Raw genomic sequence first — 116,100 nt, 5'->3', positions numbered from 1 at the left:
TTGTAACGCTATAAAAATAAAATTTAGGGAGATTATTAGTATTAAATTGGTTATTTGTTGTGCTAAATTACAAAATTTTATAGCAAAACGGACAAATTTTGGAAAATTTTATTTTTAGAACAAACCAACAATTTTTTAAAAATTCATAATGCCTGTAATTTGGACGTGTTAGAAATGAAATTTTATAAAAACATTGGCAATAATTCGCTTGTTACTTACAAATAATTTAAGCAAAAAAGTCAAATTATAGAATTTCTTATCTAAGAAAACCCAAAAATTTTCAAAATTTTTATAAAAATCTGTAACGCTGCTAATAATAACATAAAAATAAATATTTGGGCGGTTATTAATATTTAATAGTTATAAAATTTTGTTCATAAATTGTGCTAAATTATTAAATTTTAGATTCAAACGGACCAATTTTAAAAATTTTCATTTTGATTTGAGAACAAACCAAGAATTTTCTAAAAATTTGTACTGCTGGTAATTTTGACGCAATGGAAATAAAATTTGGGAAAGAAATAGAGATTCATTCGTTTGTTTAGTATGCCAAATTACAAAATTTCAGAACAAAAAATACAAATTTTAGAAAAAAAAAATTTGGACCATACAAAATTTTTTAACTTTTTTGTAAAATTTGTCACGCTACTAATATTGACACTAAAAATAAAATTTGAAGTAGATATTGGCTTTGACTTACTGATTATTTGACCCAAATTACACAATTTTAGAACAAAAAAAGTCAAATTTTAGAATTATTATTTTTAGAAACGCAAGAATTTTCAAACTTTTTACAAAAATTGAAACGCTGCTAATAATTACGCTATAAAAATAAAATTTGGGGATATTATTAGTATTAAATTGGTTATTTGTTGTGTCAAGTTACAAAATTTTATAGCAAATTTTGGAAAATTTTATTTTTAGAACAAAACAACGATTTTTAAAAAATTTATGATGCGCGTAATTTGTGTTAGAACTGAAATTTTATAAAAACATTGGCAATAATTCGCTTGTTACTTACAAAAAAATTGAGCAAAAAAGTCAAATTATAGAATTTTTTATCTAAGAAAACGCAAAAATTTCCAAAATGTTTGTAAAATTTGTCACACTACTAATTTTGGCACTATGAAAATGAAATTTGAGGTGGATATTGGTTTTGACTTACTGATTATTTGACCCAAATTACAAAATTTTAGAAATTTTTATTTTTGGAACGAACCAAGAATTTCCTAAAAATTCATTTATAACGCCGGGAACTTTGAGGTATTGAAAATAAAATTTTAGAAGGGCATTGGCGTCAATTCTGGCTTCTTAATTGAGCAAAAATTCAAAATTTTAAAACAAAAAACTGAAATTTCAAATTTTTTTGGGAAAACAATAATTTTTTACAAAAATTTGTAACGCTGGTAATAATAACGCTATAAAAATAAAATTTGGGGAAATTATTAGTATTGAATTAAATTGTGCCAAATTACAAAATTTTAGAGCAAAACCGAAAAATTTGGAAATTTTTATTGTAGAACAAACCAAAAATTTAAAAAATTCGTACCGATTTTAATTGTGACGCAATGCAAATAAATTTTGGAAAAAAAATTGGCACTGATTCGTTTGTCAGCTGTGCTAAATTACAAAATTGTAGAACAAAAATACAAATTTTAGAGAAAACTTTTTTGAACCAAGCAAGAATTTTCATTTTTTTTTTAAATTCGTCACATTACTTATTTTGAGGCTATAGAAATTAAATTTGGAGACGTTGTTAGTACTTATTTGGGTAATAATTTTGCCAAATTGCAAAATTCTAAAACATAAAAAACAAATTTTAAAAATTTTTCTTTCAAAGACAACCTAAAAATTTTCAAATTTTTTATAAAAAATCGTAATGTTGCTAGATTTAAGGCCTTTGAGGAAAATATTAGGTTTGATTCTCTTACTAGTTTTACCAAATTACTAAATATTAAAACAAAAATAATAAATTTTAGAATTTTTTATTTTAAGAACATAAAAAAAATTAAAAATTTCGAAAAAAAATGCAATTTTAACGTATTTTTTTGTGCCTCAAATTACGAAGATGAACTAAACAAACAGTCGGTTAAAAATATAAAAAAAAAATTAATACAGAGTGTTCCAAAAAAAAACTTTATTCAAATATCCAACAAATGGTAATGTCGCCATAAATACTGCACTTCAAATTAATTTCAATAGACAATAAGGAAGATAACCGATAAAATTTATACGCATAGATCGTTAGAAAGTTGAATTTTAATTAAATTTTGCGGCATTTCTCATTTCAATTCTGATAGTTTTTCCAGATTTTGATGAGATTGATCTCCATATTCATAACTTATTCCTAGAAAATTTGACATTTTTGACGGATTTTGACACGTCATAATCTCAAATAACTAATCTTTCCTTCAGTTAAGATAAAGAGGACCACGACACGCTCGCTTAACACACAGAGCCGTTAGCCCTGTAACAGTTTGATATACGCCACAACTGCACATATAAATGCAAATGACATATTATATCTGTTAGCAAGACATTAGAAAACGGAGTTGCTTGTGAACATGTTGCACGAGTTTTCCCAATCAAATTTATATCATCAAGTTGGCAGACTGCTTGTTTGACAGTTTGAGGTTAAATCTACCCAATGTCAAATAGACAGATGGTACCAACGTGAAAAAAATAATAAATTTAGACGTTTGTTTTGAGGTTAAATCTGCCCAATGTCAAACAGACAGATGGTACCAACGTGAAAAAAATAATAAATTTAGATGTCTGTTTTTGTAAGAAAAAGTGAGATATTTTATACTTTCAGGGTTAGGTAGATAAGGTAAACTGAAATGTTTTGGTTTCAATGAGATCCTCTAAAATATGCGAGCGATTTTCCGTGACCTAGCCAATATAAACATAACTTTAACCAAAAGTTAATTGAAATTTCATCTTTCAAAATATGAAATAAATTAGCAATGAACCGTTTAAAATTCTCGTAAACTGTTGAAAATACGACGCTGGATTATGTTATTGTAACTTTCACTTTTTACGTTCTTGGCTCGAATTTAACATCGTGATATAAATCGAAGATTAGCGGATTATTTTAGACTTAAGTAACTTTACAAGTTGTAATTTAAGTCACATGTTTGTGTGGCCTTGGAGTTGATATTCATTCTTTAAACGTGGACGAGAAAATTTTACTTGGACGAGAAAACCGCAATCTTATCGAATAGTTCCGGTGCGGTTTCCACACCTCGTTTTAACGCCTTGGGTGCGGAATTGCGTTTAATCTAATAGATTAATAGAAAATGGGGAATTTTGTGGTCCCAAGAGCCGGATCAGCGCTGGGATAACATTTGGAGGAAGACGAAGAAGAAGAAATAAGCAGAAGAAAAACTTAACAGGAAAAGAGGTTTAGGTGCTATTTGAAGAAAGATAAGCCGAAAAACAATGCTAAAGGAAAAATTAGAAAATAATCTGAGAAGAATTGGACCAATGGCTGTGATAATTTCAAATGAAATTAGCAGAATCTGGAAGAAATCTGACAAAATTGAGAAAATCGGGGCAGAAACTAAGAATAAATTGAGGAAAATCTCAAATTAATTTTTGTAGTTTTAAAAGATTTTAGAACAAAACGAACGTATTTTGAAAATGTGTGTTTTTAGATCAAACCATTTTTTTTAAATTCGTATGGTCTATAATATTGACCCAAAAAAAAGTTTAATTTGAGAAGGGCATTGGGATTGATTTGCTCATTAAATGTGCTAAATTACAAAATTGTAGACCAAAAAATACAAATTTTAGAAAATTTTGATTCTAAAACAAACCAATAATTTTCAATTTTTTTAGAAAAATTTGTAATACTGCTAATTTTAACACCATAGAAATAAAATTTGAGGACGGTATTTTCACTGATTCGCTTATTAATTGTGCTACATTTCAAAATTCTAGAACAAAGCGCACAAATTTTAGACTTTTTTAGAATATATTAAAAAAAATTTTTAAAATTTGTAACATCGGTAATTTTAACTCTGCTATTATGAAATTTGTGGAGATTGTAGACACTAATTAGCTCATTAATCGCGACAAATTTAAAAATTTTAGAACGTAGCAGTTAAATTTTAGAAATTTTTGTTTTTAGAACCAATCAACGATTCGCAATTTTTTTTATAAAAATTCGAAAGACTGCTAATTTTAACTCCATAGAGATGAGTTTTAAGGAGGATATTTTTACTAATTTGTTTATTAATTAAAGCAAACTACAAAATTCTTGAACAAAACGGACAAATTTTTTTTTTTTTATTTTTAGAACAAACCAAAAATGTTTTAAAAATTTATAACATTTGTAATTTGAACCCCATAAAAATAAATTTGTGCAGATTGTGGGCAATAATGAGTTCATTTCTTGTGACTAATTTCAAAATTTTAGAACAAAGCAGACAAATTTTACAAATTTTTGATTTTAGAACGAACCAACAATTTGCAATTTTTATAAAAATTTTGCTAGTTGTAAGGCTATAAAAGTAAAATTTGAGCAAGTTTTTTGTAATAATACGTTTATTAATTGTGCCAAATTTCAAAATTCTAGAACAAAAAATACAAATTTTAGAAATTTTAATCTTTTGGACAATACAAAAGTTTTAAAATATTTCCAAAAAATCGCAACGATGGTAATTTTAAGGAATAAAAATGAAATTTGTGGAGATCGTTGGCACTGACTGGCTTATTGATTATGCTAAATTACAAAATTCTAAAACAAAAAGTTAAATTTTAGAAATTTTTATTTTTAGAACAAACCAAAATCAAAGCAGAATCTAAGAAACGAAAAAATTGGAATGAATCTGACTCCTAAAATCTAGAAAGAAAAAAATAAAAACACAATCTGAGAAAAATTTGCGCCAAATTTGAGCAAAATTATTAGAAAAAATATAGAGAAGCATGTAGAAAAAGAAAAAAATGTAGAAAGAAAAGTTTGAGAGCAATATAATTAGAAAAACAAGAAAAAAGAAAATAAAATTAATTTTTTTTTAGTGTTTATTATGCATATCAACCATACAGTTGTGTAAAGTTGGTTGCCTAACCAACAACATTCAATTTACTTTTAAATAAATAGTAAAGAAAGAAAAACAAAACGTTTTCTAACATAATCAACCAACAAAAACGTCAAAAAATATTGATTTCAATTTTCTTATCAACATATACGAATAAAATCCCATGTTGGCTTCACTTCTACCAGCCTGTGCTCCCTCTATCCCTTCCGCAACCTCTTTGACATCCGCCAGCAACGAAAACGTGGTTGACATAACCTCCCTTTAATCGACCATCTTGGAAGTCGCTCGTACAAACGCAAGTTTTGTAATTTAATTTCCCAACTTTCCAGCAATGGCCAAGTCAAAGAACCACACAAACCACAACCAGAGTAAGTTTGTCCTCCATTTCCCCAAACAATTTGAGATAAAAACCGTTTATTTAGACCGCAAGGCTCATCGCAACGGCATCAAAAAACCCAAGCGATTCCGTCACGAATCGACGCTCGGGGTGAGTGAATCTGGGGGTTGTTGGACGGGGTGAAACCGTCTCGATTTGTTTCAGATGGACGCGAAGTTTTTGAAGAACCAGCGCTTCTCCAAAAGACACAATTTGAGCGCGGCTAAGCAGCGCCTGCGGGCCGAGGAAAGGAAAGCCAAGGCGAAGAAATAAATTTAAGTTTTGTAAGGTTGGCGTGTTTAACGGAATAAACAGTTTGTAATGGAGGAGAGTTTGAAGAAAAACCCCAAAAACGCTCTAAATTAGTGTTATATTGTAAGAAATAGTTGGTTATTGGCTGATTTGTCCTTGTCCCTTCACCACGTCACTCAAACACTGCCAATTCCCCTGCAAGTTCTGTTTCCACAGCGTGATTTTATTGTCGCCCCCCGAGACCGCGAGGATGTTGCCGTTCAGCGACCAGCTGACGTTCCAGACGACGTCGTCGAAGGTCTGGAGCACCGTGGAGTTCCAGTTGGTGCCGTCGTCGCTCGTCCAGATGATGACTCTCCTGTCTTGGGAACAACTGGCGATGGTGTGGTGGTGGAGCCCTACAGACGGCGCCCACGCCACGTCTCGCACCCAGTCAGAGTGCACCTCCAGCTTGCTCTCCTCCACCCATCTGTCCTCCTCCTCCCGCCAGATCTTGACGAGGTTATCGCACCCCCCGGAGACCAGTCGTTTGAGGAGTTTGGAGGCGTCGCCCGCGTAGTCGGTGGTCGCCGGGGTGATCGGGGGGGCCCAGCTGATGGCGTTGCAGCCAATCGCGTGCGCGTTTTGGATCTTCTTCGCCTCCCAGTTGTGCGTGTCCGCGATGTAGCTTAAGATGGAGATGGAGCCGTCGCTGCTGCCGCAGGCTAAAACCAGGCCGTATTCCTGGGGGGCGAACTGCACGGAGTTCACGCTGGAGTCGTGGTTGGCGTACTCGTAGTACTTGGTGAACTTCCCGTTCTGTTCTTTCCATATGATGACTTTGCGGTCGTACGAGCAGGAGGCGAGGAGGTTCCCGAATTTGGGGTGGCTCCAGGTGATCTGCCAGACGGGGCCGAAGTGGCCTTTGAGGTCGTCGAGGAGCGCGGTGCCCCCGTTTTTGATGTCGTACACTTTGACGCTGTTGTCCGAGGAGCACGTGGCGAGGCGGAGGCCGTAGTAGTCCACCTCGGCGTCGTGGACCATGTCTTCGTGCCCCGTGTCGATGGAATTCAGGATTGAGACCATCTTTGAGTTTGAACGGAACGAAAATACGTGGAATGGAAATGACAGGTGACAAGTGACAGGCAGGGCTGCCAACCACCGGTGTGCGCAATTTCGGGTGAAAAAAGCGACTGGCGGCTAACGGAAGCTTGAAGCTAATTAACAAAACAACATTTTTAATACTGATTTTTTTTTACATTTGTTGTTGAAAAATTACAGAAATCTGCAGTTTGCGGATTGTGCGCGCCATCTACTGGACTAAATGACAGCTGTTTCGAGTATTTTTTGTGTTTGCACGAATGGTATTTATATTCTTTAAAAAGCCAAATTGCAACTATATTAACAAAAAAATCAGATAAATATGGTTTTTGTAAAATTTTGTTGCGCAGATTTTTTTTTTTAATTTTGTTTCAAAAAATGAGGCAACGACACGCGGTGTTCCCAAGCGGTCACCCATCCAAGTACTGACCGCGCCCGACGTTGCTTAACTTCGCTGATCAGACGAGAAGCATTCAAATTTCAAATTCAACAGGATTTTTATTCAGTTGAAGTTACGCATGCAATCACTAAGATAATACATATCACACTTAAGATTAACTTATGCTAGTGCGAGGCACTGATGCCTTAACCTAGCCTACATTTATTATACAAATCTAAGATATTACATTTATTTTATGGCTCACCGGCAACCTTGGTTGCATACATTTGTGGTGTTTAGCCTATTTATTGGATACCTTAATTTAGGGAAAATGAATTATAAGTAAAAACCCTAACCTTATTATCTACTATGTACAAAAATTATTAGAACTATTTACAGTTGACCTCAAAGAGGTCTTGGGCCTTCCGGCCTGGTTTCGGTGGGGAGGTTTCAGGGGGCTCCGAGGACTCCTGATCCTCGGATTGATGTTCCAGGGGGCTCCTGGACTCCTGTTCCGATATGGTCAGTGGCTGGTTAATTGCCGTTTACGGTTCTTCTTCCGCTGCCTTTTGCCTGTAACAAAATTCAGCGGATTATCCGGTCTAGATTGGGGACACCCGAGTGCGGGAACTTGTGAGTTCCTGCTGGGTGTTTGAGGGATTGTTTGAGAAGAGGTACGTGCCGCACCTGCTTCTCGTAGAATTTATCGGAAAGGGAATGGATGTAATGGTGTAGGAGTGGAAGATTCGCGTCCTGATGAAGTTGACGGAGCGGAGTGTATCTGTCTGCGTTAAGAGCAAGTCTTAAGCATTTATTTTGAAATCTTTGCAAAGGAATTAGTGGAGTGTGTGGTTTGTGCCGATATATGGGCGCTGCGTATGTTATGATCGGGCGTAAGATGCATTTGTACAGAAGCAACTTATTTCTCGTGTTCAGATAATTGTTTTTGATCAACAATGGGTACAATTGCTTGAGGACGGCTTCACCTTTTTGTCTCGTTTTCTTTATGTGTTCATGTAGGTTTAGCCTTTTGTCTAGGGTGACTCCTAGATATTTCACAGAGTTCTTGATTTCAATGTCACTGTCCCCTACCTTTAGTTTTTTAATGATCTTTATCCCGGTGGACCTTTTTGCAAAAATGACCGTTTCCGTTTTGTCCGCATTGAGTTTAATCTTCCATTTTGCGTAGAATTTCTCGAGTAGATTAATGTGGATCTGAACTTGTTTGAGTGCGACCTGACCTGAATGGGACTTAGCGTAGATTGCGGTGTCGTCCGCGTACAATGCTAAATTGGTTTGTGCGAATTTATTAGTGATGTCATGAATGTAAATATTAAATAGTATTGGCCCCAGCACTGAGCCTTGTGGAACTCCCGCATTTATTGATTTCAGTTCTGACTTTTCGCCTTCTACCTTTACTCTGAACTTTCTTTCTGTCAAGTACGAGTTTATTAATTTAGTTATGTGCGTTGGGAACTTTAATTGTATCATTTTGTAAATGAGTCCTTTTGTCCAGACTTTATTAAATGCTTTTTCAATATCAAGACATGTCATTGCTGTTATGCTTTTCGTGTTGTAATTATTGGTTATGTCATTTATTAGTCTGAGGACTTGTTGTGTTGTGTTATGTCGTTCCCGAAAACCAAATTGCTCTGGCGGTAAAATTTTGTTTTGTTTAATGTGTTTATTAATTCGTTTTTGGATTACCTTTTCCGCAACTTTTGATATTGTTGGTAGAAGGCTAATTGGTCTGTATGCGCTTGGTGCGTTTGGGTTTTTCCCCGGTTTCAAAATGGGGATGACATCTGCTATTTTAAGTTTTTCTGGGAAGATACAAAGATTAAGTATGGCATTTATTATGTTTGTTAATTGTTTTACAGCTTTCGCTGTAAGGTTTTTCAGGATTCTGTTTTCTATGCCGTCATTTCCCGGGGCTTTGTTATTTGGTAATGTGCTTATGATTCTTGCGATTTCTGTGGGTTTGACGGCCGTAGGCGCGTCTAGCTGGGAATTGTCACTATTGAAAGAGTTTACTGTTTCAATTATTTCTGTTTGTTCGGGTGTGTTGTGATTGTCACTTGTGTGGATTGTTTCATAGTATGATGCCAGTGTGTTTGCTTTTTCCACATTATTGAATGCTGTGTTGTTATTGGATTTAAGGATAGAGATGGGAGTAAATCGTCTTTTGAGAGCTTTTGTCATTTTCCATAGAGAATTATCGTGTGGATTTAATTTGCCTAGTTTTGTTTCCCATTTATTCTGTCTGAATTCTTTTATTTCTTGTTTAATTTCTCTGGTTAATTCAAATGCTTGGTTTTTGAAAAATGGGTCTCGTGTTCTTTGGTGCAATTTTCTGATTTGGTTTTTGAGTTTTATTTTCTCTATGGTTGCTTTTGGTATTTCGTCTCGAAAAGGATTTATTGTTTTCGTCGTCGTGACTTGGTCTTTGGCCTTCTGGATGGCCTTAATGAACAGTTCAATCTGTTTATCAAGATCATCTTTCGTGCCAATGATTTCCGTCAGTTCAACATGTCTGTCTAGGGTTTTGCGGAAGAGGGGCCAGTTGGTTTGTTTATAGGAATTGATTTGGATTGTTTTGTCTTTGATTGTCATGTCAGGAATCTCAAGAATCACAGGATTGTGATCCGAGTTGAGTGCGGTCACTGATCTGGGTTCTGAGATTACCATGTGTTTCGTGATTGTCAAGTCAATGTAGGTAGGTGTCATGCCGTTAATTGGGAAATGAGTTGGATCAGCAGTTCTGTTTATTATCATGTTTGTATTCTCTACATAATTGTAGAGCCTAAACCCGTTACTATTGTTTGCGTGACAACCCCAGCTTGTGTGTCTCGCATTGAAGTCCCCGAGAATTAATTGCTTTCTTCCCAGATTATTGATTGTGTCTAAATCCGCGTCCCTGATTGCGTTAATTGGTCGGTTGTAAACTGATGTTATGTAAATGTTGTTCTCGATCTTAATCGTTAGGGTTTCGAGGAATCTTACATTTGGGGTGGGAATGTGTTCAAAGGGGACGTCATTACGGATCAGGAGAGCAACCCCACCTCCCCTAATGACATCCGTTCTGTCCTTTCTGAGAACGGTGTAATTGGTGAATTTAAGCCGATCTTTACTTTTGAGATGCGTTTCGCTAATTGCCATAATGTGAATTCCACCATTTTTAATAAAGTTCAATAATTCCGCAGCTTTTTCATGCAGACCGTTTGCGTTCCAGTGAACTATTGTTAATTTACAGCTCATAGCCAGCGTCTCCCATTTTGGATAGAACGTCTATGCAGACGAACAGCTTTTCTTGTTGAGACTGGCATTTTTCAAGTGCATTATTCAGTTCTTTAAGTATTATGAGCAGATTTTTCATATTTACGTTTTTGTTCAGCCTGGAAATTTCGGCGTTTATTTGACAAAATTCTGTCATGCTGCTTGTTTGAGGAATTGTTTTCATTGGTGTTTGATTTGATTGAATTGGCGATTTTGCTGCGCTCGTTGAAGGCGTCGGCAAAGGCGGGAATGATTTATTAGTAAAAACAATGGACTCACCTGTTGGTTTCTTGGGCTGGGTCCACGGATTGACCTTTGGGATCGGCGCGGGGGCTAGTTTAGCCCTCTTGTTGGCGATCTTGTTTCTTCGTTCTTCTTGAAGTTCTTCGATGCGGGAGACGAGAAGCGGTGTATTCAACGTGGTATGGCCGTTGCCTGATTATTAAAGTATGATCTTGGTTTAAAAGCAGTCTTTATAATAATAAATTTAACTTTTAGTGGACCCAGAGGGGTCTTTGAACTTCCAAAACTTGGTAACTTTTTAATATTACTTTAAATGGTGGATGCGCCGGGGTAAAAATATTGAAAACTCTAGGAAATCTGAAGAGAATCAGACATACAAAATCGCAGAATTCAGCTCATTAAAAACTTAATAAAAAATAACATTTTTATTAATTTTAAAATTTTAATTAATTAGAACCTAGGTCGCCCTTGAAAATCGGTAAATTTCGCTTTTTTCGTGAACCTCGCTTTTGCCTAGCTTTGAAATTTGATCTGACATTCCTTATTTGTTATACAATATACAAGGTGTTTATAAATATTTCTAGCATCAAGGGTGGCTATGAAATGTTATAGAAATTTGCCGCTCATTACAAATGTGAGTTTTAATTTTTCAACTGACATGGAGTAAAATAAGTTTTGAGAAATAAACTATGTTAGTCGTGGTTTAAAACCTGAATATGAAAAACTTGGACACAAAATCGTAACTGAAACGTCGTTGACGTAAGTAACATTATAAAAAAAATTCAAGATAGTTATATTCACTATGAAAAGAAAGCGGTAAAATAGTGCATGACAGGAATTCCAGAGCCACCTTTGATGCTAGAAACATTTATAAACACCTTGTACTATAAAACAAAGATGGCCACCGAAAAGCTAGATTTACATTTCCGAGGGCATTTAATTAACTCTCATTTAACATTTAACAAAGAAATATAACTTTGTTGTTTATGTTCTTTGATTTTTGAAACTCTCATCGATAGAAATAATTGCGCTTGGCGTTTTTTTTTAACTTTAGATTAAAAATAAATAAATACTTAAAATGTACTAAAAGAAGTGAATTAAAAACCAACGGGCTTCACCATAAAAAAATGAATAGGAAAATGCGTGAATCATACAGGCTGCATTTACTTCTATTGTAGTTAACTCTTCTTTAACAATTAGCAAAGAAATATGACTTCGTTGTTTATGTCCTTGAATTTTTGAAACTTTGATAGATAGAAATAATTGCGCTTGGCATATTTTTTTAAATTTTAGATTAAAAATAAATAATAAAATGTACCAAGAAAAATAATTTAAAAACCAACGGGCTTCGCTAAAGGAAATTGAACCGGAAAATGCATAAATCATTCAGGATTTATTTCGATTAAATACTTAATATTATGTTAAATTGCTATGTGACCGTCTTTGCGCCAATCAAGTGTTAGCAATTGTCAAATTAGTTACCAGATTAACTTACATTCAATTAAATTATTGTCTAAACCGGCTCTTTATGTATCAGAACATCAAATTGCGACTTGCTAATTTAATTTTGGTTGTCACGGTTATTAAAGTTAATTCCAGAAATAGGAATTTAAAAGAGTTAAACAATTTATTTTATTAAAATTATTATAGTTAACTCTACTCTACACCTATAGGTATCAATAATATTAGATAAGTTATTTCAATTGTCAGAGCAACTCAACTGAAGTTTCCATATGTGCTAAATTCCTGGATATATTCTATAGCTGCTTGATACAACAATTTAAGCTGTTCCTGAAACCAGAAACTATTACAAGAACAAATTATCATATATTTTTCTTACAGGACTTTCTATAAATTGAATCCGACTTTGCTGAACAACCTTAACAGATGTAAAAACATCGCATTTATGTTCCATATTAATTTTTTCCAGCATGTAGGCCAAAGCTACAAATAGTCCACTTGCTGTAGCCCCATCACTAAAATACAACAATTTAGAGTTTAATAAATAAAAATATCAACACCGTACTAGCAGGTGACGACAATTTTCCCACTACAAGCCATGATTTTTTTCCACACACTTATCAAATCTTTGACAGACGGGGGTTCAATAGTCCCTCTTTCCCAGTTCTTTGTTGAAATGATATTGATAATTTTTGTCTTCTGGCCAGCTTGTTTTTTAAGTTTTACTCTAAACAAATTGAATGCAGGATTACTGTCGTTTACGCTGAAAAAACAGAGGTTTGCATCCGCATCGTCTAAAGTCCAAGATCGGTTGCTTTTTTTTGGCCAAAACATTGGGCATGACTAAAAAGAATATATTATTGTGAATCTGAGTAGAATAAAAATTATTACCGGATCTTCTTCATCGATTTTGTTGAGATTAATTATAGTGTCGATTTCGTACTCTATTACTAATTTCCAGAAATCATCAATAGTTTCTGGCAGAGGCTGTTGGGTCACAATGTATTTGTTGGGGTAGCGGTAACAATCGACGCAAACAGCATTTATATAACTTGAAGTGTTTTCGGCGGAAATTGGTAAAAAGATTTGCGAGTAACCTGCAAATTGAAAAGACATTAACAATTGTTAGAACAGTCGCGTATTTTTCATTGCCTGGTAAAATGGAAGGGAAGCGATTTTTGGCTAGTTCCGCCTCACTCAAGTACGAATATACCTTCAATTGTATACTTTCAAATTTCTTCTTTGCTTGTTCTAAACGGGATATAAGCAGATTTAATGAATTGTTGCTCTGTGCCTTTTTTATATCTTCATAGAAATTATCTGACACATCGACTGACAAATCTCTTCCAAAGAAATATTCCAAAAAAACAAAATGGGCGAAAATGTACTGTTCTGCATTGTCCACTAATCTTGTTCTTTGTTTCCTTAGTTCTTTCAAAATCGACACAAAATCCACTTGATTTTCCTTATTAGCCATGCGAATAGCGATATCGCAAAGAATATATGTTCCTGTTCTTCCACAGCCCGCACTTAAACCTTATGTTTGCAAACATTTTTGTTATTTTATAAAAAGTTACCTGCAATGCACCACCACTGGACTTTGTTGTGGAATCCGCATTATTTCTTTTATGAAAGTGGTAAAATCTTGAGGACTTAATGGAACATCATGATCGGGCCAAGTTGTATACTGGAAATGATGAACAAGGCGAATTTCACCCTGATATTTTACTTGAAGTTCTCTGTGAACAAAGTTTGGCGTGATTTTTGTTGAGATACTTTGAATTATAAATTCTTCGAATCGGTATGTACAGAGGTGCTCTGGCCAGTATTGTGCACTTTTGACTTGTTTGCCTTCTTTCGCTTCAGTTAACATTACAATAAGTTCGACGTTTTCTTGAAAAACCATTAGCCAGAAGTCGTTGACAGTTGAGTTCTTCGGCGCTTGAGTTGCAATAAATGCTTTGGGAGTTTCATAGCCCTAAATTAAAGATTTTGAACATTGAAGGATCAAATTTTCTTAACTTACATTAACATAGTTTGCATTAATGTAGTCGGATTCAGGGTTGTTGACTAAGACTACTCTTGTTTCGTCGTCTAAGAAAAAAACAACAGTGCTGACAACTTGTTAAAATTACCCACCACCTACAGATAGCTACCACTTTAAAATTTATATCAAGATATTATTATGTCTACAGAGAAATGGAACGAAAGCTAGATTAATTTAACTATTATTACATGGTAAAATGTTGGTGTAACGATTCTTCGCAGCGTTTTCGGTCTTCCGTCCTTCATTGCAGCTTGCGTTACTTATTATCGGTATCTCCTAAAATTGCAATAAAGTAAACGAGTAAATTTATGTAAAAAACACCAAACCTGAAACTCCTCAGTAATTATGTTCGCTTCTTGATCTTGTTCAAGCGCTGACAAAACGTGTTGTTCAAAATTTTCTATCTTTAAAGGCACTCTTGTATGTTCTTTTTCTGATGCATTTGGTAATATAGCCTCCAATAATGGATCTTTTTCTTGAAGATCCGAAAATTTTACTTCATACTCAATTACTGGGCGTTTTCTTGCAAGTTTGTTCCGCTTACATCTACAATTTTCAAGTAAAATCAAAATGTTAAGATAAAGTGCACAATTACTAACAACCACCACAATATTCCGATTAATGCGAAGAAGACAAATGTCGCAGTCGTTACTGCACCAATTATTATAGCATCACTTTTTCCTATAGAGAAAATTAATTAACCTTTGGACTTTGCGTTTATGAAATTTTGAACATTTTTTTAAACCGTACATTTTCATTTTTATTGATGTTTCAAAATTATTTTTTTTTAACAGATAATAAAAGTCATTTCACATTTGACAATTAACAATGCTCAAAATTCCATGACCGGAAGTGTGCCTTCATATCGAGATTCAGATCTACATAGGTAAATGAGTCGCTTAAATGCAAAAATCGACATGTAACTTTAAGTTTGCGATCAACAGAAAAACATCTACTAGCGCTTTTACTTTTAATTGTAGAAAGATAAAGTTTTGTCGGTTTATAGTAAAAAGCTTATAAATTACGAAGTTGAACCTTTCCAAAATCTGTATAGAATCAATTAGTCACAATTACGGAATTTATATTGCTATGTCAAATTTCGGTCTGATGCAGAGTCGGGTTTTGCATTTAGGCCGACTGAAATGTCAAATGATTAAAACTTAACTGCTCAGAGTATTACAGGAAACATTTGTACCAAAAAATTTCCTTTCTTCTTTTTGATCCAATCTCTTTGCAACAACGGATATGTTATAACATGTTATATTAGGTAATAAAGGCACTTTCAAACTAATGTTAGAACTATAAAATTTAAACTCGTAGTCCTCGACTTTCATTGTTCTATTGTGACACCAATCTTCAAGACATGTAAACGTGATTGAATAGTTCACTGGACCACTAAACTTGTCACATCTTTCCAGTTCTAAGATTGTTTCATTTATAGTAATATTTACGCTTCTGGGTAATTCATTTTTTGTAATCGCTTTATTTGAATGTAAAAGCATTACATTCGTCTGATCTATAAGAACTTTTTTTTTTGTAACAGCGTCATGATATCCTAATTTAATTTCATAACTTGATGATGACGGCTCTGAACTAAATCTGGCCGGAGTCATGTTTGAGCTGAAATTTCTTTTTTCTGTATGGTTGTCACAAAATGTATTCCACTAAATGAAAACTAATGTTAGAAAATCTGACCAATTTGTTAAAATTGTAGACAGAATTACCTGATACTCTAGCCAAAACATGGTGACTTTTTTCATCAAAGGTGGACTCCAGTGCAAATCAACATCATTCCCTCGTTCAACTATTTCTAATGATTCTACAATTGAGTTCATATAAAAATTAGACACGTATTTTGATAAGTTCTTAGCGCGAATACTTACTTTTGTTTATAATTAATTCTGGCACTTCAACATCACAAAATTGGTGATCAGTGATCAAAATAATTCTGACATTATAAGCCTCTGTGGTAGTTAAGTTCATTGATATATTTGCATTATGTTCAGAGTAACTATAGTTGGAGCCAAAATACAGAAATCCTCCACTACTGTTAAACTAAAAAAGATTATTTTGCAGCATTCTAGTTATGGACTGGTTTCTGTCTATTAAAAGCTCAAAAATAGACTGGTAACTATGACATAACTCATGCAGACTTTACATCGTCAAAATTAGGCTGGCATTTACATTTTTCTAGAAATAGTAAAAAAATCCAACTTTTCAAACAAAATGTTCGTGTCAAAGGGCTCTTTTGTAAATCTTCCAAGTAATTTGACAAATCGATTTTAAAGTTAACAATTGAGGAGTTACTTTTCAAAACTCATTAAATCCAATTTTGACTGACAGTGGTTTTATGTGAATTTAAGATTATTGTGGGTAAATCTAACAGGGTGTATATTTTATTCATTGCAAAACCTCTTGCTTAAACATTGTGTTGTGTTCTTATGCCAAAATAGTTGAAGCAAATTTGAAGAAAATTGAACAAATTACCCTTTTTTTAAACGCTTGTAAAAATTTATGAAATGGATTAATTGAATTTTGAAAAATAACTCCTCAGTTAAAACGGTAAAATCGTTACGGGACAATTAATTTCCTTGAGCGCAAATTGACATGAAAAACTTTATTTACATGACGATTTTCAGAAAAATAATCGATAATTGATGGATTACCTTTTTGTACTGGACAGCAAAATACTGAGGTTCACTTTCGTTGGGACCATATTTCAAATCTGGTTGAATTTGTATGAAGTTTTCATTTATGGACACGAGCTCAGGTGCTTCTCGCACAATTGGCAATTTTTCTGTAGAAATATCATTTGTAAAAGTATAATGGTTTTTAACAATTTTATTTCTATATTTGCTCGAAAGTGAATGGTTTAAAAGATAAATGAGGAAAACAATTGTTGAGGATGATTACCCCAATTTGAAGGGATGAAACTCCCACGTTCATTAGGAAAAATATTTCACATTTAATTATTCTATTACCAGTCAAAATATTTTGATCTATTTAAGAACCACCTGTATGTACTTACTTGTACAGTCATTGCCAAAATATTGACTGTGCTTGCATTTCGTGCAATCTTTAAGGTTATTGCAATTGGCGCAATTTTCATTACATTTTCTTTGACATTCCTTTCCCCAAGTTCCATTTTTACAAGCTACAGAAAGCAAGTTACATTTTTTATGTATATTATTTACTACATGAATAGTTACGTTCACTGCAAGTTGTTCCTTCATATCCCCAAGCGCAAAAACTTGTATTTCCTGAAAATATTCGATGTTTCTCGCAGTGAGAGTAAGAGTTTCCTAAGATCTGTTTGCAAGAAATGTTACAATGTTCTCCGATATACTCTGATGAATTTTCGCAAACGATATTGTTTGATCTTGATATACTGGCATTTAAAATCTGACAACGAGGATTTTTCTCCAATGGAAGCGGTTCATTTGTTAACTGAAGTTTGTATGTTACTGAAATGCAAAAAGAAAATTATTAAAATTTAATTTAGATTGTTTCGTTTGAAAATCGTTTAATTAAAAATAAACAAATATTTTATACATACCAATCTTTGAACTGCACTCATTAATTTCATCAATTGCCCAGTAACAATTACTGATTTTATTGGAATTTCTTCGAAAAAAAGTTAGGTTTTTGTCGTTTGAATGATTACTTTGTAGAGTAACCTTAGTCCACTGTTTTAATTGTTCTTTTTGATTCGTTCCATTGATAGTTTTTGCGTCAAGTGTACTATTATTAGATTCTAATTTTATGATAAGGTCACATCCTTCATCTACAGAAACATACATGGAAATGCATGTAGACGATTTAACATTAAGTATAGATGATTCTGTACTAGCAGCATTGGAGTAGTTGTAAGTATCTACGGATAATTAGTTCACTAATTAAATCTAAATTTAAATATACACAATCATAAACTTACATATATGATGTCTAATACCAGAAGTTGTATTAACCCAGTGTGGTTTAAAATTCAAATTTATTTTATCTCCAGTATTTTTAAATACTAAAGTATTGTTATATTTAGCGAAATGTTTCCACTCACAAAAATTTCCATTTTCAAACTTTAAAATATTATTTAAATGTATTTTTTCTTCTTCTTTATATTTTTCGGAATATATCGAAAGAGTATCATTTAAACACAAAAAATGTGATAATGATGATACTACATTCTTTGCGGCAGAGCTAAGTTTAAAATCTGTAAAACAAGAAATTAATAAATAATAACCATTTTAATCTATGTAATAGTTATATACCCATCCAACGTTCATCAATGATTGGGTCGAAATGATCAGTCGAATTTGTCGTATTCCAGTCATTTTTCAACCAATTTCCTACTTCCTCATTTTCTCGTAAGATTTGATAACTTTCATAATTTTTTATATAAACAGCAGAGTCTGCAGATTCTTCTGTCAACACACAGGTGACAGTTTTATCTTTAATTAATGTTATTACCTCACTTGATACTAATGAGATTCGAAACGATACAAATATTGTGAGAATCGAGAAGTAATACAAAAACCAAACCATTATTATTGTTGCCTCATTATTTACGCAAATCGGAACACATTATTAATAAAAAGCATCAAAACTGTGTTTATATCTATCAAAACTTACTGTTTCAATGTCAAATAATCACACTAAATCAAATTGACAAATTTAAAGTTATTGATATTTATAACTAAATTTATATTAACTGTAGCAATAGTAATAAATATCTCAAAAGATTAGATATAGTTATCTATCACTTTTGACGGTTATGATTGTAAGGTGTTTGTTTTACGAAATCTTTATCACCTCACGTTAATATATGGATGATTCCTTATTTTAAAAGAAATATTTGGCTAATGTACATTTGCTTAGATCTGGATTGTTTCACATTATAGCCTTAATTTTTTTAATTTTTTGTATTTTTACTTTTATAATAAATTTCTCCTAGTTTTTTATTCTACAGGGTTTTTCACGAGTAACTATTACTCTAACAACGCCGAAATACAATTAACAAAACAAATTACAATGATATCTAGCCACCTAGTTAATTAATAGTTATTTTCAGTCGCGTGTGGTAACTTACATTTTACAGCGCGAAATCAGTTTGAAGCACGACGGCGTAGCCGGAGTGCTTTAATGATTGAGCGCTGTCAAATGGTTAACGCACAAGAGTTGTATTAAACTTTTTGGCCGAAAAATTTTAAACTAAATAATTGGGTTTTTCAAAATTCATGAGAACTGTCACATCTGACATTTGTAAATTTCATAATCTGTCAATTCTGTCAATTTTCTAGTTGGTGTACAAAAAGTACACAAGATGGCGCTGTAAAAAATGTTTTAATCTGACTTTAAAAATAGAAATATTGTCTTAATTGAGAAAATAATTTAGGTAGATATTATACCATCACGCTCAAAAAAATCTAAGGCAGTGAAATTTTAGTTGAGTAATCTTGGTTTCAAGTCTTGTCGCAATTTTTTTAGTATTCTATCAGAATTTACCTATTTGTGAAAATGACAGGTCTGAAACTTGCCATACTGGAATAGAAAAATCTGTTACAGCAATCCATTTCTGACGTGGGCATGGCTATAATTAAATGATAATGAAGCAAATGTTGACAAAACGGCAGTAGGTATTCCTGCCACAAGAAAGAAATTTTGAATCGATTTTAAATTTGGCACGCATGTTACAGTGACATGTAGGAAAGACGGATTCAACCTGCAATAATAGTGTCTACTTTTTTCTTCTATTACAAATCAGCAATACCTCTAATACTGCAATATCTACAGGGTGTTAGGTAACGTTATGGGCATAGAATAATGGGTAGTTAAGGAAGGCAAACTGGCTCGGAATCCGCAATTAATTTTATTTTTTTCGTTTTAGTTAAAAAGCCACAAGGCTTTAAAGTTGACCAATAGAATGGCTTCAAATAATTTTTCAATTTTACAGAAATCCAAGTAGCTTTCGGACCAAACGAATAATTTGTCACTTTCCCGTCACATTTGAAGTTTTAAATCAGTGGCGTCAATAAAAGGGAAAAACAATAACGCAATTTTATTCAAAAAACAGACAATAAAGGAACACTACAATAGATGTTCAAAATGGGCACCATCTTGTTAAACACATAATTGTAAACGACGCAACAATGTTTCCTTTATTGTACCCAACACATTTTCGTTTTGACTTGATTTGTGATGTCCACAAAAATGGAACAAGAACGCCACTGATGAAAAATAAGAACTGTCAATTTGACATCAAACAAAAAATTTCCTTCAGTAACTCTGATTCAAATTTTTGTAACCTTATGCAAATTGTTCCCTGATTCAAAGCCTTCCAGCTCTTAAACGGTTCAAGAAAACCCGAAAAAAACTTTGAAACATTACTTTTCACGGCTGCTTCCCTTTTTCTATGGCCGTAACGTTACCAAACACCCTGTAGATTCATCCAAAAAATATTTCAATGTAATAAATTTAATAATGTTTCGGGGAATTAAAACACACATACTTGAAAAAACATTTCTTTAAAATAATAATTCTAACACATTATAATTCTATTCTATGTAAGTATACACTGTTTGAGATCTATATTTCTCATAAAGTTCACTACCGTTACCATTAAAATATTCTAAAAATACAAAATGCGCAAACATATACTGATCTACCCTACTAACCATATTAGGCCTTTGACCTCTTAATTGTTGAAGTGTTCTTAAAAAGTCGACTTCCTCTTCTTTGGCAGCCATTTCCATTATCACCGCACATAAAATATATGTTCCAGTTTTGCCGCATCCCGATCTAAAAAATGTAAATTACTTATGATTTCCAACAGAATTTGTTACTTCATATTTACGTGGAATGAACAACCACTGGCCCAGAATGTTTTATTTTTTTTACATCGACTATCAATGCAATAAAGCTTTGAAGATTCAAAGGCAAACCTCCATCAGGCCAAGCTGTGTACTGAAAATGTTGAACCAGACGAGCTTGATTTTCAAAAACTATCTGTATCTCTCGATATATGTAATTTGGAGTGTTTTTCATGCAAATACATTCGGTAAAAAATGGTCCAAATCTAAAGAAGCGGTCTGGCCAATATTGTAGACATTGATCATCTGATGGGTTTTGTTGATTTAACATCACAATAATTTCCACGTTTTTTTGGAGAATCATTGTCCAAAAATCATGTACAGTGTTCTTCATTGGCGCCTGGGTTGCAATGTATTCTTGCTTAATTTCATAACCCTAAAAGACATTTTACTTTATTGTGTTTAAAGCTTAAATCAAGTGTATAATACGTCAATGTAACTTGCATTTATGTAGTCTCCTTTAGAGGCACTTTGTATGACGACTCTTGAGTGATCATCTAAAAATTAAAAATGTTTAGATCTTAGATAAGTTTGATGGTTAACATTTTGAAATTTAATTTTAATTTTTTTTTAAGTAAAATTAGTCGTTTTCATATCGAATGCATTGAAATTATTTGTAGAATTGAGTTTATAATGAATTCTTACAAGGAACGACATTCATGAAACAATTCTTTTTTGAATTGTTGACAGACAATCCGGATCTACATTGCACAGATTTGATTTTTGGTACTTCCTGAAATAACTTTTTTAATGAATTACACAGAAGAAAGTAATTCTAACCTGAAATTGTTGAATTATTTCACTTTTTTGTGTTTCATTATCTTCACAAGTTCTTTTAAGATAATTTTCAAATTCGTTTATCCTAACAGCTGTAGAAATGGAATCAACATTTGTGTTGCAATGTTCTATTAAGGTTTCTTCCTCGTTGTTTTCGCAGATTTGTTGTCTATTTTGTTTACATGGTAAAATGTTGGTGTCACGATTTTTCTCAGTGTTTTCGGTCTTTCGTCCTTCATCACAGCTTGCGTTACTTATTATCGGTATCTCCTATAATTGCAATAAAGTAAACGTGCAAATCTATGTGAATAACACCAGACCTGAAACTCCTCAGTAATTATGTTCGCTTCTAGATCTTGTTCAAGCGCTGACAAAACGTGTTGTTCAAAATTTTCTATCTTCAAAGGCACTTCATTTTCTAATGCATTTGGTAATGTAGCCTCCAATAATGCATCATTTTCTTGAAGATTCGAAGATTTAACTTCATACTCAATTAGTGGGCGTTTTTTTGCAAGTTTGTTTCGCTTAGATCTATAATTTTCAAGTAAAATCAAAATGTTAAGATAAAGTGCACAATTACTAACAACCACCACAATATTCCGATTAATGCGAAGAAGACAAATGTTGCAGTCATTACTGCACCAATTATTGTAGCATCACTTTTTCCTATAGAGAAAATTAATTAATTTTAGGATTTTGCGTTTATGAAATTTTAGGCATTGTTTGTGAACCGTACATTTTTATTTACATACATTGATGTTTCAAAACTTCAAAAAATTTTTTAACACATAATAAAAGTCATTTCACACTTGACAATTAACAATGCTCAAAATTCCATGACCGGAAGTGTACTTACATACCGAGATTCAGATCTCTATAGGTAAATGAGTGGCTTAAATGCAAAATTCGGCATCTGCATTTAACGTTAAGTTTGCGATCAACAGAAAAACATCTACTAGCGCTTTTACTTTTGAATGTAGGAAGATAAAAATTTGTCAGTTTATAGCAAAAAGCTTATAAATTACGGAGATAAACCTTTCCAAAATCTGTATAAAACCAATTAGTCACAATTACGAAATTTATATTGCTATGTCAAATTTCGGTATGATGGTTTTGCATTTAAGCCGATTGAAATGTCAAATGATTAAAACTTAACTGCTCAGAGGATTATAGGAAACATTTGTACCAAAAAATTTCCTTTCTTCTTTTTGATCCAATCTCTTTGCGACAACGGATATGTTATAACATGTTATATTAGGTAATGAAGGCACTTTCAAACTAATGTTAGAACTATAAAATTTAAACTTGTAGTCCTCTACTTTCAATGTTCTATTGTGACACCAATCGTCAAGACATGTAAACGTGATTGAATAGTTCACTGGACCACTAAACTTCTCACATCCTTCCAGTTCTAAGACTGTTTCATTTACAGAAATATTTACGCTTCTGGGCAATTCATTTCTTGTAATCGCTTTATTTGAATGTAAAAGCATTACATTCGTCTGATCTATAAGAACTTTTTTTTTTGTAACAGCGTCATGATATCCTAATTTAATATCATAACTTGATGATGACGGCGCTGCTCTAAATGTGGCCCGAGTCATGTTTGAGTCGATCCGTCTTTTTTCTGTATGGTTGTCACAAAATGTATTCCACTAAATGAAAACTAATGTTAGAAAATCTGATCAATTTGTTAAAATTCTAGACAGAATTACCTGATACTCTAGCCAAAACATGGTGACTTTTTTCATCAAAGGTGGACTCCAGTGCAAATCAACATCATTTCCTCGTTCAACTGTTTTTAATGATTCTACAATTGAGTTCATGTAAAAATTAGACACGTATTTTGATAAGTTCTTAGCGCGAATACTTACTTTTGTTCATAATTAATTCTGGGACATTGACAGCACAAAATTTGTGATCAGTGATCAAAATAATTCTGACGTTATAAGCCTCTTTGGTTGTTAAATTCATTGATATGTTTGCATTATGTTCAGAGTAACTATAATTGGAGCCAAAATACAGAAATCCTCCACTACTGTTAAACTAAAAAAAAAAAAGATTATTTTGTTGCATTATAGTTATGGACTGGTTTCTGTCTATTAAAAGCTCAAAAATATGGCATAACTCATGCAGTTTTTGTAAAAAAGTTTCTATACCGAAATGTTAACCTTCCGTACCGATTTGTCAAATTTTGACAGTTGAACATTTTCTTTCACAGTTTTGGCTAAATCTAACAGGAACAGCTAAAATATTGAACACAGCTCGAATGCAAGATATGTAATAACAGTCTTCTTAACATCATTGCTATGTTAATAGTTTTTACTTAAATGTCAAAAAAATAACACATTACTGACGAAGAGCTAGTTGAAATCGAGGCATTTTGAGTAGAGTATTTTAAAGCTCCGAGACATTTAACTGACGAGTTTTGTAAATTATTTACATTTTTCTAGAAATAGTAAAAAAATCCAACATTTCAAACAAAATGACAATGTGTCAAAGTGCTTTTTTTTTCTTTTAAGAAATTTAACAAATCGATTTTAAAGTTAACAATTAAAACGATGAAAATGTAACGGGACAATCGCAAAGAAATTCAATTTTCTTGCGCGCAAATTGACATGAAAACTTTATTTTTCTACTCCTGTTATAGTAATCTACAAATTACAAACGGTTGTCCTTCAAAGTAAATCCATGGTTACACACACTGCAATGTAATGACCAGTGGGTAATATATATAATTACTGTGATGGTTCGACTTTCCCTAAAATTACCGGAAGACATTACTTCGACGGGGTGGACATTTCTTTTCAAATCGGGACTCCGTTAGTTGGTCTGTAAGCGATAAACTTGACTAGTTTATTGAGGAAGCTGTCAAGTAAGTAGATTTTTCTCGATTAAGTCATCGATACTGTGACAAGCGGAACGGGCTTGAGGGCTCACCCGGAGCGCGGCCAATGGGTTCCAGATGTGGGGACCGCGTCGCTGGTCGTCACAGTGATGTAGTTCGGAGAAACGGAATTAATCGTCACGTAAACGCTTTCAATTCGCGAAATGATCAACTACGGGTACCAACGGAACACCGAAAATCGTCAGCGTGTCGCAAACCGCGGATTTGCGAAAACGCCACCCCAGTCGAAGCTAGATTAAGTTAGATTAAGATAATTAAGTTGTACGCGAAATTTGACTCCCGATTCTTGATTAGTACCTTCTCTATTCAATTAGTCACCACCAGCTGAACAATTTGATCCGTTAATCAATTTCCGTGAGGTTTAATGACAGTTTTTGCAAAAAGGGCTTTGGTACCAGTCCCAGTAGCTCCATCTATCTTCGTAGGGTACTTCTAAAGTTACAGGGTGCTTTACCCTAAAATCCGCCAATTGTTGCTAACAATTTAGCAACGTGCATGCCATTTTAACCGTATCAAAGTAGCCACTTTAGTTCTTGATTTTCTGCAGACCTAGAGTTCCGTAGTACTTCATATAAACAAACCCTTTTGATGAAACGCGAAGTCCAATTCAATAGACAATTAATCAGACAATAAGCAAGGATTCTCCGAATCCGCTGGACATTTTTTTTTTGTTGCATGATACATTCGCCTACAATTTCTGTAGATTTGCCAGGGAGTCAAACTAGCAGGTCGAGTTTCAGGTGAGCATGGTGCCGCTCAAATTAATTAATTAGATAAGTAGGGAGAATCGAGTTCATGTACTTAAGACCATGCAGATAGTTCGTGAGCCGGCGTGGCAACTCGAGGAAGATATTAATAAGTTAATTAATGTATTGTAATCAGGGTATGATCGCTAATTAGGATTCCGCAATCAGGGTAAATTAGGAGTAGGGGAAGCCAATTAGGCGAGCCCAGAGTTAATGAGGAGTACTCCGTTCGGGGGAAATGCTTGGCCAATAGCGTGGGCGCGTCGTTTTAAAGTAGTTAGGATTGGCCAAGAAGTTAGCGTGGGGTACGACCCCCAACCAAAGTTTTAAAAAGGGCCAAAGGGTCTTTTTTCGAGGAGTTGAGTCGAATTTTCCTTCGTGAATTGTTGACTACCGGATTCAGTGCGAATTTTATTAAAATCCTTGTTTTTTTTTTGATCAACGTTAATTAAAATTTGAAAAATCGTAAAGTGCTATCCTTGGAGGAGATTTGTAAGTCAAGCATTTTTTTTTGTTGTTGTTCTGTTGTTCTTCGTTTACGTACAAACCGTTGCGCCAATCGTCATCGCGGTATTTCAAAATTGAGAGGACACCAAATTTCGGCATCCTAATGTTCGAGGCAACGCGATTGAAAGACAACAACCTCAAGGCACTTGGATTCCGGGCAATGGTGTATTTGGCATGTAATGGTCGAGGCTTCCTATTTAAACTCAATTGTTTTTTTTTTTTGGACTTTCCGTACAGTCGCCCGATAATCTATCGGATTTTAAATGTTACCTTTCTCTGACTAAATTTGCTCCTGAGGGAGAACACCATTAGAAAATTTCTTGTTTAATCTGTAGAACCAAATTTTACCGTCACCGGACGTTAACAACTTCAGTGCTAACGTGGTTCAATATGACTGCTTAGACAGTTTTTTTTTTCTTTGAATCAACTACAATAGAGGATCACATAATCACTTCAGCATCTTTAACTTTAATTTACCGTGTCCGGGAGTTAGATGCCGTAGAGCATTCCCGCCATCACGCAGGATCACGTATCGTTTGATCGGATAAAGCACATGATGCTGACGATCTCACGTTTGGAATCGCCAAATTTTGGCCTCATCAAGGCAACACTGTTGCCTCACCTCCAAATAAGCCATAAGTAATTTGACCCATGAAGGTGGTAATGCATTTTGTATCCTTTATCCAAAAGTCATAAACCTAATCACAACAACGGCACCTTCAGGGCCTGTTCAGATTGTGATCGTATAGGTCCGAGCCTTTGATTGCCGCCTTGCGTATCCGCTGACCGCCCGCGTAACTCTTTGACCGCGTTCGTCGCCGTCACCGACCGCCGCACTATGTGCCGCCGTCACCCGTGTCGCTTTGCCAAGCGAACCCAAAACCGTTCGCCGAAATCACAACCTTAGCGCTAAGCGTCCTGGGAAACCACAAAATGCAACCCTTTCAGTTTGCTCTATTGTAGATCTTTCTAATATCTGAAACTCATTCTTAATAATATCTTTTGTTCAGTGTCTAATTTTGACGCCACTACTGTTCCGCGACTGTACTCAGATTTAAATTATGTTATTTCATTATCTAAATCACCGCTGAACCCTGAGGGTAATTTCCGTTTCTTGCCCACAACTTGGGTCAGCTAATAAACGTCATTTCTTTTCTCCATTTGGGAGTACATATCTTTCTGTTGGAAATTCAAACCTTCAAGCCGAGGGGAAGAGACCGAACATGTTCAATTACCCACTAACCTGTGATAATCCAGAAAACTTCAAGTCCGACGCGAGACCGAAACAAAAATAAGTAGTTAGGGAGAAGCCTTCGGGAGACATAAATTAATTAGGGTGAAGCCTTCGCGAACATCGCACGAGTCAGTTAGGGTGAAGCCTGCGCGGAAAAATAAGTTAGGGTGAAGCCTTCGTGTACAGGAAATCCCACGCTCGTAACGTAAAGAGACTCCTAGGGGAAGCACAGCCCTGTGGATAAGCGATCTGCCCGAATTTATTTAAGTTCGTGGTTTTTTTTTTTTGTTTTATTTGTAAATAAACTTAAGTGAAGTGTGCCCAAGTCTTTAATTTCTTTCTGCAACAGCGGCCTTGCTGTAATCTGGTTACCCGGAAGACCCCGAGTTGTCTTCCGGAGAACACAACGAATTTCCATCGAAGATGAATTTCTTTTTTTGATTTAAAAACACAACGTAGCAATTGGGTCCGTTCTTTGAATTTCGACCAGGAAAACGAGTACAGGTCGATCGTGGTAGACATAAATTATCTGTAGGACCAAAAGGGTCAAGGCTAAGTCGAATAAAAATTAATTTAAGAATTCTTCCGCGTGTGTCTAACAGGGTAAGGTAATTTTGGTGGAGGCGCTTGTGTAAGTATTTTGCGGACCCTCCTGAAATTACCGGCGTGACCAAACCACCCAGGCCAGACGATCTACGACTTTTACATTACATAATAGTGCAGAGGAATAACAGTTGCTGTGGATGTCATAAAAATTTGTCAAAATTGACATTTGTAATTTGTATTGATGTGTTTCATCATGATCAGAGACTCCGAGTGTGCACTGCAAGCTACACCCCCAAAAATGCGACACAAGCAGTTAGTGCAACTGATGATCTTATGTCGAAAATGTCAAAAGAGCGCTATGAGTCAATGCAGTCCTTCTCCAAGAATGTTTTACTAGCGTATTTTGGCAAGTTAAAACAAGATTTCGTCGTCCCTATGGACTTTTTATTCAATGTTGAGAACCACGTTAACCTTCAAACAGGTCGTTAATATTGCAAATTACGAGAAATTACGGGGATACTTGATGAGACAATCGGATGGATTCAAGTAATTCATAGTTTTCTATAACAGGAGTTGAAAAACATTGTGAAATTGTTCATAATTAGCAAAAATTGTTCTTTGTTCTTGTTGAGTTGTTCCTCATAATAATGTTTGAATTAACAATGTCTTAATAAAAATCATGTAAAATTCAACTTTAGTTGTAATTTATCAATAATAATCGAAAAAAAATTCACGACTGCGGAAAAGCTAGTCGTAGAAAAATTATAGTACGCGACTCGGGGGTAAGGCCAATTACGCTCTCGTAGAATTATAGCGCTCGGCTTCGCCTCGCGCACAAATTTTCCCCTCGTGCGTAATTGGTTTCTTACCCCACACGTTGCGTAATATACTATTACATGACGATTTTGAGAAAAATAATCGATAATTGATGGATTACCTTTTTGTACTGGACAGCAAAATACTGAGGTTCACTTTCGTTGGGACCATATTTCAAATTTGGTAGAATTTGTATGAAGTTTTCATTTATGGAGACGAGCTCAGGTGCTTCTAGCACAATTGGCAATTTTTCTGTAGAAATATCATTCATTAAAGTATGATGGTCTTGAACAATTTTATTTCTACAGAATGTCCCGAAAGTCGCGCACCACCGTGAAACTGTATCATCGAACAATGCCATAGATCACTGGAAAAATGTTAAAAAAATCTATGTCTTCAATTTTTCGAGATATGATGGATTGAAGAGGCAAAGTTTGATGCGAAAATTAACAATTTCTGTGCAATAATTTTACGTTCAAATGAATTTGTTACCTAAAGGACATTTTGTGCAAAGGCATGGTGCAAAGAAAATCGGAGAAATGCCTGAAAACTGTTAATAAGGTTTTTGAATCAACAATCTCGATCAGTGTGGCATCATTCACATGAAACCATAGTTACATTACTCGTTCATGAGCCGGCCTGACTAACGCCAACAATACAACAGCAGCAACAATACTATGGGTTTGAATACTGGAAATTTAAATTATGGGGAGTACAGTTGCGCAATTTTGCCATTTTCCAAATTTTCTTTTGGTCTACCTGCAAAAACAGAGAGTTTGGATTTTTTTTACCATTTTTTTGGTACTCTGGGGGACCACCCAATTACCCCCTTTCAAGGTGGTGCGCCACTTTCCGGACAGCCAGTATATTTGTTCTAAAGTAAATATTTAGTTTAGAAGATAAATGAGGAAAACAATTGTTAGGGATGTTTACCCCAATTTGAAGAGATAAAGCTCCCACGTTCATTAGGAAAAATATTTCACATTAAATTAGTTCTATTACCAGTCATATAAAATATTTTGATCTATTTAAGAACCACCTGTATGTACTTACTTGAACAGTCATTGCCAAAATATTGATTTTGCTTGCATTTCGTGCAACCTATGATGTTATCGCAATTTGCGCAATTTTCATTACATTTTCTTTGACATTCCATTCCCCAAGTTCCATTTTTACAAGCTACAGAAAGCAAGCTACATTTTTTATGTATATTATTTACTACATGAATAGTTACGTTCACTGCAAGTCGTTCCTTTATATCCCCAAGCGCAAAAACTTGCATTTCCTGAAAATATTCGATGTTTCTCGCAGTGAGAGTAAGAGTTTCCTAAGATCTGTTTGCAAGAAATGTTACAATATTCTCCGATATACTCTGATGAATTTTCGCAAACGATATTTTTTGATCCTGATAAACTGGCATTTAAAATCTGACAACGAGGATTCTTCTCCAAAGGAAGCGATTCTTTTGTTAACTGAAGTTTGTATGTTACTAAAATGCAAAAAGAAAATTATTAAAATTTAATTTAGATTGTTTCGTTTGAAAATCGTTTAATTAAAAATAAACAAATATTTTATACATACCAATCTTTGAACTGCACTCATTAATTTCATCAATTGCCCAGTAACAATTACTGATTTTATTGGAATTTCTTCGAAAAAAAGTTAGGTTTTTGTCGTTTGAATGATTACTTTGTAGAGTAACCTTAGTCCACTGTTTTAATTGTTCTTTTTGATTCGTTCCATTGATAGTTTTTGCGTCAAGTGTATTATTATTAGATTCTAATTTTATGATAAGGTCACATCCTTCATCCACAGAAACATACATAGAAATACATGTAGACGATTCAACATTAAGTATAGATGATTCTGTACTAGCAGCATTAGAGTAGTAGTAAGTATCTACGGATAATTAGTTCACTTTAATTAAATCTAAATTTAAATATACACAATCATAAACTTACATATATGATGTCTAAAACTAGAAGTTGTTTTAAGCCAGTGTGGTTTAAAATTCAAATTTATTTGATCTCCAGTATTTTTAAATACTAAAGTATTGTTATATTTAGCGAAATGTTTCCATTCACAAAAACTTTCATTTTGAAACTTTAAACTATTATTTACATGTATTTTTTCTTCTTCTTTAAATTTTTCGTCAAATATCGAAAGAGTATCATTTAAACACAAAAAAGATGATAATGATAATACTACATTCTTTCCGGCAAAGCTAAGTTTAAAATCTGTAAAACAAGAAATTAATAAATAACCATTTTAATCTATGTAATAGTTATATACCCATCCAACGTTCATCAATGATTGGGTCGAAATGATCAGTCGATTTTGTCGTATTCCAGTCATTTTTCAACCAATTTCCTACTTCCCTATTTTCTCGTAAGATTTGATAACTTTCATAATTTTTTATATAAACACCAGAGTCTGCAGATTCTTCTGTCAACACACAGGTGACAGTTTTATCTTTAATTAATGTTATTACCTCACTTGAAACAAATGAGATTCGAAACGATTCGAATATTGTGAGAATCGAGAAGTAATACAAAAACCAAACCATAATAAAAAGCATCAAAACTGTGTTTAAATCTATCAAAACTTACTGTTTTAATGTCAAATAGTCACACTAGATCAAATTCACAAATTTAGAGTTATTGCTATTTATAACCAAGTTTCTATTAACTGTAGCAAGAGTAAAAGTATCTTAAAAGATTAGATATAGTCACTTTCAACAAGTCCGGACTAAGGGGGGGCTAAGGGTGCTGTTGCACCGGACCCCACTTCCCTAGGGGCCCCTTGCCACGTAAAAATTTGCTATAGAAATTGAAAAAATACAAATCAAGTATGTAACGCTTTCTTTGCATAATTTTATCGATGGGCCGTCATTTTAAAAGAAATATTTGGCTAATGTAGATACTATTAATGCAGGATTTGTCGGCTAAAATCATGCATTAAAGTGGGCTATTAATGAATGATTTAATAGGTTTATTATAGGCAACCAATTACACACGCAATTCAATAAATTCAATGATGATCTGAAGACGCGATTCTGAAGGTCCTGGATCTGTTTGTTTACTAATAATACCAAATAAAACGAGCTTTGCAAATTTATTTGTGAGTATGTCTTTGATAGATTCGTACAGACAGGTGTCAAATGGTTGTCAACCGCAATGCCAAAAGTGGGAAAATAGCGAATGGACGTTGAAAGTGTTCCTCCACCTTTCGGAAGTCTTTTTGGTCCTCTCTTGTAGCTTGATTTACCTATTTTTACAATTTCGGTTGCTAAGTTTGATGTCAGATCGCTAGTATGAATTGTTGATAGACATACGTATTAATTTTCATGGATGACTCGATTACAAACATTAATAACACGATAGGAAACTGTAGCTTAATGCGCTACTGATAAATTTGTCCTATTGTAAAGTTTCGTTTTCAATGTAAGATTATGATCAATTAGATAAATCTTTTTTTTTCGTCTTCAAGATAAGCAAGTAACCTGGATAAATACTTCATTGTTATATTGAATTTAATATTTTGTAAATGCTAATTTCTTAGTAAGTATGTATTTATTTACGATAAACCAATCATTTTGCTTATCATGGAAGTTCTACATTACCCAATATATTTATTTAATTTTCTAAAATAGTAATTCAAAAAGTGTTTTTATGATTAGAGGTGTATTTACCTATCATAATAATCTCAATGTAGTTGCGCAAATTACTTTCAACGTAGAATAGTGAACACTTGGTGAATATGTTTGGTTTGCTACGATTTTGTACTTCTACAATATTACTGGCATTGGTTTCAAGCGAAGTAATAACATTAATTAAAGAAAACAACGTTACTTGCGTGCTAACAGGAGATTCTATATATTCACCTATTTACATAAAAAACTATGAAACACATACAGTTGTACGCAAAATCCAAGAAAAAGAACTTTGGTACGAAGATGACTGGAGCATAAGTAATGTTTCTGACCATTTCGATCTGGTCATTGACGAACGCTGGATGGGTAAGTTACACACAAAAAATTAATACTTATTTTGTTTTAAAGATTTTGGCCTTAGTAATCACACGAGTGACTTCACATCATTTTCTGTTTGTTTAAATGAAACCGTTTGGCGATATACTTTTGGAGAAAATGATAAAAATCGAAGACATTTCGAACACTCTGAACATTTTTGTCAGTGGAAACATCTTATTAAAATTGGCAATAATTTAACAGACGAAAATCATGCAGTTCAGCCATTTGGATTGGAATGGTTCACTTCAAATGGTGTATCTTTTAAAAATCATAAATGTACGATCGTAGGTCAACAGAAAAAATTTTAATTAGTTGTTTTCAGATGATTTTAAATATTCAGATGTTTCTAGTACAAAAAAATCTTTTCTCTATGCTGATTGGTCAACATGTGTCTCTACTTATGTCTCTGTGGATGAAGGATGTTACTTAAACGTAACACTGCAATCGGAAAATGGAACATTTAAAACAGAATTATTTAATGGGACAAATAAAAAAAATAATTTAAAACAGTGGACTAGGATTATTCTACAAGATGATTCGGTTAAGGCAAAAAACATTTCATTTTTTCGAGGAATATATAGTGGCAATACAAATGGTTTCTGGGCAATAGACGACATTAAAAACTGCAATTCAGATCCAGGTAAACTCTTTTATCAAATTAAGTAATGATTTAGCTAGCAAGATCGCCATTAAAAGCCCTACTTTTGTGTTTCAGTAACATACAGCATAATATTAGAAAATGAAAAGCTTCCTTTGCAGACACGTTGTCAAACTCTTCATTCTTTACCAGAAACGTCGAATAGTACAATTTGTAAACAAAATTCATATCTGGGACAAAACTGTAACATTTCTTGCGATCAAATATTGGGACAATTTTTCAATAATTGCCAAGAACATCAAATATGTTCAGAAAAAGAATGTTACTGTGCCTGGGGGTATCAAGGAGCAGCATGCAACAAAAGTAATTAATTAATAACAAATAATAATAATTGTTCACTTTGTATAGGTTGTGACAACAATACCTGGGGCATAAATTGTAGACAAAAATGTAATGAAGAGTGTAAAGTTTGCGATAACATAATGGGGTGTACCGAATGTAATCCAGCACATTTTGGAAATGATTGCTCAAGTAAGTAAACGAAATTGTTAAAAACCATCATACTTTTACGAATTTCTACAGAAAAATTGCCAATTGTGTTAGAAGCACCTGAGCTCGTCTCCATAAATGAAAACTTCATACAAATTCAACCAAATTTGACATATGGTCCCAACGAAAGTGAACCTCAGTATTTTGCTGTCCAGTACAAAAAGGTAATCCATCAATTATCGATTATTTTTCTCAAAATCGTCATATAAATAAATAAAGTTTTCATGTCAATTTGCGCGCAAGCAAATTTGCGATTTTCCCGTAACGATTTCACCGTTTTAATTGTTAAATTTAAAATCGATTTGTCAAATTACTTAAAAGATTTACAAAAGAGCACATTGACACGAACATTTTGTTTGAAAAGTTCGATTTTTTTACTATTTCTAGAAAAATGTAAATAATTTACAAAACTCGTCAGTAAAATATCTCGGAGCTTTAAAATCCTCCACCCAAAATGCCTCGATTTCAACTAGCTCTTTGTCAGTAATGTGTTATTCTTCTGACATTTAAGTAATAACTATTAACACAGCAATGATGTTAAGAAGACTGTTATGACATATCTTTCATTCAAGGTATGTTCAATATTTTAGCTATTCCTGTAGATTTTGCCAAAACTGCGAAAGAAAATGTTCAACTGTCGAAATTTGACAAATCGGTACGTAAGGTTGACATTTCGGTATGGAAACTTTATTAGAAAACTGCATGAGTTTATGCCATGGTTACCAGCCTATTTTTGACGATGTAAAGTAGCTTTTAATAGACAGAAACCAGTCCATAACTATAATGCTGCAAAATAATCTTTTTTAGTTTAACAGTATTGGAGGATTTCAGTATTTTGGCTCCAATTATAGTTACTCTGAACATAATGCAAATATATCAATGAACTTAACAACCACAGAGGCTTATAATGTCAGAATTATTTTGATCACTGATCAAAAATTTTGTGATGTCAAAGTCCCTGAATTAATTATAAACAAAAGTAAGTATTCGCGCTAAGAACTTGTCAAAATACGTGTCTAATTTTTATATGAACTCAATTGTAGAATCATTAAAAATAGATGAGCGAGGGAATAATGTTGATTTGCACTGGAGTCCACCTTTGATGAAAAAAGTCACCATGTTTTGGCTAGAGTATCAGGTAATTCTGTCTAGAATTTTAACAAATTGGTCAGATTTTCTAACATTAGTTTTCATTTAGTGGAATACATTTTGTGACAACCATGCAGAAAAAAGAGGGTTCAACTCAAACATGACTCAGGCCACATTTAGAGCAGCGCCGTCATCATCAAGTTATGAAATTAAATTAGGATATCATGATGCTGTTACAAAAGAAAAAGTTCTGATAGATCAGACGAATGTAATGCTTTTACATTCAAGTAAAGCGATTACAAGAAATGAATTACCCAGAAGCCTAAATATTACTGTAAATGAAACAATCTTAGAACTAGAAGGATGTGAGAAGTTTAGTGGTCCAGTGAACTATTCAATCACGTTTACATGTCTTGAAGATTGGTGTCACAATAGAACAATGAAAGCAGAGGACTACGAGTTTAAATTTTATAGTTCTAACATTAGTTTGAAAGTGCCTTTATTACCTAATATAACATGTTATAACATATCCGTTGTTGCAAAGAGATTGGATCAAAAAGAAGAAAGGAAATTTTTTCCTACAAATGTGACGTGTAAGTATGTCTTGACAATTCGACTTCATTTATAAAAATGTAAACCTTAGTCAACGGTTGCGAAATGTACAATAACCATTTGAATTGTTACTTTAGGTAAAACCGAACCAATAAGTCAAATCCATATTGCTGCAATAATTGGTGAAATAACGGCATTTGTTTCAGTAATCGGAATTTTTTGGTTGGTGTTAGTAACTTGCAGTTTCCATTTAATTTTTTTTATCGGAAACACATTATTGCAGATACAAATCAAGACAAAATAGACAACAAATTTCCGAAAACAACGAGGAAGAAACCTTAATAGAACATTGCAACACAAATGTTGATTCACTTTCTACGGCTGTTAAAATAAACGAATTTGAAAATTATCTTAAAAGAACTTGTGAAGATAATGATATGCATAAAACTGAAATAGTTCGACAATTTCAGGTTAGAATTACTTTCTTCTGTGTAATTCATAAAAACAGTTATTTCAGGAAGTACCAAAAATCAAATCGCTGCCATGTAGAATCGGATTGTCTGTCAACAATTCCAAAAAGAATTGTTTCAGGAATGTCATTCCTTGTAAGAATTCATTATAAACTAATTTTATTTAAAAAAAATTAAAATTAATTTCAAAAAATAACCATGAAATTTGTTGATTTGATTAAAAGAATAAACCTAAGATCTAAACATTTTTAATTTTTAGATGATCACTCAAGAGTCGTCATACATAGTGCCTCCAAAGGAGACTACATAAATGCAAGTTACATTGATGTATTATTTACTTGATTTAGAATTTAAACACAATAAAGAAGCGTATTTTTCAGGGTTACGAAAATAAGCAAGAATACATTGCAACGCAGGCGCCGCTGAAGAAGACTGTACATGATTTTTGGACAATGATTTTCCAAAAAAAAGTGGAAATTATTGTGATGTTAAATCAACAAAACCCATCAAGTGATCAATTTCTACAATATTGGCCAAACCGCTTCTTTAGATTTGGACCATTTTTTACCGAATGTATTTGCATGAAAAGCACTCCAAATTACATATATCGAGAGATACAGATAGTTTTTGAAAATCAAGCTCGTCTGGTTCAACATTTTCAGTACACAGCTTGGCCTGATGGACGTTTGCCTTTGAATCTTCAAAGCTTTATAGCATTGATAGTCGATGTAAAAAAAATAAAACATTCTGGGCCAGTGGTCGTTCATTCCACGTAAATATGAAGTAACAAATTCTGTTGCAAATCATAAGTAATTTACATTTTTTAGATCGGGATGCGGCAAAACTGGAACATATATTTTATGTGAAGTGATAATGGAAATGGCTGCCAAAGAAAAGAAAGTCGACTTTTTAAAAACACTTCAACAATTAAGAGGTCAAAGGCCTAATATGGTTAGTAGGGTAGATCAGTATATGTTTGCGCATTTTGTATTTCTAGAATATTTTAATGGTAATGGTAGTGAATTTTATGAGAAATATAGATCTCAACCAATGTACCTACATTTCAACGAGAATGTAATGTGTTAGAATTATTATTTTAAAGAAATGTTTTTTCAAGTATGTGTGTTTTAATTCCCCGAAACGTTATGGAATTTTTCTACTTATAATGCATTTTTGCATTAGGAAAAATGAAAATCAACTTTCCGAAACTTTGATCGGCCATATCTCAGTTATTTGTTGTCGGATCTGAATTTAAATCCCAGACTTGGAATCTGCGGAAAATTCTGCGTACACTGATGTAAATAACTTAAGTTTACTCTAAAAAATAAGCGAGATATCGATTTTAGAAGTTTGACATAGTTTTAGTCATGAATTTTTGTAAAAATTTGCAAATTTGGACAGTGGAAAATTTAAAAAACTATTTCTCACGTAAAAAATCGCCAGAAATACGATGGCGCAAACCGCATCTCAATATCTGAAATAGTTTCCAAAATATCGAGCAGGAATTGTTTTGAACCGTCAAAAATTTGGCCCTCTGACGACAACCTGAAAATTCAAACGACCATAACTCAGTTATTTGTTGAGGAAAATTAAAAATTCTCATGTTTTTGGATTCAGCGTGACATTCGGCGTAAAATGAGACCCAAATTTGTTGAGTTTGCTTAAAAAATAAACGAGGCATTGGCCAAAAACGGTTTTGAAAACGTCATTTTAGGGTGATTTTCAATCAATGTTTTCAAAATGAAAACGACGTTTAATAACTTTGAATTATACATTAGTCGAAAGAGGAGCTCAAAATCTATCTACTGGCCAAATTTGAGATCGATCGGACAAATAGTTTACAAGCTATGGCCAAAAATAAAAAAAAATGAAAAATTTTCATCGTTTGAGTCGTAATTTTTTTTCGCGAAAAATCGATTATCGAATTTTGGGCTTTTGAGAACATTTTCTAACGTAAAATGAGCCGAGAAAAAGAATGGCGCAAACCGCATCTCAATATCTCAAATAGTTTCCGAGATACTTAACTTTAAAAATTAGAAAAAATGGGGAAAAATAAAAATCAACTTTCCGAAACTTTGATCGGCCATACCTCAGTTATTTGTTGTCGTATCTGAATTTAAATGCCAGATTTGGAATCTGCGTAAAATTCTGCGTACACTGATGTAAATAACTTAAGTTTACTTTAAAAAATAAACGACATATCGATATCAGAAGTTTGGCATAGTTTGTCATAAATTTTTGTGAAAATTTGCAAATTTCGACTGTAGAAAAATCAAAGAAATATTTCTTATGTAAAAAATCGCGAGAAAAACGATGACGCAAACCGCATCTCAATATCTGAAATAGTTTCCGAGATAACGAGCACGAATTGTTCCGAACCTTCAAAAATTTGGCTCTCTGGCGACAATCCAAAAATTGAAACGACCATAACTCAGTTATTTATTGACGAAAATTGAAAATTCTCATGGTTTTGGATTCAACGTGACATTCTGCGTAAAATGAGCTCAAATTTGTTGAGTTTGCTTAATAAATAACCGAGGTATTGGCCAAAAATTGTTGTGAAAACGTCATTTTAGAGTGATTTTCAATCAATGTTTTCAAATTGAAAACGACGTTTAATAGCTTCAGTCGAAGGAGGAGCTCAAAATCTATCTACTGGCCAAATTTGAGATCGATCGGACAAATTGTTAACAAGCTATGGATTATAGAATCAAAATCATAAGGCCATTCAACTTCAGAAATGAGGTTTTCTAGTGAATACAGTACTCTGTATACAGTACCCTGCCTCTTCCCACCCTCATATTCGCGCCGCATTTGGGATATTTACATTCGCTGTACGCAAAAAATGGATAAGACAATTTTTGTAGAAAATTTAATTGTCAACATTTTTTGTTACTTTTATATTTGCTCAAAAGTGATTGGTTTAGAAGATAAATGAGGAAAACAAATTTTAGGGGTTTTTACCCTAATTTTAAGGAATGAAGCTCCCACTAACGTGAAAGAACTTTTTTTTATTTAATTCCTGATGCCTCCAGGATTGTTTCTGCCAAGTTTCAAAACTTTAATAATTTTTTAAGATTTAAAATCTAATTTCCCTACCACAAATAACGTTAAACTGATAATTTTTTTCTCGGAAACGTTGACGTTTCGGAACGCGAAATTTGGTCATTGTGCCAAACTGCGTTGTCTCATATTGAGATTAAAATCTTTCACTTTATTCGGGTACACCTGTATGATGTTCACTTGACCTATAGAATACGATTAATTATCAAATTTAAAATGAATGAAATTTATATGTATTTGATAAACATTATTTTTTGCAATAAACTAGATCCTTCAACTTAAATGTTACCAAATTTGACAAATTTCACAGTTGAGAAAACGGTAACTTCGTTACTTCACCGTTGTTAATTTTAATTTTATTCTTTAAAAAGCGAAGAAAATTGTTGAATTTCTGAATATGAGTAGAAATTTTAATTTAATTTAGCAATAATCCTGCTTTGTCAACATGTGTATAAACCGGTCCAGGTTGATCGAACTGTGACATTTTAAAATTTATCATTTTATTTATTTAAAATGAATCACTTATGTGTGAGTTGCGACTCATTTTTTTTAATTCGTTTTATCAAAATATGTAAGATAAAAAGTTAAATATAGCAATAGGTAGATAAATATTTGATTTCTTTACTAAAATTTGTTTTTAAAACTGTTGCATTGTAAAGTCCAAAATAACTAAATTAATTTTTTTTTTCTAAAGCTTTCAAATACATGAGTAGATAACTTTGTTTGTCAGAGTTTAATTTTTAATGTAAAATTTACAAGTTTACTTAATCGGAGATCGATAAACAAGAACGAAAAATACACGAAAGAGAATGATAGGTCTATCTAATCTTAAACAGTCTTTACATTCTGTAACCACGTCTGATAAAATTTAGTTGTGATAATACATCCAACAGAAAATTTATCTTTGTAAGTTTATGTTTCATAGAAATATGTATAATTAAGTAACCTATAAACGGTGGACTTATCTAAAGCTTCTTTGTAACGAGAAGTTTTCACTTTCTGACAACTTAATAATTAAAGCGGGTGTATGATATAGTGGATAAGTCAATAAAATTATACACTAACGACCGCTTTATCTTTTCAGATGATCATTAAAAGGACAAATTGTTTTTACATTAAAAGAAGTAAAACGCTTAAATATTGATTATAATTAAACAAAAGTTAAAAGGTTGAATTACGAATCTATATTTTTATTGTAACTAGAGGATATATGAATTTTGTAGATAAACTCATAATTAAAATTAATTTTCTATTTAATAATAGAAAATATATATGATTTATTTATGATAGTCATTACTATATATTTTGAAATTTTATGAAATGTGATTTTCTACTGCAAATTATGTAACAAAAACAATGTTTTGGATTTTGAACTACATATACACTCTTATTTTAATAAGTGTAGTTTCAAGCGAAGTAATAACATTAATTAAAGAAAACAACGTTACTTGCGTGCTAACAGGAGATTCTATATATTCAGCTGTTTACTTAAAAAACTATGAAACACGTACAGTTGCACGCAAAATCCAAGAAAAAGAAGTTTGGTTCGATGATGACTGGAGCATAAGTAATGTTACTGACCATTTCGATCTGGTCATTGACGAACGCTGGATGGGTGAGTTACACACTAAAAATTAATACTTATTTTGTTTTAAAGATTTTGGCCTTAGTAATCACACGAGTGACTTCACATCATTTTCTGTTTGTTTAAATGAAACCGTTTGGCGAAATACTTTTGGAGAAAATGATAAAAATCGAAGACATTTCGAACACTCTGGAAATTTTTGTCAGTGGAAACATCTTATTAAAAATGGCAATAATTTAACAGACGAAAATCATGCAGTTCAGCCATTTGGATTGGAATGGTTCACTTCAAATGGTGTATCTTTTAAAAATCATAAATGTACGATCGTAGATCAACAGAAAAAATTTTAATTAGTTGTTTTCAGATGATTTTAAATATTCAAATGTTTCTAGTACAAATAAATCTTTTTTCTATGCTGATTGGTCAACATGTGTCTCTATGTATGTCTCTGTGGATGAAGGATGTTACTTAAACGTAACACTGCAATCGGAAAATGGAACATTTAAAACAGAATTATTTAATGGGACAAATAAAAAAAATAATTTAAAACAGTGGACTAGGATTATTCTACAAGATGATTCGGTTAAGGAAAAAAACATTTCATTTTTTCGAGGAACTTATAATGGCAATACAAGCGGTTTCTGGGCAATAGACGAAATTAAAGACTGCAATTCAGATCCAGGTAAACTCCTTTATCAAATTAAGTAATTATTTAGCTAACAAGATCGGAACTAAAAGCCTTACTTTTGTGTTTCAGTAACATACAGCGTAATATTAGAAAATGAAAAGCTTCCTTTGCAGACACGTTGTGAAACTCTTCGTTCTTTACCAGAAACGTCGAATAGTACTATTTGTAAACAAAATTCATATCTGGGACAAAACTGTAACATTTCTTGCGATCAAATATTGGGACAATTTTACAATAATTGCCAAGAACATCAAATATGTTCAGAAAAAGAATGTTACTGTGCCTGGGGGTATCAAGGAGCGACATGCAACAAAAGTAATTAATTAATAACAAATAATAATAATTGTTCACTTTGTATAGGTTGTGACAACAATACCTGGGGCATAAATTGTACACAAAAATGTAATGAAGAGTGTAAAGTTTGCGATAACATAGTGGGGTGTACCGAATGTAATCTATCACATTTTGGAAATGATGGCTTAAGTAAGTAAACGAAATTGTTAAAAACCATCATACTTTTACGAATTTCTACAGAAAAATTGCCAATTGTGCTAGAAGCACCTGAGCTCGTGTCCATAAATGAAAACTTCATACAAATTCTACCAAATTTGAAATATGGTCCCAACGAAAGTGAACCTCAGTATTTTGCTGTCCAGTACAAAAAGGTAATCCATCAGTTATCGATTATTCTTCTGAAAATCGTCATGTAAATAAAGTTTTCATGTCAATTTGCACGCAAAAAAATTTGCGATTGTCCCGTAGCGATTTCACCGTTTTAATTGTTAATTTTCAAATCGATTTGTTAAATTACTTAAAAGATTTACAAAAGAGCACTTTGACACGAACATTTTGTTTGAAAAGTTGAATTTTTTTACTATTTCTAGAAAAATGTAAATACAGTAAAACCTGTGTAGAACGGAATCTGTGTACATACAGGGTGATTTTTTTTAAAAACGGCAAGCGTTATTTATGAACCGATTTCAAAAATTTAAAAAACAAATTAAATGGTTTTTAATTTCCTATAAACTGATGATTTTAAAATTTTGTAAATGTCTTAGTACTTTTTGGGCGATACTCAACTTTCTTATTTTAAATTGGCACCCATTTTTTTTTTCATAGTTTGGAATATATTAATTTTTTTGATTCAAAAATGTGGAATATGTTCTACTTTTACAAAAAATATTTTAAAAAAATATATCAAAAATGAAAAAATTTAGGCAATAAAAGTTAATAAAATCTATGTGCATGGTGTCAAATAACACAATATCGTTATTGTAATGTCAAAAAGCAGCAAATAACAGAAAGAACAAGTTTTCTTTCAACAAGGTGGGGCTAACCTTACAATGCACAATGCATTTCTCGTAGGTGTCAATTGTGCAATAAAAAAAACGGGATGGAGTTTCAACAGTATTTTAATTAAATTAGATAGTTGTTTTTTCTGATTTGTAATTATTATTGTCTTTTCTTATTAATAATTTAAAAAAAAATTGCCAATCCTTTCTGTTATTCGCTGCTTTTTGACATTACAATAACGGCATTCTTTTATTTGACACCATGCACGTAGATTTTATTAACTTTTATTGCTTATTTTTTTAATTTTGCTAATTTTTTTTTAAATATTTTTTTGTAAAAGTAGAACATATTACACATTTCTGAATCAAGAAAATTAATATCTTCCAAATTATGAAAAAAAAAATATGGGTTCCAATTTAAAATAAGAAAGTTGAGTATCGCCCAAAAGATACTAAGACATTTAGAAAAATTTTAAAATCATCAGTTTATAAAAAATTTAAAACCATTTAATTTGTTTTTTAAATTTTTTAAATCGGTTCATAAATAAAAATTTTACATCGCCTGCCGTTTTTAAAAAATCACCCTGTATATGCTGGAAATTTTTTATTTACTGCTTTAAATTTTAAACCGACTTCAAGAACGTGATAATTTAAGTGTTAAACAATTAATAACTCAATTTAAATATGGAACAACGCAAGTTTATCATCTGTCAAATATATCAAAGATCAAATAAAAATCGGATTAACGAAAAATTCGTTAAAATTGGTTACCAAGAACAAAGAAGTAAAGAAACTAGTGTATAATAAGTACATATCAGGTTTACTCTTACAATCGCAAGCTAAATTTGTCGCTTTTTCGCGGAAACATCTCATTTCTTTCAGAAAAAAGTGTGTGGAGAAGCCGATAAATAATTAGCATCTGATTTTAGAATTAAAAAATAAATATTGTCTATAACGAAAAACTGTCTAAAACGGAAACATCAGCGATTCCGTTTTATACAGGTTTCAATGTAATTTACAAATCTCGTCAGTAAGATGTCCAGGAGCTTTAAAATCCTCCACCTGAAATGCCTCGATTTCAATAAGCTCATCGTCAGTAATGTGTTATTTTTCTGGCATTTAAGTAATAACTAATTAAATAGCAATCATGTTAAGAAGACTGTTATGACACATATCTTGCATTCGAGCTGTGTTCAATATTTTAGCTGTTCCTGTTAGATTTAGCCAAAAATGTGAAAGAAAATGTATAACTGTTAAAATTTGACAAATCTGTACGGCAAGTTGACAGTTCGGTGTGGAAACTTTTTTTACAAAAACTGCATGAGTTTATGCCATAGTTGCCAGCCTATTTTTGACGATGTAAAGTAGCTTTTAATAGACAGAAACCAGTCCATAACTATAATGCTGCAAAATAATCTTTTTTAGTATAACAGTATTGGAGGATTTCAGTATTTTGGCTCCAATTATAGTTACTCTGAACATAATGCAAATATATCAATGAACTTAACAACCACAGAGGCTTATAATGTCAGAATTATTTTGATCACTGATCAAAAATTTTGTGATGTCAAAGTCCCTGAATTAATTATAAACAAAAGTAAGTATTCGCGCTAAGAACTTATCAAAATACGTGTCTAATTTTTATATGAACTCAATTGTAGAATCATTAAAAACAGTTGAACGAGGAAATGATGTTGATTTGCACTGGAGTCCACCTTTGATGAAAAATGTCACCATGTTTTGGCTAGAGTATCAGGTAATTCTGTCTAGAATTTTAACAAATTGATCAGATTTTCTAACATTAGTTTTCATTTAGTGGAATACATTTTGTGACAACCATACAGAAAAAAGAGGGTTCAACTCAAACATGACTCAGGCCACATTTAAAACAGCGCCGTCATCATCAAGTTATGAAATTAAATTAGGATATCATGACGCTGTTATAAAAAAAAAAGTTCTGATAGATCAAACGAATGTAATGCTTAGACATTCAAATAAAGCGATTACAAGAAATGAATTACCCAGAAGCGTAATTATTTCTGAAAAGAAAACAATCTTAGAACTGGAAAGATGTGACAAGTTTAGTGGTCCAGTGAACTATTTAATCACGTTTACATGTCTTGAAGATTGGTGTCCTAATAGAGAAATAAAAGGAGAGGACTACGAGTTTAAATTTTATAGTTCTAACATTAGTTTGAAAGTGCCTTTATTACCTAATATAGCATGTTATAACATATCCGTTGTTGCAAAGAGATTGGATCAAAAAGAAGAAAGGAAATTTTTTCGTACAAATGTTTCCTGTAATCCTCTGAGCAGTTAAGTTTTAATCATTTCACATTTCAGTCGGCCTAAATGCAAATCCCCACATCTGCATCAGACCGAAATTTGACACAGCAATATAAATTCCGTAATTGTGACTAATTGGTTCTATACAGATTTTCGAAAGGTTTACCTTCGTAATTTATAAGCTTTTTGCTATAAATTGACAAAATTTTATCTTCCTACATTCAAAAGTAAAGGCGCTAGTAGATGTTTTTTTGTTGATCGCAAACTTAATGGATGTCGAATTTTGCATTTAAGCGACTTCATTTACCTATAGAGATCTAAATCTCGGTATATAAGTACACTTCTGGTCATGGAATTTTGAGCATTGTTAATTGTCAAGTGTCAAACGACTTTTATTATGTGTTAAAAAAAATTGAAATTTTGAAACATCAATATATAAATAAAAATATACGGTTCACAACCATGTCCAAAATTTCATAAACGCAAAGTACAAAAAATAATTAATTTTCTCTATAGCAAAAAGTGATGCTACAATAATTGGTGCAGTAAGGACTGCTAAAATAATTGGTGCAGTAATAACTGCCACATTTGTCTTGTTCGCATTAATCGGAATATTGTGGTGGTTGTTAGTAATTGTGCACTTTATCTTAACATTTTGATTTTACTTCAAAATTGTAGATGTAAGCGAAGCAAACTTGCAAAAAAACGCCCAGTAATTGAGTATGAAGTAAAATTTTCGGATCTTCAAGAAAAAGATGCATTATTGGAGGCTATATTAACAAATGCATCAGAAAAAGAACATATAAGAGTGCCTTTAACGATAGAAAATTTTGAACAACACGTTTTGTCAGCGCTTGAACAAGATGTAGAAACGAACATAATTACTGAGGAGTTTCAGGTCTGGTGTTATTTACATAGATTTAAGATTTGCACGTTTACTTTATTGCAATTTTAGGAGATACCGATAATAAGTAACGCAAGCTGTAATGAAGGACGGAAGACCGAAAACGCTGCAAAAAATCGTTACACCAACATTTTACCATGTAATAATAGTTAAATTAATCTAGCTTTCGTTCCATTTCTCTGTAGACATAATAATATCTTGATATAAATTTTAAAGTGGTAGCTATCTGTAGGTGGTGGGTAATTTTAACAAGCTGATCAGAATTGTTGTTATTTTTAGACGACGAAACAAGAGTGGTCTTAGTCAACAACCCTGGATCCGACTACATTAATGCAAGCTATGTTAATGTAAGTTAAGAAAATTTGATCCTTCAATGTTCAAAATCTTTAATTTAGGGCTATGAAACTCCCAAAGCATTTATTGCAACTCAAGCGCCAAAGACCTCAACTGTCAACGACTTCTGGCTAATGGTTTTTCAAGAAAACGTCGAACTTATTGTAATGTTAACTGAAGCGAAAGAAGGCAAACAAGTCAAAAGTGCACAATACTGGCCAGAGCACCTCTGTACATACCGATTCGAAGAGTTTATAATTCAAAGTATCTCAACAAAAATCACGCCAAACTATGTTCACAGAGAACTTCAAGTAAAATATCAGGGTGAAATTCGCCTTGTTCATCATTTCCAGTATTCAACTTGGCCCGATCATGATGTACCATTAAGTCCTCAAGATTTTACCACTTTCATAAAAGAAATAATGCGGATTCCACAACAAAGTCCAGTGGTGGTGCATTGCAGGTAATTTTTTATAAAATAACAAAAATGTTTGCAAACATAAGATTTAAGTGCGGGCTGTGGAAGAACAGGAACATATATTCTTTGCGATATCGCTATTCGCATGGCTAATAAGGAAAATCAAGTGGATTTTGTGTCGATTCTGAAAGAACTAAGGAAACAAAGAACAAGATTGGTGGACAATGCAGAACAGTACATTTTCGCCCATTTTGTTTTTTTGGAATATTTCTTTGGAAGAGATTTGTCAGTCGATGTGTCAGATAATTTCTATGAAGATATTAAAAAGGCACAGAGCAACAATTCATTAAATCTGCTTATATACCGTTTAGAACAAGCAAAGAAGAAATTTGAAAGTATACAATTGAAGGTATATTCGTACTTGAGTGAGGCGGAACTAGCCAAAAATCGCTTCCCTTCCATTTTACCAGGCAATGAAAAATACGCGACTGTTCTAACAATTGTTATTGTCTTTTCAATTTGCAGGTTACTCGCAAATATTTTTACCAATTTCCGCCGAAAACACTTCAAGTTATATAAATGCTGTCTGTGTCGATTGTTACCGCTACCCCAACAAATACATTGTGACCCAACAGCCTCTGCCAGAAACTATTGATGATTTCTGGAAATTAGTAATGGAGTACGAAATCAACACTATAATTAATCTGAACAAAATCGATGAAGAAGATCCGGTAATAATTTTTATTCTACTCAGATTCACAATAATATATTCTTTTTAGTCATGTCCAATGTTTTGGCCAAAAGAAAGCAACCGATCTTGGACTTTAGACGATGCGGATGCAAACCTCTGTTTTTTCAGCGTAAACGACAGTAATCCTGCATTCAATTTGTTTAGAGTAAAACTTAAAAAACAAGCTGGCCAGAAGACAAAAATTGTCAATATCATTTCAACAAAAAACTGGGCAAGAGAGACTATTGAACCCCCGTCTGTCAAAGATTTGATAAGTGTGTGGAAAAAAATCATGGCTTGTAGTGGAAAAATTGTTGTCACCTGCTAGTACGGTGTTGATATTTTTATTTATTAAACTCTAAATTGTTGTATTTTAGCGATGGTGCTACAGCAAGTGGACTATTTGTAGCTTTGGCCTACATGCTGGAAAAAATTAATATGGAACATAAATGCGATGTTTTTACATCTGTTAAGGTTGTTCAGCAAAGTCGGATTCAATTTATAGAAAGTCCTGTAAGAAAAATATATGATAATTTGTTCTTGTAATAGTTTCTGGTTTCAGGAACAGCTTAAATTGTTGTATCAAGCAGCTATTGAATACATCCAGGAATTTAGCACATATGGAAACTTCAGTTGAGTTGCTTTGACAATCGAAATAATTTATCTAATGTTATTGATATCTGTAGGTGTAGAGTAGAGTTAACTACAATAATTCAAATATAACAATAATTCAAATAAAATAAATTGTAAGTCTGTGTACAAACAACCGCTTTTACTAACTAGCATTTAACTGTAATTAACTCTATATTAAAACGCATGCAACTTTCTCGCTTGGATCTTGAATATTCAAGTTCAAAGAGATACGAATTCAAGGAAGTTTTCACGACCGAACTCTACTTTTGCCGCGCTCCTAAAGACGACGAGTTTCTAAACTAACAAAATGGCGGGTTTTCGTCGTCTTCGGCCGTTTGGTTTTTGCAAAATAAATTTTTAAAAGTCCAGTTAATTTCCTGTGGCCTCTGAAATATCGCCGTACGTTGGTTGACGTGGAGACCAAACCATGTTTATTATAGGCAATAATGATCTGAAGACGCGGTTCACTACGTTCGTGCCGGTTAAAAGTTTAGTTTAGTCTGTATGACTAGTAAAAGATGCTGTTAAAGTTTGGCCAAACTTTTTAGGAACGGCCTGTATATTCAGGGGATGAATTTAATTTAAGTGTTAAAGACACACGTTTAGGGCAACATACTATTATAAATTAAAGGAGTCATGAAGGGGATGAGATGTTTTATTATAAATTATTGACAAGACTCTCTTATTGGGGACTATTCGGGTGTCAATAGATGGCGCAACCAAACTACAAAATGGCGGTTTTAACGGTGAACAACAGTATCTAACAAGCAACAAAAATTTGCATTTTTGTTTATTTAAAATTCCCTTAGATGCAGATAATTGTCTTAAAGAAACAAGCATTCTTCGGACATTTAAAAGAAGGCTGTTGTGGACTTATGCCGGTTCAAGTTAATAGTTCTTGACGATTTTATTGTGTAATTCGGCTCTATCTAAAGTAACAAAAATTTGCATTTTTGTTTATTTAAAATGCCCTTAGATGCAGATAATCGTCTTAAAGAAACAAGCATTCTTCGGACATTTAAAAGAAGGCTGTTGTGGACTTATGCCGGTTCAACTTAATAGTTCTTGACGATTTTATTGTGTAATTCGGCTCTGGTTTTAAAAGAAAGTTACATATTTATATAATAGTCACGAAAATGATACACCTGTGGCTATTGAATGTTTTCCAACAATTTTTTTGCAAGTAAAATCCATAAACTAACATCAACGTAGCTGTATTTGGCTTTTTTCAATTTTATGTTTTTAGTGCGTGCGTTTCTGCCAATTTTCAATATCTCATGAAACAAAATGTTGCTACAAGACTTTTTCCAACATTTAACAGCGTCAGTGAGCCTGATTCGTTTAGTTATGTTAACATTTCTTGCCAATTTACTCTTGAACAATGACATATTTGACCATTGAAATACTATAGGTAAACAAAACGACAAATCACTTTTGTCATTCGCAGAAAAGGGCCTAGACACAAAGTAAAAGTATTTCAAATTGTTAATTTGCAAAATTCAACAACGAAAACCGTTCAAAAAAACTTTTCAAAGTTTTTGTTGTTCACCGTTTCGGTGTTTCAGACGAACGACGATAGATGTCGCACCCTTCGCCAATTTTCCCAATTACTATGGTAATACCAGGTAACGAGATTTACTATACAATACATACTAATAAATATATCAAGTCAATCAAGATGTACAGAAAGAGATTAAAAAAGCCTAAATAAAACTTACTTTAACAGTGTGAAAGCGACAAAACCCAAGGTCATGGAAGGCTTCAGTCAAGTTGCACTTCACTCCACTCAATAGATGGCGTTAAACGCGATCGTAAAAATTACAGGAAGTTGGCGTTCTACATCCTTTATTTTTTTTCTGCTTGTCAAAATTGGCATGTATCCATTACAGGTATCTAACATATTATATTTCTTTCAAATCCTGTTGATTTCTAAAATTGCTTTTTTGTAAATCGGTAAGTTGTATGCAGGAAAAATGATAAAAATGGTAAAACTACTTTTTTCTTCTATTACAAATCAGCAATCGCTAACACTTCAATATCTAGATTCATCGAAAAAATATTTCAATGTAATAAATTTAATAATGTTTCGGGGAATTAAAACACACATACTTGAAAAAACATTTCTTTAAAATAATAATTCTAACACATTATATTCTATTCTATATAAGTATACACTGTTTGAGATCTATATTTCTCATAAAGTTCACTACCATTACCATTAAAATATTCTAGAAATACAAAATGCGCAAACATATACTGATCTACCCTACTAACCATATTAGGCCTCTGACCTCTTAATTGTTGAAGTGTTTTTAAAAAGTCGACTTTCTTTTCTTTGGCAGCCATTTCCATTATCACCTCACATAAAATATATGTTCCAGTTTTGCCGCATCCCGATCTAAAAAATGTAAATTACTTATGATTTCCAACAGAATTTGTTACTTCATATTTACGTGGAATGAACAACCACTGGTCCAGAATGTTTTATTTTTTTTACATCGACTATCAATGCTATAAAGCTTTGAATATTCAAAGGCAAACGTCCATCAGGCCAAGCTGTGAACTGAAAATGTTGAACCAGACGAGCCTGATTTTCAAAAACTATCTGTATCTCTCGATATACGTAATTTGGAGTGTTTTTCATGCAAATACATTCGGTAAAAAATGGTCCAAATCTAAAGACGCGGTCTGGCCAATATTGTAAAAATTGATCATCTAATGGGTTTTGTTGATTTAACATCACAATAATTTCCACGTTTTTTTGGAAAATCATTGTCCAAAAATCATGAACAGTGTTCTTCAGTGGCGCCTGGGTTGCAATGTATTCTTGCTTAATTTCATAACCCTAAAAGACATTTTTCTTTATTGTGTTTAAAGTTTAAATCAAGTATACAATACATCAATGTAACTTGCATTTATGTAGTCTCCTTTGGAGGCACTTTGTATGACGACTCTTGAGTGATCATCTAAAAATTATAAATGTTTAGATCTTAGATAAGTTTGATGGATAACATTTTGAAATTTAATTTTAATTTTTTTTAAGTAAAATTAGTCGTTTTCATATCGAATGCATTGAAATTATTTGTAGAATTGAGTTTATAATGAATTCTTACAAGGAACGACATTCATGAAACAATTCTTTTTGGAATTGTTGACAGACAATCCGGATCTACATTGCACAGATTTGATGTTTGGTACTTCCTGAAATAACTTTTTTTATGAATTACACAGAAGAAAGTAATTCTAACCTGAAATTGTCGAACTATTTCACTTTTTTGTGTTTCATTATCTTCACAAGTTCTTTTAAGATAATTTTCAAATTCGTTTATCTTAACAGCCGTAGAAATGGAATCAACATTTGTGTTGCAATGTTCTATAAAGGTTTCTTCCTCGTTGTGTTCGGAGATTTGTTGTCTATTTTGTATACATGGTAAAATGTTGGTGTCACGATTTTTCTCTGTGTTTTCGGTATTTCGTCCTTCATCACAGCTTGCGTTACTTATTATCGGTACCTCCTAAAATTAATAAAGTAAACGTGCAAATCTTAAATCTATGTAAATAACACCGACCTGAAACTCCTCAGTAATTATGTTCGCTTCAAGATCTTGTTCAAGCGCTGACAAAACGTGTTGTTCAAAATTTTCTATCTTCAAAGGCACTTCATTTTCTAATGCATTTGGTAATATAGCCTCCAATAATGCATCATTTTCTTGAAGATTCGTAGATTTTACTTCATACTCAATTAGTGGGCGTTTTTTTGCAAGTTTGTTTCGCTTAGATCTATAATTTTCAAGTAAAATCAAAATGTTAAGATAAAGTGCACAATTACTAACAACCACCACAATATTCCGATTAATGCGAAGAAGACAAATGTGGCAGTCATTACTGCTCCAATTATTTTACCAGTCATTACTGAACCAAATATTGTAGGATCATTTTTTCCTATAGAAAAAAATTAATTAACTTTTGGACTTTGCGTTTATGAAATTTTGAACATTTTTTGTGAACCGTACATTTTTATTTATATTGATGTTTCAAAACTTCAAAAAAAAATTTAACAGATAATAAAAGTCATTTCACACTTGACAATTAACAATGCTCAAAATTCCATGACCGGAAGTGTACTTACTTACATACCGAGATTCAGATCTCTATAGGTAAATGAGTGGCTTAAATGCAAAATTCGGCATCTGCATTTAACCTTAAGTTTGCGATCAACAGAAAAACATCTACTAGCGCTTTTAGGTACTTTTGAATAAAAGAGATAAAAAATTGTTAGTTTATAGCAAAAAACTTATAAATTACGAAGATAAACCTTTCCAAAATCTGTATAAAACCAATTAGTCACAATTACGAAATTTATATTGCTGTGTCAAATTTCGGTATGATGGTTTTGCATTTAGGCCGACTGAAATGTCAAATGATTAAAACTTAACTGCTCAGAGAATTACAGGAAACATTTGCACGAAAAAATTTCCTTTCTCCTTTTTGATCCAATCTCTTTGCAACAACAGATATGTTATACCATGTTATATTAGGTAATAAAGGCACTTTCAAACTAATGTTAGAACTATAAAATTTAAACTCGTAGTTCTCTACTTTCATTGTTCTATTGTGACACCAATCGTCAAGACATGTAAACGTGATTGAATAGTTCACTGGACCACTAAACTTCTCACATCCTTCAATTTCTAAGATTGTTTTCTTTTCAGAAATATTTACGCTTCTGGGTAATTCATTTCTTGTAATCGCTTTATTTGAATGTAAAAGCATTACATTCGTCTGATCTATCAGAAGTTTTTTTTTTATAACAGCGTCATAATATTCTAAATTAATTTCATAACTTGATGATGACGGCGCTGCTCTAAATGTGGCCTGAGTCATGCTTGAGTTGAACCCTCTTTTTTCTGTATGGTTGTCACAAAATGTATTCCACTAAATGAAAACTAATGTTAGAAAATCTGATCCATTTGTTAAAATTCTAGACAGAATTACCTGATACTCTAGCCAAAACATGGTGACTTTTTTCATCGAAGGTGGACTCCAGTGCAAATCAACATTATTCCCTCGCTCATCTATTTTTAATGATTCTACAAATTGAGTTCATATAAAAATTAGACACGTATTTTAATAAGTTCTTAGCGCGAATACTTACTTTTGTTAATAATTAATTCTGGGACTTTGACATCACAAAATTTGTCATCAGTGATCAAAATAATTCTGACGTTATAAGCCTCTGTGGTTGTTAAATACATTGATATGTTTGCATTATGTTCGGAGTAACTATAATTGGAGCCAAAATACAGAAATCCTCCACTACTGTTAAACTAAAAAAAAAAGATTATTTTGTAGCTTTATAGTTATGGACTGGTTTCTGTCTATTAAAAGCTACTTTACATCGTCAAAAATAGGCTGGTAACCATGGCATAAACTCATCCAGTTTTTCTAATAAAGTTTCCATACCGAAATGTCAACCTTACGTACCGATTTGTCAAATTTCGACAGTTGAACATTTTCTTCCACAGTTTTGGCAAAATCTACAGGAACAGCTAAAATATTGAACATACCTTGAATGAAAGATATGTCATAACAGTCTTCTTAACATCATTGCTATGTTAATCGTTATTACTTAAATGTCAGAAGAATAACACATTACTGACAAAGAGCTAGTTGAAATCGAGGCATTTTGGGTGGAGGATTTTAAAGCTCCGAGATATTTTACTGACGAGTTTTGTAAATTATTTACATTTTTCTAGAAATAGTAAAAAAATCAAACTTTTCAAACAAAATGTTCGTGTCAATGTGCTCTTTTGTAAATCTTTTAAGTAATTTGACAAATCGATTTTAAATTTAACAAATAAAACGGTGAAATCGTTACGGGACAATCGCATATTTCCTTGCGCGCAAATTGACATGAAAACTTTATTTATTTACATGACGATTTTCAGAAAAATAATCGATAATTGATGGATTACCTTTTTGTACTGTACAGCAAAATACTGAGGTTCACTTTCGTTGGGACCATATTTCAAATTTGGTTGAATTTGTATGAAGTTTTCATTTATGGACACGAGCTCAGGTGCTTCTCGCACAATTGGCAATTTTTCTGTAGAAATATCATTCGTAAAAGTATGATGGTTTTTAACAATTTCGTTTACTTACTTAAGCCATCATTTCCAAAATGTGATAGATTACATTCGGTACACCCCACTATGTTATCGCAAACTTTACACCCTTCATTACATTTTTGTCTACAATTTATGTCCCAGGTATTGTTGTCACAACCTATACAAAGTGAACAATTATTATTATTAATTATTAATTAATTACTTTTGTTGCATGTTGCTCCTTGATACCCCCAAGCACAGTAACATTCTTTTTCTGAACATATTTGATGCTCTCGGCAATTATTGTAAAATTGTCCCAATATTTGATCGCAAGAAATGTTACAGTTTTGTCCCAGATATGAGTTTTGTTTACAAATTGTACTATTCGACGTTTCTGGTAAAGAATGAAGAGTTTGACAACGTGTCTGCAAAGGAAGCTTTTCATTTTCTAATATTATGCTGTATGTTACTGAAACACAAAAGTAAGGTTTTTAGTGGCGATCTTGCTAGCTAAATCATTACTTAATTTGATAAAAGAGTTTACCTGGATCTGAATTGCAGTCTTTAATTTCGTCTATTGCCCAGAAACCATTTGTATTGCCATTATAAGTTCCTCGAAAAAATGAAATGAAATGTTTTTCCTTAACCGAATCATCTTGTAGAATAATCCTAGTCCACTGTTTTAAATTATTTTTTTTATTTGTCCCATTAAAGAATTCTGTTTTAAATGTTCCATATACCGATCGCAGTGTTATGTTTAAGTAACATCCTTCATCCACAGAGACATACATAGAGACACATGTTGACCAACCAGCATAGAGTAAAGATTTTCTTGTACTAGAAACATTTGAATAATAAAAATCATCTGAAAACAACTAATTAAAATTTTTTCTGTTGATCTACGATCGTACATTTATGATTTTTAAAAGATACACCATTTAAAGTGAACCATTTTAATCCAAATGGCTGAACTACATGATTTTCGTCCATTAAATTATTGCCATTTTTAATAAGATGTTTCCACTGACAGAAATTTCCAGAGTGTTCGAAATGTCTTCGATTTTTATCATTTTCTCCTAAAGTATTTAGCCAAACGGTTTCATTTAAACAAACAGAAAATGATGTGAAGTCACTCGTGTGATTACTAAGGCCAAAATCTTTAAAACAAAATAAGTATTAATTTTTTGTGTGTAACTCACCCATCCAGCGTTCGTCAATGACCAGATCGAAATGGTCAGTAACATTACTTATGCTCCAGTCATCATAGAACCAATTTTCTTTTTCTTGGATTTTGCGTGCAACTGTATGTGTTTCATAGTTTTTTATGTAAACAGCTGAATATATAGAATCTCCTGTTAGCACGCAAGTAACGTTGTTTTCTTTAATTAATGTTATTACTTCGCTTGAAACCAATGCCAGTAGTATTGTAGAAGCACAAAATCGTATCAAACCAAACATATTCACAAAGTGTTCACTATTCTACGTTGACAGTAATTTGCGCAACTACATTGAGATTATTATGATAGGTAAATTCACCTCTAATCATAAAAACACTTCATTCTGAAAAATGGTTTTATTTCAGAGACAAAAATAAACAAAGTTTGCTAGTATTTGGCTAATCATAAATAAGATAGTTGCTAAACAAAAACGGTCACTCAGTAAGCTCAACATTTGTTCATTTGTTATCGAAACTTACTAAGATTATTTAAAACAATATTTCTCCTAGCAACAAAGATCCTCAGTAACTACAAGTAGAGATTCGTTTCAACAAAATACTTTATTTTATAGACGTCGTTGAAGTTGGCGTCAGATTTGGATTCAGATTCAGTATTCTTGCCTCAAAAAACGCGCGGTCATGCATGCTGGCCGCGCCTTTCCCATGAAAATCTTCACCGATCGTCGTGCTTTTTCCACACAATTTTTTGCAAAATGACACCGAAATGACCTTTTGCCACATCTTCAATCAATATTCTGCCTCTACATGTGGACAAAGGGGTAAAACTCAACCCTTAAACTAATTAAAACTTTCATTGGCCATAATTCGGTTACTTTTTGTTATATGTCGATTTTACACCTAGTTTTGGAATCTGCGTGAAATTCTGCGTAAAATGAGACCCAATAACCCAAGTTTGCTCAAAAAATAAGCGAGATATCGACCGAATTAGATACGTACGTCGATTTTGCTCCTTTGTAAAAATGACGTATAATAATCTCATCTACCTGTATCACGAATGTTTCCAAGTTTTTTGAGTTTTAAGAGCTTGAAAAAGCAACAAACAACGTGTAATCATTTGAAAATCCAAAATTCAAATTTGAAAAGTCAAAACAATGTTGGTAGTAAACCCAAGATGGTTAAATATTCCCAAAAGCGTTCGAGCGTGGCGCCCTCCTAAGCAAACAGTCGAACTACACGAATCCGAAACAGTACCAACCTAAGCAACCAAAAGTCACTACGAAAACCAAGAGATAACCCTTGAACTGGTCAGATCGAAAACCTCAAATTCCAAGAAAACTCGAGCAGGGGCGGTCCTCATTTTCCACAATTCAAGGTGAGGCTCAAATTCCCTTTTTTCCCTCGTTTGCACCCCACGAATCCCGCAATTCGTCGATTTTTGGTGTTACATAACTCCTAACCTCACTTCTTTCAGATGCTGTCTTATCAAATCTTGGAGAATATCCGCAAGACTAGCCGCGTTATTACCCACAGCCGCAACCTCGGAGTCCTAGCGCCGTGTCTCCAGAAGGCGACGGACCCCATTCAGCAGCTTTTTGTTGATAAAATCAGAGAGTACAAACAGAAGAGTGCAGGGTGAGCCCCCTTTTCGCCATTTCTTGCCTTAACTGATCTTTTTAAAAGGGGTAAACTGGTGGAACCTTCCCCTGACATCGAGCGCGAGCTGAAATCCGAGCTGGAGAAAGTCTCCCGAGTGTTTGGAGGGGCCCCTGGAGAGGACATGACGAAATTCCCGACTCTCAAGTTCGAGGATCCTGTGATCGATCCCATTAACTTAGAAACCAAAAAGTAACTCGTTCAGTTAAATAAATGTATTTAAATTAGCGTAAGGATCTGTTTTGTAGTTTCACTTAGAGCCGACATACTAAATTTCTCTGCTAAAGACTGAAAAGTTTCAATTAATTTCACTAGATCTGTTCTGGGGATGAGCCCCTTGAACTCCCCCGCGCATTGGCAGTGCTGCATGAGATTCTCCATTTTAATCTGAGCGCACTTCTTGCATTGCAAATCTTGTAAATTGTACGCGAGGAACTTCCTGTTGATGACGTCCAAAAGGTACAACTCCATCTCCGCGTTGTCGTACGACGCCTTGCAAAGGGGGCACAACCACGCCGAGTCGGACCTGTACTGGTCCCGACCCAAATCAATATCCCTGCAGTGGTTGCACGCCTTGCAGATCACCTGGGGGACGACGTACGACACCGAACTGTCCCTCCACTCGGCGATTTCCGAAAACTCCCCCACGCCAATCAGGCGCAATAAGTTCCTCTTCAGCTGCGCCACCATGTCTTTCACTGTTGAGTCCAACGCGAAGACGTGGCAAATCGCTTTGACGAACTCCAAAGCCGGGCTGGTGCCACCTGGGGATGGTTTCAGACGATTGTTGATCTTTTCGGTGATGCTAAAAACAGAACTTTATGGAGGAAAGGGGTTGTTGCAACGTACTAAAAGAGCTTCTGGCTGATCTCTCCGGAGAGGATCTCTTTGGCGTAGTCGGCGACGTCCTCATGGGCCCCCAGGCCGAGCGAGGGCTGACTAAGTACGGCTCTAGCTATAGTCGTGTTCTCCGTTTCTTTCATTTTGGAGAAGACCGCGTTGATGTACCCGGCGATGACGGCGTTGAAACTGTTCCTGCAGCCCCCTTGCTCGGGGAGGCGCTCCGCCAAATTCCAATTCATAATAACAGTGGGCTAAAAACACAATTTCTCCTCCGTGTCTTCACTTCTTATTCTCACCTCATCGTCCTCTTCTTCTTCGGTTTCTTCGCGTTCTTGCAGCTCCTCCGGCAACTTCCCCTGGACCCCTGCGAAGTTCGCCGTGTCCAACCACACCAAGTGCTCCCAACACTGCCTGTACGTTATCTCCAGAGAATGAAACAATTCTTTGTTCCGAATCGACGTCACGACGAACTCCATGTTGGCCACGGCGTCCTCCACGTTCTTCTTCTTCGAACAAATAACAATCTTGTTGAAATTCGCGTACACGATTACACACCCCAGCCGCTTGAACTCCGCCACCAACTGCAGGAAGAGCTTCTTCATCAAGTTCTGGAGGGTCCTCAACAGCGCCGGGTCGTACATCAGCGCTTTCGGCGACCGCAGCCACCTATAGAAGTGTATAACTTGGAAGTCCGCGAAGACGTTGCGATACAACGAGATGTCCCTCATCCAGGTGCTGGCTAACGTCCGGAGGATCTTGAACGCTTCGGCGCACCTCGCGGTCTCGTCGTACGAGGTGGGGTTGGCCCCCACTAAATCTTCAAGCGACGTCATCGTCGCGGCGTCGAACGCCGTGATAGCGCTCGTACCCTCCACGTCCGTCACGTGGTGGCTCTGCAGGAGAGTGTTAATCGCCAAACTGTCGACGTCGAGCTCCACGCACACGCTCGAGTACCACCCGGCGACGTTGCAGACTTCGCTCGAGCCCTCCTGCTCCTCCACCAGGAGGCGAGAGTCGTTCTCTTCGATTCCCCCCAAGTCAGGTTTATCGCTCGGCGAGCACCACAGGACGTGGTTGTGGCGCGTCAAGTGCCGCGCGTAGAAGAGGTCGGCGCCGAAGGGCGCGGGGTCCGCCGGCATGTTTCCCACGGGGACGTGGAAGTAGCGGCTTTGCTCCGTCATGAGGTCGAGGACCTTCTCGCTGTTTAAATAGTGGCGGACGAGGGCGCGGGCGCCCACTTTCTGCCAGTCCATGACGTTGTACAGGTCCTCCACGTCTTCGATGTGCACTTGCACCTGGGGAAACTCGGTGAAGAGGGGGAGGGCCGTGCGGAGGGCGGGTAAGGAGGTGGTGGACTGCACGGCCATGAAGGTGGGGCCCTTCTTCTCGTCTTTGTACAATTGGAGGGCTTTCTGCAGGAGCTTGTAGACCTGGGGGAGGTTGGTTTCCAGGTGGACCTCGAAGGTGATGGCGTCGGGGGGCAAATCGCCCTCCTCCGTGCCGCGCTCTTTCCTAAAAAAAATAATTATAATGAACAAAAACAAACGTATGTCTTGAAACCTGCCATTCCCTACCATTCCGTCACCTATTTGACATTTAACCGTCGAGTTCAGACACACGTGCCGATTAGAGTACTCACTTGATGACCCTCTCCGCTTCATAGAGCCTGTTCAAGTTCGGCATCAAGTTCGTCCGCACGGAGTCCACCACGACGATGACGGCCTTCTTCAGCGGAGTCAAAAACAATCCAAACATCTGCTGGGGTTTACTGGGATGCTTGTGGTTGTAGAAGAACAGCCGTCGAATGGACCCCTTCTTCAAATACTCGTACTTGGTGGTGTTCATATCCAAGTCATCCAAATCGAACGTGTCCAAACTGGAAACTCCCGGTACCACCTTGCAGATACACCCAATTTTAGCAAACGTGCGGAAGAGCGGGGGGGTTTGGGTTTCGTACACTCCTTCGACGTGGGGGTCGGTTTGATCCAGGTACAACTTCCTGGAGGAAAACTGTGTTAACACCGTAAAAGACGTGTGAGAGGTCGTACCTTCCGTGCTCCTGAAAGACTTCCTCTGGGACTGAATACATGTAGAGATTGTGGACTTGTCGGGACCTCGGAAGAGTCCGGTTGCACTTCTTGAAGAGCGCTCCTTCCTCCACAGCCTTCGGTTCTTTCAAATTCGCGTAAAACACTCTTGGTACGACCAATTTGACCTGGTGCAGCTCCGTCTGTACCAGCGCCCACAGTTTATACTCCCCGGGGGTCATGGTGGGGACAATCTGAATAACCTGCCATGGTACCGTCAACAACATCTTCTGCGCCTTCTGGATGAACCCACCCAAGGTACCACTGACTGTTGACCGCAACACCGCCACGCTCTTCTTCAGCTTCTTCTTGTTCTTCGTCCCTTGGTGGCGCTGCATCGCTTGGAACGCCCATTTTCTCTTCTGGAAAGCCACCCATTCCGTGCCCCCAGACGCTGGTGGATTGCCCATCACCTCCCGCCACGTTTTGTTCAAATCGTCTTCAGAGAACTGTTCCGAGCCGTCCGCTCCACGTTTCCGCTTCGCCGTCGTGACGACCGCGCGGTTCTGCTTCGGAGGCCGCGGGCCGAAGTCTTCAATATCGAAGGTTTTCGGACGCGCGGAGAACATGTCCGTGATCCTCCGCTGCTTGAACGTGTCGTTCTTCTCCAGGATCTTCTTGTGGAGCCAGTCGGGGTGCCGCACCCTTGGAACGGGATTCGGGACGTCTTGCAACGCCGCCGGGATGGTAATAATCTTCTGGATGGCTCCTCCAAGTCGCTCGATGTAGTAGTTCCAGTCCAGGATATCCCGGATGTCGATGTCGGTGATGGAGGCGTCTTTCAACCACTTCCTGAGGTAGTGTCTTTGGACGCTCTCGTCCGACTGGAAGATCGCCAGAGGAATGGCCCTCTCGGTGACCGGGGCGCCTTCAGGTTTCCTCGAAATGACGTACTTGCACGCCAATCCGGCGTCTTTGACCATCTGGTCGCCTAAGAACTCCGCCAGTCTCTTCGCCGTGCTGATGGACATGCTCTTCTGCGCGCCGTACTCCTCCAGCTTCTTGGACATGGAGCGGTTTTCGGAGATGAGGTCGAACAACTCGGAATCGGGCATGTTGCGTCCGTGCGAGAACAGCACGTCCAGCCAGTAGTCGGCCACTTGCGCCACGGCGGCGTAGCACGACTCCAAAGTCTCCCCTTTAAGAAACGCCTCAAAGACCGACGACTGGAAGTTCTTGATTAATTGCAGCTCCCCGCGCCGCTTCACCTCGAAGCCCTTCAACTCCGCCAAAGAACCATCGAAGTTGAACACCGCGTACCGCTTCTTCAGCTTCTTACCCTCCTCCTTGGACGCGGGGAGAATCATAGCTTTGTACGGCCCGTCGACTTCGAAGAAAATCGAGTTTTCGCTGCGCTCTTCGTAGGTGAGAGACTCGGCATCGACCAGCTCGTGGTACTGGTCGTTGGTGAAGTACTCTTTGACCATGGCGTTGAGGAGGGCGTTCGGGTACGAAACGACCAGTTTCTTTTTCTTCTCGTGGTTGGTATGAATGGTGAAATTCTCGGGGAACGAGGCGGGCAGGATGCACCAGATGCCGTCAGTGTCGAGCTCCAGGGGGCGCCCAACTTTTTCGATAATCTCGCGGGCGCGCATTATTATGTTGGCACCAGTGTAGCAAACAATTCCGGCCATCTGCATGCTGTGCCAGCGGGCGCTGAAAAACGTATGTCGATTCGTACTCGAAAATTGTCAAATCTTTCAAATATTAAGCTTCGATTGGTCAAAACTGCCGCGGTGACTCAATCAAAGACACACTCAATGACTCACCCGCGCCTCATCACGTAGCCGTAGAAAGAGTTGAGAATGCACTTATGCGCCAACTGGAGAGAATCGTACAACACCTCCCGGTTCTTCGCCGACTTGATTTCCGAAGCGTCGCCTCCTTTGATGGCCGCCACCACCGCCTGCTTCGCGTTTTTGGACAATCCTTTATATTCATACCTACAAAACTAGAATAATTAGTGGAAAACACCCCCGTGGTGCCAACCTCCGATCGCGAAAAGCCCTAACTGTGTCGACGTAGAACGAATTCTCCTTCTGGCAGATCGTGGTGGTTCTTTCCTCCACCCGCGTCACCTTCAACTTCTTGTAAACTTTCCGGCAGTACACGTTGAGGCGCTGCTTCTCCCAGTTTGCTTGTTCTTGTTTGGAGAGCTGGTGGAACGCGCGTGGAGGTCCTCCAGGAAACTGTGGAGGAAACTTCTCCGTTTCTAGCTGTTGCTGGATTCTGTGGTACTCGTTCCTGGACGCAGGCACTGGAAGCAAAACTGAAGAGACTGGAAGGCGGTTGCGGCGACTTACTGTATTCGGCCCTCCACATCCACGCCATGTCTCTCTGGCACCGCGCTCCAGGTTTGTTGAAATCGCACGCGGCGCAAATCGTCTCGTCGACGATGGCGCAGGGCTGCAATCGATTCGTTAGGATGATGTTGGGGTACATGGCCCCCACGTCCAGGTGGTAGATCAACGGCCGCTCCAACCTCATCGGTTGTTCTTTGAGCGCCGTCAATTTCCCGGTGATTTCTCCGATGATTTCCTCCAAATTCACCACCTGGTGCAGAGGGACGCCTTCTTCGACTTCAATCGCGTGCGCGAGAGTCCGGGGAACTTGCTCAATCATTTTGTTTAAGGCGTCGACTTCCAGGCGGAACCTGCAGGGGATGTCGGCGCGGAACACTCCGGATTCTAGGGCCTCCACGTGGCCCCCGACGTAGGTCTCCTGGTGGAGGACGTGTCCGTCGTCGGTCATTTTGTTGAGGACGGTTTCCTCCTTGTTTGGGAAGATTATGTTGCAGTGGTACGCCTCCACCATGAGGAGGGCCTCGCACAGAGTCCCCGAGCCTTTCCTGAGGACTTCATCGGGCTCGCAGGGGATGATCGTGCACAACGCGAAGATGAAAGGGTGCACGTACTGCATGTAGAGGTAGTACGTGGCGACGGCGTCGGACACCGAGTAGTTGGAGAGGACCTGGGGCTGGGACACCGCCAGAGGGCACATCTCCTCCGGGTCCAACTCCACCGGGTCGTATCTTAGTTTCGCCTTCGCCACCGCCTTCAAATTTTGCGACCCCACGGGGAGGTAGGAGTCCCTCTTCACCCAACAGAAGCAGTCCATGTGGGCTGCAGGTCTGCACGAAAACACGTCGTTTTTCCTGGAAAATCCAATCTCTTGCCGCATGTCCAGGTCGTACGCCGCCGCCCTCGTCTCCACAAAGGGCCAATCGAAGAAGTCTCCGTTGTACGTGACGAAAATATGGGGGCGCACGTCCAGAATATGATCAAAGAACTTTTGAATCAGCGCCATTTCGTTGGGTTCGTTGAAAATCGTGAATTTTCCCTCGAATTCCGGCTTGGGGGTGTACTCAAAGTCCTCAATATCCGAGGAGAGGATCTCCCTGTTGGTGATGAGAAACCCCTGTCCATCGATCATATAAGAGATCATCATGATTTGATCAGTGTTGGCGTCTGGGAACTTCAATGGGAGTTTCGTCGTTTCTATGTCGAAGGCGAGGACGATGGGCTCGGGGCGCTCGATAATATCGCTCCGGAGGGTTATCATCGGAGGCTCCGTGACATTCGCTTTGCATTTAACATTATACCAGGAGCCGCAGAAGATCTTCAAGTCGATGGAGACGCGGACGTGGTACGGAACATCGTACTCTCTTATATCCAAGATGTTGCTCATTTGATCCGTGCTCCCTTTGGCGGTGGCAGCGTCGCTTTTACTCGCTAAAATATCCGTGAGCATCTGCGTGTACAACGTGGTGGAGTCGTCCCGGTTCTTCCTCACCACCTTGAGGATCTCCTTCTGGACCTTCACCAGGTCATTCTGGTTGAAGAAGGAGAGTTTGATGTACCGCTGCTTGAGCCCAATGAGGTGATTCGGCTAAAAGAATAAAATGAGGTGCGTGGTTATGATGGTACGCCCGTACCAGATCCAGGTCCTCCTTGGTCACCGTCTCCAGCTTCCCTATGGTCCCTGAAAACTTCTTTGACAGGAATTGGGAGACTTCCAGGATCAACTCTCGCTTCGTTAAGATGTAGAAATACGGCATGTAACAATAAGACACTTTGAAGCGAGTCCCGTCCTCCTCCATGAAGTAGAAGTCCACCGCGGCCACCAACCGCTTGTCTTCATCCAGGACTTCGCTCTAAAACCAGAGGTACTGAAGAGTTACCACAAGAGAGCCGTACCGAGTGCATGTTAAGCAGAAATCCCGTCTTTTCCTGGTGGTCCTTGAGCCGCTCGAAGCCGTACTTTGAATCAATCGCCTCATTTTCAATGATTTGGCGTAACCTCACTTCGGAAGTTTCTTCCCTGAAATGGCGATGTAATGACTGTGTCAGATAGTAATAAAGGGGGCTCACCTGTCCCTCGCTCGCTTGAAGGGCTTCGGGTCGCGCTCCGCCCGAAACTTCTCTGGATTTTCTTGCATTATTTGTGTTGCGAACTTCGAGAGTTTTCCCGCGAAACTGCATCACAGGTGGCTGGCGTGGTGCCAACCGACAACCTCTCGGGAAGAATGTCCCTAGAACTGGGGCAACTAAAAATGAAAATACGGGGTAATAAGTGTGGAAATACTTAGCAATGGGGGTAATTATCAATTCCTCTACTCGCACGTCTTGATATGGGAGTTCTTTCGGTGGTTACCAAGTAAAATTGAAATAACCGTCAGCGCTACCTTGTAGTCGGTAGCAATAGTAAGACCGAGCTTCCACGTCGTGGTGTTGCTATCTCTGTTTCTCTAAAGGGGGAATGGGTATATACGTCCTTGTTTTCGTCGACGTGACCCCGCCGCCGCAACAATCCGGCATAAACACTGCACCAGAAAGTCAGTGTGCCTCGTAACAGTTGGTGAGTGAGGTTAGTGTCCTCGTGAAGAATCCCAAAAATGTGTTAAAATCGGCGATGTACAATGGCAGAGGAGTATCCAGTGGTTGTGCACTTTTCAAGGGACCCGTCTTTGGCGAACATCGAACACATGAAGCCTCAGCCCGAGTCTCCGGATAAATTTTCGGAAAATGGCCAGCATTTCGATGTCTTCTATGTGATCTGTATTGCCTTATCGATTATAACTTATGTGTTGGACTTGGTTTTAGCATGTGTTTTGTTGTATTATTACTCGATTTACGGGTACGGACTGTATTTCGCGTTGACTCTGACTTTCATTCTTGTGCCTGCGTTGTTCGTGACAACGGTTAGTCTTCGATGGTAAGTGTTGTTTTGTTTATTTCCATAGCTATAGTGACTATTTTTTGTTATAATACACCCAGGCGACTTGTTTTCGAAGTTTTCAAGCGCGAATCTGTGGAAATTTGCTCCACCGGTGTGGAGGAGGCTCGGAATCTTAATTTCGTGTTGGCAACACTGACAAAGAACAAGATACAGTATTATTGTTATTAATAGTCTACGCTGACCACTCGAAATGCTCCAAAATAAGTGCTATGTGTGCAAATCCCCCGTAAAGGGAAAATCTATAGGAAATTAGGGGAAATCTCTAGAAAATCGGGGGAAATTAGATAAAACAGGAGGAAATCAGAGAAATTCAGGGGAAATAGGAGGAAATCATTAAGAAATTGATTGTAAATTTCTGAGCAAATCACTAGGAAATTGGGGGAAATGATTAGAAAATCAGGAGAAATTACTAGGAAATAAAATGAAATTAAGGAAAATAGGTGAAATAATTAGGAAATTAGGGGAAATCGGATGAATTCACTAGGAAATCAGGAGAAAACGAAGGAAATCACTAGGAAATTACTAGCAAATCTAGCAAATGACTAGAAATTCAGATCAAAAGAAGGAAATCAGGAGAAACAGGAGGAAATCGGGGGAAATTGGAGGATTTAATGGGATATTGGAGTAAATCACTAGGAAATTGAAGGTAATTAATTGGAAATTAGAAGAAATCACTACAAAGTTAGGGGAAATAGGAGAAATCAGAGGAAATCAGAGGAGGAAACAGTAGGAACTCCGATCAAATCAGAGGAAATCAGGGAAATAGGAGAACTTATTAGGAAATTAGGATGAATCGAAGGAAATCACTAGGAAATTAGGGTAAATAGGTGAAATCAGGGAAAATTAAAGAAAATTAGGTAAAATTGGAGGAAATCACTAGGAAATTAAGGGTAATTAATTGGAAATTAGGGGAAATTTTTAGAAAATCTGGCGAAATTAGGGGAAATTAGGGAAAACAGGAGGAAATCAGGGGAAATCGAAGTAAATCACTAGGAAATTAGGGGAAATCTCTAAGAAATCAGAGGAAATAGGAGGAATTCAATAGAAAATCGGAAATCACTGGCAAATAAAGGAAAATTGCAAGAAAATTTGGGGAAAATACTAGAAAATAAAATTAAATTAGGGGAGATCGGTGAAATCAGAGGAAATTAGATGAATTCACTAGGAAATCAGGAGAAAACGAAGAAAATCTCTAGGAAATTAGGGGAAATTACTAGAAAATCAGATCAAAAGAAGAAAATCAGTGGAAATCGGAGGAAATAATGGGATATTGGAGTAAATCACTAGGAAATTGAGGGTAATTAATTGGAAATTAGGGGAAATTACTACAAAATTAGGGGAAATAGGAGAAATCCGAGGAGAAAATACTAGGAAATCAGGAGGAAATAGGTGAAATCGGGGAAAATTGGAGGAAATCACTAGGAAATGAAAGATAATTAATTGGAAACTAGGGGAAATTTCTAGAAAATCTGGCGAAATTAAGGGAAATCACTAGAAAATCTGGGGAAATTAGGGGAAATAGGAGGAAATCAAGGAAAATCGAAGTAAATCACTAGGAAATTAGAGGAAATAGGAAGAATTTAATAGAAAATCGGAGGAAATCACTGGCAAATAAGGGAAAATTGCTAGAAAATCAGATCAAATCAGAGGAAATCAGGGAAATAGGAGAAATCACTAGGTAATCAGGAGGAATGGGAAGAAATCTCTAGAAAATTAGAGGAAATAGGAGAAATCAGGGATAATCAAAGAAAATCTGGGAAAATCGGAGGAAATTACTAGGAAATTAAGTGGAAATTAAGGAAATTTTCTAGAAAATCTGGCGAAATTAGGAGAAATCACTAGAAAACTAGATTAGGAAATCAGGGGAAATCGAAGTAAATCACTTGGAAATTAGAGGAAATCAGGGGAAATTGGAGGAGGAATTTACTAGGAAATCTGGTGAAATTGTAGGAAATCGCTAGGAAGTCAGAGTAAATTAGGGGAAATAGGAGAATGAACGAGAAGGTTACACGCGTTTTAGTATAGAGTTAATTTTCTAGAAAATGAGAGTAAATTACTAGAAAATCAGATTAAATCTAGGAAAATCAGGAAAATAAGAAAAATCTCTTGGATATCAGGGGAAATTGGATGAGGAAGTCACTAGAAAATAGGGGGAAATCGGAGGAAATCACTAGGAAGTTTGGGGAAATTATTAGTAAATCAAAGAAAATTTCTAGGGAAATGCAAAGAAATCAAAGGAACACTTTCGGAAATCAGGGAAAATCGTCATATCTGTCATGGTGCCGGAGATTTTTGGTTCAAAAATCGAAAAACAAAAGTAAATATGTATAGTGACTATTTTTTGTTATAATACACCCAGGCGACTTGTTTTCGAAGTTTTCAAGCGCGAATCTGGGGAAATTTGCTCCACCGGTGTGGAGGAGGCTCGGAATCTTAATTTCGTGTTGGCAGCACTGACAAAGAACAAGATACAGTATTATTGTTATTAATAGTCTACGCTGACCACTCGAAAAGCTCCAAAATAAGTGCAATGTGTGCAAATCCCCCGTAAAGGGAAAATCTATAGGAAATTAGGGGAAATCTCTACAAAATCGGGGGAAATTAGATAAAACAGGAGGAAATCAGAGGAATTCAGGGGAAATAGGAGGAAATCACTAAGAAATTAATTGTAAATTAGGGGAGATCAGGAGGAACAGGAGGAAATTAGGGGAAATCGGAGTAAATCACTAGGAAATTAGGGGAAATCATTAGAAAATCAGGAGAAATTACTAGGAAATAAAATGATATTAAAGGAAATAGGTGAAATAACTAGGAAATTAGGGGAAATCGGATGAATTCACTAGGAAATCAGGAGAAAACGAAGGAAATCACTAGGAAATTAGGGGTAATTACTAGCAAATCTAGCAAATGACTAGAAATTCAGATCAAAAGAAGGAAATCAGGGGAAATTGGAGGATTTAATGGGATATTGGAGTAAATCACTAGGAAATTGAGGGTAATTAATTGGAAATTTCAAGAAATCACTACAAAAATCAGAGGAAATCAGAGGAGGAAACACTAGGAACTCAGATCAAATCAGAGGAAATCAGGGAAATAGGAGAACTTATTAGGAAATTAGGATGAATCGAAGGAAATCACTAGGAAATTAGGGTAAATAGGTGAAATCAGGGAAAATTAGGTAAAATTGGAGGAAATCACTAGGAAATTAAGGGTAATTAATTGGAAATTAGGGGAAATTTTTAGAAAATCTGGCGAAATTAGGGGAAATCACTAGAAAATCTGGGGAAATTAGGAAAAACAGGAGGAAAGTAGGGGAAATCGAAGTAAATCACTAGGAAATTAGGGGAAATCTCTAAGAAATCAGTGGAAATAGGAGGAATTCAATAGAAAATCGGAGGAAATCACTGGCAAATAAAGGAAAATTGCAAGGAAATTTGGGGAAATTACTAGAAAATAAAATTAAATTAGGGGAGATAGGTGAAATAACTAGGAAATCAGAGGAAATTAGATTAATTCACTAGGAAATCAGGAGAAAACGAAGAAAATCTCTAGGAAATTAGGGGAAATTACTAAAAAATCACATCAAAAGAAGAAAATTAGGGGAAATCGGAGGAAATAATGGGATATTGGAGTAAATCACTAGGAAATTGAGGGTAATTAATTGGAAATTAGGGGAAATCACTACAAAATTAGGGGAAATAGGAGAAATCAGAGGAGGAAATACTAGGAAATCAGGGAAATAGGAGAAATCACTAGGAAATTTGGAGGAAATAGGTGAAATCAGGGAAAATCAAAGAAAATCAGGGAAAATCGGAGGGAATCTCTAGGAAATTAAAGATAATTAATTGGAAATTAGCGGAAATTTCTAGAAAATCTGGCGAAATTAAGGGAAATCACTAGAAAATGTGGGGAAATTAGGGGAAACAGGAGGAAATCAAGGAAAATCGAAGTAAATCACTAGGAAATTAGAGGAAATAGGAGGAATTCAATAGAAAATCGGAGGAAATCACTGGTTAATAAGGGAAAATTGCTAGAAAATCTGAGGAAATTACTAGAAAATCAGATCAAATCAGAGGAAATCAGGGAAATAGGAGAAATCACTAGGTAATCAGGAGGAATGGGAAGAAATCACTAGAAAATTGGAGAAATCAGAGAAATCAGGGATAATCAAAGAAAATCTGGGAAAATCGGTGAAAATCACTAGGAAATTAAGGGTAATTAATTGGAAATTAGGGAAATTTTCTAGAAAATCTGGCGAAATTAGGAGAAATCACTAGAAAACTAGATTAGGAAATCAGGGAAAATCGAAGTAAATCACTTGGAAATTAGAGGAAATCAGGGGAAATTGGAGGAGGAATTTACTAGGAAATCAGGGGAAATTGTAGGAAATCGCAAGGAAGTCAGAGTAAATTAGGGGAAATAGGAGAATGAACGAGAAGGTTGCCCGCGTTTTAATACAAAGTTAATTTTCTAGAAAATGAGAGTAAATTACTAGAAAATCAGATTAAATCTAGGAAAATCAGGAAAATAAGAAAAGTCTATTGGATATCAGGGGAAATTGGATGAGGAAGTCACTAGAAAATCTGGGGAAATCAGAGGAAATCACTAGGAAGTTTGGGGAAATAATTAGTAAATCAAAGAAAATTTCTAGGGAAATGCAAAGAAATCAAAGGAACACTTTAGGAAATCAGAGGAAATCGTCATATCTGTCATAGTTCCGGAGATTTTAGATTCAAAAATCGAAAAACAAAAGTAAATATGTATAGTGACTATTTTTTGTTATAATACACCCAGGCGACTTGTTGAAATTTGCTCCAGCGGCGTGGAGAAGCTCGGATTCTTAATTTCGTGTTGGCAACACTGACAAAGAACAAAATACAGTATTATTGTTATTTAGTCTACGCCGACCACTCGAAAAGCCTTGGCATTGATAAATTTAGCGAACTTGAAACAGTTCCAAATTGTGGTATTGGCACTTTCCTCCCACAACTCCAGAATAAGTGCACTGTGTGCAAATCCCCCTTAAAGGGGACAAAACTTTCGATTTCTGTCTCGAATCGAACGGAAATGATTTATCGGTCCTGTAAATATTACGTAATGTTTTTTTGTGTGATTAAATAACAATACCGTGTCAGTCATGCAGCTATCTATAGCACAGTATCGTATTATTTAAACATTTTCTACAGTGTTTACGTGGGAGCTGAAGGCCAAGGCGAAGTAGCATGCCATCAAGAAATTTCTGCTGTTTTTTGCAATGAAAGGATTAAACTGTGGCTCAGACTTATCTAATGTCTACTTCAGATTCTCTCTTTGGGTACAGGAAAACTTTTATCTTCTGAGAAAATCCTCGATTGGTTTTTACGTGCTTGCGATAGCAACAAAATCTTTTATCTTCATTCTTAGTAATTCGAGTCTGCAGAATTGTTTGTTTGATTAGTATGGAAAAATAGACGGATTAAGGTCGGTTGAGGGGAAATATTGGGGGGCCCTTAAAAAAAAAAGAGCATTGGCATTTTCAAGCAAATCTTGGGTTTTCTTTTAGTTTTATAGAGCCTTTTTAAGATTCTCTGTATGTTTCTTCTCCGTTATTCGAGGGGTTCGCCTCCTTGGAAATGGGTGTATAAGTCTTGGGAAATTATTTGAAAATCAGAGGGAAATAAGATAAAATCATTGGGAAATCAAAGGAAATCTGGATAAATAGGAATGGAGAAGTCACTAGGAAATGGAAGAAATTCATTAGGAAATCACTAGGAAATTCGCGGAAATCACTAGAAAATCAGATGAAATGTAAGGCAATCAGGGAAATTAGAGTAAATCGCTAGGATAACAGGAGAAGTTACTAAGAAATAAGGAGGAAATCCGATGAAATCATTGGGAAATTAAAGAAAATCAGGGGAAAATACGAGGAAATGAGGGGGAAATCAGGGGAAATAAGAGAAGTCATTAGGAAATCGGAGAAATTCATTTGAAAATTAAGGGAAATTGGAAGAAATCACTATAAAATTCGGGGAAATCACTAGAAAAGCAGATGAAATCAAAGAGAAACAGGGAAATTAATGTAAATCACTAGAAAATCAGCAGAAATTACTAGGAAATATAATGAAATCAGGGGAAACGGGAGAAATCACTAGGAAATCAGGGGATATAGGAAAAATCATTAGGAAATGTGGGAAAATCGGCGGAATTCACGAGGAAATCAAGAGAAATCGGAGAAAATCGCTAGGAAATATAGGGGAAATTAATAGGAAATTAGGAGAAACATGAAGAAATCAGGGGAAATTACTAGGAAATTAAGAGAAATTAATAGAAAATTATGGGAAATTACTCGAAAATTTGCAAAAATCAGGAGAAACAGAAGGAAATCGCTAGGAAATCAGGGGAAATAGGAGGAATTCACTAGGAAATCAGGGGAAATCGGAGAAAATCATTAGGAAATTAGGGGAAATCATTAAAAAATTTGCGGAAAACAGGAGGAAATCGGAGGAATTCAGGGGAAAAAGGACGAAATCACTAGAAAATCAGCAGAAATTACTAGGAAATAAAATGAAATCAGGGGAAACGAGAGAAATCACTAAGAAATTAAGGGAAATAGTAAAAATCATTAGGAAATCTGGGAAAATCGGCGGAATTCACTAGGAAATCGGAGAAAATCGCTAGGAAATATAGGGGAAATTAATAGGAAATTAGGAGAAACAGGAGGAAATCAGGGGAAATCGGAGGAATTCAGGTAATGTAGGAGGAAATCACTAGGAAATTAGGGGAAATCGGAGAAAATCATTAGGAAATTAGGGGAAATCATTAAAAAAATTGCAGAAAACAGGAGGAAACTGGAGGAATTCAGGGGAAAAAGGACGAAATCACTAGAAAATCAGCAGAAATTACTAGGAAATAAAATGAAATCAGGGGAAACGGGAGAAATCACTAGGAAATCAGGGGATATAGGAAAAATCATTAGGAAATATGGGAAAATCGGCGGAATTCACTAGGAAATCAGGAGAAATCGGAGAAAATCGCTAGGAAATATGGGGGAAATTAATAGGAAATTAGGAGAAACAGGAGGAAATCAGGGGAAATCGGAGGAATTTAGGGGAAATAGGAGGAAACCACTAGGAAATTAGGAAAAATCATTAGAAAATCAGGGGAAACAACTAGAAAATTAGATCAAATCAAAAGAAATCACTAGGAAATTAGGGTAAATTAGAGGGAAATCGGAGGTATTCATTAGGAAATCAAGGGAAATAATTAGGAAATCAAAGAAAATTTCTAGGAAATTGCAAAAAAATCAAAGGAACTCTTTAGGAAATCAGGGAAAATCTTCATATTTGTCATAGTTCAGAAATTTTAGGTTCAAAAATCGAAAAAAAAAAGGTTAATTATTGGTACTTTTATGCGGGCTACGATGACATAATTTTTTTAAAGTGTTGATATTTCTGAAGGAAATGAGGGTATTGTATATTTTCCAGTTTTTGCTGGTTGGTACTGATTTGATTAAAATAATTGTTTACACTACAATCGCCGAAACAAGCTACATTTTGCTGAGTTTCTCTTTTTAGGTTTTTCCGAGGGTTTTTCTCACATTTAAGGTATCTAACCCTTTCAGTTACATAAGGTTGTTCTTACATGTTCTAAATTCCGACCTTCGCTTTGTGAATTTTCTACCTTTCCAGTAGTTTTGGAAGTTAAATTAGATCGCCTGGGAAATCGTAAATACCTCGTTTATCTGTGCGCCCATAAAAACAATACTTATATCTCTGTTATTATTAGTATTAACTTAACGACACTTGGCGAGAAAATTCAAGGTCCAGGTTGAGTTGCTACGAAACCGCGCTACACAAATACGCAGATTTTGGCCACTAGAAACCCTCCTAATCACGTGTGTTTGTTCAAACCCATTCAAACGATACAAATATCGATTACAATAACGAAAATTTCCATTAAAAAACACCCAAGAATGACTTCACTACAAACAACTTGATATATTTACACACAAATTGGACTATAAAAAGGAGAAATAAAATGTTGAGCCAAACTATGCGTGAAATTTATTGGGATTTTTGCACACCTAAAGCAAGGAAATACAAATGTTCCACGACGGAAAATCCGAACTCAGTTGCGGTTGAAAACAAATTCAAGGTTGTTTATGCATTCTGCGCCGAAATATCGTCTGGCCACAGTGTGAAACAATTGCAAAAAAATGTCAAATCGAGTCGAATCTGTCAATTTATCAAGGTTAAATGCGTTATTTTTGAGGGTCGCTACTGTATTATACTGTAGTTTGACGATTCCTTGGGCAAAACCCAGAGGCGGTTGCGCGCATATTGGGCCCCTTCACAGAAATGAAATTCCTCGGGATTTTCTTCAAATCCGCCCCTGGCCGGCGCCGGTGTGCGATTTAGGTCAGATTCACACGATAATTTCGATTTGTCGCTGACGTACGACGACGTCCAGTTTCATTCAAGTCACGGCTACGTTGCGACATTCCGATGACGCGAACGAAAGTAAGTAAGTCAAGAAAGAGGCGATTAGCGTTACGTGAACCGGTGACAAAAATCCCGGTTTTTTTGCTCCGTCACTGTACCATATCACGAAATTAATCAATTTAAATTGGACGTAATGTTCGACCGAGCCTGTGCCATCAATTTAAATTTCTACGACCAATCGATACCAGTTTAAATGTCAAATTGGGTCAGGGATGCTGTTCAAATGACGAAGATGTATTGTGGTATTTTTGTTTTAATTATATCTTTTGTTTACCTGAACTAATCACATGAGTTTTTTATTGTTACGAAATACGTTCGATGTTAATTACGACATTGCGATTCTCGTTTCGCAAAGGTCGTTGGTCTGTTTGAAGGTAAAAAACTTTCGTGATGAACGTACATATTTTTCGATGGGAGAAATATTAAAAGCCCGATATTTTTGCGTCGTGACTGTAATTTATGAGCACGTAGTTGTATACAAGGTGATTCTTAAAAAGTCTGGCGGTGACACACTTCAAACATACGTTACGGAAAATGACGTATTGAGCGAGCTTTCGCTATGAGCTTTTCGCGAAAATACTGTACATGATCTTTTTTCAATCGATATAGAAAGTAAGCATTTGCGCCAGTCGACATTTTGGATGAGCGTTAATAGTTTAAGATTGCTGCGTAAATAAGCGAGACATCGACCGAGTTAGATTCAGAAACGTCAAACTTAAAACTTCAAATTCTGGATATGTAACATATGATTCTTATTGGCTGAAGGGCAAGGAAAACGAGGTGAAAACCGCATCTTTTTATCTGTCATAGTTCCGGAGATATTTAGGTTCAAAAATCGATGCTCTACGACATACGTTACAAAAACTCATAGGTGACTTGATCCTTTAAAACCCACGAATTCCCATAAAAAAAAACGTATTTTGCTGAGCTTTATGTGAGCGAGCTTTCGCTATGAGCTTTTCGCGAGAGTACTGTACATGATCTTTTTTCAATCGATATGGAAAGTAAGCATTTGCGCCAGTCGACATTTTGGATTCTACGTGAAATTCTGCGTAAAATGAGCGTTATTAGTTTAAGATTGCTCTGTAAATAAGCGAGATATCGACCAAGTTATATTCAGAAACGTCAAATTTAAAACTTCAAATTCGGGATATGTAACATAGGATTCTTATCGGCTGAAGGGCGAGGAAAACGAGGGTGAAAACCGCATCTTTTTATCTGTCATAGTTAGGGAGATATTTAGGTTACAAAGTGGCTTCACGACATACGTTACAACAACTCAGGTGACTTGATCCTTGTCAAATGTACGATTTTCGGTAAAAAAAACGGATTTCGCAAAGCTGTATGTGAGTGAGCTTTCGCTATGAGCTTTGCGCGAGAGTACTGTACATGATTTTTCTTTAATCAGTAATTCGGTTATTTATTGACGTACATAGAGTTATCGTCCCATGTTAGATCATGCATGAAATTCTGCGTCAAATGAGCATTAATACTTTAAGATTGCTTCATAAATAAGCGAAATATTGACCGAGTTAGACGTAGAAACGTCAAATTCAAAACTTCAAATTCGGGATATGCAACATATGATTCTTATTGGCTGAAAAGCGAGGAAAACGATGGTGAAAACCGCATTTTTATATCTGTCATAATTCCGGAGATATTTAGGTTAAAAAATCGACGCAAAGTGGCTCTACGACATACGTTACAAAAAGTCATAGGTGAATTCATCCTTTAAAACACCATTTTCCATGAAAAAAACGTATTTCGCTGAGCTGCATGTAAGTGAGCTTTCGCTATGAGCTTTTGGCGAGAGTACTGTACACAATTTTTTCTACAATCGATAAAGAAAGAACTCATTTGACGCAACTTGACACATTGCAAAATGGGCTCTACGACATATGTTACGAAACTCATAGATGACTCGATCCATTTTCCTTATAATAAAAAACGTGTTCCGTTGAGCTGCATGTGCGCGAGCTTTCGCTATGAGCTTTTCGCGAGAGTACTGTACATGATTTTTTCTACAATCGATATAGAAAGTAGGCATTGCGCCCGCATTTGACAACGCAACGTTGACGCAAGGTAACACATTTCAAAATGGGCTCTTCGACATACGTCACGAAAAGCTCATAGGTGAGACTTGATGCTTTTTTGTGTTAAAAAACGTATTTCACAGATCTGATTTGATTTAAATAGTTATTTACAGTACAAGTGCCGAAACGAGTTGCATGCGAGCGAGCTTTCGCTGTGAGCTTTTCGCGAGAGTACTGATTTTACGTAAATAAAGGTATTTCGCTGATCATTGATACTGCTCGAATTGGTACTTTTATGCGGGCTACGATGACATTATTTGAAAGTGTTGACATTTGCATATTTTCCAGTTTCAGCCGGTTGGTAATAATTTCATTAAAATAGTTGTTTACAGTACAAGCGCCGAAGTGAACGAGCTTTCGCTGTGAGCTTTTCGCGAGAGTACTGTACATGATTTTTTCTACAATCGATATAGAAAGTAGGCATTGCGCTCGCATTTGACAATGCAAAGTTGACGCAAGGTAACACATTTCAAAATGGGCTCTACGACGTACGTTACAAAAAACTCATAGGCGACGTGATGCTTTTATAAACGCACGATTTTCCGTTAAAAACGTATTTCACAGACCAGATTTGATTTAAATAGTTATTTACAGTACAAGTGCAGAAAGGAGTTGCATGCGAGCGAGCTTTCGCTGTGAGCTTTTCGCGCGAGTATTGTACATGAATTGACACCATGAAATTGACGCAACTTGAGACATCGCAAAATGGGCTGTACGACGTACTCGTAGGTGACTTGATCGCTTTTAAAACGCACGATTTTGCGTAAAAAACGTAATTGGTACTTTTATGCGGGCTACGATGACATTTGCATATTTTCCAGTTTCAGCCGGTTGGTACTAACTTGATTAAACTAGTTATTTACAGGACAAGCGCCGAAACGCGCGAGCTTTTCGCGAGAGTACTGTACACGATTTTTTCTACAAATTTGAAACAGTGTTTTTTTTCCAGGTACATCATCGATCACGACGACCCCTCCGTGGGAAAAACCCGATTGGTTCATTGGGTAATCCGAATAGTGTTCCTTTTACTACAATTATCCCCCTTACTCCGGTACATAGACACTTTAATTTACGGTATCCAAAGTAAAATTTTGGGTTCTTCTTTCCTGTACCGCCGGATGTTGGATGAAGACACCAACAGCGCCTTGTTGAGACTGTATCATTGTTTCCTTCACGCCGCCCCCCAAGCCATAATTCAACTTATGATCATTTTAATCCACGTGACTCACCCCAAAGAGGTACCTCTAAATATAGGTAAGTGGTACCAACCTAAACTCGTCTTTCTCTGACTCTTGAGATGTTTTAGATGTGATTGTGATACAGTCTTGGACTGTGGTGACCTCTTTGATGTCCATCGCGTGGTCTTTGACGTCGTACCACCGATCGGTGCGGTACGCCCGGGACGACAAAGACAAGGTGAAGTGGGGAGGGACGTTCGTGGCGTTCTGCTGGCACCTGATGAGCACCTGTGAGTCTTCATAAGTGTTAAATAGCGGTACCAATAGATCTTTGCAGTGTCCCGCGTCCTGGCGCTCAGCTTGCTCGCTTCCATCTTCCCCGCTTGGATGGGGTGCGTGTGCGCCCTCCACTGGATAGTCATGTCGATCTGGCTCACCCTAAGCCAGCACCACCCCTCCGCTTGCAGTAGCCGCTGCGAAGAACTCTTCCTCTCCGTCAGCTTAGGCCTCGCCTACGTCTTAGCGTTCATATCGCCGCGAGATGGCCCCACGCGCTACATCTACCTAGCCTACTACCTCGTCTGCTTCATGGAGAACACGGCGGCGCTAGTAGTATGGTAAGGTGGCATTTTGAGAAGTGTCAAAAGCGGCTTACGGTCGAGTTTTGCAGGTGTGTGACGACCAACTCCTCCGAGAATCCGTGGTTGTACTACGGGGCGGCGGGGACGCAAATCCTCGCGTTCCTCCTGGGAATCACATTCCTTCTTGTTTACTACCAGTACTGCCACCCGTCGAAAAAATACAGGACGAAAATCCCGGACGTATCAGATTCGGGGATGCTGGATATCGACAAGCCTGGATACAGCAAATCGTACGACGTGCGCTCTCATTCTTGATCCGTGACTTTCGTGTAAGGTGGCAGCAGTGGTGCCAACTTACACTGTTTTATTTTTGTTGTTATGGCACAACTGAGTGCTCTCACTGTTATTATTGATTAGCTCAGTATTCGAAAATGTGATATTCCTTAGTAAGTACGAAAAGCAGTATTTTTTCAGTGGCACGCGTTGCATGATTTGCCTTGGAACTGCCAACTGTGCCAATTAAAAAAATCAACTGTAATACGAATCTGTGTCTCATACGTCCGTTTGTGAGGGTGCGAGGCAAACGGCCCAAGCCTTAAATGTACATAAGATTTATTACTGTTGACGCTTGAGATTTTATTGTTGTTTGATGAATATTTAAAGTTGTTTTCCTTGGAATTTTCATTGGATCTTGCCGTTTTCGCACGTGTACTTAATCGAGGGTGATCAGGGTACTTGCGGGTTTGTGTGCACAGGCAAGTTCTGTTGTGACAGAAGTGATATTCAATGCTCTGCGATATTTGTGTGAAGTAAAAAAAATAAATATATCTATATTGCCTAAAGTGTTATTTTGAGGGAACAATTTCAAATTATGATATATTTTGTATTATATTTGCAAATATTGTATTATAGGTTACTGTATAAATATTTATAAGTGTTGTTTTTCTAATAAAACACTCGAAAGAAGCTTAGGACTATTTTATTAAAAAACAAAAATGGTTTTATTCACTTTCCGTGTTTCCGTTACTTTGAGTTAGGAACACCTGTTGGGGGGCCGAGCCCTGCTGAGCGACCTGCAAAGTAACACACGGTTTTGAATTTACCGCACAGGAGCGAAAACAAAAGAAGAATCTACTTATATCAAACTTTTCTACTACACCCTGTAATTTTGGTAGTTTTAGAGCTACAAGGGTGAAATTTAGAGAGATTGTAATCTTTACTTTGCTTTTTAACTGTCTGAAGTTGCAACTTCATAGAGCAAAGGCGGGAAATTTTAAAAGCATTCATTTATAGAAATGCCCAGAATTTTTTAGTACTGACTGTAATTTTGATGGTTAAGAAGTTACTTGGCAATCGGGAGGAAATTAGACGGAATCATTGGGAAATCGGAGGAAATCACTTGCAAATTAGAGTAAATTAATAGGAAATTAGGGGAAACCACTAGAAAATGAAAGAAAATCAGGGAAAATAGAAATAACTAGGAAATTAGGGAAAATCACTAGGAAATCAGGGGAAATTATTAGAAAATCCTGTAATTTTGAGTTTTAAAACTACTTGGAAATCGGGGAAAAATTAGATGAAATCAATGGAAAATCAGGGGCAATTGGAGGAATTTACTAGGAAATAAGGGAAAAACGGAGGAAATCACTACCAAATTAGAGAAAATTTAGGCAAAACAGGTAGAAATAAGAGGAAACCACTAGGAAATTAGAGGAAATTACTAGAAAATCAGGAGAAATTACTAGGAAATGAAATAAAATCAAAAGAAATCGGGGGAAATAGGAAAAACAACTAGGAAATTAGGGACAATCACTAGGAAATCAGTGGAAATTATTAGAAAATCAGATCAAATCAAAGAAAATCAGGAAAATAGGAGAAATCACTAGGAAATCAGGAGAAATCTGAGGAAGAATGGAAATTAGGAAAAATCGGAGGAGAAATTAATTCACCAGGAAATAACGGGAATTTATTAGGAAATTTACAAGTTCAGAGAATAAAAAATGGAAATTTTAGAAGCATTAATTTATAGAAATCCACATAATTTTTTAGTATTTCCTATAATTTTGATAGTTTTAAAACTACTTGGAAATTAGGGGAAAATCAGATGAAATCATTGGGAAATCAGGGGCAAATGGAGGAATTTACTAGAAAATAAGGGAAAAACGATGGAAATCACTAGCAAATTGTAGAAAATTAGGGGAAATCAATAGAAAATCTGGGGAAAACAGGAAGAAATAAGAGGAAATAAGAGGAAACCACTAGGAAAGTAAGAGAAATTACTAGAAAATCAGGAGAAATTACTAGGAAATGAAATAAAATCAAAAGAAACAGGGGCAAATAACAGAAATCACTAGGAAATCAGGCAAATAGAAGAAATCACTAGGAAATCAGGGAAAATCGGAGAAATTCACTAGGAAATTAGAGGAAATTACTAGAAATTTGGGGATATCAGGAGAAAATCAGGGAAAATCGGAGTGAATCACTAGAAAACCAGGGAAAATCGGAATAGGAATTCCCTAGAAAATCAGGGAAAATCGGAGGAAATCACTAGAAAACCAGGGAAAATCGGAATAGGAATTCCCTAGAAAATCAGGGAAAATCGGAGGAAATCACTATAAAATTAGAGAAAATCGGAAAAATTACTAGAAAATGAGGGTAATTTATCAGGAAATTTACAAGTTCAAGCATTAATTTATAGAAATCCCCATAATTTTTTAGCACTTCATGTAGTTTAGATAGTTTTTAAGCTACATGGAAATTGGGGGAAATTAGATGAAATCTTGGGGAAATCAGGGGAAATAGAAGAAATTCACTAGGAAATAAGGGGAATATCGGAGGAAATCACTAGCAAATTAGAGGAAATTAGAAAAAATCACTAAAAAAATTGGGGAAAACAGGAGGAAATCAGAGGAAATGAAAAGAAACCACTAGGAAATTAGGGTAATCACTAGACAATCATGAGAAATTACTAGGAAATGAAATGAATTCAAAGGAAATCGGGGGAAATGGGAGATATCACTAGGAAATTAGGGAAAATTACAAGGAAATTTGGAGAAATTATTAGAAAATCAGATCAACTCAAAGGAAATCAGGGAAATAGGAGAAATCGAAGGAGGAATTCACAAGGAAATCAGGAAATTAAGGGAAATCATTAGAAATTTGGGGAAATCAAGAATTCGGAGTAAATCACCAGGAAATCAGAGAAATAGGAAAAATCACTAGGAAATCGAAGGAAAAATTCACTAGGAAATTTGGAGAAATAGAAGAAATCAGGGGAAACCGGAGGAGGCTTGCTTTATAAATGTTCAAAATTGCAAGTTTATAGAATAAAAAAATGGAAATTTTAGCATTCATTTATAGAAATGCCTAGAATTTTTATATACTTCCTGTAATTTTGTTAGATTTAGAGCTACAAGGATGAAATTGGAAAAGATTGTTATCTTCAGTTTGCTTTTTAACTGTCTAAAGTTGCAACTTGATAGAGCAAAAGCAGGGAATTTTAGAAATATTAATGTATAGAAATGCCCACAATTTTCTACTACACCCTGTACTTCTGATTATACCTGTATGAGATGTGGCTGCGACGTGGCGATCGGCGCCGTCTGTATAATCACCGGCTGCGACGTATTCCCCTGCAGCTGCATCTTAATCATCTGCAACTGCTGCGGCGTCAAATTAATCTGAAACCCCAAACTAGTCACACTCTCTCAACCACCTCCCCTTACCGGAATCTGCTGTATCTCCCCGCTCGGCGTGACAATCTGCTGCACAATCTGCACATTCCCCGGCTGATTCTGAGCGATCGCCTGCCCCGCCTGTATCAACACCGGCGTCTGTCCCGCCGAGGAATTCGGCGGCGACGAACTCGTCGCGTTCTGATCAATCGCATTCACCTGCACCGTCTGCACCTGCTGCGGCTGGACGATCTGAATGGCCCCCTGGGCCTGCGCCACGTTCGTGGGCGACGTCGTCGCCGTCGCCGGCGTGTTCTGCTGCAAGTTCGCGTGGTGCTGCTGCGCTAGCTGGAAATAGTACACTTGGTCCGAGCTGGCGGACTTGTTGACGTCTTCGCGGGGCTTCGCAGGCTTCATGTCGTCCCGGGGGACTATGTCAATGAGGAAGTCGAACTGGTCGTACTTGGAGATCGCCATGGCGATGTCGTTTCGTTGCAACGTGCGGCGTTTGTTGTCTTCCGTGTGGATCCACGCCCTCAGCGTCAACTCCTGGATGAAAATCTCCGCGGCTTTCGCGAAGAGCAAGGGGGCCTCGGCGGAAATCATCTTCACGTCCTCATCGAGTTTCATGATTTTTTTTATCCGGGCTAACGGCAGCACTTGCTGTTTCAAGTCCATCTAAAAACTGTCTTTTAGTGGGGGCTGTGGGGGCGGAACAGTTACATTGCGAATCGCGCGGATGTCTTCCAGGGCTTTGGGCCAGAACTGGTTCAGCACCATTTGCGCCTCGCTCTGGGTCTGCACTTGGTCCTCCACACATTGCGCCTCGGTTTTCTCCTCTGTGGCCTCAGACCTGAAACCCAATTCAGCGCGAGTTTCTAGGTTAACTCCTACTTACGTGTTCAAGTAGTAGACGGACATTTCGGGGAAAATATTTAAAGCTAAATCAACCGCCGCGAATAACCAATCACTATTTTCATGTCTTGTCCAATCTCCTTTGGCGATTACAACAATATGGCGTCCGTAAAGAGAAACGTCACTCGTAGTGTCATCGGAAAATTACAGAGGGCGCCACCACACAAAATTCAAAACTTTATTTTCTGGACTTTTTGCGACTTAAATTGTCCGAATTGTCGAGTTTTCGCTTCGGCGACTCTTCTTCGTCGTCACTTTCCCCACACTCTTCCGTGGCGGCGTCTACAAACTCACAGTTAACAAGTGACGATCGCCACATAACCTCACCTTTCTCTGCTTCCACAAGCTCGGTCAAGTAGGCGTTGACTGTTTTCTGCACAATCTTCACGGATTTGGCGTATTTCGTCCAATTTCTATTGTTTAGATCAACGGGTTCGCTGATTTCTTTCAAAATTTCGGCGGATCGGTGGATTTTGACACTCACAGAACCCGACATTTTGACTTTCGACAGACGACGGTAGCGCCGCAGTGAGCGTTTTTCGAACTAGCTTCACGCCACTTTTTAATTTTTTTTATTCTAATATTACGTGTACGGCCAAATAAACACGTAAATGAAGAGTACGGCTTATTTCCTTGAAACAAAAAAGTTTAGTTTCGATTTTAGGGCAAAATTTTGATAAATTGGTGGCGCGGCCTCTGTCAGTCGTTTGTGTAGGTGCGTTTCCTCCCCAGCAGTGCGCTGTTTTACCGGCCCAATCCAAAACAAACAAACGTCACGGCGCACTAGTCGTAAATTAAGGAAAATCGGGAGAAACAGGAGGTAATAAGGAAAAATTAGAATAAATCACTAGGAAATTAGGAGGAATCACTAGGAAATCAGGGAAAATTATTAGAAAATTAGGGAGATAGGAAAAATCACTAAGAAATTAGGGAAAATCGGAGGAGGAATTCACTAGGAAATTGAGGAAAATTAGTAGGAAATTAGGAGAAATCACTAGAAAATTAGGAAATTAAGAGAAATCACTAGAAAATCAGGCGAAATCGGGGAAGGAATTCACTAGGATTTCACTAGAAAATTAAGGGAAATTAATAGGAAATTAAGGGAAATCACTAAAAATTTGGAGAAATTAGGAGAAACAGGGGTAAATCGGAGTAAATCACTAGGAAATTATAGAAAATTATTAGAAATTAGGGGAAATCAGGAGAAACAGGAGAAAATCAGGGAAAATCGGAGTTAATTACTAGGAAATTAGGAAAAATCGGAGGAGGAATTTACTAAAAAATCGCTAGGAAATCAGGGAAAAACACTAGAAAATTAGAGAAATTTACTAGAAATTAGTTGAAATCAGGACTAACAGGAGGAAATCAGGAAAAATCGGAATAAATTACTAGGAAATTAGAGGAAATCACTAGGAAATCAAGGGAAATTATTAGAAAAACAGATCAAATCAAAGAAAATCAGGGAAATAGGAGAAATCACTAGGAAATTGGGGAAAATCGAAAGAGGAATTCACTAGGAAATCGGGGGAAATTACTAGAACATTAAGGAAAATCACTAGGAAATGAGGAAAATAGGAGAAATCACTAGGAAATCGAAGAAAAAATTCACTAGGAATTCACTAGGAAACTAAAGAAAATTAATAGGAAATTAGGAGAAATTCCTAGAAATTTTGGCGAAATTAAGAGAAACAGGGGGAAATCGGAGTAAATTGCTAGGAAATCAGTAAAAAAAATTGGAAATTAGAGGAAATTACTACAAATTAGGGGAAATCGGAAGAAACAGGAAGAAATCAGGGAAAATCGAAGTAAATTACTAGAAAATTAGGAAAATCACCAGGAAATCAGCGGAAATTATTACAAAATTAGATAAAATCATTGGAAATCAGAGAAATCACCAAAAAATTAGGAAAAATCGGAAGAAAAATTTACTAGGAATACGGGGGAAATTACTAGGAAATTAGGGGAAATCACTAGGAAATTAGGAAAATAGGAGAAATCACTAGAAAATCAGGGGAAATCGGAGGAAGAATTCACTAGAAAATCACTAGGAAATTAAAGAAAATTAATAGGAAATTAGAGGAAATCAGGAGAAACAGAAGGAAATCATGGGAAATCGGAGTAAATCACAAGGAAATTACAAAAAATCACTAGGAAATTTGAGGAAATTACTAGAAGTTAGGGGAAATTTGGAGAAACAGGAGAAAATCAGGAAAAATCGGAGTAAATTACTAGGAAGTTAGGGGAAATCACTAGGAAATTAGGGAAATAGGAAAAATTACTAAAAAAACAGGGAAAATCGGAGAAGGAATTCACTAGGAAATCAGTAGAAAATTAAGGGAAATTAATAAAATATTAGGGAAAATCACTAGAAAAGGGAAATTAGGAGAAACAGAGGAAATTAGTGGAAATCGGATTAAATCACTAGGAAATTAGAGGAAATTGCTAGAAATTAGAAGAAATCAGGAGAAACAAAAGGAAATCAAGGAAAATCACTAGGAAATTAGAGAAATTACTAGGAAATTAGGGGTAATCACTAGAAAATTAGGGAAATAGGAGAAATTACTAGAAAATCAGGGAAAATCGGAAAAGGAATTCACTAGGAAATCATTAGGAAATCATTAGGAAATTAAGGGAAATTAACGAGAAATTATAGGAAATTATTAAAAAATCAGATCAAATGAAAGGAAATCAGGGAAATGAAAGAAATCACTAGTAAATTAGGGAAAATCGGACGAGGAATTTTAGTGCAAAATTTTAACAAATTGGCGGCGCGCCCTCTCCCGGTCGTTTACGTAGGTGCGTTTCCGCCCCTGCAGCGCCCTGCTTTACCGGCCCGATCCAAAACAAACGAACGTCACGGCGCAAGCGCACACCATTCCGTGTTGCTTCTAATATGGCAGTTGAATGCTTCGCTCACGTTTGTCATGTTCTAGTGCTATTTTCTAAGACCTCAAGAACCTAGCATCACCCACCACCTTCGTATCTTCACTGAGGACCCTCCAACTGTAAGTAGCACCCGTTTCCTGCCCGTCTCCTCTTCAAACCGCCCGATTTTTTCCGTTAAACACGCATCAACACTCTTCCGCTCACATGTTTCCATCGAGAGAAGCGAAAAGCGTGAATCATTCCAGGGTTTTTCCCTATTGGGGGCATTGGGGCCCCCGGATGGTCAGTCTGGGGGCGTTGAGAGCGTTGACGTGGTGTTTGGCACAGTTGTGCAATTCCGAAATTTTGAAAATTTTTCGGTTTCAGGTGTCTGCAAGCATGGCGACTTCGGAGGTGAACGGTAAGAGATTTGGTATTCCCAAGCGGGTATTTTGGTAACGGCGTATTTAATTTCGATTGTTTGAAAATAAATCGATAATGGTATCAACAACGCACCACGCAACGATGACACCGGGCGAAGTTTCCGCGATTAAAAATTTGCCAGGAATATTTCGTTTTACTTTGTTTCTGTCGATTGGCAACAGGATTGGGTTGTTGTCGCGGTTTCAACAACTACTTAAGTGTTATATTAGATCGACTTTGATTAGATTAGATTAACATTCTAGAAGTTCTCTTTCATGCGATAGTGCAATTAGGTTTATTTGTTTACGCAAAATTAAAGCAAATATGTTTGGGTTGCTTTTAGTATGTAGCTGTCAAAACAAATAACATCGCGGTTGCCTTGCAGGTTTGATTTGTGAGGCTAGGCGGCCTTGCATTTTGCAAAATTCGACAAATGACTACAAACGCGCGAAATTTTTGGTTTTAAAAAATACAATATACCGAATGAATTGAGAATTTTTAATATTTTTGAGTTTAATACAAAATTTTGAATATTTTTTAATTCTCAATTATATTATTATTTCTGCAATTTCTTTCATGCTAAAAATTTCGTAGACTTACTAAAGATAATAGAGAGTTTTGTAATAAAAAAATTTCAAATTTGGAATTTTTTTGTTTAGTGGAAAGGTGAAAATTTTTGGTGCTACATTTTTGAATTTTGGCGCTGTCAATAGGTGTGGCGAAAGAAGTACCGCCCCCAAATTTCATTGGCGTAACATTAAAATTGTCAAAGTAACGACATTTTATACATTTTTCGAAATTTTTGGTTCATTCCAAAATCAAAAATTTCAAAATTTTATATATTTCGTATAAAACACTAATTTGGTGGAGTTAATAAGCGTTACGGAAGTAGTATTAACTGCAAATTTTGTAGTTTTTACCTTTAAAATCATCAAATTTAGTACAAAATTTTGGAAATTTTTGACAATATCAAAATGTTTCTCGTTTTAAAATTTTTGACAGTGTTAATAGGCGTGTCGGCAGTAGTAACATCTTAAAATTTTATTTTCATAACTTAAAAATTGACAAAGTTACTATATTTTATAGAAAATTTTCAAAATTTTTGGATCTGGAGACCGAAAATTTCATAAATTCGTCTTTTGAAACTAAAATTTTACAACTTTACAGTTGATTGACGCGTTAGAAGTAGTACCGCCTCCAAACTTGATAGTTTTTAACATTAAAATCATCAAATTTAGGAAGGACAAAATTTTGGAAATTTTTGATAACTGCCAAAATGTCATCTTTATTTAGAAATTTTTCTAACTTGGTAGTGTTAATAAGCGCATCGGCTGTAGTACCGTCTCCAAATTTCATTGTCGTAACTTAAAAATTGACAGTTAGAATATTTTATAGAAATTTTCAAATTTTTTGGATCACCTGGAGACCAAGTTCAAATTTTGAAACTAAAATTTTGTAATGTGGTATGGTTAACTGACGTGTCGAAAGTTTCATTGCCGTAACTACGGCAAAGTTACGATATTTATCGAAAATTTCAAAATTTTTGAATCATTTGGAGACCGAAAATTTTAAAAATTCAAATTTTTAAGCTAAAATTTTGTAATTTGCTACAGTTAATTGACCTGCTGGAAGTAGTCCCGCCTTTAAATTTGTTAATTTTTAACATTAAAACATTCAGATTTAGTACAAAATTTTGGAAATTTTTGACAACTGCAAAATGTCATCTTAGGTTTGAAATTTTTGTAACTAAGTAGTGTTAATAAGCGTGTCGGCAATAGTACCGTCTCCAAATTTCTTTGTCGTAACTTCAAAATTGACAAAATTACTGTTTAATAGAAAATTTTCAAACTTTTTGGATTATGTAGAGACCGAAAATTTCAAAAATTCATTTTTTTAAGCGAAAATTTTGTAATTGGTACAGTTAATTGACGTGTTGGAAGTAGTACCGTCTCTAAAATTGATGGTTTTTGACATTAAAATCACCAAATTTAGTACAAAATTTTGGAAATTTTTGACAACAACCAAAATGTCATTCTTGTTTAGAAATTTTGGTAACTTGGTAGTGTTAATAAGCGTGTCGGTAGTAGTGCCGTATCGAAATTTCATTGATGTAACTTAATAATTGACCAACTTTAAATAATATTTTGTAGAAAATTTTCAAAATTTTTGAACCTGGAGCCCGAAAATTTAAATATTTTATCTTTTTCAAGCTAAAATTTTGTAATCTGGTCAAGTTAATTGACGTGTTACAAGTGGTACCGCCTCTAAATTTGATAGTTTTTAACATTAAAATCACTAAATTTAGTACAAAATTTTGGAAATTTTGATAACAACCAAAATATCATTTTTGTTTAGAAATTTTTGTAACTTGGTAGTTATAATAAGCGCATTGGGAGTAGTCCCGCCTCCAAATTTTATTGTGGGAACTTAAAAATTAACAAAGTTACGATATTTTATAAAAAAAAATCAATTAATTTGGACCTGGAGCCTAAAAATTTCCAAAATTCTTTTTTTTTAAGCCACAATTTTGTAATTTGGTACAGCTAATAGACGCAAAGGAAGTAGTACCATCTTCAAATTTAATAGTTTTTAACATTAAAATCACTAAATTGAGTACAAAATTTTAGAAATTTTTCTTCGTTTTGGCATTTTTGTAACTTAGCAGTGTTAATAAGAGTGTTTGTCGTAGCACCATCACAAAATTACATTGTCGCAACTCAAAAATGGTCAAGTTTACAATATTTTCTAGAAAATTTTCAAAAGATCCAAGATTTTGAAAAATTTTGATTTAGCCAAAAAACCCAAAATCGTTTTTTTCCTAGCACTAAAATTTGTAATTAATCACAGTAAATGTGTAGAAAAGTGCGCAGAACAAGAATTACTTTGTAGTAATTTTTTTTAGTTCGCCAACTGTAAATCAACCAAACCACAAAATTTACTCTAATAATTCATAGTCACATGTAACAATAACAACATAAATAAGTACTATCGCGTAATTAACATTTTAAGCGTCAAATCAACGAAAAAAATTGAAAATTGTCATTAATCCTTTTATCACCCTATAAACGTCACTGCAAATGTCAGAAAATGACAATAAGCTTGAGTCACAATGCAATTTTTAAAAATAAAAGTGATGTCTAAAATTTTAAATCCGCGATTGTGCATAAATGTTGTGCTTTGTTCTCGACCGTAAAAAAAATTTCCATCTCACAAAACTACGTGCTCAATAAAAAAAATAAGTACCTTTTATGACGGTCTTTAAAAATAGCCTTTATTTGATGATTCTATTTAAGTTTGGCAAAATTTACAAGCAGTTCAGTCCACAATTTTCTCTGAATCATGTATTTGTGAAAGATAAATAAGTAAATATATAATACAGTTACGAGCAATAAATTTTCAACGTCTTCCTGGCATGTCTCAGAAGCTGATGCAAATTCAGCTTTACGGTTATTTTGTTTGAGTTTGTAGTTGTCGGTACGTAAAGACGTGTTAAATTTATTGCTCGCCACTGTACAATTATTATTATCAGGTCCGATAATGTGAAAATATGAATAATCGTCATGGCAAAGGCCTTGGAATTTTGGCCAAAACGTTGGCAACCTTGTCACCTATCGAATTTGACGTTTTAACAAATATTGACAGGCAGGTCTACCAACAGCTATCCGTTGGAATTGGTAGATTTCGAGCTGCGGTTTCCGGAAATATCGGTTTTAACCAGTGCAACTAATCAAAATTTCTATTACCGCTAATAAACGATTCGCCGCTGCTTGAATATTTGGAGGTTATATCAATTGCAGCATTATTAATAAAATGATTGCTGGGTCTGCTTCAAAGTTGGCTTTGAAATTTTTAAAAAACAGCGGCCTACTAGACTGAGTTAAGATGTCAAAATTTCGTCGCCTTCTTGATTGTGAAATTTGGGCTATTGACTGATAACGAATAGTACGATTTACCTGCATAAAACAAATTTGTAGTGTTTAAACAACGTGTGAATTGGCCCAATATTTTGTCATGTCACTGTACATAACGTAATCAAATTCGGTGACGCCACAAATCGCTCATTTTTTTGAAAATTTCAGTCGTAGGATCCAAAAATTTTTTTCAAAACTATCGTAATTTTGACAACTGAAAATTGGAACAGATACTACTGCTGACACGCCAATTAATATTGCAAAATCAAAAAGTTTTCTAAACGAGGATGACATTTTGGTGGTTGTCAAAAATTTTGAAAATTTTGTACTAAAGCTGATTTCAATGTTAAAAACTATTAAATTTGGAGGCGGCACTACTTCCATGGTGCCGATTAATTGTACCAAATTACAAAATTTTGGCTTAAATAAGATGAATTTTTGAAATTTTCGATTTTTGGATCCACAAATTTTGAAATTTTTTTCTAAAATATCGCAATTTTGTCAATTTTGAAGTTACGACAATAAAATTTAGATGCGGTTCCACTGCTAATACGCTTATCAACACCATCAAGTTACAAAAGTTTCAATACAAAGAAAACATTTTGGCAGTTATCAAAAATTTCCAAAATTTTGTACAAAATTTAGTGATGTTAACGTTAAAAACTATCAAATTTGAAAACGGTGCTATGTACTTTCAACACGTCAATTAACTGTATCAAATTGTAAAATTTTGGCTTAATAAAGATGAATTTTTGAAATTTTCGGTCTTCAGATCCAAAAATTTTCAAAATTTCTTATAAAATATCGTAACTTTGTCAATTTTTAAGTTGCAACAATGAAATTTGGAGACAATACTACTACCGACACGCTTAATAACACTACCAAGTTACAAATATTTCTAAACAAGAATGACATTTTGGTAGTTGTCAAAAATTTCAAAAATTTTGTACTAAATTTGGTGATTTTAATGTTTAAAACTTTCAAATTTAGAGGCGGTACTACTTGTAACACGTCAATTAACTTGACCAGATTACAACATTTTTGCTTAATAAAGATGATTTTTTTTCGGACTCCAGATCCAAAAATTTTGAATTTTTTTTTTAAAATATCGTAACTTTGTCAATTTTTAAGTTAAGGAAATAAAATTTAAAGGTGTTACTACTGCCGACACGCTTATTAACACTCAAAAAGTTTAAAACGAGAAAAATTTTGGTATTGTCAAAAATTTGTAAAATTTGGTACTAATGAGCTATGGTACTAATTACAAATTTCAAAATTTTAGCTTAAAAAAGACAAATTTTCGAATTTTTGGATCTAAAAATTTTGAAAATTTTCTATAAAATATTCAAAAAGGCGAAAATATTTTGTAAAATTTTGTACTAAATCTGATGATTTTAAAGATAAAAACTATAAAATTTAGAAGGGTAATACTTCCTTATTAGCACCACCAAATTTTTAGCCTAAATACATAAAATTTTGAAATTTTTGGTCTTAAAATGAACCAAAAATTTCGAAAAATGTCTATAAAATGTCATAACTTTGACAATTTTAATGTTACGACAATGAAATTTGGAGGCGGCACTTCTTATGTCACACCTATTAATTTTTAATTAACTGATATCGAATAGTACGATTTACCTGCATAAAACAAATTTGAAGTGTTTAAACAACCTGTGAATTGGCCCAATATTTTGTCATGTCACTGTAAATAACGTAATCAAATACTTCTGTGACGCCACAAATCGCAGATTAGCAGCATTAATTTAGCAATTGTTTGTCTTCCGGTAATGTAATGGAATCCAGGATTCCGTCTCACGTGGAGATCCACATGTACTTTACTCAAATTAGCGCTAATTCGCGCGCCTCCGTCTCCAGCGGTTAGTCACGTTTTTCTTCAAGGTTGCACCGTAACCGGATTACGCCCGATCTAATTTGTATCAATAAAGTTCGACCTCGATGGTGTTTTGTTGAATTTCCCGTAAAATCCGTTGATCCGGCTCGCGGGACCATAATGTGTCGGGCTCATTATGCAGCATCTCTGTGGGTCATCGTCCTCGATCGATCCCGGCCACCTTGACAGTCTAAAATTCGCAATGCTTTCAGGTCATTCCAAGCCCGAGGAAATGCGAAGCCACCCCGAGGATGAGTCCGAATTTCAACTCGAGTTTTCCGACGACATCCACAAGGCTCAAATGCTAACCGCCCTCAACACGATGCGAAAAAACCGTCACTTTTGTGACGTCATTCTTCACGTATGTGCACTGACTGTAGAACATCAAATTTTACCCCGTTTCGGTCGATCGTCTGAATTCGTTTCGAACACTCTCTCGCCCCCAAAATTTTTCCCGATCGATCGGAACAAGAGTAAAATTGATATTATGTACGGTCAGCTACACTACTGGGTGCTCTCCTCTCGTCATAATTGAAATAATAATTGACCAGTAGTGAGTAGTTTTTAAGTCTTTTTACATAGTAGATAGTCAGAGTTGTTTGCGCTAGCCAAACGTTCTCTTACAGAAATGAACGTGTTAGGTAATTTGCATTTGCATCGTTTTTCTATTTTCGTTCTTTGAAAAAAAGGACGTTTTAATGTTTTCTGTTTTTACAGAACAGTAGAGAATGGGTGACGGTAATTTCTATTTTACTTCTTTTTTTATCAGTCATTCAAATAGCACGCGCACAAGTCATTGCTGTCTCTACAACTTCGTTTTTTTTTCTCTCGTATAGGTTGGCAATACCGAAATCCACGCGCACAGGGCCGTCCTGGCCAGCGCCTCGCCCTACCTCTCCGAGCACTTCGCCAACGACCAACAGAACCGGCTGGAGAACGTCGTCACCTTCAAACTCAACGGCGGTTTCGACAAGGACGCGCTCAAGATCCTCGTGGATTACGCCTACACGGCCAAGCTGGACGTCAAGTACAACCAGGTGAGCGAAGGTGGCCACAAAACCGCGTCTGAATCGGCGGTATTCCATTGGGTATCAAATTTAGCAATTTTTCGTTATGATCAATTTGGCAGTTTTTCGTTATGAGCAACGCGTAGCAAAATTGCGTTGACAACCCCAAAGTTTAATCGGTTTTAACTCCGTTATTTCTTGACGTACGTGACAAATTTGACTAGTTTTGGATTCCGTGTGAAATTCTGCGTTAATTGACTACAAATAATTTGAGTTTGTTGTACAAATAAACGAGATATTGACCAAAATCTGTTATTATTAGGTTTTTTTGGGGTATTTTTCAATGAATTTTTTCGGGCCGAAAACGAAATTTGACTGGCCAAATTTGAAATCGATCGGACAAATATTTTATGAGTTTTAGCCAAAAAACAAAAAAATTAAAAAAATTTCATCATTTGAGTCGAAAAATTGGCGAAAAAATTGACTATCGAATTTTGGGTATTTGAGGGCGAATTCTAGATAAAAAAAGCGCGAGAAAAACCATGGCGCAGGCCGTTTCCTTCTCTCTGTCGTAGTTTCTAAGATATTGAGAATTAAAAATTTCGTAACTGAAAATTCAAATTCTGAAACTTTAAACAACCCAGATATTTGTTGTCTCACATAGATTTTTCGCCCGGATTTGGAATCTGCGTGAAATTCTGCATAAAATGAGTACCCTAAACTTTAATTTGTTCTAAAATTAAGGGAGATGTCGACCGAAATAGAAACATAGTTTTTGGACCTCTCTGGTGCCAACCCTAAATTTTAATCGGTCATATCTTAGTTATTTCTTGATGTACGTGAAAAATTAACACAGTTTTGGATTCAGTGTGAAATTCTGCATAAAAAGAGTACCTCACAACTTTAATTCGCTCTAAAAATAAGGGAGAAATCGACCGAAATAGAAATATAACTTTTGGACCTCTTCGATAACAACCCCAAAGTTTAATCCGTCATAACTCAGTTATCTCTTGATGTACGCAAAAAATTTGCCTAGTTTTGGATTCTGTGTGAAATTCTGCGTTAATTGAGCACAAATAATTTGAGTTTGTTGTTCAAATAAACGAGATATTGACCAAAATCTATTATTAGGTTTTTTTTGGGGTAATTTTCGATTATTTTTTCGGGGCGAAAACGAAGTTTAATACTTTTGAGTTATACATCAATCGAAAGAGCCTATCGAAATCTATCAACTGGTCAATTTTGAAATCGATCGGAAAGATATTTTATGAGTTTTGGCCAAAAAACAAAAAAAATCAAAAATTTTCATTATTTGAATCGGAACTTTTTTTGGCGAAAAAATTGACTATCGAATTTTGGGTATTTGAGGGCGAACCCCAAATTTTAATGGGTCACAACTCAGTTATTTCTTAACGTACGTTATTCCATTGGGTATCAAATTTGGCAGTTTTTCGGTATGAGCAACGCGTTATCAACCCCAATGTTTATTAGGTTGTAACTCCGTTATTTCTTCACGTACGTGAAAAATTTACACAGTTTTGGATTTAGCGTGAAATTCTGCGTTAATTGAGCACAAATAATTTGAGTTTGCTTCCGAGACATACAAGATATTGACCAAAATCTGTTATTAGGTTTTTTTTGGGGTAATTTTCGATGATTTTTTTCGGGGCGAAATTGACGTTTAATACTTTTGAGTTATACATCAATCGAAAGACCCGACCCTATGGAAATCTACCAACTGGCAAATTTGAAATAGAAAAATTTCATCAGTTGATGAGCCGTAATTTTTTTTTGACGAAAAAATTGACTATCGAATATTGGGTATTTGGGTATCAAGTTTAGCAGTTTTTCGTTATGATCAAATTTAGCACTTTTTCGTTATGATCAAATTGAGCAATTTTTCGTTATGAGCAATGCGTATCAATTTTAGCAGTTTTTCGGTATGACCAAATTCAGCAGTTTTTCGTTATGAGCAATACGTATCAAAATCGCGTTTTTGCAGGTGAAGGCCGTCTTCCTCGCAGCCAACCACCTGAAGATGGACCGCGTGACCCGCATCTGCGCGCAGCACCTCATCAAGCACCTCTCCGTGGAAAACTGCATCGAAGTCCGCTCCCTCCCCGGCATCGCCCGCAACAAGGAGTTCATCCAGCAGGTGGACGCCTTCATCGCTAAAGAAGTAAGTTCGCCTCCTCCACGTCCCCCAAGTGTCATTTTCGTTTTTGCAGTTCGATAAAATCTGCAAGAACAGTGGTGTTCTCAACCTCAACTGCGCCAAGATCGAGGTGCTCAACCAGTCGCGCGAAGAAATGTCGTTGGTCAACCAAAACTCGCTCTGCCGCCTCGTCCTGGAATGGGTCAAGCGGCAAGCGTACGAAGACAGCTTCAACGTGCAGATGTTGAACGACAAGACCTTCATGTTGTACCTGGCCATCGACAACTCGCTGCAGGATTGCTCGAGTTTGCCCACTGGCGACGTGAGCGACACGGAGATGGTGCAGGATTACAAGAAGTTGGCGCTGAAGAACAACAACGGCAACGCGAAGAACAAGAGGAAGGTGCTGAGTCAGCCGTCGAAACCAAGAGTGCTGATTTATAACCGAGAGATCGGGGAGGAGTTCGAGAGCGAGTTGGAACCCGATTGGAACTTGATCGCGTCGGAGAAGGTGGGGAAGCATAACTTCCTGGCGTTGGTCACGTTGAGGGGGAAGTTGTCGACGCTGTCGATCCAGTTGAGATTGAACACGCCGTCGACGCCGTCGCCGGTGCAGACGCCCGACGCCAGCAGGCCCGCGAGCGAGGAAAAGCCGGACCTGTACTGCGCGCTGGCGAACATGTCCACGCCGAGGTGCTCCGTGGGCTGCGGGAACTTCCTCAACACGCTGGTGGTTTGCGGTAAGTGTTGAGTTTGTGGGCGGGGGCCGGATAAATGGGCGTGGCTTGTGTAGGTGGGTACGACCGCACCGAGTGCCTCCGGACCGTGGAGCAATACATTCCAGAAGCGAACACGTGGAAGCCTCTTCCGTCGATGCGCGAGAACAGAGGTCGCTTCAAGGTGGCCGTGTTAAACGGCCACATCTACGCGGTCGGTGGGAGCAACGGCACCACCGAACTCGACTCAGTGGAAATGCTCGATCTCACATTGGACAAATGGGTGAAAATGCCGAAAATGCCATTGGCCAGAAGCAATATGGGCGTGTGCCATCTTGACGGACTCATCTACGCCATTGGTGGCTGGAATGGACAAGTGGGGATTAAACAGTGCGATGTGTTCGACCCCGTCGCCTCTCAGTGGAGCTCCATCGCCCCTCTCAACACAGGTAATACCCACATTACACCACTAGTGCGGTAAAATGGGTGTTTTTTAGGGCGGTACCAAGCGGGCGTCACCGCCTACAACAAACTCGTCTATGCAATCGGCGGGTGCGACGCGTGGAACTGCTTGAACTCCGTCGAAGTGTACAACCCCGAAGACAACGTGTGGACCGCCCTCAAACCAATCATAACCGCGAGGCGTGGCTGTGGCGTGGTCGAATTCAACGGGAAACTATACGTGGTGGGCGGGTCCGACGGCTCCCATTCGCTGAATTCCACGGAGATCTTCGACGAGAAGTCGCAGAGTTGGGTGGTGGGGCCTACGATGACCACGCCCAGGGCGAACGTCGAAGTGGCCGTCGTCGGGGATAGGCTGTACGCTGTGGGCGGGTTTTCAGGTAAGGGCGGAGCGACAGGAGGTGTCACCAATAATGAATGAGTTTTTTTGCAGGTAAAACTTTCCTAAACACCATTGAATACCTGGACTCGAAATCCAACGAATGGACGACGTTTATTCCGAAAGGCAGCTGTGATTTAACCTCACGGAGAGGCAGTACAAGACGAAGCATATCAGAAGATCACACCACATCGAGGCTTTCAGACCCTGAAGACGGCGATCATTTGTCCTCATAACTATTTTTGTTTCCTAGAGATAATCATGTTCTCACGCCCAATTCCACAGATTAGGCAGTTTCTCATCTTAAATATAATCATTCAGATATTGGAATCGTCGCAAGAATCATCTGCATTTTAAGACTGTTTTTTTTCTACCTGCATTTCAGAGTAACAGTATTAAATCTGAAATGATTCCCGGGATGGTCCGAATTAAATATTCCTAAATTTAGAGTAAATATCAGAACTTCGGTTTTATTATTTGTAGTCGCATTGTATGGTTTTGGAATCTTTATATAACTGAATTTTTCTATAAAAATGGAGAATATATTTTAAATACTCTTTTCCACTGCAATAACGAGAATTTTATGAGAAGTAACATTACAATAAGAACTACTAAAGACATTAAATATAGGACATAATAATGTTATATATTCAGTTGTATTTAAAAGATGTAAGTATGATTGTTATATTTGAGGATGTACCATGGAGTGGCAAGTTTAAAATTAGCGATTAGAATTATTCATGTCGTTACTGAAATATTTATATTATTTTACCATATTTGTACATCAAGTGGTTATGAATGAATAAATGTTTCCTTTTATAAGTAAGAGCAAAACTACTTTTCTTCACAAGAATCAACGCTGCGTTGAAACAGAAACTAATTACTTTGAGCAGAGTTGGCTCTGGTTCACCTGTATATCTAGGCAGGCCATGCATTTGAACGTATGTCGGTTCCTTGCTCGAAATCTGTCAAACTATAATCGGGCATAGCTCAGTTATTCGTTGTGCGTCGAATTTAAGCACGGATTTGAAATCTGCGCGAAATTCTGCGTAAAATGAGTCTTAATAACACAAGTTTCCTATAAAAATAAGCGAGATATCGATAGCAGGAGTTCCAGTCATCAAATTTTGTTTAAAAAAAAATAAAGTTTTCGAATTTCGGAAAATCTAAAAACGAACTCTTAGCTAAAAAATCGCGAGAAAACGATGGCGAAAACCGTTTCATTCGAATTGTCGTAGTTTCCGAGATATTGGAAAAAAATGTTTTTAAACCTTCATTCCAAAAATTCAAACTGCCATACCTCATTATTTGTTGACGTACGTTCAAAATTTGCCTAGTTTTGGATTCTGTGTAAAATTCTGCGTTAATTGAGCACAAATAATTTGAGTTTGTTTCACAAATAAACGAAATATGACCAAAAATGTGTTTTTATTAGTTTATTATTTGGGGTAATTTTCAATGATTTTTTTTGGGACGAAAACGACGCTTAATACGTTTGAAAAAATTCAAAAATTTTCATCGAGTCGGATTCTTTTTTCGCAAAAAAATTGACTATCGAATTTTGGGTATTTGAGGACGAATTCTAAATGAAAAAAACGCGAGAAAGACCATGGCGCAGGCTATTTCTTTCTATCTGTCGTATTTTTGATATTGAGCATTAAAAATTTGGGAGCTGAAAATTTAAACGGCCACAACTCAGTAATTTGTTGTCGCACATGAATTTTTAGTCCGGATTTGGATTCAGCGTGAAATTCTGCATAAAATGAGTAGTCATAACTTCAATTTGCTCTAAAAACAAGGAAGATATAGACCGAAATAGAAACAATTTTTGGACCTCTCTGATAACAACCTCAAATTTTAATCGGTCATAACTCAGTGATTTGAAAACTGAACACAGTTTTGGATTCAGCGTGAAATTCTGCATAAAATGAGCCCCAATAACGAAAGTTTACTTCACAAAAAAACGAGATATTGACCGAAATAACTTTTTATTGATGATTTTTCAAGAAGCTTTTTCAGTGCGAACGCGACGTTTAATGACTTTAATTTACATATCAATCGAAAGAGCAGCTCAGAGTCTATCATCAGGCCAAATTTCATATCGGCAGGACCAGTAGTTGACGAAAGGCGGTCAAAAAACCAAAAATTCAATTTTTTTATCGTTTAAATCGGAAATCTAAGCAAGAATCAAGTGGTTCCTTTTATAAGTAAGAGCAAAAGTTCTTTCTTTCACACGAATCAACGCTGCCTTGAAACAAAAACAGTGATCGGGGCAGGCTATGCTTTTTGAACGTATGTCGGTTCCTCGCTCGAAATTTGTCAAAATCTCAGATATTCGGTTTTCATTGGTCAAAACTGCGACGATGGTGTTGGCTACGACATGCTTTTCCCCCGGCCAACTGCGATAAGAAAACACAGAGGAAACAAAATGTCTGTATTATGCACAAATCCACAAATAATAATAAATTACATGAGAGCTAACAGTGTTGTACTCGACTTAAAGCAACGAAACTTTTCTTATTCGAGAGATCGTGGTATCCTATAGGCCCAGCCTCGCAGTCGGCGCAAGCCAAATATTTCTTATTTCCTACAGAATGTGAGAAGCCAACATTTTGAAACACAAACATGTCATTAACACTCCAAAACAGCGAAACTGTCTCCATTTCAGGATTAGACTCGTTCAGTTTACTCTGTCTTATCAGTGGCAACTGGAACTGTAATCACAACTTCGTAAAAGCAAAAAACCAGCAGACAAACCTAACCTCAAAACTCGTGAACGTCGCCGACGACGGACTTAATATCACCGATTTGCAGAATTTGCACTTGACGCTGCGACAATTGCGGCCCTCGGAGATCTCGCTCTCGTAATTCTCACTGCAGTCTGGCATTTTGTTTTTATTATTGTTTAAAAGAGTGTTTATAACGCGAGGGTGCGTCTGTTGACATGCGTGGAGAGGAGCTAAAGCCGCGCGCACACTACTTGGCGTGCTTCGCCGAGTAGTACTTCACGCCGTCGACGGTAGAGGCGCGCGCAAACTTCGACAAAATGGCGTGGGCGTCCATCTTGGGCGTGGCCAACCGCCTGAAACACACGTAGAAAAAAACAATCAAAACCAGAGAAAGTCACTAAATCTACGCTGTAAAAAGTGTGCTATACGCCCGAAATTAAAAATAACAAAATAAGCCCACTTATTTTTTTAACTTTTTTGCATGTTGGTAGAAGTGTTGTCTATGTATTTTGACATTTCGGACTTGCAATGACATTGACAGTTTCGCACAGAGCAATTATTAAATCACGATAGAGTAGCAGGCCATGGAATTATTTTGACAGTAAAACGTATGACGTTTTTTGATTAGCTATATATCAGCTCTAAATTGCGTATTTTAACTGAAAACTTGACAGAACCAACAAACGAAGAGTCTAAATTCTTTAATTGCACCAAAAAATGGAAGAATTTGTTCAAAATCACTCAAATTGCACAATGACAGATTAGACATTTTTTGCATGTTGGTAGAACTGTTGTCTACCCACTTTGATGTTTCAGACTTGCAATGACACTGACAGTTTGGTACAGAGCAATTATTCCAAAATCACGATAGAACAGCAGGCCATGGAATTATTTTGACAATAAAACGTATGTTCTTTCTTGATTGCTATAGATTGGCTTTAAATTCAGTATTTTAAATAAAAAGATGTCAAAACCTACTAGCGACGTGTCTAAATTCTTAAATTGTAGCAAAAAACGAAAGAATTTGTTCAAAAACATTTAAATTGCGGTTTTTATTGGCAGATTTTACATTTTTACATGTTGGTAGAAGTGTTGTCTATGCATTTTGACATTTCAGACTTGCAATGGCAGTTTGGTACGGAGCGATCATTTCAAAATCACGAGAAAGAGCAGGCCATGGAATTATTTTGACAGTAAAACGTATGTCGCCTTTTGATTGCTATACATTGGCTCTAAATTAAGTATTTTAACTAAAAACTTGTCAAAACAAAGAAGCGAAAAGTGTAATTGCAGTTAAAACGAAAGAATTTGGGTAAAATTACACAAAATTTGTCTTTTTTTGACAGAACTGACAGCTATTTTATGTTTGACAAACACTTTTATCCACCATTTTTGACCCGCCATCTTCAATTATTATTATTTATCTAGTCACTTTCCAACGTGTGTCGGAGCTTAACTTTTAAACGTCAAATAATGTTATGTCAAACTTTACGTTGGTGGACGGATTATTGGCAGACTTGCAATAGCGTTGACAGTTTAATACAGAACGATCATTTCAAAATCACGGTAGAGTAGCAGGCCATGGAATTATTTTGACAATAAAACGTATGTCGTCTTTTGATTGTTATAAATCGGCTCTAAATCGAGTATTTTAACTAAAAACTTGTCAAAACAAACAAGCGAAGTGTGTAATTGCAGTAAAAACGCAAGATTTTGGACAAAATCACACAAAATTTGTCCTTTTTGACAGAACTGACAGCTATTTTATGTTTGACAAACACTTTAATCCCAGCGCATCCACCATTTTTAACCCGCCAACTTCAATTATTATTTATCTAGTCACTTTGCAAACGTGTGTCTGAACTTGATTTTCAAATGTCAAATAATTTTATGTCAAAGTGAAAATATATGTCAAATTCTAGAGGGACAATGATGCCAATCTTGACATTTCTTTACGTTGGTGGACGGGTTATTGACAGACTTGCAATAGCGTTGACAGTTTAGTACAGAACGATCATTTCAAAATCACGGTAGAGTAGCAGGCCATGGAATTATTTTGACAATAAAACGTATGTCGTCTTTTGATTGTTATAAATCGGCACTAAAACGAGTATTTTAACTAAAAACTTGTCAAAACAAACAAGCGAAGTGTGTAATTGTAGTAAAAACGCAAGATTTTGGACAAAATCACACAAAATTTGTCTTTTTTGACAGAACTGACAGCTATTTTATGTTTGACAAACACTTTGATCCCAGCGCATCCACCATTTTTGATCCGCCAACTTCAATTATTATTTATCTAGTCACTTTGCAAACGTGTGTCTGAACTTGACTTTTAAACGTCAAATAATGTTATGTCAATTATGTGAATGACAGAAAAATCACTAAATCTCAGCGATAAAAACTGTACCATACGCGCGAAATTTAAAATAACAAAATAAGCGTAGAAATTTAGTGTTATTAGTGCATTTTGTGGCATAATTTGATGCCAACCTATATGTCAACTGTCAAAATCTCCCAATCTCACCGCATATACTACACCAACTTACTGAATATACGGGGCGATCTCGGCAACCGTCCACTTCTCCTTGACACTGAACAACGTGTCGAACCGCTCGGTGACGTTTTCCGGAAGCTCCGCTTCCGGAAAACCGGAAATGACGTTGGCTTTCCGGTCGACGATCGCAATCCCGTTGAGAAGATCCTCCTCAGGGTTCATTCCCTCAGGCACTGATTCCCTCCACGCCTGCAGAAACTCCTCCAAATTAAACTTCCCGGCTCCAAAGAGGATAATCTCTGCAAAAAACCGACAGATGTCGCTTTCTCGGTACGAATAAAGTTGGAGTCCGTCCACAATTTTAGACTCCTGGGTGTAGGTGTCGAACAAACTGATGATGATTTCCTCTGGAACGACGTCTTTGAGGGAGTTAAGAGTCTCATCGAAGTCAATTTCATCCAACTTCCAAGAGTTCTCATCGATGAGTTTCAACATATAGGAGAGGACTCTGAAGTGGTACTCGATGTCCAACAAACGGATCTTGTTGTTGATGGTCACGACTTTCAGCTTGTTGAGTTCTTCTTTGAGCTCGCGCTCCGAGGCTTGGACGCGGTTGTTCAACTCCTCGAAGGTGTACAAATTGTCGGAGTTGACCTCATATTCGTGCTCGGGTCCTTTATAAAGCGCCTTCTTCAGCAGCTCCACCAGCTTCCTCAAATGTGGTTTGCTCAGCGACACGCACAAGTACTCATAGAAAATCCCAGAGACTGTTACTTTCCGGAAATTCCGCTCTTTTTCGTCCTTCAGATCGCTGAAGAAGCTCATTTCGTTGACTAAAAGCAAACTGTTGGAAGTCTCGGCACCCACGACGTCGTAGGTTTGCGACTCCGTGCAAAGAACGACGTTGTCATCAACGTCGCCTTTGACGTATAAAGTTTGGCCTTCTTGAAGTTCGTTTAGTAGGCTTTGATCGAGTTCCAGAAATTTATATTTGTTGTTGTAGAGGTTGGTAGGCGTGAAATAAATCGTCTGGGAGGTTGGCAGCACGTCGGTTTCGGAGAGTTTGGCCAGGTGGAGCATTTGGGTGATGTCCTCCAAAGATCGGCTGAAATTTAGTTCGTTAGTGTAAACGCAGCTTTAGATAGATGTTGGCTTCAGTGCTCCCTCTAGTTACTTAACAACACCTATGTTTGCCTCATTCATTTAAATAATTGAAAACAACCAATTTCGTACAATTATTGTCACGAAACGTATCAATTGAACTCAACAAACGCAAATTTATGACAATTTTGTGGTTTTTTTTCCGATTTAAATGTGACAACTCTGGTGGTGACAGATGGAAATCTAACCTCAAAACTTTTCGGCGTTTAGTTTTCTCGATATTTTATGAGTCGTTTTCATGACTTTTCGCACAGTAATACGAATAAAGGCGACTTACGTTTTATTTTCTTCCATTTTCCGGCAGTTCAGCTCGCAAATTTAAAGGTGGAGACACTTTTGGCGGGCTTTGGAGAAGTTGGCGTGGTTGGCGCCATTGGGCGGGGGCGCTGCGATCGGTCATTTAATTTCATTTCGTCAAATTTAATCGCTTTTAATTCCTTTATTTGTAGACGTACGTTAAAAATTCGCACATTTTTGGATTCTGCGTGAAATTCTGCGTACAATGAGTACCAATAAGTTTAATTTGGTCCACAAATAAGAGAGATATCGACCCAATTATCTTAATGTACTTATTTATTCAAAAAATTTAAATTTCGAGTTTTTATCGGCCCAAGGGCGAAAAAAACGATAATACAAATCGCATCTTTCTGTTTTTCGTGGTTCCGGAGATTCCGGACACTGAATATTCCGGAGCTTTAACATTTTTGCCCTCTGGCGACTACCCAGACTTTAAACGCTTTTAACTCAGTTATTTGTCAACATACGTTAAAAATGTGCAAAGTTTTGGATTCTGCGTAAAATTCTGCGTCAATTGAGCCCTGATACATCAAGTTTGCTTCACAAATAAACGAGATATTGACCTAAATAGGTTTTTAGAGATTTTTTTTCGGACTCATGTTTAACCAATTTTTTCGGTGCGAAAATGACTTTTGATATTTTTGAGTTTACATCATTCGAAAGATCAGCTCAAGATCTATAAACTGGTTAAATCTCAGATCGGTAGGCCAAATAGTTTACGAGTGGCGATCAAAAAACGAAAATTAAAAATTTTTCATCGTCTGAATCAAATTTTTTTTACAAACAAAATCTATCATCGAATTTTGGATATTTAAGAGCGGATTTTGACCAAAAAACGCGCGAAGAAAACGATGCCAAAGACCAAATATTTCTATCTGTCAAAATTTTGGAGATATTGGGCATTAAAAACTTCAAAAATAAAAATCAACTATTCGAAATTTTAATCGGCCATAACTCAGTTATTTGTTATCGTACACAGATTTTGAACACAGATTTGGAATTTGTGTGAAATTCTGCGTAAAATGAGCTATAATAATGCAAGTTTGCTCCAAACATAATCGCGACATTAACCTCAGATTTTTGACATAGTTTTAGTCATGCATTTTTTCCAAAAAAATTTAATTTTTGACTTTTGGAAAATCTAAGAACTAATTCTTAGCTAAAAAATCGCGAGGAAAACGATTTAAAAAAAAAAAGTTGTTATATTTGCCTTACTTCCAAAATTTTGGCCCTCTGGTGACAACCCAAAGTTTCAAACGCTTATAATTCAGGTATTTGTTGACGCACGAGAAAAATGATGATAGTTTTGGATTCAGCGCAAAATTCTGCGTAAAATGAGCCCATTTAGCTCAAATTTCCTTAACAAATAACCCAGATATCAATCAAATTAGATTTTCAGAAGATGAATTTAGTGTCATTTTCAATACTCTGTTTCGGGGCAAAAACTGCATTTAGTATTATAGAATTATAATATCGGTGGAAAGAGGAGCTCAAAATCTATCAATTGGCCAAATCTCAGGTCGATTGGGCAAATAGTTTACGAGGGACAATCAAAAAACGAAAAATTAAATTTTTTACCATCGAATTTTTGAGTTTTGAAGGCTTATTCTAAAGTAAAGTGAGTCAAAAAAAACGATGGCCCAAACCGTTTCTCAAACTTTTTTTAGTTTCGGAGATATCGAGCTTTGAAAAATTTCCAACTCAAAATCCAATATCCGAAGCTTTGATCGCTCATAACTCAGTTATTTCTGGACCGATTTTAACGAATTTCACCTTTTTGGATTCTGCGTAAAATTCTGCGTAAAATGAGTATCAATACTTTAAGATTGCTTTATAAATAAGCGCGATAGCGACCGAGTCTAAATTAGAGACTGAAAGGCAGCTAACTTTTACATTAAAAAAATATAAATTTTAAATTCAAACGATCTAAGATCGATTTCTAAGATAAAAAATTGCGAGAAAATTGATTCCGAAAAGGGTTTGTTTATATTCGCGTTAATTCCGGAGATATTAAACAAAATCGTTTCCGTAGCTTCAAAATTTTGGTCCTCTGGCGACAAGCCGAAATTTCAAATGTCTCTAATTCAGTTATTTGTTGACTGACAAGAAAAACATTGGTGGTTTTGGAATCAGCGCGAAATTCTGCGTAAAATGAGCCTATATAGCTTCCATTTCATCAACAAAAAACCGAAATATCGACCGAATTACATTTTCAGAGGGTGATTTTAGGGTCATTTTCAAAAAGCTGTTTTGGGGCGAAAACTGTGTTTAGTACCTTCGAATTGTACATTAATCGAAAGAGCAGCTCGAGATCTATTAATTGGCCAAATCTCAGGTTGATAGGGCAAGTAGTCTACGAGGGGCGATCGAAAAAAGAAAATTTGAAATTTTTTTATCGATTGAGGACCCGATTTCAAGTCAGTGGCGCAAAATTGCGTTGACGCAGTTGCTAAGGTAGCATCAGTTTAATTGGAGTTGCTAAGGCGCAATTCTGATTTGCAATGCCACAAGTCAACATGAAATCGGGCCCTGAGTCGCAAAATTTTTTTGCCCAAAAAATCGACCTTTGAATTTTCGACTTTTGAGGGCGGATTCTAAAGTAAAATGACCCGAGAAAAACGATGGTAAAAACCGTTTTTCAAAATTTGTTGTAGTTTCGGAGATATTGAGCTTTGAAAATTTTCCAACTCAAAATTCAATATCCGAAACTTTGTTTGTTTATAACTCAGTTATTTCTGGACCGGTCTTAACCAGTTTTACTTTTTTGGATTCTACGTGAAATTCTGCGTAAAATGAGTACCAATATTTTAATAATGCTCCAAAGATAGGCGAGATAGAGACAGAAAAGCAGCTTGTAAAATGAAAAATCAAAAATCATCTATCCAAAACTTTGATCGGCCATAACTCAGTTATATGTTAACGTACGTTCAAAACTCGGCCAAATTTAGAATATGTGTGAAATTCTGCGTAAAATGAGCCAAATAACGTAAGTTTGCTCAAAAAAATAAGCGAGAAATCGACTTATTTCAGTGTTCTCAGAAGGTAAATTTCAAAATCTTTTTTAGAACTTTGGAAAAACAGGAATAATTAAAGAGTCTGAACAAACTTAAAACTTTTGAGAACCACAATTGAAAGGTATTTGTGACGTTTGGTTGGCCACCCTGCTTATTTTGACAGTTTGAGGTTAAACACAAATAATAAGCAATGATGTCAATCTAAATAGTCCACAGGGTCGCCAACCCATCGTAAATAACGAAAAGTTACCAAATAACCTCTGATATTAAATTCCCATGAAACCCTTGAAACGTGTTAGTCTATTTGTTCATTGTTAACGATATAAAACGCCAATTAGATCCTCCATTATTTACAAATGCTAAGCCGGACTTGACATAAACGTTCTGTGCAAACGAATCGACTGTTTTGTAACGAGTATTTGCTGACGATTTTGAAATCCCGCAATAAAATCACAACAAACAAGAGAGAATCCTGCTTGTGGTCTCCAACTCGGTAATTAACCGCACAGCTACTCTCTACAAATAATTAAAATAATGGACGAATTATGAGGCGATCAAAAGTCCCAGACGTTCACTTCGAATTTGTACTATTGTTCGTCTCATTACATAACAAATTGAAAATGAAGCAACGCATCTGCTCCATTTTCCAGGAGGCTCGAAATTTCTGCCACATTGGCACCACTGCAATCACTAATGAGTTTTTCTCGAAGCTAATGCGATGGGTTTTCATAACGGCATTATTAAACCCATCAATTGCAACCTTGATGGTATTTTTTTGCCGACATTTGTACAGATTCTTTTGTTGCTTGTTAAAATTCACTCATGTCGCAATGCGTTTTGCAATGCGCTTTTGCACTACCGAATCTTATTAACAATGTCAAAACTGGTCGACAGTGCTACCAACATCTCCAATTAAATTACCCAATCGTGAAACTAATCCTCGCATTGGTTTCAAGACCACGTGCGTCCAAATGTGTTAAAGTAATTATCGACAATCATTCTCTGATAATATCAATCTGTGACCATTGTGGTAGTTACATCAAAGAATCGTGAGATCCAACCGAAAGTGTTGAAATCGCAGCATGAACATCAATCCATGCACGGGCTTGCAAATCGAGGATAAGGTCGAATTTTCAGTCGGCGAAGATCATTTATTAAATTGGTTTTGAGCGCCGATTTTATACTCGTTTATCCTAATTTGATAATGACTGCAATAAATTAATCATTTTTGCAACACGGACTAAAACTGATGGAAAAAACGGACGAAACTTGAAATTCAATTGCTTGTCTTGTCACAACTGAACTTATCAATTCTTGCAGGTCTTTTTAAGTCAAAACGCTAAAAATCTAGTTCTCAGTGACATTTGGAATTGCAAGTCATGTCTGTGATTGAATGAACAGATATTCTTATCGTTATGTGGTTTGACGTTTTAAGTGTCAAATGGCGGTGAAACTAAACTATCTAAAATTGACAGAGATATAAATTTGTACTTTCGAGGTCAAAAATTTTGTAATTTTGCACAGTTGGTAAACGTGTCTGATATAGTAAATGCACAAAATTGTATTATGGTACTTTTAAAACTGACAGTTACACCCAGTTTTAAATAAATTTTAGAAAAATCTGAGCCTTTTTTAAAATAAAAATTTTTGGCGTTACTATTTCTAAGTGAAAATTTTGAAATTTTGCACAGTTGGTGGGCGTGTTAGAAAAACTAAATCTTAACAATCCTATAGTCGTATCACTTAAACTGCCAGTTATATTGAGTTTTAAAAAAAAATTGAAACATTGTGGTCCTTTTCGAAAAAACATTTCTAACATTGCTATTTCTGAGTCAAAAATTTTGATATTTTGCACAGTTGGTAAGCGTGTCAGAAGTGCTAAATTCTGAAAATCCTATAGTCGTACCATTAAAACTGCCAATTATATGGAGTTTTTTTTATAAAAATTTGAAAAAATGTGGTCCTTTTCGAAAATAAAAATTTCTAGTACTGCTATTTCTGGGTGAAAAATTTTGAAATTGTACATTTGGTAACCGTGCCAAAAGTGCTAAATCCTGAAAATCTTATAGTCGTACCATTAGAACTGCCAGTTATATGGAGAGTTACATAAAATTTTGGAAAAAAATGGTCATTTTCGAAACTAAAAATTTCTAACGTTGGTACTTTTGAGTCTAAAATTTTGAAATTTTGCACAGTTGGTAGGCGTGCTAGAAGAACTAAATCTTAACAATCCTATAGTCGTATCACTAAAACTGCCAGTTATATAGAATTTTTCAAAAAAAATTGAAACATTGTGGTCTTTTTCGAAAAAACATTTCTAACATTGCTATTTCTGAGTCAAAAATTTTGATATTTTGCACAGTTGGTAAGCGTGTCAGAAGTGCTAAATTCTGAAAATCCTATAGTCGTACCATTAAAACTGCCAATTATATGGAGTTTTTTTTATAAAAATTTGAAAAAATGTGGTCCTTTTCGAGAATAAAAATTTCTAGTACTGCTATTTCTGGGTGAAAAATTTTGAAATTGTACATTTGGTAACCGTGCCAAAAGTGCTAAATCCTGAAAATCTTATAGTCGTACCATTAGAACTGCCAGTTATATGGAGAGTTACATAAAATTTTGGAAAAAAATGGTCATTTTCGAAACTAAAAATTTCTAACGTTGGTACTTTTGAGTCTAAAATTTTGAAATTTTGCACAGTTGGTAGGCGTGCTAGAAGAACTAAATCTTAACAATCCTATAGTCGTATCACTAAAACTGCCAGTTATATAGAATTTTTCAAAAAAAATTGAAACATTGTGGTCTTTTTCGAAAAAACATTTCTAACATTGCTATTTCTGAGTCAAAAATTTTGATATTTTGCACAGTTGGTAAGCGTGTCAGAAGTGCTAAATTCTGAAAATCCTATAGTCGTACCATTAAAACTGCCAATTATATGGAGTTTTTTTTATAAAAATTTGAAAAAATGTGGTCCTTTTCGAGAATAAAAATTTCTAGTACTGCTATTTCTGGGTGAAAAATTTTGAAATTGTACATTTGGTAACCGTGCCAAAAGTGCTAAATCCTGAAAATCTTATAGTCGTACCATTAGAACTGCCAGTTATATGGAGAGTTACATAAAATTTTGGAAAAAAATGGTCATTTTCGAAACTAAAAATTTCTAACGTTGGTACTTTTGAGTCTAAAATTTTGAAATTTTGCACAGTTGGTAGGCGTGCTAGAAGAACTAAATCTTAACAATCCTATAGTCGTATCACTAAAACTGCCAGTTATATAGAATTTTTCAAAAAAAATTGAAACATTGTGGTCTTTTTCGAAAAAACATTTCTAACATTGCTATTTCTGAGTCAAAAATTTTGATATTTTGCACAGTGGTAAGCGTGTCAGAAGTGCTAAATTCTGAAAATCCTATAGTCGTACCATTTAAACTGCCAATTATATGGAGTTTTTTTTATAAAAATTTGAAAAAATGTGGTCCTTTTCGAAAATAAAAATTTCTAGTACGGCTATTTCTGGGTGAAAAATTTTGAAATTGTACATTTGGTAACCGTGCCAAAAGTGCTAAATCCTGAAAATCTTATAGTCGTACCATTAGAACTGCCAGTTATATGGAGAGTTACATAAAATTTTGGAAAAAAATGGTCATTTTCGAAACTAAAAATTTCTAACGTTGGTACTTTTGAGTCTAAAATTTTGAAATTTTGCACAGTTGGTAGGCGTGCTAGAAAAACTAAATCTTAACAATCCTATAGTCGTATCACTTAAACTGCCAGTTATATAGAGTTTTAAAAAAAAATTGAAACATTGTGGTCTTTTTCGAAAAAACATTTCTAACATTGCTATTTCTGAGTCAAAAATTTTGATATTTTGCACAGTTGGTAAGCGTGTCAGAAGTGCTAAATTCTGAAAATCCTATAATCGTACCATTAAAACTGCCAATTATATGGAGTTTTTTTTATAAAAATTTGAAAAAAATGTGGTCCTTTTCGAAAATAAAAATTTCTAGTACGGCTATTTCTGGGTGAAAAATTTTGAAATTGTACATTTGGTAACCGTGCCAAAAGTGCTAAATCCTGAAAATCTTATAGTCGTACCATTAGAACTGCCAGTTATATGGAGAGTTACATAAAATTTTGGAAAAAAATGGTCATTTTCGAAACTAAAAATTTCTAACGTTGGTACTTTTGAGTCTAAAATTTTGAAATTTTGCACAGTTGGTGGGCGTGCTAGAAGAACTAAATCTTAACAATCCTATAGTCGTATCACTAAAACTGCCAGTTATATAGAGTTTTTCAAAAAAAATTGAAACATTGTGGTCTTTTTCGAAAAAACATTTCTAACATTGCTATTTCTGAGTCAAAAATTTTGATATTTTGCACAGTTGGTAAGCGTGTCAGAAGTGCTAAATTCTGAAAATCCTATAGTCGTACCATTAAAACTGCCAATTATATGGAGTTTTTTTTATAAAAATTTGAAAAAATGTGGTCCTTTTCGAAAATAAAAATTTCTAGTACTGCTATTTCTGGGTGAAAAATTTTGAAATTGTACATTTGGTAACCGTGCCAAAAGTGCTAAATCCTGAAAATCTTATAGTCGTACCATTAGAACTGCCAGTTATATGGAGAGTTACATAAAATTTTGGAAAAAAATGGTCATTTTCGAAACTAAAAATTTCTAACGTTGGTACTTTTGAGTCTAAAATTTTGAAATTTTGCACAGTTGGTAGGCGTGCTAGAAGAACTAAATCTTAACAATCCTATAGTCGTATCACTAAAACTGCCAGTTATATAGAGTTTTTCAAAAAAAATTGAAACATTGTGGTCTTTTTCGAAAAAACATTTCTAACATTGCTATTTCTGAGTCAAAAATTTTGATATTTTGCACAGTTGGTAAGCGTGTCAGAAGTGCTAAATTCTGAAAATCCTATAGTCGTACCATTAAAACTGCCAATTATATGGAGTTTTTTTTATAAAAATTTGAAAAAATGTGGTCCTTTTCGAAAATAAAAATTTCTAGTACTGCTATTTCTGGGTGAAAAATTTTGAAATTGTACATTTGGTAACCGTGCCAAAAGTGCGAAATCCTGAAAATCTTATAGTCGTACCAGTTATATGGAGAGTTACATAAAATTTTGGAAAAAAATGGTCATTTTCGAAACTAAAAATTTCTAACGTTGGTACTTTTGAGTCTAAAATTTTGAAATTTTGCACAGTTGGTAGGCGTGCTAGAAGAACTAAATCTTAACAATCCTATAGTCGTATCACTAAAACTGCCAGTTATATAGAGTTTTTCAAAAAAAATTGAAACATTGTGGTCTTTTTCGAAAAAACATTTCTAACATTGCTATTTCTGAGTCAAAAATTTTGATATTTTGCACAGTTGGTAAGCGTGTCAGAAGTGCTAAATTCTGAAAATCCTATAGTCGTACCATTAAAACTGCCAATTATATGGAGTTTTTTTTATAAAAATTTGAAAAAATGTGGTCCTTTTCGAAAATAAAAATTTCTAGTACTGCTATTTCTGGGTGAAAAATTTTGAAATTGTACATTTGGTAACCGTGCCAAAAGTGCTAAATCCTGAAAATCTTATAGTCGTACCATTAGAACTGCCAGTTATATGGAGAGTTACATAAAATTTTGGAAAAAAATGGTCATTTTCGAAACTAAAAATTTCTAACGTTGGTACTTTTGAGTCTAAAATTTTGAAATTTTGCACAGTTGGTAGGCGTGCTAGAAGAACTAAATCTTAACAATCCTATAGTCGTATCACTAAAACTGCCAGTTATATAGAGTTTTTCAAAAAAAATTGAAACATTGTGGTCTTTTTCGAAAAAACATTTCTAACATTGCTATTTCTGAGTCAAAAATTTTGATATTTTGCACAGTTGGTAAGCGTGTCAGAAGTGCTAAATTCTGAAAATCCTATAGTCGTACCATTAAAACTGCCAATTATATGGAGTTTTATTTATAAAAATTTGAAAAAATGTGGTCCTTTTCGAAAATAAAAATTTCTAGTACAGCTATTTCTGGGTGAAAAATTTTGAAATTGTACATTTGGTAACCGTGCCAAAAGTGCTAAATCCTGAAAATCTTATAGTCGTACCATTAGAACTGCCAGTTATATGGAGAGTTACATAAAATTTTGGAAAAAAATGGTCATTTTCGAAACTAAAAATTTCTAACGTTGGTACTTTTGAGTCTAAAATTTTGAAATTTTGCACAGTTGGTAGGCGTGCTAGAAGAACTAAATCTTAACAATCCTATAGTCGTATCACTAAAACTGCCAGTTATATAGAGTTTTTCAAAAAAAATTGAAACATTGTGGTCTTTTTCGAAAAAACATTTCTAACATTGCTATTTCTGAGTCAAAAATTTTGATATTTTGCACAGTTGGTAAGCGTGTCAGAAGTGCTAAATTCTGAAAATCCTATAGTCGTACCATTAAAACTGCCAATTATATGGAGTTTTATTTATAAAAATTTGAAAAAATGTGGTCCTTTTCGAAAATAAAAATTTCTAGTACTGCTATTTCTGGGTGAAAAATTTTGAAATTGTACATTTGGTAACCGTGCCAAAAGTGCTAAATCCTGAAAATCTTATAGTCGTACCATTAGAACTGCCAGTTATATGGAGAGTTACATAAAATTTTGGAAAAAAATGGTCATTTTCGAAACTAAAAATTTCTAACGTTGGTACTTTTGAGTCTAAAATTTTGAAATTTTGCACAGTTGGTAGGCGTGCTAGAAAAACTAAATCTTAACAATCCTATAGTCGTATCACTTAAACTGCCAGTTATATAGAGTTTTTCAAAAAAAATTGAAACATTGTGGTCTTTTTCGAAAAAACATTTCTAACATTGCTATTTCTGAGTCAAAAATTTTGATTATTTGCACAGTTGGTAAGCGTGTCAGAAGTGCTAAATTCTGAAAATCCTATAGTCGTACCATTAAAACTGCCAATTATATGGAGTTTTTTTTATAAAAATTTGAAAAAATGTGGTCCTTTTCGAAAATAAAAATTTCTAGTACGGCTATTTCTGGGTGAAAAATTTTGAAATTGTACATTTGGTAACCGTGCCAAAAGTGCTAAATCCTGAAAATCTTATAGTCGTACCATTAGAACTGCCAGTTATATGGAGAGTTACATAAAATTTTGGAAAAAAATGGTCATTTTCGAAACTAAAAATTTCTAACGTTGGTACTTTTGAGTCTAAAATTTTGAAATTTTGCACAGTTGGTAGGCGTGCTAGAAGAACTAAATCTTAACAATCCTATAGTCGTATCACTAAAACTGCCAGTTATATAGAGTTTTTCAAAAAAAATTGAAACATTGTGGTCTTTTTCGAAAAAACATTTCTAACATTGCTATTTCTGAGTCAAAAATTTTGATATTTTGCACAGTTGGTAAGCGTGTCAGAAGTGCTAACTTCTGAAAATCCTATAGTCGTACCATTAAAACTGCCAATTATATGGAGTTTTTTTTATAAAAATTTGAAAAAATGTGGTCCTTTTCGAAAATAAAAATTTCTAGTACGGCTATTTCTGGGTGAAAAATTTTGAAATTGTACATTTGGTAACCGTGCCAAAAGTGCTAAACCCTGAAAATCTTATAGTCGTACCATTAGAACTGCCAGTTATATGGAGAGTTACATAAAATTTTGGAAAGATTTGGTCTTTCTCAAAAATAAAAATTTCTAACATTTTTATTTCTGGGTCTAAAATTTTTAAATTTTGGACAGTTGGTAAACATGTCAAATGTAGTAAATACACAAAATTTTGTTATGGTAGTATTAAAACTAACAGTTAATATGGAGTTTTAAATAAAATTTTGGAAAAATTTGGGCTTCTTTAAAAATAAAAATTACTAACATTGCTAATTCTATGTCAAACATTTTGACATTTTGCACAGTTGGTAAGCGTGCCAGAAGTGCAAAATCCAGAAAATCTTTTAGTCGTACCATTAAAACTAATAGTTATATGGAGCTTTACATAACATTTTGGAAAAAATTGTTTTTTTTAATTAAAACTTCTAACATTACTATTTTCAGGTCAAAAATTTTGAAATTTTGCACAGTTGGTAAACGTGCCAGAAGCGCTATATCCTGAAAATCTTATAGTCGTACCAAAAAAACTGCCAGTTATATAAAGTTTTACATCAAATTTTGAAAAAATCTTGGCCTCTCTGAAAATAAAAATTTCTAATATTGCTTTTTCTGGGTCTAAAATTTTGAAATTTTGCGCAGTTTTGGTGAGCGTGCTAGAATTGCTAAATCCTGAAAATCTTAAAGTCGTACCGTTAAAACTGCCAATTATATAGAGTTTTATATAAAATTTTTAAACAATGTGGTTCGTTTCGAGAATAAAAATTTCTAAACATTGTTTTTATTGGGTCTACAATTTTGAAATTTGGTACAGTTTGTAAGAGTGCCAGAAGTGCTAAATTCTGAAAATCTTATAGTCGTACCATTAAAACTGATAGTACTATGAAGTTTTACACCAAATTTTGAAAAAATTTGGTGTTTTTTTAACTAAAAATTTCTAACATTCTTATTTCTGAGTCTACAATTTTCAAATTTTGGACATTTAGTAGGCGTGTTAGAGGTAGTAAATTCTCAAAATTGTGACCTTACCATTAAAATTGACAGAGGTATAAATTTTTTTATAAATTTTGGAAATCTGTTTTGCCCCTAAAATAAATTTTATAAATTTGTAGTTTCTCGGTCGTAAATTTTGTAATTTTGCACTGTTGGTAAGCGTGACAGATGTAGTAAATTCTCAAAATTTGGTAGTTCTATTTTTAATATTGACAGAGTTACAACTTTTTTTATCTTGGAATTTTCTTTTGACTCAAAAATAAAAATTTAGAAAATTGTAATTTTACTCAGTAACACCAACTTTTAGAACTTAAAGTAATTCGATCAGTTTAAGACTGAGTTTGGTAATTTTAAGATAACAAGGTTGGCACCATTGTTTCCCGCTTAGACAGAGACTTTTTTCTGCAGAGAATTTTTTGTGGCCGCCAAATATGATTGATTGTTCCCGGAAACGAAATATATTTTTGACAGATCTAACACGATTGTCTTTTGTACCCCAAAGCCCAACTTACACAACACCACAAATTACACCAAGAAACTGTTAAAATTCCATGAACTATTTTCACATCAAAATTAAATTGATTACAACCAATAAAACCTTCAACTATCATCAGTTGATCAATCAATAATTAATTGTTATTTTAAGCCAAATTCCGAAACTCACGCAAATTTACGACCGCTTGCCAAACAATATTTATAACCACACTTATAATGATCCCATAAACCATTCTCGTGTCACGAACGCCATCGTTATTTAAAACTAACAGTAAAATCGATTATAGGATGAGCCGTTACTAATTACAAAACTCTGTAATTTGACATGGGTTGGTAGTAATGACGATGTTGACAAGTTTGACAGTGCTACCAACAGAAAAATATACACACGTGGCATGACTCTCTATTAACCTAATAGGCGAGAAAGTCGATTGTCTGTGTTTGAATTATATAATTCTGCTTATGAATGTCGGAACGAACAATAATACCAATAAAGTAATCAAAATTTCGTGGCGAAAAAAGAGTGATGAGTTTAGACATTGTCGCATCAGCGTTCTACTTTCACTCTCGTCAGATAACCATAATTTAATAAATAACATCTGGATGATGAATGGATGAGTGGTTACAGCAATTAATTCGAATATTGAAAATAAGCTCTTGACATATTTGTTTACTTCCTTGAGTCGTTTTGACTACTGGAAAGTAAAACGGAGCTAACTTCATTTCGTTAACTAAAGCTCTGTCAAATTAAATTAGCTTTGACATTTAGTTTTCCTTGTAAATTGCGCAAGTTTGTTGTTAAAACGTGACAATGACGATCATAACAAACCGTGAAAACAAAAATCTCTTCCTTGGGGAATTTCTAAACACTAATTAAATTTATTTCAAATTTAAATAAAAGAATTAGATATTAAAAGTGCTAAATCCTTATGTCAATAGACAGGACTTCACGTTTTAAAAGTGCATTTGTGAATTTGTTCGGACAACAATTTTCTAATACGAGTCTTTACGTCATCAGTCATCGGCACGGACAAGTTAAATTAGGTTAGATACATAAATTAGATCTCAACTCGAAAATTCTTGGGTGTAAATCTGGATTTCAATTTATTAGGGAGAAAATTTTAGTGGGAAAACATCTCAAATTAATTCATAATTAATTGGTCAATTATTTGTTGCAAAAGACAGATTTAATTGGGGAAGTTGTCAAGTGACAGTTGCGTCAAGGTCAAACGTTTTTGCTGCCAACTGCTACCGATAAAAACCGCTAGCGGGTGCCGCCAACTTTACTTTTTAATAACTGTTCATGAGACTTCATCAATTCATAGAAAAAGTCAAAAATAAATGCAACTTCTAAACAGTCAAAACTGCAAGTCATGTCTGTGATTGATTGAAGAGATATTCTAATGTTTATATCACGTGATTTGACGTTCTCAAGTGTCAAATGGCGATGAACCAACTTCAGAGAACACATTTTTTGAAACTGAAAGTAATTCAATCCGTTTTAGGCAAATTTTATGTCATAACTTTACAATTGACAGCTGTCAGAGTGAAAGAAACACAAAAATTAATCAAGACGTGCCTCGCTTTTACAGAGGAGACGTTAATCGCTCGATCTGTGCGAATTATGTTAGTCAAAAATAAACAAAAAACTTAGTAAAAGCTGCTTCTACAGTCGGTTCAGATTGCTTTGACAGTTATTTATTT

General features: G+C 35.6%; 14 protein-coding genes, 4 long non-coding RNA genes and 1 pseudogene across 20 annotated transcripts; 9 read left to right on the top strand and 10 right to left on the bottom strand.

The window, feature by feature from the left end:
- The first annotated feature begins 5,252 nt into the window (after positions 1 to 5,252).
- Positions 5,253 to 5,742, top strand: RpL29 (ribosomal protein L29). Its single transcript, XM_088046315.1, has 3 exons — positions 5,253 to 5,410; positions 5,465 to 5,529; positions 5,584 to 5,742. The coding sequence occupies exons 1-3, from the start codon at positions 5,374 to 5,376 to the stop codon at positions 5,689 to 5,691; spliced, it is 210 nt and encodes a 69-aa protein (XP_087902441.1). The 5' UTR covers positions 5,253 to 5,373; the 3' UTR covers positions 5,692 to 5,742.
- Positions 5,743 to 5,769: 27 nt separating this feature from the next.
- On the bottom strand, positions 5,770 to 6,830 carry Sec13 (nuclear pore and COPII coat complex component secretory 13). Its single transcript, XM_088046302.1, has one exon. The coding sequence runs from the start codon at positions 6,733 to 6,735 to the stop codon at positions 5,809 to 5,811; it is 927 nt and encodes a 308-aa protein (XP_087902428.1). The 5' UTR covers positions 6,736 to 6,830; the 3' UTR covers positions 5,770 to 5,808.
- A 5,489-nt stretch (positions 6,831 to 12,319) lies between these two features.
- Positions 12,320 to 18,804, bottom strand: LOC148180540 (uncharacterized). The gene is given in 16 exon segments (XM_088039701.1): positions 12,320 to 12,439; positions 12,489 to 12,624; positions 12,675 to 13,206; positions 13,262 to 13,638; positions 13,687 to 14,087; positions 14,136 to 14,203; positions 14,345 to 14,432; positions 14,483 to 14,702; positions 15,471 to 15,820; positions 15,881 to 15,975; positions 16,040 to 16,211; positions 16,823 to 17,067; positions 17,366 to 17,620; positions 17,713 to 18,030; positions 18,091 to 18,366; positions 18,425 to 18,804. Coding segments are annotated over 16 exon segments (3,882 nt in total). The 5' UTR covers positions 18,699 to 18,804; the 3' UTR covers positions 12,320 to 12,364.
- A 3,003-nt stretch (positions 18,805 to 21,807) lies between these two features.
- Positions 21,808 to 22,465, bottom strand: LOC148180539 (uncharacterized). Its single transcript, XR_015771697.1, has 3 exons — positions 22,384 to 22,465; positions 22,120 to 22,330; positions 21,808 to 22,069 (listed from the first exon to the last, which is right to left on the bottom strand). It is a non-coding gene; the product is annotated as an uncharacterized LOC148180539 (long non-coding RNA).
- Positions 22,466 to 23,656: 1,191 nt separating this feature from the next.
- Positions 23,657 to 31,122, bottom strand: LOC148180538 (uncharacterized). Its single transcript, XM_088039587.1, has 6 exons — positions 30,849 to 31,122; positions 30,138 to 30,455; positions 29,791 to 30,045; positions 29,610 to 29,735; positions 28,678 to 28,808; positions 23,657 to 23,845 (listed from the first exon to the last, which is right to left on the bottom strand). The coding sequence occupies exons 1-6, from the start codon at positions 31,120 to 31,122 to the stop codon at positions 23,657 to 23,659; spliced, it is 1,293 nt and encodes a 430-aa protein (XP_087895713.1).
- A 967-nt stretch (positions 31,123 to 32,089) lies between these two features.
- On the top strand, positions 32,090 to 36,172 carry LOC148180537 (uncharacterized). Its single transcript, XM_088039462.1, has 12 exons — positions 32,090 to 32,574; positions 32,617 to 32,862; positions 32,909 to 33,226; positions 33,302 to 33,547; positions 33,593 to 33,715; positions 33,767 to 33,897; positions 34,541 to 34,712; positions 34,777 to 34,871; positions 34,932 to 35,415; positions 35,512 to 35,844; positions 35,892 to 35,979; positions 36,104 to 36,172. Exons 1-10 carry the CDS (start codon positions 32,316 to 32,318, stop codon positions 35,676 to 35,678), a joined length of 2,241 nt encoding a protein of 746 aa, XP_087895588.1. The 5' UTR covers positions 32,090 to 32,315; the 3' UTR covers positions 35,679 to 35,844; positions 35,892 to 35,979; positions 36,104 to 36,172.
- A 69-nt stretch (positions 36,173 to 36,241) lies between these two features.
- Positions 36,242 to 36,961, top strand: LOC148180536 (uncharacterized). Its single transcript, XR_015771695.1, has 2 exons — positions 36,242 to 36,616; positions 36,672 to 36,961. It is a non-coding gene; the product is annotated as an uncharacterized LOC148180536 (long non-coding RNA).
- Positions 36,962 to 40,156: 3,195 nt separating this feature from the next.
- Positions 40,157 to 41,125, top strand: LOC148180535 (uncharacterized). Its single transcript, XR_015771696.1, has 3 exons — positions 40,157 to 40,522; positions 40,565 to 40,810; positions 40,857 to 41,125. It is a non-coding gene; the product is annotated as an uncharacterized LOC148180535 (long non-coding RNA).
- Positions 41,126 to 44,139: 3,014 nt separating this feature from the next.
- On the top strand, positions 44,140 to 44,485 carry LOC148180534 (uncharacterized). The gene is made up of 2 exons (XR_015771698.1): positions 44,140 to 44,228; positions 44,289 to 44,485. It is a non-coding gene; the product is annotated as an uncharacterized LOC148180534 (long non-coding RNA).
- On the top strand, positions 44,485 to 47,836 carry LOC148180533 (receptor-type tyrosine-protein phosphatase alpha-like). Its single transcript, XM_088039354.1, has 10 exons — positions 44,485 to 44,501; positions 45,437 to 45,656; positions 45,714 to 45,801; positions 45,942 to 46,009; positions 46,058 to 46,458; positions 46,507 to 46,883; positions 46,939 to 47,144; positions 47,193 to 47,470; positions 47,521 to 47,656; positions 47,706 to 47,836. Exons 1-10 carry the CDS (start codon positions 44,485 to 44,487, stop codon positions 47,778 to 47,780), a joined length of 1,866 nt encoding a protein of 621 aa, XP_087895480.1. The 3' UTR covers positions 47,781 to 47,836.
- Positions 47,837 to 49,930: 2,094 nt separating this feature from the next.
- Positions 49,931 to 51,272, bottom strand: LOC148180532 (tyrosine-protein phosphatase non-receptor type 7-like). The gene is made up of 5 exons (XM_088039236.1): positions 51,025 to 51,272; positions 50,890 to 50,977; positions 50,675 to 50,742; positions 50,230 to 50,621; positions 49,931 to 50,174 (listed from the first exon to the last, which is right to left on the bottom strand). The coding sequence occupies exons 2-5, from the start codon at positions 50,903 to 50,905 to the stop codon at positions 49,931 to 49,933; spliced, it is 720 nt and encodes a 239-aa protein (XP_087895362.1). The 5' UTR covers positions 50,906 to 50,977; positions 51,025 to 51,272.
- A 1,642-nt stretch (positions 51,273 to 52,914) lies between these two features.
- LOC148180531 (uncharacterized) lies at positions 52,915 to 55,408 on the bottom strand (annotated as a pseudogene). The gene is made up of 5 exons (XR_015770273.1): positions 55,158 to 55,408; positions 54,428 to 54,748; positions 53,939 to 54,352; positions 53,752 to 53,882; positions 52,915 to 53,103 (listed from the first exon to the last, which is right to left on the bottom strand). The product of XR_015770273.1 is annotated as an uncharacterized LOC148180531 (transcript).
- An 883-nt stretch (positions 55,409 to 56,291) lies between these two features.
- Positions 56,292 to 56,941, top strand: ATPsynCF6 (ATP synthase, coupling factor 6). The gene is made up of 3 exons (XM_088049849.1): positions 56,292 to 56,432; positions 56,532 to 56,692; positions 56,741 to 56,941. Exons 2-3 carry the CDS (start codon positions 56,532 to 56,534, stop codon positions 56,907 to 56,909), a joined length of 330 nt encoding a protein of 109 aa, XP_087905975.1. The 5' UTR covers positions 56,292 to 56,432; the 3' UTR covers positions 56,910 to 56,941.
- PolE1 (DNA polymerase epsilon catalytic subunit 1) lies at positions 56,914 to 64,130 on the bottom strand. The gene is made up of 11 exons (XM_088049851.1): positions 64,014 to 64,130; positions 63,840 to 63,963; positions 63,578 to 63,796; positions 61,947 to 63,531; positions 61,633 to 61,900; positions 61,413 to 61,586; positions 59,605 to 61,299; positions 59,196 to 59,555; positions 57,853 to 59,068; positions 57,563 to 57,807; positions 56,914 to 57,518 (listed from the first exon to the last, which is right to left on the bottom strand). Exons 1-11 carry the CDS (start codon positions 64,079 to 64,081, stop codon positions 56,933 to 56,935), a joined length of 6,540 nt encoding a protein of 2,179 aa, XP_087905977.1. The 5' UTR covers positions 64,082 to 64,130; the 3' UTR covers positions 56,914 to 56,932.
- Positions 64,131 to 64,456: 326 nt separating this feature from the next.
- On the top strand, positions 64,457 to 78,179 carry LOC148180528 (XK-related protein 7-like). The gene is made up of 5 exons (XM_088049852.1): positions 64,457 to 64,857; positions 76,404 to 76,708; positions 76,761 to 76,922; positions 76,970 to 77,249; positions 77,303 to 78,179. Exons 1-5 carry the CDS (start codon positions 64,562 to 64,564, stop codon positions 77,526 to 77,528), a joined length of 1,269 nt encoding a protein of 422 aa, XP_087905978.1. The 5' UTR covers positions 64,457 to 64,561; the 3' UTR covers positions 77,529 to 78,179.
- LOC148180527 (nuclear transcription factor Y subunit gamma-like) lies at positions 78,177 to 82,342 on the bottom strand. Its single transcript, XM_088049959.1, has 6 exons — positions 82,130 to 82,342; positions 81,786 to 82,084; positions 81,611 to 81,740; positions 80,939 to 81,565; positions 80,777 to 80,893; positions 78,177 to 78,286 (listed from the first exon to the last, which is right to left on the bottom strand). Exons 2-6 carry the CDS (start codon positions 81,806 to 81,808, stop codon positions 78,215 to 78,217), a joined length of 969 nt encoding a protein of 322 aa, XP_087906085.1. The 5' UTR covers positions 81,809 to 82,084; positions 82,130 to 82,342; the 3' UTR covers positions 78,177 to 78,214.
- A 2,311-nt stretch (positions 82,343 to 84,653) lies between these two features.
- On the top strand, positions 84,654 to 96,445 carry LOC148180526 (influenza virus NS1A-binding protein-like). 2 transcript variants are annotated; one of them, XM_088049578.1, is made up of 9 exons: positions 84,654 to 84,807; positions 85,055 to 85,088; positions 91,105 to 91,253; positions 91,729 to 91,929; positions 93,902 to 94,078; positions 94,128 to 94,794; positions 94,848 to 95,219; positions 95,268 to 95,612; positions 95,666 to 96,445. In XM_088049578.1, the coding sequence occupies exons 2-9, from the start codon at positions 85,067 to 85,069 to the stop codon at positions 95,845 to 95,847; spliced, it is 2,115 nt and encodes a 704-aa protein (XP_087905704.1). In that variant the 5' UTR covers positions 84,654 to 84,807; positions 85,055 to 85,066; the 3' UTR covers positions 95,848 to 96,445. The 2 variants fall into 2 exon arrangements, with proteins under 2 accessions (XP_087905704.1, XP_087905875.1); XM_088049749.1 differs by lacking the exons at positions 84,654 to 84,807; positions 85,055 to 85,088 and adding an exon at positions 90,940 to 91,041.
- Positions 96,446 to 98,031: 1,586 nt separating this feature from the next.
- Positions 98,032 to 98,586, bottom strand: strat (RAB interacting factor STRAT). The gene is made up of 2 exons (XM_088035060.1): positions 98,374 to 98,586; positions 98,032 to 98,325 (listed from the first exon to the last, which is right to left on the bottom strand). Exons 1-2 carry the CDS (start codon positions 98,497 to 98,499, stop codon positions 98,089 to 98,091), a joined length of 363 nt encoding a protein of 120 aa, XP_087891186.1. The 5' UTR covers positions 98,500 to 98,586; the 3' UTR covers positions 98,032 to 98,088.
- LOC148180524 (sister chromatid cohesion protein DCC1) lies at positions 98,587 to 102,386 on the bottom strand. Its single transcript, XM_088035052.1, has 3 exons — positions 102,276 to 102,386; positions 100,890 to 101,942; positions 98,587 to 98,693 (listed from the first exon to the last, which is right to left on the bottom strand). Exons 1-3 carry the CDS (start codon positions 102,290 to 102,292, stop codon positions 98,588 to 98,590), a joined length of 1,176 nt encoding a protein of 391 aa, XP_087891178.1. The 5' UTR covers positions 102,293 to 102,386; the 3' UTR covers position 98,587.
- Positions 102,387 to 116,100: the final 13,714 nt, after the last annotated feature.

Source organism: Gnatocerus cornutus, chromosome 1 (assembly GCF_029298725.1).
Source record: "Gnatocerus cornutus isolate USDA-ARS CGAHR chromosome 1, icGnaCorn1.1, whole genome shotgun sequence".
Classification (NCBI taxonomy): domain Eukaryota; kingdom Metazoa; phylum Arthropoda; class Insecta; order Coleoptera; family Tenebrionidae; genus Gnatocerus; species Gnatocerus cornutus.
The sequence above is the reverse complement of the archived record's forward strand: the minus strand, read 5'-3'. Positions and strand labels throughout refer to the sequence as shown.

Coding starts and splice junctions, on each gene's coding strand:
- RpL29 (XM_088046315.1), top strand. CDS start 5,374: ATGGCCAAGTCAAAGAACCACACAAACCACAACCAGA. Junction 5,411..5,464: donor CCACACAAACCACAACCAGA/GTAAGTTTGTCC, acceptor CCGTTTATTTAG/ACCGCAAGGCTCATCGCAAC. Junction 5,530..5,583: donor GTCACGAATCGACGCTCGGG/GTGAGTGAATCT, acceptor GATTTGTTTCAG/ATGGACGCGAAGTTTTTGAA.
- Sec13 (XM_088046302.1), bottom strand. CDS start 6,735: ATGGTCTCAATCCTGAATTCCATCGACACGGGGCACGAAGACATGGTC.
- LOC148180538 (XM_088039587.1), bottom strand. CDS start 31,122: ATGGTTTGGTTTTTGTATTACTTCTCGATTCTCACAATATTCGAATCG. Junction 28,809..29,609: donor TTTTGGCAATGACTGTTCAA/GTAAGTACATAC, acceptor ATATTTCTACAG/AAAAATTGCCAATTGTGCTA. Junction 23,846..28,677: donor TTGCTGTCCAGTACAAAAAG/GTAATCCATCAA, acceptor TTTTTTTTTTAG/TTTAACAGTAGTGGAGGATT.
- LOC148180537 (XM_088039462.1), top strand. CDS start 32,316: ATGTTTGGTTTGCTACGATTTTGTACTTCTACAATATTACTGGCATTG. Junction 32,575..32,616: donor CATTGACGAACGCTGGATGG/GTAAGTTACACA, acceptor TTTGTTTTAAAG/ATTTTGGCCTTAGTAATCAC. Junction 34,872..34,931: donor TGTTTTGGCTAGAGTATCAG/GTAATTCTGTCT, acceptor GTTTTCATTTAG/TGGAATACATTTTGTGACAA.
- LOC148180533 (XM_088039354.1), top strand. Junction 45,802..45,941: donor TTACACCAACATTTTACCAT/GTAATAATAGTT, acceptor TGTTATTTTTAG/ACGACGAAACAAGAGTGGTC. Junction 47,145..47,192: donor AAATCGATGAAGAAGATCCG/GTAATAATTTTT, acceptor TATTCTTTTTAG/TCATGTCCAATGTTTTGGCC.
- LOC148180532 (XM_088039236.1), bottom strand. Junction 50,622..50,674: donor TAAATGCAAGTTACATTGAT/GTATTGTATACT, acceptor AATGTCTTTTAG/GGTTATGAAATTAAGCAAGA. Junction 50,175..50,229: donor CCAGTGGTTGTTCATTCCAC/GTAAATATGAAG, acceptor TACATTTTTTAG/ATCGGGATGCGGCAAAACTG.
- ATPsynCF6 (XM_088049849.1), top strand. CDS start 56,532: ATGCTGTCTTATCAAATCTTGGAGAATATCCGCAAGACTAGCCGCGTT. Junction 56,693..56,740: donor TACAAACAGAAGAGTGCAGG/GTGAGCCCCCTT, acceptor TCTTTTTAAAAG/GGGTAAACTGGTGGAACCTT.
- PolE1 (XM_088049851.1), bottom strand. CDS start 64,081: ATGCAAGAAAATCCAGAGAAGTTTCGGGCGGAGCGCGACCCGAAGCCC. Junction 61,901..61,946: donor GATGTGGAGGGCCGAATACA/GTAAGTCGCCGC, acceptor TTTTGCTTCCAG/TGCCTGCGTCCAGGAACGAG. Junction 59,556..59,604: donor GTCTTTCAGGAGCACGGAAG/GTACGACCTCTC, acceptor GTTTTCCTCCAG/GAAGTTGTACCTGGATCAAA.
- LOC148180528 (XM_088049852.1), top strand. CDS start 64,562: ATGGCAGAGGAGTATCCAGTGGTTGTGCACTTTTCAAGGGACCCGTCT. Junction 64,858..76,403: donor ACAACGGTTAGTCTTCGATG/GTAAGTGTTGTT, acceptor TTTTTTTTCCAG/GTACATCATCGATCACGACG. Junction 76,709..76,760: donor AGAGGTACCTCTAAATATAG/GTAAGTGGTACC, acceptor GAGATGTTTTAG/ATGTGATTGTGATACAGTCT.
- LOC148180527 (XM_088049959.1), bottom strand. CDS start 81,808: ATGTCCGTCTACTACTTGAACAC. Junction 80,894..80,938: donor GGGAGATACAGCAGATTCCG/GTAAGGGGAGGT, acceptor TTGGGGTTTCAG/ATTAATTTGACGCCGCAGCA. Junction 78,287..80,776: donor CGCAGCCACATCTCATACAG/GTATAATCAGAA, acceptor GTTACTTTGCAG/GTCGCTCAGCAGGGCTCGGC.
- LOC148180526 (XM_088049578.1), top strand. CDS start 85,067: ATGGCGACTTCGGAGGTGAACG. Junction 91,254..91,728: donor TTTGTGACGTCATTCTTCAC/GTATGTGCACTG, acceptor TCTCTCGTATAG/GTTGGCAATACCGAAATCCA. Junction 95,220..95,267: donor CATCGCCCCTCTCAACACAG/GTAATACCCACA, acceptor GGTGTTTTTTAG/GGCGGTACCAAGCGGGCGTC.
- strat (XM_088035060.1), bottom strand. CDS start 98,499: ATGCCAGACTGCAGTGAGAATTACGAGAGCGAGATCTCCGAGGGCCGC. Junction 98,326..98,373: donor CGACGTTCACGAGTTTTGAG/GTTAGGTTTGTC, acceptor TTGTGATTACAG/TTCCAGTTGCCACTGATAAG.
- LOC148180524 (XM_088035052.1), bottom strand. Junction 98,694..100,889: donor GAGATCGCCCCGTATATTCA/GTAAGTTGGTGT, acceptor CGTGTGTTTCAG/GCGGTTGGCCACGCCCAAGA.